Here is a 121,728-nt window from a genome sequence, read left to right on the forward strand (position 1 = left end):
TTAAGCAGAGGCTGGATGGCCATTTGTCAGGGGTGATTTGAATGCAATATTCCTGCTTCTTGGCAGAATGGGGTTGGACTGGATGGCCCATGAGGTCTCTTCCAACTCTATGATTCTATGATTCTATGATTCTATGATTCTTCTTCCTCCTCCTCATGATGACTAGTCTCCAAAGATGGAAAGAGCTCCTTGCGTCCCAAAGCAGGCCAGAGTCCAGGCACAAAGTGGTCTCTCTTTCCCTCTGGGCAACCCTTCTTCCTCTTGGGGTGATCTCTCCCTTCTTGAACCACGAGGGGATCCCCACAGACCCTGTCCTCAGAGCAGGATGCACCTGCGAGGGTGGAACCATTGGGGAGGGGGTCCCCCAACTTGCACATGCTCTCTCTCTCTCTCCCTAGAGACCTTGAGTGGGGCCTCTCAGCACTGGATGTGGAAGAGGCTCGGGAGCTGCCTTCGAGGCCTTGGTCCAGTGCAAGGCTGTTTGCCAGATCCAGGGCCAAGTCTGGGAGAGCCCTGACCCCTCTGCCCTCCTCCCTCATAAGCCTCTGCAGCCCGGGCTCACTGGCGCATGTCCAAGGCTGCAGCCCTCAGGGTCCCGTTTGGCCCCTGCAGGCAGTATGGGCATTGCCGTGGTGGTGGGGAGAGTCTTAGGGAGAAGGACGGCTTGACCCTCCCCCCCCCCACCACCACCACCCATTTTGTCTAGAGCGGCTTTGCAGCTAGCTTTGACCCTTCTGAGTCAAAGCTATCTGCAAAGCAAATGGCTGCCCTTCGCAAGGCTTCCCTGGAAGACAGTGATGAGGATGAGGATGATGCTCCAAAGTGCCAGCTCCACTTTAGAAAAGCATAAAGGAAAAGGCACATCTGCGGCACAGCGGGGGGGGGGGGGGGATTCCCTTCACGGCCCAGGAGGAGGAGGGGGAGATGGAAGGGAAACGCAAGGAGGCCACAGGGAGAGGAGGGGGCAGGAAGGGACGAGGGAGCCCAGAAGAGGGGCAGGGAAAGAGGTACCCCCTCCCCTGCAAAGGCCCAGTGCACAAGTCTTATGTGGGGGAGCTATCATCCTATGATCCCCCCCCCCCAGTGGGGGAGAAGAGCCACCATACAATTGTAGAACCCTAGATTAGGGATGGACCTCTAAGAGCCATCTAGTTCCACCCCCTTCTGCCTGGGGAGGGGGCTGTTGTGCCCCTTTGCTCCTCAAGAACATAGAGCTCAAGGAGACTGATCTGCCTGTCCAATGACGAGTTAAAACTTGTGCGCCAACTGCGACCGTACCTTGGGAAGTCTGACTTGGCCACGGTAGTCCACGCTCTGGTTACATCCCGTATAGACTACTGCAACGCTCTCTACGTGGGGTTGCCTTTGAAGACGGCTCGGAAGCTCCAATTAGTCCAACGCCCGGCAGCAGCCATGATACTAACAGGAGCGGGGCGCAGGGAGCATACAACTCCTCTGCTGTACCAGCTCCACTGGCTGCCGATCTGCTACCAAGCTCAATTCAAAGTGCTGGCGTTGGCCTTTAAAGCCCTAAACGGTTCTGGCCCAACATATCTATCCGAACGTATCTCGGCCTATCAGCCCACCAGGACCCTAAGATCTTCGGGAGAGGCCCTGCTCTCCATCCCACCTGCTTCACAGGTGCGGCTGGCGGGAACGAGAGACAGGGCCTTTTCTGTGGTGGCCCCTCGGCTTTGGAATGCCCTCCCCATAGAGATAAGATCAGCCTCCTCGCTGATGGTATTTCAAAAAAGACTGAAGACATGGATGTTTGAACAAGCATTCGGCTAATCCGGTGCGATGAAGTTGATGATCAAGGACTGGTAATCACAGACGATGAAATTGGATTATGATTTTAGTTAAGAGATGCATTGGTTTGTATTGGTGGCCCAATACTGTGTATTGTGTATGTATTTTATGTTTTTAATTTGAATATTGTTGTTTTTTAAGTGTTGTAAACCGCAATGAGTCGCCGATTTAGGCTGAGATATTAGCGGTATACAAGTGCATAAATAAATAAATAAATAAATAAATGACCAGTGCAGGCAGGAAGATCTTGTTTTCCATACCAGAGGAAACATTTTCAATGCAGAGTGCTGCCATTTGGTTTGGCTTCAGCACCAAAGGTATTAATGACAGGGATAAATACCTTTGGTGCTGAAGCCAGACCAAATGGCAGCACTCTGCATTGAAAATGTTTCCTCTGGTATGGAAAACAAGATCTTCCTGCCTGCACTGGTCATTGGACAGGTAGATCGGTCTCCTTGAGCTCTATGGGGCATCTCCTTGGCTGGAGGCCCACCTCGAAGGGATGGCTTCGCAGTGGCCTCCCTTCCCTGGCTCCAGAGGGTTTGAGTGGATGACCTTTGGGTGCCCCTTGCTTGTCCCTTCAAGCCCCACCCAGCCCCCTGAGACTCCATGGGTCAAGAGGCACACAGTTCCAGAGGTCATCCCAGTCCAAAGGCAGGGGGGCACTATTGAAATCCAGGGCACTTCAGGGCCTGGTCAGAAACTTCGGACTGCAGTCCAGAACAGACAGCTCCAAGCTGCTGCCGCCAGCTTCCTGGCAAGGGCTGCAAAGGGCATTTGGGGCTGAGACAATATTCCCTCCCCTGCAAAAAAGGGTGAAACTTGGCCCATTTGGGGTGTGCGTGGAATGGGCTGGCACCCCTCTCCTGCCAGGGAGAACAAGAGAAGAAAAGGAGATAAAAATGGGAGCCTGGAACAAAATCCTGCCAAAGCAAAGCACTAAAACCCAGGCTAGAGCCCAATTAAAAGCTCATCAGAGAAAAATAAATGGGAACCCAACTGGTTAAGCGGCAACGATCCAGCTGGGATCCAAACCGCCTGCCGCACCTCCCTCTGGTTTCACTGGGAGCACTGAGCACATCCGAGGAGCCGAGAAGGACAGAAGGAGACGGGGAGCCCTCTGCGCCCAGGGAAGAGAGGGCCGGGCACACTGTGGTGCCAAGCGGAGAGACGCCATGTGGCACAGCGCCAAGGAGCCTCAAGCACTGGCCATGGCCATTGGGAACATGAAAGACCAACCCTCCAGGACGTACCAGACCTGCGTCTTGCAAGGGGTCAGCTTTGGAGACTTCCCACTCAACCAAGGAAACCCACTGCTTGATGGTAGGCAGACTCTCTCAGCCTCAGAGGAAACCAGTCTGGAGTTCTGTTTTGAGTGTTGGACGAGAACTCAGGGAGACATCTCCGTCTGCGGGAACGGCTCTGAGCAAATCCTGCCAGGAAATCCCTGGGAAAGGCAGCATGGCAGAGTGGCGCTGGTGCTGGACCAGGACCCTGGGAGATCCCTGCCCAAACATGCCAACCCACAGGATGATTTTGGGAAAGTCGTGCTCTCTCAATCTTGGAAAGGGACAATGGCAAACCTCCTCTGAATATAAGCCCACTGTTCATTAAAGGCATATCAAATCACAGAATCATAGGATCACAAAGTGGGAAGTGTTCCCTGGAGGTCAACCATGCAAACCCAATTCCGCCAGGTGGAAACACCCAATCCAAGCTCTCTCAACAGATGGCCATCCAGTCTGTGCTTAAAAAACCAAGGAAGAAGACTCCACCAGAGTCCCAGGTGGAAGCAGACTCAGCTCTTACGGCCAAGGAAGTCTTTCCAAATGCTTATACGAAATCTGTTTTCTTGCCATGTGAATCCATGACTTCATGACTCCATTCTGTCCCAGTCTCAGCAGAATCCAACCTCGTCTGCTCCTGAAAGGGATCCCCATTCCAAGATGTAAGCACGGCTCTTGTGTCATCATTGCCTTCTCTCCTCTAGCAATAGAGGACTGGGACCACTTCTACTAGTAATCACAAAGATGATTTCCAAAAGAAGTTCTTGAAAAGCATGCATTTCCTTGGTAGGAAAACCCAGAGTAAAATGTTCTGCAAGGGAGGAGAGACAGGAAAACACTGGCCTTGGTCCTGCATTGCGGCCTCATAGGCTAGAACCAGTTGTCCAATTTGCATGGAGGCACGTTTCTGCTAGATCATGCTTACCACTTTGCAGCATTTGCGTTCTGCAAAGGCATTTTTACACAAGTGTAAAGGAACTGTATTCACAACTTTTTCCTGGTGGATCTTGGCCCTGGGCCTTTGGAGAACCGGGACTCCTTTAGGAGATTGTAGAACGGAATCATAGAACCCTTGAGTTGGAGGAAACCTGGTGGGCCATCATCCAGTCCAACCCCATTCTGCTAAGAAGCAGGAACATCGCATTCAAAGCACCCTCAACAGATGGCCACCCAGCCTCTGTTTCAAAGCCTCCAAAGAAGGAGCTCAATGCTCTGGAGCAGAGAGAGAGTTCCTCTGCTGATCAGCTCTCTCTCCCAGTCAGGAAGTTCTTCCTCATGTTCAGGTGGAATCTCCTTCCTTTCCTGTAGTTTGAAGCCATGGCTCCATTGCATTCTGGTCTCCAGGGCAGCAGAAAGGAAGCCTGTTCCCTCCAATCTAGGACTCCCCCTCATATCTTTATCCATGGCTCTCACCCTGTCTCCTCTCCGCCTTCTCTTCTGCAGGCTAAACATGCCCAGCAGCTCTTTCATCTGTTCTGTGCTCACAGGACTTGTTCTCCAGACCCTTGATCCTTTGATTCTCCTTCATTCTCTGGACTCCTTCCAACTTAGGGCCAACATCTCCCTTCAACTGTGGTGCCCAAAATTGGACTGATTCCAGGTAACATGGTCTGACCAAGGCAGAAGAGGAGAGAGCATGGGGAGCAGGACTTCCCTGGATCGAGGCACCAGGCTCCTCTTGATGCAGGCCAACATCTCAATGGAATAAGGATATACATAAATGTCATCATCATCATCATCATCTATACAAACAAAAATGTAATGCTCGTTTTCACAGAACTCAAAAACCGCTGGACGAATTGATACCAAATTTGGACACAAGACACCTAACAACCCAATGTATGTCCTTCACTCAAAAAATTGATTTTGTCATTTGGGAGTTGTAGTTTTATACGATTTATAGTTCACCTACAATCAAAGGGCATTCTGAACCCCACCAAAGATGGAATTGAACCAAACTTGGCACACAGAACTCCCATTGTTGGTCATGGAAGGGTTTGGTGGGCAGTGTCCTTTGGTTTGGGAGTTGTAGTTCACCTACATCCAGAGATCACTGTGGACTCAAACAATGATGGATCCAGACCAAACTTGGCACGAATACTCCATATGTTCAAATACGAACACTGGTGGAGTTTGGGGAAAATAGAATCTTGACATTTGGGAGTTGTCGTTGCTGGGATTTGTAGTTCACCTACAATCAAAGAGCATTCTGAACCCACCAATGATGGAATTGAACCAAACTTGGCAGACATGACTCCCGTGACCAACAGAAAATACTGAAAGGGTTTCATAGAATCATAGAATCAAAGGGTTGGAAGAGACCTCCTGGGCCATCCAGTCCAACCCCATTCTGCCAAGAAGCAGGAATATTGCATTCAAATCACCCCTGACAGATGGCCATCCAGGCTCTGTTTAAAAGCTTCCAAAGAAGGAGCCTCCACCACACTCCGGGGCAGAGAGTTCCACTGCTGAATGGCTCTCACAGTCAGGAAGTTCTTCCTCGTGTTCAGATGGAATCTTTGGTGGGCAGTGTCCTTTGGTTTGGGAGTTGTAGTTCACCTATATCCAGGGAGCACTGTGGACTCAAACAATGATGGATTCGGACCAAACTTGGCACGAATACTCCATATGTTCAAATACGAACACTGGTGGAGTTTGGGGAAAATAGAATCTTGACATTTGGGAGTTGTAGTTGCTGGGATTTATAATTCACCTACAATCCATTCTGAACCTCACCAACTATAGAATTGGGCCAAACCTCCCACACAGAACCCCCATGTGGGCCACAGCAAAGCGTGGCAGGGGATGGCTAGTAATAATAATAATAAATAAATAAATAAATAATAATAATAATAATAATAATAATAATAATAATAATGGTCATGGGCACACTGGGTGCCATGCCAAAAGATCTCAGCCGGCATTTGGAAACAATAAACATTGAAAATATCACAACCTGTCACCTGCAAAAGGCCACCTGACTTGCATCTGCACACATCATTCAAAAATACATCACACACTCCTAGACGCTGGGGAAGTGTTCAACTTCTGATTTTGTGATACGAAATCCAGCATATAGATCTTGTTTGCTTTGAACATGCTGTGTTTTTGTGTCTGTAAAGTAATAATAATAATAATAATAATAATAATAATAATAGGCGGTCATGGAGGGGGGCCATTCCCAAGAGATAGCCCCCCCCTTCCTCATAGGAGCCGAGTTTGCCCCTCGCCTTCGCCCCCGCGTTTACCTCTTTGCCGCCATATGTTTGTGCCTCTGCTCCTTCCCACTATTGTTTTGTTTCCAAATTGCTTGTCAATTGCTCTTAATTTCCTAATTTGCCCCTGGAAACCTTAGGAGAGGATGGAATAATAAATTTGCTCATGCATAAAATAATGGAGGGAAGCGTCCCGTGGAGACGCAAACCAGATGTCAGGATTCCTCCGGGAAGAGTTTCTTCTTCTGCGGTAGAAGCACCAGCTGGGAGCGCATGCATGGGAAAGCGGGGCGGTTGCGCACACTCACACTGGGCAGGCCCTGTCAATGGAGGCAGGTGGGCAAGTGTGAGCGCATAAGTGTGCAAGTGTGCACCTGGCCCCCTTTCTGGATGGCTGCAAAACATGGGGGGGCACCCCAATCCCCTTCCTTTGCACTCAGTGTCTTGCCTTCCATGGTGGGACATTAAGGAAGGCTCCTAATGGGGGCCACTCACAACAAGCCCCTTACCCTCCATCACTATTTCTGGGCCAGACCCATGGTATTCGGTACCTGAGTGCCTCCTTCTGCCAAACAGACACAGACAGGCACACACAGTGGGTGCTTTTCCTTCAGCTGGAGCAAACTGCAGAAGAATGTGCCGGAAGGGATTTCCCGGCTCCAGACACCGTCTGGCTTTAAATCAGCGGAAAAGAACAGTCTCTTCCGACAGGTCCACACAGATTATTTGGTAATTATTATGCTTTTAAAGTATTGCTTTCATGCGCTCTTTAAGCTGACGTTATGTATTGTATTCTTTGTTGTTGACCCCACACTTGATTCATTGGGGGGGGGGGGAGGAATAAGGTGATGAGGATGAAAAAACAAAATGCAAAAAGACAGAATGGGGGACAATGAGACCTGGCTTGAGAGCAGGACATGTGAAAAAGATCTTAGAGTCCTTGTGGACAACAAGTTAAACATGAGCCAGGAATGTGATGTGGCGGCAAAAAAGCCAATGGGATTTTGGCCTCAGGCATCAAGAGGAGCCTAGTGTCTAGATCTAAGGAAGTAATGCTACCCCTCTATTCTGCTTTGGTTAGACCACATCTGGAATACTGTGTCCAATTCTGGGCACCACAATTCAAGAGAGATATTGACTCTAAGCTGGAATGTGTCCAGAGGAGAGCGACTAAAATGATCAAGGGTCTGGAGAACAAGCCCTATGAGGAGCGGCTTAAGGAGCTGGGCATTTTTAGCCTGAAGAAGAGAAGGCTGAGAGGAGATATGATAGCCATGTATAAATATTCAAGGGGAAGTGCTAGGGAGGAGAGAGCAAGCTTGTTTTCTGCTTCCCTGGAGAGAGACTAGGACGCAATGGAACAATGGCTTCAAACTACAAGAGAGGAGATTCCATCTGAACATGAGGAAGAACTTCCTGACTGTGAGAGCCGTTCAGCAGTGGAACTCTCTGCCCCGGAGTGTGGTGGAGGCTCCTTCTTTGGAAGCTTTTACCAGAGGCTGGATGGCTATCTGTCAGGGGTGCTTTGAATGCAATATTCCTGCTTCTTGGCAGAATGGGGTTGGACTGGATGATGGCCCAGGAGGTCTCTTCATAGAATCATAGAATCAAAGAGTTGGAAGAGACCTCATGGGCCATCCAGTCCAACCCCATTCTGCCAAGAAGCAGGAACCCCCTTTCAACTCTTGGATTCTATGATTATGGGGAATATTTCAGTCCATCTGCTGCCCCTCCATGCCTGCCAAGCATTGGAAGTGAAGACCCATCAACACTTGTTTATGGAGCGTTTGGGGACCGAGAGATCCCCGTGTGGCATTCCCTCCTGCCTCGTTTTCACCTCCGTTTCCCAGACTTATGTAACTCAAGGTGCTTTGCTTCCTGCCTGCATGGAGAGGTCACTTCCCCCCTTGTTGTCTTCTTCTTCGTCTCCTTCCCAGAATTCTGTAGAGAGTGCTTTTGCCTTTGTGTGGAAAGGGAGCATGCAGAGGCTTCGCTGTCTCAAGATGCCTCGCAACACAGGCGTGAGTCAGCACCAGGGACTCTTCAGCCACAGAGTTAGGTCATCTTCTTTGATCTGCTCTTTTATCTGAGATAGATTACCTGGCACAATAATCGTATGTTTCTACCTTTGGAACCACTCCAGCGCATCATCCTGCGCACTTTCCCTCCACTTTCCTCCCATTGTATAGCGCTGGCTATGCTCCGCTCTCTTCTGCTGGAGCTGCCCAGTCTCCTTCCCACTGGTTATGGGCTCCGCACTCAACTTTCCTGCTCCAGCCTCATTGCCACGGCCCGATTTCTCTCCTGCCTAAAGGTTTGGTGGTTGTTCCGTCTCCCAGGAGACTGGTTCAATGCTTTTTTGGTTGCTTGAAGTGGCTGCCCCTTGCCTTTCTCTTAGAAGCTGCTGCAGCCTTGCAGGGACTGGAGTTTGCAGCCAAAGGCGGGGAAAAGGCCAGCCTGCAAACTCTTTGCAGTGATTGGTCCAGGGAGCAGCTCTTTGGGCCCGCCCCTGCTCCCAGGGAAGGACTTCCATTTTGGAGTCCTCCCTGTCTGTTAGTTCTGAAGAAGAAATCTGATGTGCTGGAGGCCAAGAAAAGGTAGCTCCCACAAATCACCGCAAAAACAATTGAGATAGTATAGTTAGACAAGCTTAATTGAGATAAGTTTAATTAAGAATAGAATTAAGAATTGAGTTAGAGAATTGAGATAAGCTTAATTGAGTTATAGTTAGGTAAGCTTAATTGAGAATTAAGGTATTGTAGTTAGAGTAGCTAAATTGAGTCATAGATAGAATAGAATTGAGTTTTATAGAGTTTATAGGGAGATAGGGAGCCGGTGGCGCAGTGGGTTAAAGCACTGAGCTGCTGAGCTTGTTGATCGAAAGGTCGCAGGTTCGATTCCGGGGAGCGGCGTGAGCTTCCGCTGTCAGCCCTAGCTTCTGCCAACCTAGCAGTTCGAAAACATGCAAATGTGAGTAGATCAATGGGTACCACTCCGGCGGGAAGGTAACGGCACTCCATGCAGTCATGCCAGCCACATGACCTTGGAGGTGTCTATGGACAACGCCGGCTCTTCGGCTTAGAAATGGAGATGAGCACCACACCCCAGAGTCAGACATGACTGGACTTAATGTCAGGGGACTACCTTTACCTTATAGGGAGATAGACTGCATTGCTTTTTTCCAAGTCTAGTCTTAAGCCTAGATAGATAGGGAAAGATTGATTCTTTCTGAAGATAGAGGCTCTGGATTGGGGTGAGGGATTCCTGGACCCTTTGCCACTTGGAGAAGACCGACGCAGTGGCTGGTGGAGAAGAGAGAGAGGGAATATCTGTTTGATTTTATCTATTGACTGTTTGATTGCAACCTTGAAAGAACTGTAGCAAGTCTGCAAGACTTTGAAATAAATATCCTTTTTGGCGTTCAGAACTTGCAATAGACTCAGTTGCTGATTATCTCAATTTTCTCAAGAAAGCCCCAGCAGTTCGCCCAGACATAGGGACAGCACATCATAGTTTTGTTTTTTATAAAGCGTCTGGGTGTAACGACACAGTGGTAGCGTGACTATTCCTGACCTAACTAAGGCTTCCAACTAGGTTAATAATGCATACTTAACATAAGTTTGTACATATAGGTAACACTTATTCTAGCAGTACAATAGTAGTAGTACAATAGTAGGTTCTGTAATACAACCAAAGTTCAAAAACAGTCTTATTGCCGTCTTGAATCTGTTCTTAAGTCTTCATGTAATATACTAGCTAGTTCTTTCTGTATTTTTTATTTTGAATTTTACTAGAAAAAGATAAGAAGGCAGAGCCAATTACCTGAGGAAGTATCGAAACTGGCCTGTAACCGGGAAACCAGTCATACTCACCCGGCACTACAGATTACTTGACCGTCTTGACATCTAGGAACAACAACTATTATAAAGGACTGAAACTATAATTTTGTGGCAAAGGACTTACCCAAGAGTAAATCCACGTCAACTTCACTTGCATGAAGAATTTGAACATTTATATGTGCATTTATTTGTTTGTTGACTCCATGAAGACTTAAGAACAGATTCAAGACGGCAATAAGACTGTTTTTGAACTTTGGTTGTATTACAGAACCTATACTACTACTATTGTACTGCTAGAATAAGTGTTACCTATATGTACAACCTTATGTTAAGTATGCATTATTAACCTAGTTGGAAGCCTTAGTTATACTTGAGAATCTTAGCAAGTTTGGAGTAAAATTATGTGAGTTATACTACTTAATATGTTATGAGTATACTTTGTGAAAAGTGGATAAATAGAATACCCAAATGAGAAGTATTACACTACTCTATACCATACACCCTCTTTCCTGTCTACTGCATATTATAGACATCTGTGTGTTTAGTTATTCCTGACCTAAGCCTGGATGACAACTAACATTGCAAGAGGGCATCTTTGGGATTCCATTTTTGGCCCCACAAACAGGCTGGAGAGCAGCTGGCCTTGACCAACCCAGGTCCACCTTTCAAGCAGTGCCTTGCCCCCCGGCCCTTTCTGGACCTCCAAAGCACCCTCTTCCTGCCCTCAATACTAGAAGGGGCTCTTGCTGGGCATTCCCTCCGCCACAGTTATTCCCAATGAGAGCAGAGTCACTGCTTCCATTGCATTTACCTCTGTGTCAATCCCAAAGGATTCGCCAAGAGCGCTGCAGGTGCTGGTTCCTGCACCAGGTGTGCCACCAGGACCCAGTCAATCAAGAGGGCAGCCAACTCTGACATTAAAACACTTATTTCTGCAGAATGGTGGGATGCAATGGCGCATTGGGTGCTTGGCGATATTCCCCACCATTGCCACTGGGAAGTCATGGCTGGAGGCACTGATCCTTCCAGTGTCCTCTCTGGCCTTGATGGGCCCGTGGTGCAGTCTGGAGGCACGAGGTGCAAAGTCCCTGCTGGCAAAGCTGCATCTGGCCCTACTGCTCTTCAGAGAGTTGGAATTGGATGGACATTTTTGGTGTACAAACGGGAGCTGCCCCAGTTTTGTGGGGCAGAGGCGGAGGGCAAGCGCTCTTCAGGCTAGGGCTGCTTTCTGTGTGGTGGAAACAGAAACAGAAAGAACTATAAGGAGGCCCAGAAGGGCCCCTGCCTACCTGCCCACCCATCCGCCTGCCCTCCCTCCCCGCCAGGCAGCCCCAGACCCGGCCTTGGGGCAAAGAAGAAGCCCCCCACCAGGTATCCCTCAGATCCCCCTGGACATGGGGAAAATCTGCCCAAGGAGCAGGTTGAAAGGACAACAGAAGTCAGGTAGGGAGTCACTTTCGGCCTCCCCACTGCCACACATTTGCGCGTGAACACGGACAATAGAGATTCATTAGATTCAGGGGCGGCTCAAGCCATTACACAAAGTAAGCCTTTGCAGTAGAGTTGATGTTGCCCAGGGATGCTCTTGAGGTGCTCTTGGGGAAAAATAGACCTTGACATATGCAAGTTGTAGTTACTGGGATGTATAGTTCACCTACAATCAAAGAGCATTCTGAACTCCACCAATGATGGAATTGAACCAAATGTGGCACACAGAACTCCCACGATGAACAGAAAATATATATCAGTGATTGGTTGGTGGGGGGGGGGGGCGCCAAAATACTGTTTGCTTACCTTTGAAAATTACCTAGGGCCACCTCTGATTAGAAATACATCCGAATAGACCTCTGTGCCCAACAAGCTTCCTTGCCACAAGGCACCAGCAAAGATATCTGACTAGTCCATAGAAATATAGACTCCTTCACTTGGAAGAGAACCCAACCCCTTCTACCAGACAGAAAGGACAGTTGGCCACCCAACCTCTTTTTAAAGAGCTCAAAGTGCCCCCAGACTCCCAGGCAGCAGTGGATTCAAATGGATCTTACCATCAGGAAGTTCTTCCTGATGTTTAGATGGAATCACCATTCTTGGAATTTGACTCCATTGCCCTGTGTCCTAGCCAGCCTCTCTGTGCCAAGAAAATGTCAAGGAAGGCCATTTGCAACCAGGCCTGTAGCCGGGGGGGGGGGGGGGGGAGGGGGGGAGGGGTTCAACATCCCCCCCCCCCGAAATTTTTCAGGTTAAAAAAAAACCTGGTTTACTCATGAATTTTTACTGGTTAACCAAATCCCCCTGCTAAGTCTATGAGACGCAAAAAATTAAGAGTCCCTCCAGGACTGCAAGCACTATCTCAAGCACATATTGACAATTTATTCACACTGTCATTACTTGCAGCCATAGCCGATGTAGTGAAGCAACCAAGTTGGGGGGGCGGGGCAGGGTTGAATGCTCTCATTAAGGAGGCCAGACTTGGTGGAGGTGGTTCACAGGGGCAGAGCTGCAGGCTATTGAAGGCTGCTCTGCCCCCTGATGTGCTCTTTGCTTCAGCGTGACCCTAACCCCCCCCCCCAAATGTTCAACCCCCCCCCCAAATTTTTCAATCCTCCCTGAAATTTTCAACCCTCCCCGAATTTTTTTTCTGGCTACGGCCCTGCTTGCAACAGAAGGGCAGTTGCCTGCAATCTCCCCAGCCTTCCCCAAAGGCCCTTCCCTGTGCTCCTGAGCACGTGTTGAGTCCATGGGTGGGTGGAGGGCAGACACCAGGAGGGAGAGAGGGAAAGGGGGGCATCCTTTTCATATGGACAACACCAAGAACAGCATTGCAGGCCAGCACCACGGCCTCCCTGAGCAAAGGAAAGGAAATCTAGGCACCAACGGATACGATAAGAACCTATCTGGACTGAGGCGCAAAGAGAGAAACTGAGAGAATTGGTTAAGAAGATCAAAACAGGAGAAACACCAGGACTAGATGGCCCAACTGCCACGTATTACAAAACTCTAGAAGACAAATTGCTTGTGCCATTCCCACAGAAAACAAAATCAGTTTTGAGTTCTGGAAGGTCACCGGTCACCTGGAGTCATGCCTCATATAACTGAATACCTAAAGAAGACTGAGATTTGTTGGACCCCAAGGACAGGCCGGCCTCTGTGTTGAGCAACCATCATAAAAGGTCTACATCATTTTTAAGGGACAAAACCAAGCAACAACTCCCGTGATCCCATAACATGGAGCCACGGCCATTAAAGTGAGGTCAAATTGCATTCATTCTGCAGTGTAGATGCACCAAAGGACAATGGGAGGGAAAGCAAGGGGGGGGGAGTTGAGGGTGGGGAAGAGAAGGAGGGAGGGTCTCTTCAGCCCTGGGTTCCCTCCCCGAAGAATCCTAGAATCATAGAGTTGGAAGAGACCACGTGGGCCATCTAGTAAAAGCCTTTCTTCCATGCAGGAAAAGCACCATCAAAGCAGTCTTGCCTGGTGATGAAATTGTGCTTCTTTCGGTCCTGGGAACTGGGTTGGAGGCAATTATTTTGCAGCTCGATACCCTGTTCACCGCACCCAAGCCTCCACCCTAAGGAATCCTGGGATCTGTAGAATCCTCCAGTGAGACAGTCCCAGAGAAAGTCCTTGCCTTGGAAGCCCCCTCCCCAGCTGCCCTTGCAGTGAAAGTGGCCTCGCAGTGTTGTCATCTCACACCATGAACACACTCCAAGCAGAGAGACCCCTTTGCACTCCTGGGGGGCTTTGCTATTGGGTTTCCAAGCTCTCTCTCCACTTGTGTGTGTGTGTGTGTGTGCGTGTGTGTGTGTGTGTGTGTGTGCAGGAGTGTGGTGTGTGCTTAGATCAATTCCCCGCTGCTGCTGCTGCTGCTGCCTCCTGCTCCTGGCTTGGCTTGGCTTTCCTTCTGTGGCTGTTTCAGATTTTATGCTCTTTTACAGCATCATATGCAAGTTTTATGACTTAATCTTTATCTCGGCAGCCAGCCGCTTGCTCGCAGAGCTCCGGCTCCTGGGCATTGCGGAAACCCGGGCCAGGCAGGCAGCAAGCGGGTGCGTGGAGGTAGGCGCCCCTGACCTGCAAAAATGGGGGCAGAAAAATGCATCCCGGGGGGGGGAGGGGGGCCCACCGGCTGGAAGAGCACTGAAACTCAACGTTATTAAACACAGCCCCCCCCCCCTCAAGTCTACAAGTGCAGCTCTGAGTCTCCCACTCAGGAAGCCAAAGGTGTTGCTCCTCACGGCATTCAGTGCACCTGAATCACCAGTGCATGAAACCCGAGAATCCCAGAGCGGGAGGAGACCACCAAGGCCATCCAATCCAACTCCTTCCAATCAGGCAGGAAGGAACAACAGCAGCTCATGACTCGCAAACTACGACATAAATGTGCCAAATACACAGGTTATAGGTATCATGGGAAACCATCAAAATAGAGTGTCATTGAACTTTCATTGAAAGGTGTATCCAGATGTAGGTGTATCCAGATGTAGATATCAACATCGATATGTATGTACGTACATATCATAGAATCCTAGAATCCTAGAGTTGGGAGAGACCCCCTCCTGGGCCACCATCCAGTCCAACCCCATTCTGCCAAGAAGCAGGAATGTTGCATTCAAATCACCCCTGACAGATGGCCATCCAGCCTCTGTTTCAAAGCTTCCAAAGAAGGAGCCTCCACCACACTCCCTCCGGGGCAGAGAGTTCCACTGCTGAACGGCTCTCACAGTCAGGAAGTTCTTCCTCATGTTCAGATGGAATCTCCTCTCTTGTAGTTCGAAGCCATTCCTCCATTGCGTCCTAGTCTCCAAGGAAGCAGAAAACAAGCTTGCTCCCTCCTCCTCCCTGTGGCTTCCTCTCACATATTGATACATGGCTATCATCATATCCCCTCTCAGCCTTCTCTTCTTCAGGCTAAACATGCCCAGCTCCTTAAGCCACTCCTCATAGGGCTTGTTCTCATTGACGGAGTCAAGCACTGGACAGCAACACTGCACAACAGAACAGAAAGCCAAAGAAGAATCGAGTACAGGTACCACTCTGGTGCCCCTCTTGTGCACCTCATGGGCCTGCGCACTGCCTGCATGCACATCAACACCAACCTTCAGTTGAATGCAGGCCTTCCTGCCACACAAAACATCTCCAGCTGCTTCTGCAGGAAGACCTCTGTGGTGCCAGGCACCCACAGGATCCTACTCAAGTGAACACATTTGGTAATTGATGGGTTGAAAGATTGTGGTTCCTTTCACTCTGGTGTGACTCCAGTGAAGGGCAGCTGGGGGAAAGAGAGCCCAATGAAGGGGGTCCCTGGATGAGGAGAGCCAAGGCTGGTCTGGACTGACAGGTCTTGGACTCTCTGGTGACTGAAGGGTGTGGTGGGCACACCTCCTCATCTGACCACACGGCCCACACTTCAGTGGCGCCACCAGGCAGAAGGAAGAAGCCCAGATCACTGCGAGAGCCCAAGGGCACAAGACGCAAGGAGGAAAGGTGAAACTCGGTGCCTCTCCAGCCACACTGCCAAGCAACCTTTGGCTGCGATCTGTAACCGGACGCCTCCACTGCAGGACTGAGAGACGGGCAAGGCTTGCAAGCACAACGAGCAGCCTCCAAAGGGAGCTGTAGCTGCTTAAGTGCCTCCTCTGCTGGCACCAGGTGTAAAGCATCAGGAAGGAGAAGGCCTTTGCAAGCCTGGCCCAGCCCCCCACCCCCCACCCCCCACCCCCTCTGGAGCCCTCTCTGTGATGTCGAGACCGCTTTTGGAAGGATCTCCCCTGTAGAAGAGATCCCGAGGACCGCACCAAAGAAGGTCCTTGGACCTTGGTGAGGGCAGAGAAGCCAATTCCAAGAGCGCAAAAAATATTAAAAATAATAAATCCTCACCAAAGCGGAAGAAGATGGCGACCAAGGTTCTTTATTAGCGATTCAGCTGAGATCGGATGCATCTGCACCTGGAAGGGACCCACAAAAGCACTATCACCCCACCTCACTGGGGACACCAACCCATCCACATGGCTGGGCAAGGGGTCGGGAACCCTTCCATGGAAGTATACCTCAGTTTGGCCTTTTGTCTGAGTTTCACGGCAACATAATCCAAAAGGACAGGAAGACACCTCCCAGAAGAAGATTGGGGAGGGGGCTGCATAAAGGCAACAGAAAAAAGAGGAAGCAGCCCCTCCATAGAAGCCACCTGAGTCGAGGCTCAGCTTGAACCTGCAGAGCCAAGCAAGTGAGGAGGGAAATGCCCCATCTATCACAGAATCATAGTCAGAAGAGACCTCATGGGTCATCCAGTCCAACCCCGTTCTGTCAAAAAGCAGGACAATTGTGTTCAGAGCATCCCTGAAAGATGGCCATCTGGCCTCTGTTTGAAAGTGTCCATAAAAGGAGCCTCCACCACCAAGGACTGGGCTCCCTTCCACAGATCCTTTTGCCAGAAGGAGTCAAGAGACAAGCAGATCGTCCACATTACTGGATTTCCCAATTCCTTAGGATCTGAAATGGATTTTGCAAAGGGGGGCTGGTTACAGGGAGTACACGGCTCCCTTCTGGCAAGAGCTGCAATGGCTAAAGGTCCACCATTCATGGTGCTGGTTTAAACTGCAAAAACTTGGGACCAGGCCAATGGAAGTAGCGTATCTCGCTTCACGAGACGCTGAGTCCTCTGAGATCTTTGGGGGCAACCTTTCTCCGCACCCACCACCTTCCAAGGCTCATTGGATGGCAGCAAGGGGGGCAGTGGGGCCTTGATGACCCTGAGGATCCCTCCCCAGAGAGGCCCGCTTGGCCCCATCTCCGCTCTCCCCCAACACCACCTTCACACATCTTGGTGTTACCTGGCTTTGGGCTGGGTTTTAATCCAGTGCAGAGATATTTTTAAGGTCTGCACACGGCCTTTTAATGATTGTTAACCTTTTACATATGTCATGTTTTTACTTTATACATTCTTCAATAGTTTTTAAACCATTTTATATGTATTCATAACTTTGTTAATGATTTTATATTTTCCGGACCCAATTCAAGGTGCAGGTGCTTACCTACAAAGCCCTGAACGGTTTGGGACCCGCCTACCTGCGTGACCGCATTTCTGTGTACGAACCCACACGTCTTGTTCACGCTCCCGCCTCCTTTGCAGGCGCAATTGGCGGGGATGAGGGAGAGGGCCTTCTCGGTGGTGGCCCCTCGACTCTGGAACTCACTTCCCAAGGACATTGGGCATGCCCCATCTCTGGCAGCTAACAAATTGAAATTGAATCCAGACAAGACAGAGGTCCTACTGGTCAGTCGTAAGGCCGAACAGGGTATAGGGTTATAGCCTGTGCTAGACGGGGTCCCACTCCCCCTGAAGGCGCAGGTTCGCAGCTTGGGAGTCATCCTGGACTCACCGCTGAGCCTGGAACCCCAGGTCTCAGCGGTGGCCGGGAGAGCTTTCGCACAATTAAAACTTGTGTGCCAGCTGCGCCCGTACCTTGGGAAGTCGGATCTGGCCACGGTGGTCCACGCTCTTGTCACATCCCGGTTGGATTACTGCAACGCACTCTACGTGGGGTTGCCTTTGAAGACTGCTCGGAAACTTCAACTAGTCCAGCGAGAAGCAGCCAGATTGCTCACCAGAGCGGCGTACAGGGAGCATACCACTCCCCTGTTGTGTCAGCTCCACTGGCTGCCGATCCAGTTCCGAGCACAATTCAAAGTGCTGGTTTTGACCTACAAAACCCTATACGGTTCCGGCCCAGTGTATTTGTCCGAACGGATCTCCCTCTACGTCCCACCTCGAAGTTTAAGATCTTCTGGGGAGGCCCTGCTCTCGACCCCGCCAGTGGCACAAGTGAGGCTGGCGGGGACGAGGAGCAGGGCCTTCTCAGTGGTGGCCCCCCACCTGTGGAACTCACTCCCCGGGGAGATCAGATCGGCGACTTCCCTTCTAGCGTTTAGGAAAAAACTAAAGACCTGGATGTGGGACCAAGCTTTTGGCCATGCTGACAACTAACTAAAGGACCTGTCGATAGACAAGGACAATAGAATGGAATGGATATATGGACTCTGACATGAGATTGTTTTTATGATTTTATTAGGTATTGATGTTTTATTTTAATTGTTGAATTGTTATATTTTGTATTGTTTGTTGTGTGTTTTGGGCATCTAATTGTGCCTTTCCTGTAAGCCGCCCTGAGTCCCCCCCGGGGTGAGAAGAGCGGGGTATAAGTAGATGAAATAAATAAATAAATAGGAGGAGCTTGAAACATGGTTATTCCAGTGTGCCTTCCCAGAATAATGAGCCCTTAGCACTATGTCCTCTAAAGCACCTTAACCTGATTTAGGATTGTTTGTATGTTCCCACCAACGCCCCACCTCCCTGTCTTGTTCAGGCCCAGCATTGTTTTAAATTTTAATTACATTTGGCCCAGCCATGGACTTTGAATGTGTGTTGTGCCATTGTCAATGTCTATGCTATTTGTGTTTGAGATTTATTTTAATTGCTTTCTATTGTTGTTGTTATTGTTTTTACTGATGTATTGTGCGCTCAGCCTTATGTAAGCGGTAGGGCTGTCCAAACATGGAAAAATTTGTTTCTAAACTCGATTCGTTTTTAGGGGTTTTTTGCGTTTCGTTATTTAAAAGAATTCCAAAATTTTCTTTGAAAAAAGTTCGATATTTACGAAATTTCGGAAATCAAAAAAACAATTACGAAACAATTACGAATCGATTACGAATCGATTCGTTAATGGCGGCCGCGATCGCGCAATACGCTAAAAAAACTTCTGAAGCTTCCCTCTCCCTCGGTTGTTGACTGTTGGTGTGATAATTATTTTTTTTTCACTGAGAAAACCCTAAAACTTGCACCAGACATGCCGAAATAATAACGAAACATTTACGAATCAATAACGAATCAATAACGAATCAATTCCAAAACGAATTGGAAAAATTCGTTTCGTTTTTTAGTTGCTCCTGAATGGTTCAATATCGCTTCGTTATCAAAAAAAATAACGAATTTTTAACGAATTACGAAATTACGAAACGAAACCGCCCAGCCCTAGTAAGCGGCACTGAGTCCCTTGGGGAGCTGGTAGCGGAGTACATATAAAGTATTATTATTATTATTATTATTATTATTATTATTATTATTTATAGGTTTGTCACCTGTACTGTTTTTGCCAATGTGTTGCTTTCCGCTTTGGGGGAAAACTGGGGCAGAAGTGAATCAGATCCGGGCACCTCCTTGCGCCGAGGATTAGCCGTGGGTCGTCTCCTCCTCCGCCCACAGTGGATGCGCATCAGCCTCCTCTTGACAGAAGAAGCCCCAACGTGAACGAAACAACTGTGCACTTGGAGAAGCACAAGAAGCCCCTCAAACTCACCCAGAACAACGGCCAGTGAAAAGGAATGGCCTTGAGTCCACTCCAGAAAAGGAGAAGAGCAACCTGGACAGAGAACGGCACAAGGCGCCAAGGGGAAACCTGAAGGACCTTCCAGGATGGTTCCACTTCTGTGGCCGTTTGTTGCTCTAGCTGCATGCACCCAGACACAACTGGGGGTGGAGTGGGGTGGGGGTCTTCACCTGTAAAAGGTCTACAAATCCCATAAAACAGCCAAATCCCCTCTGGGTTTGTCCCCCTGCCCAGCACACACAGCGGTCTCCTTCATAGAATCCTAGAATCAAAGAGTTGGAAGAGACCTCCTAGGCCATCATCCAGTCCAACCCCATTCTGCCAAGAAGCAGGAATATTGCATTCAAATCACCCCTGACAGATGGCCATCCAGCCTCTGTTTCAAAGCCTCTAAAGAAGGAGCCTCCACCACACTCCCTCTGGGGCAGAGAGTTCCACTGCTGAACGGCTCTCACAGTCAGGAAGTTCTTCCTCACGTTCAGGTGGAATCTCCTCTCTTGTAGTTTGAAGCCATTGTTCCATTGTGCCCTAGTCTCCAGGGAAGCAGAAAGGAAGCTTGGGAGAGACCTCATGGAAGTTGGAAGAGGCCTCATGGGCCATCCAGTCCAACCCCATTCTGCCAAGAAGCAGGAATATTGCATTCAAATCACCCCTGACAGATGGCCATCCAGCCCCTTCCCAGCAACTGAAGGCACAATGAAGCCTCCTTTGCCAAATAGGTCAACACAATGTATTGTCGAACGCTTCCATGGTCGGAATCACTGGGTTGTTGTAGGTTTTTTCGGGCTATATGGCCATGTTCTAGAGGCATTTTCTCCTGACGTTTCGCCTGCATCTATGGCAAGCATCCTCAGAGGTAGTGAGGTCTGTTGGAAGTAGGAAAAGGGGTTTATATATTTGTGGAATGATTTCTTTGTCCCACCCTGGTCTTTCCACAGATATATAAACCCATTTTCCTTGTTCCAACAGACCTCACTACCTCTGAGGATGCTTGCCATAGATGCAGGCAAAACGTCAGGACAGAATGCCTCTAGAACATGGACATATAGCCCGAAAAAACCTACAACAACCTAGGTCAACACAATCCAAGCACTCTTGACAGATGGTCATCCAGGATCTGCTTAAAAGAGTCTTGAACTTGGAAACAGGCTTGCCCACTTCTCCTCAATGCGGCCTCCCTTCGGCTCTCTCTCTCGTGTCCTTCAGCCCCTCAGCCTTCTCTTCTCCAAACTAAACATCCCTAGCTCCCAATTCCTTTCTTCGATGGATTCATGGCTTCCAAACCTTTGATGATTTTGGTGGCCTTCCCATGGGCCCTTCCATGGACAACACGGCACTAAAGGGGGGGGGGTCCCAGATCCAGCGGTGCCGCCAGCCACCCCAGAAGCTCCTGCCCCCCCCCCCATGGCCCCCAATGCAGGTGGAGCAAAGGAGCCACAGAGGGGGCCCCACCAAGGCTGATTCTCGTGTCCTTCAGCCCCTCAGCCTTCTCTTCTCCAAGCTAAACCTCCCTAGCTCCCAATTCCATTCCTCAGGGGGATTCATGGCTTCCAGATCTTTGATGACTTTGGTGGCCTTCGCATGGGCCCTTCCATGGACAACACGGCACCAAGGGGGGGTCCCAGATCCAGGGGTGCCGCCAGCCACACCAGCACCTCCACACCAGCACCTCCTGCCCCCCCCCACCCCATGGCCCCCAATGCAGGTGGGGCAAAGGAGCCACAGAGGGGCCCCCGCCAAGGCCAATTCTCGTGTCCTTCAGCCCCTCAGCCTTCTCCAAGATACACATCCCTAGCTCCCTATTGCATTCCTCGGGGGGGATTCATGGCTTCCAGATCTTTGATTATTTTGGTGGCCTTCCCATGGGCCCTTCCATGGACAACACAGCACCAAGGGGGGTCCCAGATCCAGTGGTGCCACCAGCCCCCCCCCCCCCCGCCCCATGGCCCCCAATGCAGGTGGGGCAAAGGAGCCAAGGCCGATTGCAAGGGGCCCCTTCCCCCGTCACACCAACCGCGTGTATGGATGGAATAATTTTATTTTACACAACATAACAACACAGAGTTGTTGGTTTTGTACAGCATCTGCCTGGAAAACGAAGGCAACACCATTGTCACTGGGAAAGGGAAAGAAAAAGACACTCAACCGCTTCTGAAAAATACTCTTCTCTTCTTCCCCCTTTTTGCGCAGCACGGATGCATCCGCTGTTGCCGCTTGCTGCGAGCGGGGTGGGGGGGGGGGGCGGGGGGGCAATCCCTTTGGGCCAATGCGGCCCCCGCGTGTGTGTGTTCCCAACAACCTGCCAGCCAGGGACCAGAATGCCCATCCGAGGGGAGGGGAAGGCACTGGTGCTGTTTTCATGCTTTTTCCTTCTTTGAGGAAGGACTGCCTTTGTCGGAGGATCAAACCAAACGAAAACCGAAACGAGGAGGATGTGGGGGTGCTCAGTGGCGTGTGCACAACCTTGCACGGACACGGGGGGGGGGAGGGCGGTTGGCCCCCGGCAATCGGGGGGGAGTCCTCAGGCAATGTTTGGAAAGGGAAGGTGGCGGAGCTGGGGCGGCCTCCGCACTCCCCCCCCCTGCCCCCTCCCTCCGCTTGACTCAATTAGAAAAACCCATCATCATCATCATCACCATCATCACCACACACGGCAGCAGACCGGTCACACAGTGCTTTCCAATATCCACTCAGAACTGGAGAAAGTGGCTTTGCCGCTGTCCGCCTCGGAGCCGCCGGCCGCGGGCAGGAGCAGCATCCCGTTCATGGAGAGACTCCGCTTGGACCAGAATCCGCCCGGCTGCGCGGAGGGCGAGGCGCTCACGCGGCAGCAGTACTCCACCGCCTCCCCTCCGTTCAGGGAGTACCGGCGCTTGGCCCGGGAGGGGTCTGCCGGCAAGGTGAGGAACTTACTTGGCTTGGCTTGTGCTCTTCTGTACAGGGAGGGGCCCGCCCGGGCGCAGTCCGGACCCCGGGCCCCGGCCAGCTGCAGCGCCGTGGAGTTGTTCCGGTTGGTGTTCTGGGACTCCAGCCCGGCGGAGGAGGAGGCAGTGGCGGCAACGGCGGAGCTGGCACCCTCGCACGACGCCACCAGCAGCTCGCCGCCGGGCTTTGGCATGGACTTGCGCTTCAGCTTCTGGGAGCCGGAGGGGCCCGCAGTCCACGTGTGAGGCAACGTCGCAGAGGTAGCGGCGGCGGAGGCGGCACCGGCTCCCGAGGAGTCCTGGCCGGAAGAGTCCGAGGACGAGGGCGGCACCGCCGCCGCGCTGTCGCCGACAACTTTGCAGCACTGGAGCCCCTCCTCGTGGGCCATGGCGGCCTGCTTGGACCCGGAGGGCCCCTGGCCCTGGGCCCCGTTGGTCTGCGAGTACACGTTGCTGACCTTGGCGGCCTTGTGGTGCCCGCCTCCGCCGCCCCCGCCGGGGCCCCCGCCGTTGTTGTTGTTGCAGACCTTGTACCGGATCATGAGGATGATGATGAAGACCAGGACGGAGGCCACGATGATGCCCCCGATGATGATGATCATGGTGCCCCCCAGGAACTGCGACTGCATGAAGTGGCAGCGGACGTAGTCCTGCTCCGTGGAGAACTGGATGCAGCCCACCACCCGCGTGGCCGTCAGGGAGGTGATGCCGTCGTCGTAGATGGCCAGCACGCACAGGTCGTAGGTGGTCCCCGCAGCCAGGTTGTTCACCAGGAAGGTCTTGCTGGTGGGGGGGATCATCCTGCAAGGAAGGGAGAGAGGGGGGTCAGCACTGGACCTTGCGCTCTGGGGACAACGGGAGTCCCTCTGGGGCCACAACAAAGCACACCATCTGCACACACACATATACACACACACCCTTTCCCTTACAAATGAATCGCCCCACATGTGCACAAAAGAGGACTTTGACACCACCCAAAAATGTGTGTGGACCTACGGCAAGTCTGTGGGGTTGCTTTGCCCTTCAGTGTTATTGGCAGTGCATGCAACCCACACTTAATTCAGGCGAAGAAAGGAGGACCTAGAGCTGCAGACACTTTCTCAGAGATGCCTCCCAGCCAAACAGGAGGGCCCAATTGGCAGGCACAGAGTCATGGTTTTTTGGGGGGACATCCTGGTTTGAAGGAGCTGGGGGTGGTGACGGCCGACAGGGAGCTCTGGCATGGGCTGGCCCATGAGGTCACGAAGAGTCAGAAAGGACTGGACGAATGAACAACAACAACCCTGGCTGTGCCAGCCGCGTCACTCTTGGGCTGGACCTTCTCCACAGGCACACAACATGAGGAGGGCCTTTGTGTTGGAAGGGAAGAAGCATCAACTACTCTCAAAGTATCTCGCACCATTGGGGAGAGAGGGACCCCTGGGGTGGGGGCTGCTTCCTTCTTATTCTCTTCTACTCCTGAGGCCTAGACCACTCCAGGTCTTTGGCTTCCTTCCTGCATGCAGAGCACTCTCCTACACAAAATGTGAAGGAGACACACTATTTCCAATGAGGCTCCACTGCGGAGATCTTTCAAGGCTGAAGGATGCTGCTTGATCCCTTTCTAGGCAACACTCTTTGTGTCAATGGTGCTATAAACTGTGGGCCAACACAACCCAAGACCGTTTTCCTGGTCATAGAATCAAAGAGTTGGAAGAGACCTTGTAGGCCATCACCCAGTCCCACCCCATTCTGCCAAGAAGCAGGAATATTGCATTCAAATCACCCCTGACAGATGGCCATCCAGCCTCTGCTTAAAAGCTTCCAAAGAAGGAGCCTCCACCACGCTCCCTCCAGGGCAGAGAGTTCCACTGCTGAACGGCTCTCACAGTCAGGAAGTTCTTCCTAATGTTCAGATGGAATCTCTTCTGAACATTAGGTCCGATGCTCCCAACACACACACTGGCCACCTTGCCTTTGAATCCCTGGGCATTCCTCTGCAAATGGGGCCCTGCCATGCCCATGGATGGGGAAGCAGTCCTGGCTCCAAATAGCCAGAGGGGCCAGTCAAGGGCAGGCCCTGCAAGGCAGCAGCCGTGAATGTAGGCAGAGAAGGGAGCGTCATGAGGCCTCTCTCTGCATCGACCGAGGTGCCTTACCCACACTCGGTGAGAGTCTGCATTAGGCGCTCTTCAACCAAAGTCAGGTCCCTTTCTTTTCTCTCTCTCACCTTTGATTACCTGCAGCAATTGCAGTGAGGCTTCACCTCTCCTCAAGCCATCGCCTCCTGTGTTCCTTCCTCTCCGGTGTCCCACCCTCAGCTCATGCTTAAGAGCCGTAGCAAACTAGGATTTTGCGAGAGCAAACTAAGCCAGCACGAGCGATGCTCCGCCTCTCTCTCCGCCTATTTCCCTTTGCTAGGGCAGCGTTGCGAGCATAGGCTCATGACGCAGCAAACTACAGGACGCTTGCGCTCGGGCTTGCTCCGAAGCCCCGCCTTTTTCCCCCCCGAGGCTGCTCTCTCTCTCTCTCTCTCTCTTGCTAGCGTGCCTGTTTTCCATTGCAGAGGGCAGGGATGCGAGCGTACGCTCACAGTTGAATTCTGCCAACTGCGAGAGTACACTCGCATCGCTTCCCTAGCAAGGGAAAACAGGCACGCTAGCAAGAGAGAGAGCAGCCTCGGGGGGGGGGGGGGGGAGGCGGGGCTTCGGAGCAAGCTCAAGCACAAGCTTGCTCTCGCTTCCAGTAGTTTGCTACGGCTCTAACACAGGGCACATGTGCTCAGCCCTGCCCTAGGTGCCCAAGAGTCTGACCCCTTTTTCATCACAAACACACAAGCCATGCTCCTTCTCGATCCCACTTGCTCCCACACATCCTCTTCTTCTTCCAAATCGGGCGCAAACACATACACACCCAAGGGAAGTCCGTCTCCCCTTTGAGAAGGCAGGTTACGTGTTAATTAGTTTTGAGCCATTTGAGGGAGGGAGGAGCTGAAGCGTTTGGCTAATCTGTTTGTGAAGTTCTGCCTGCTCCTCTCCTCCCTCTGCACATACATTACATTCTGAGGACAAACATATGATAAATCACATCAAGTGTGACTCTTCATTAGCAGCTTCAAAGCAAATCCACTTAGCAAATCCAACACTTTGTCCACACAACGCTGCCCCCGCCGTTCCCTTGGTTGACGTTGGCTGGGATTTGTGATGGGGAGGGCGGGGCGGGAGGGGGGGGCGACGGACGTGACCTCTGGGCCCGCGGCCCCACCCATGCCGCCCCCGCCGACACACGCGCACACATGCACATATGCGCACACATCGTCCGACACATGGAGGGTGTTAATGTCTTCTTAGCTGGGTTGACTCTGCTAAACAGATTACCTTGGCGGATTAAAGGTCAGCGCGGATTATCCCAAAATAAGCACAAATCAAAATTCAGGAACGGCAGCGGCTCCAACGGAAACTGACCCTCGCTTCCAGGCGCCCTCGCCAACTCGCCCCGAACGGGCAGCTTCCTGGCATTGCATTTTGTCCCAACACACACACACACACCCCACCGCCCCCAACACATCCTGCAACGCATGGATTTCCCAGACCTGTTTCTGTGTTGACACCTTTACACCTGAAAGCGTTCACATTTCACAGAGCGAAACTGAGAACAAATGTGACAGCACGAAGCAGCAGTAAAAAAACCAAAATCAAACCCACCTCCCAAAACCTTGGAGGGATATGTCGAGAAAACAAATGATGGGGCCAGGAGAACATTTCTGAGGAAGGGGCTCCACAGTCACAGGGTTGTGCCATCCCCCAGGCACACACACACACACATGTTCCAGCTCCAAAATACAAAACTGGCTCATTGCCAGCCAGCCATCCCCTTTGCTTCAGCCTTTGGAGGCACCTCAAGAGCCCACCTCAAGGAACCAGCCATGGGGGTCAAGAACACCTTTGGGAATCTGGGCTCAAGTCATCAAGGGTGGGCCCAACACTGCCACAATGTGGGCCCCACCAAGGAACCCAAGATCCGGACCATGTGCTGCCATCGCTGCCTGGTCTCTATGGCACTTTCAGCCACCAATGGCCAGCAACTGCCACTGTCTCCTCCGCTTCTTCCCAGGATGTCTCTGGTTGGACTCTGCTCTGCAGCCGAAGCATTTCCCGTGGCTTCCTGCCAAGGATATTCTTACGCACTGCATCTTCCTCACCACTTCGACAGCCAAATCCACACCATTCCCTCCCCAAAATGAGGACTGGACATGTCACACTGCGTGGTGTCCTCTGTTCGTCACACCCTCCACGCCCTTCGCCCAAGCGCATCTTCTAGCCAGAGCTTCTCAGCCAGGACAACATCCCACAGCCCCAAACTCCTCCTTCAGAGGGACGACCAAACCCCATGGAGAGAATGGGGTCTCCCTTAAACGCACCTACTCACCCCGGGCACTCTACCAATCTGGCACTAAGAGGGCTCCCACTGGGATCTTGCTCACTGTCCTCCTTGCCCTGCCAATCAGAGTCAGCCCTGGGCCACCACCTGCTCCAAAGCCCAGAGATGGTGGCCAGCATCACTGAAGAGAGGTCCCATGCATGCCCTGGCCCACCCCAACAGCCTCTCCACCAACACGCTCCTCACTACCATTGTACACAGAGATATCCATGAAGATCTAAGCCTTGTTTGATGCCACTTCTTCCACCCAACTGCCCCCGCTCCCACCTCGGTGTACCAAACCCAAGAGACCTCCACTCTTCATACCTGAAGACATCCAACATTTGAAGGGAGGCAAAATGGGGGCGGAGTGGGCCATTCCTTGAGAGGACCATTGGAGAGAATGGAGGTCTCCCTTAAATGCACCTACTCACCCCGGGCACTCTGCCAATCTGGCACCAAGAGGGCTCCCACTGGGATCTTGCTCACTGTCCTCCTTGCCCTGCCAATCAGAGTCAGCCCTGGGCCACCACCTGCTCCAAAGCCCAGAGATGGTGGCCAGCATCACTGAAGAGAGGTCCCATGCATGCCCTGGCCCACCCCAACGGCCTCTCCACCGACACGCTCCTCACTACCATTGTACACAGAGATATCCATGAAGATCTAAGCCTTGTTTGATGCCACTTCTTCCACCCAACTGCCCCCGCTCCCACCTTGGGGTCCCAAACCCAAGAGACCTCCACTCTTCATACCTGAAGACATCCAACATTTGAAAGGAGGCAAAATGGGGGTGGAATGGGCCATTCCTTGAGAGGACCATTGGAGAGAATGGAGGTCTCCCTTAAATGCACCTACTCACCCCGGGCACTCTGCCAATCTGGCACTAAGAGGGCTCCCACTGGGCCCCGGAGCAGAAGAGGGCATCTTGCTCACTGTCCTCCTTGCCCTGCCAATCAGTCAGCCCTGGACCAACACCTGCTCATAAGCCCAGAGATGGTGGCCAACATCACAGAAGGGCAGTCCCATGCCTACCCTGGCCCACCCCAACAGCCTCTCCACCGACACGCTCCTCACTACCATTGTACACAGAGATATCCATGAAGATCTAAGCCTTGTTTGATGCCACTTCTTCCACCCAACTGCCCCCGCTCCCACCTTGGGGTCCCAAACCCAAGAGACCTCCACTCTTCATACCTGAAGACATCCAACATTTGAAGGGAGGCAAAATGGGGGCGGAGTGGGCCATTCCTTGAGAGGACCATTGGAGAGAATGGAGGTCTTCCTTAAATGCACCTACTCACCCCGGGCACTCTGCCAATCTGGCACTAAGAGGGCTCCCACTGGGATCTTGCTCACTGTCCTCCTTGCCCTGCCAATCAGAGTCAGCCCTGGGCCACCACCTGCTCCAAAGCCCAGAGATGGTGGCCAGCATCACTGAAGAGAGGTCCCATGCATGCCCTGGCCCACCCCAACGGCCTCTCCACCGACACGCTCCTCACTACCATTGTACACAGAGATATCCATGAAGATCTAAGCCTTGTTTGATGCCACTTCTTCCACCCAACTGCCCCCGCTCCCACCTCGGTGTACCAAACCCAAGAGACCTCCACTCTTCATACCTGAAGACATCCAACATTTGAAGGGAGGCAAAATGGGGGTGGGATGGGCCATTCCTTGAGAGGACCATTGGAGAGAATGGAGGTCTCCCTTAAATGCACCTACTCACCCCGGGCACTCTGCCAATCTGGCACTAAGAGGGCTCCCACTGGGCCCCGGAGCAGAAGAGGGCATCTTGCTCACTGTCCTCCTTGCCCTGCCAATCAGTCAGCCCTGGACCAACACCTGCTCATAAGCCCAGAGATGGTGGCCAACATCACAGAAGGGCAGTCCCATGCCTACCCTGGCCCACCCCAACAGCCTCTCCACCGACACGCTCCTCACTACCATTGTACACAGAGATATCCATGAAGATCTAAGCCTTGTTTGATGCCACTTCTTCCACCCAACTGCCCCCGCTCCCACCTTGGGGTCCCAAACCCAAGAGACCTCCACTCTTCATACCTGAAGACATCCAACATTTGAAGGGAGGCAAAATGGGGGCGGAGTGGGCCATTCCTTGAGAGGACCATTGGAGAGAATGGAGGTCTTCCTTAAATGCACCTACTCACCCCGGGCACTCTGCCAATCTGGCACTAAGAGGGCTCCCACTGGGATCTTGCTCACTGTCCTCCTTGCCCTGCCAATCAGAGTCAGCCCTGGGCCACCACCTGCTCCAAAGCCCAGAGATGGTGGCCAGCATCACTGAAGAGAGGTCCCATGCATGCCCTGGCCCACCCCAACGGCCTCTCCACCGACACGCTCCTCACTACCATTGTACACAGAGATATCCATGAAGATCTAAGCCTTGTTTGATGCCACTTCTTCCACCCAACTGCCCCCGCTCCCACCTCGGTGTACCAAACCCAAGAGACCTCCACTCTTCATACCTGAAGACATCCAACATTTGAAGGGAGGCAAAATGGGGGTGGGATGGGCCATTCCTTGAGAGGACCATTGGAGAGAATGGAGGTCTCCCTTAAATGCACCTACTCACCCCGGGCACTCTGCCAATCTGGCACTAAGAGGGCTCCCACTGGGCCCCGGAGCAGAAGAGGGCATCTTGCTCACTGTCCTCCTTGCCCTGCCAATCAGTCAGCCCTGGACCAACACCTGCTCATAAGCCCAGAGATGGTGGCCAACATCACAGAAGGGCAGTCCCATGCCTACCCTGGCCCACCCCAACAGCCTCTCCACCGACACGCTCCTCACTACCATTGTACACAGAGATATCCATGAAGATCTAAGCCTTGTTTGATGCCACTTCTTCCACCCAACTGCCCCCGCTCCCACCTCGGTGTACCAAACCCAAGAGACCTCCACTCTTCATACCTGAAGACATCCAACATTTGAAGGGAGGCAAAATGGGGGTGGGATGGGCCATTCCTTGAGAGGACCATTGGAGAGAATGGAGGTCTCCCTTAAATGCACCTACTCACCCCGGGCACTCTGCCAATCTGGCACTAAGAGGGCTCCCACTGGGCCCCGGAGCAGAAGAGGGCATCTTGCTCACTGTCCTCCTTGCCCTGCCAATCAGTCAGCCCTGGACCAACACCTGCTCATAAGCCCAGAGATGGTGGCCAACATCACAGAAGGGCAGTCCCATGCCTACCCTGGCCCACCCCAACAGCCTCTCCACCGACACGCTCCTCACTACCATTGTACACAGAGATATCCATGAAGATCTAAGCCTTGTTTGATGCCACTTCTTCCACCCAACTGCCCCCGCTCCCACCTTGGGGTCCCAAACCCAAGAGACCTCCACTCTTCATACCTGAAGACATCCAACATTTGAAGGGAGGCAAAATGGGGGCGGAGTGGGCCATTCCTTGAGAGGACCATTGGAGAGAATGGAGGTCTTCCTTAAATGCACCTACTCACCCCGGGCACTCTGCCAATCTGGCACTAAGAGGGCTCCCACTGGGATCTTGCTCACTGTCCTCCTTGCCCTGCCAATCAGAGTCAGCCCTGGGCCACCACCTGCTCCAAAGCCCAGAGATGGTGGCCAGCATCACTGAAGAGAGGTCCCATGCATGCCCTGGCCCACCCCAACGGCCTCTCCACCGACACGCTCCTCACTACCATTGTACACAGAGATATCCATGAAGATCTAAGCCTTGTTTGATGCCACTTCTTCCACCCAACTGCCCCCGCTCCCACCTCGGTGTACCAAACCCAAGAGACCTCCACTCTTCATACCTGAAGACATCCAACATTTGAAGGGAGGCAAAATGGGGGTGGGATGGGCCATTCCTTGAGAGGACCATTGGAGAGAATGGAGGTCTCCCTTAAATGCACCTACTCACCCCGGGCACTCTGCCAATCTGGCACTAAGAGGGCTCCCACTGGGCCCCGGAGCAGAAGAGGGCATCTTGCTCACTGTCCTCCTTGCCCTGCCAATCAGTCAGCCCTGGACCAACACCTGCTCATAAGCCCAGAGATGGTGGCCAACATCACAGAAGGGCAGTCCCATGCCTACCCTGGCCCACCCCAACAGCCTCTCCACCGACACGCTCCTCACTACCATTGTACACAGAGATATCCATGAAGATCTAAGCCTTGTTTGATGCCACTTCTTCCACCCAACTGCCCCCGCTCCCACCTCGGTGTACCAAACCCAAGAGACCTCCACTCTTCATACCTGAAGACATCCAACATTTGAAGGGAGGCAAAATGGGGGTGGGATGGGCCATTCCTTGAGAGGACCATTGGAGAGAATGGAGGTCTCCCTTAAATGCACCTACTCACCCCGGGCACTCTGCCAATCTGGCACTAAGAGGGCTCCCACTGGGCCCCGGAGCAGAAGAGGGCATCTTGCTCACTGTCCTCCTTGCCCTGCCAATCAGTCAGCCCTGGACCAACACCTGCTCATAAGCCCAGAGATGGTGGCCAACATCACAGAAGGGCAGTCCCATGCCTACCCTGGCCCACCCCAACAGCCTCTCCACCGACACGCTCCTCACTACCATTGTACACAGAGATATCCATGAAGATCTAAGCCTTGTTTGATGCCACTTCTTCCACCCAACTGCCCCCGCTCCCACCTTGGGGTCCCAAACCCAAGAGACCTCCACTCTTCATACCTGAAGACATCCAACATTTGAAGGGAGGCAAAATGGGGGCGGAGTGGGCCATTCCTTGAGAGGACCATTGGAGAGAATGGAGGTCTTCCTTAAATGCACCTACTCACCCCGGGCACTCTGCCAATCTGGCACTAAGAGGGCTCCCACTGGGATCTTGCTCACTGTCCTCCTTGCCCTGCCAATCAGAGTCAGCCCTGGGCCACCACCTGCTCCAAAGCCCAGAGATGGTGGCCAGCATCACTGAAGAGAGGTCCCATGCATGCCCTGGCCCACCCCAACGGCCTCTCCACCGACACGCTCCTCACTACCATTGTACACAGAGATATCCATGAAGATCTAAGCCTTGTTTGATGCCACTTCTTCCACCCAACTGCCCCCGCTCCCACCTCGGTGTACCAAACCCAAGAGACCTCCACTCTTCATACCTGAAGACATCCAACATTTGAAGGGAGGCAAAATGGGGGTGGGATGGGCCATTCCTTGAGAGGACCATTGGAGAGAATGGAGGTCTCCCTTAAATGCACCTACTCACCCCGGGCACTCTGCCAATCTGGCACTAAGAGGGCTCCCACTGGGCCCCGGAGCAGAAGAGGGCATCTTGCTCACTGTCCTCCTTGCCCTGCCAATCAGTCAGCCCTGGACCAACACCTGCTCATAAGCCCAGAGATGGTGGCCAACATCACAGAAGGGCAGTCCCATGCCTACCCTGGCCCACCCCAACAGCCTCTCCACCGACACGCTCCTCACTACCATTGTACACAGAGATATCCATGAAGATCTAAGCCTTGTTTGATGCCACTTCTTCCACCCAACTGCCCCCGCTCCCACCTTGGGGTCCCAAACCCAAGAGACCTCCACTCTTCATACCTGAAGACATCCAACATTTGAAGGGAGGCAAAATGGGGGCGGAGTGGGCCATTCCTTGAGAGGACCATTGGAGAGAATGGAGGTCTTCCTTAAATGCACCTACTCACCCCGGGCACTCTGCCAATCTGGCACTAAGAGGGCTCCCACTGGGATCTTGCTCACTGTCCTCCTTGCCCTGCCAATCAGAGTCAGCCCTGGGCCACCACCTGCTCCAAAGCCCAGAGATGGTGGCCAGCATCACTGAAGAGAGGTCCCATGCATGCCCTGGCCCACCCCAACGGCCTCTCCACCGACACGCTCCTCACTACCATTGTACACAGAGATATCCATGAAGATCTAAGCCTTGTTTGATGCCACTTCTTCCACCCAACTGCCCCCGCTCCCACCTTGGGGTCCCAAACCCAAGAGACCTCCACTCTTCATACCTGAAGACATCCAACATTTGAAAGGAGGCAAAATGGGGGTGGAATGGGCCATTCCTTGAGAGGACCATTGGAGAGAATGGAGGTCTTCCTTAAATGCACCTACTCACCCCGGGCACTCTGCCAATCTGGCACTAAGAGGGCTCCCACTGGGCCCCGGAGCAGAAGAGGGCATCTTGCTCACTGTCCTCCTTGCCCTGCCAATCAGTCAGCCCTGGACCAACACCTGCTCATAAGCCCAGAGATGGTGGCCAACATCACAGAAGGGCAGTCCCATGCCTACCCTGGCCCACCCCAACAGCCTCTCCACCGACACGCTCCTCACTACCATTGTACACAGAGATATCCATGAAGATCTAAGCCTTGTTTGATGCCACTTCTTCCACCCAACTGCCCCCGCTCCCACCTTGGGGTCCCAAACCCAAGAGACCTCCACTCTTCATACCTGAAGACATCCAACATTTGAAGGGAGGCAAAATGGGGGCGGAGTGGGCCATTCCTTGAGAGGACCATTGGAGAGAATGGAGGTCTTCCTTAAATGCACCTACTCACCCCGGGCACTCTGCCAATCTGGCACTAAGAGGGCTCCCACTGGGATCTTGCTCACTGTCCTCCTTGCCCTGCCAATCAGAGTCAGCCCTGGGCCACCACCTGCTCCAAAGCCCAGAGATGGTGGCCAGCATCACTGAAGAGAGGTCCCATGCATGCCCTGGCCCACCCCAACGGCCTCTCCACCGACACGCTCCTCACTACCATTGTACACAGAGATATCCATGAAGATCTAAGCCTTGTTTGATGCCACTTCTTCCACCCAACTGCCCCCGCTCCCACCTTGGGGCCCAAACCCAAGAGACCTCCACTCTTCATACCTGAAGACATCCAACATTTGAAGGGAGGCAAAATGGGGGTGGGATGGGCCATTCCTTGAGAGGACCATTGGAGAGAATGGAGGTGTCCCTTAAATGCACCTACTCACCCCGGGCACTCTGCCAATCTGGCACTAAGAGGGCTCCCACTGGGATCTTGCTCACTGTCCTCCTTGCCCTGCCAATCAGAGTCGGCCCTGGGCCACCACCTGCTCCGAAGCCCAAAGATGGTGGCCAACATCACATAAGGGCAGTCCTGGCCCAACCCACCACTGACACACTTCTCACTACCGTTGTACACAGAGATATCCATGAAGATCTAAGCCTTGTTTGATGCCACTTCTTCCACCCAACTGCCCCCGCTCCCACCTTGGGGTCCCAAACCCAAGAGACCTCCACTCTTCATACCTGAAGACATCCAACATTTGAAGGGAGGCAAAATGGGGGTGGGATGGGCCATTCCTTGAGAGGACCATTGGAGAGAATGGAGGTCTCCCTTAAATGCACCTACTCACCCCGGGCACTCTGCCAATCTGGCACTAAGAGGGCTCCCACTGGGCCCCGGAGCAGAAGAGGGCATCTTGCTCACTGTCCTCCTTGCCCTGCCAATCAGTCAGCCCTGGACCAACACCTGCTCATAAGCCCAGAGATGGTGGCCAACATCACAGAAGGGCAGTCCCATGCCTACCCTGGCCCACCCCAACAGCCTCTCCACCGACACGCTCCTCACTACCATTGTACACAGAGATATCCATGAAGATCTAAGCCTTGTTTGATGCCACTTCTTCCACCCAACTGCCCCCGCTCCCACCTTGGGGTCCCAAACCCAAGAGACCTCCACTCTTCATACCTGAAGACATCCAACATTTGAAGGGAGGCAAAATGGGGGCGGAGTGGGCCATTCCTTGAGAGGACCATTGGAGAGAATGGAGGTCTTCCTTAAATGCACCTACTCACCCCGGGCACTCTGCCAATCTGGCACTAAGAGGGCTCCCACTGGGATCTTGCTCACTGTCCTCCTTGCCCTGCCAATCAGAGTCAGCCCTGGGCCACCACCTGCTCCAAAGCCCAGAGATGGTGGCCAGCATCACTGAAGAGAGGTCCCATGCATGCCCTGGCCCACCCCAACGGCCTCTCCACCGACACGCTCCTCACTACCATTGTACACAGAGATATCCATGAAGATCTAAGCCTTGTTTGATGCCACTTCTTCCACCCAACTGCCCCCGCTCCCACCTTGGGGTCCCAAACCCAAGAGACCTCCACTCTTCATACCTGAAGACATCCAACATTTGAAAGGAGGCAAAATGGGGGTGGAATGGGCCATTCCTTGAGAGGACCATTGGAGAGAATGGAGGTCTTCCTTAAATGCACCTACTCACCCCGGGCACTCTGCCAATCTGGCACTAAGAGGGCTCCCACTGGGCCCCGGAGCAGAAGAGGGCATCTTGCTCACTGTCCTCCTTGCCCTGCCAATCAGTCAGCCCTGGACCAACACCTGCTCATAAGCCCAGAGATGGTGGCCAACATCACAGAAGGGCAGTCCCATGCCTACCCTGGCCCACCCCAACAGCCTCTCCACCGACACGCTCCTCACTACCATTGTACACAGAGATATCCATGAAGATCTAAGCCTTGTTTGATGCCACTTCTTCCACCCAACTGCCCCCGCTCCCACCTTGGGGTCCCAAACCCAAGAGACCTCCACTCTTCATACCTGAAGACATCCAACATTTGAAGGGAGGCAAAATGGGGGCGGAGTGGGCCATTCCTTGAGAGGACCATTGGAGAGAATGGAGGTCTTCCTTAAATGCACCTACTCACCCCGGGCACTCTGCCAATCTGGCACTAAGAGGGCTCCCACTGGGATCTTGCTCACTGTCCTCCTTGCCCTGCCAATCAGAGTCAGCCCTGGGCCACCACCTGCTCCAAAGCCCAGAGATGGTGGCCAGCATCACTGAAGAGAGGTCCCATGCATGCCCTGGCCCACCCCAACGGCCTCTCCACCGACACGCTCCTCACTACCATTGTACACAGAGATATCCATGAAGATCTAAGCCTTGTTTGATGCCACTTCTTCCACCCAACTGCCCCCGCTCCCACCTTGGGGTCCCAAACCCAAGAGACCTCCACTCTTCATACCTGAAGACATCCAACATTTGAAAGGAGGCAAAATGGGGGTGGAATGGGCCATTCCTTGAGAGGACCATTGGAGAGAATGGAGGTCTTCCTTAAATGCACCTACTCACCCCGGGCACTCTGCCAATCTGGCACTAAGAGGGCTCCCACTGGGCCCCGGAGCAGAAGAGGGCATCTTGCTCACTGTCCTCCTTGCCCTGCCAATCAGTCAGCCCTGGACCAACACCTGCTCATAAGCCCAGAGATGGTGGCCAACATCACAGAAGGGCAGTCCCATGCCTACCCTGGCCCACCCCAACAGCCTCTCCACCGACACGCTCCTCACTACCATTGTACACAGAGATATCCATGAAGATCTAAGCCTTGTTTGATGCCACTTCTTCCACCCAACTGCCCCCGCTCCCACCTTGGGGTCCCAAACCCAAGAGACCTCCACTCTTCATACCTGAAGACATCCAACATTTGAAGGGAGGCAAAATGGGGGCGGAGTGGGCCATTCCTTGAGAGGACCATTGGAGAGAATGGAGGTCTTCCTTAAATGCACCTACTCACCCCGGGCACTCTGCCAATCTGGCACTAAGAGGGCTCCCACTGGGATCTTGCTCACTGTCCTCCTTGCCCTGCCAATCAGAGTCAGCCCTGGGCCACCACCTGCTCCAAAGCCCAGAGATGGTGGCCAGCATCACTGAAGAGAGGTCCCATGCATGCCCTGGCCCACCCCAACGGCCTCTCCACCGACACGCTCCTCACTACCATTGTACACAGAGATATCCATGAAGATCTAAGCCTTGTTTGATGCCACTTCTTCCACCCAACTGCCCCCGCTCCCACCTTGGGGCCCAAACCCAAGAGACCTCCACTCTTCATACCTGAAGACATCCAACATTTGAAGGGAGGCAAAATGGGGGTGGGATGGGCCATTCCTTGAGAGGACCATTGGAGAGAATGGAGGTGTCCCTTAAATGCACCTACTCACCCCGGGCACTCTGCCAATCTGGCACTAAGAGGGCTCCCACTGGGATCTTGCTCACTGTCCTCCTTGCCCTGCCAATCAGAGTCGGCCCTGGGCCACCACCTGCTCCGAAGCCCAAAGATGGTGGCCAACATCACATAAGGGCAGTCCTGGCCCAACCCACCACTGACACACTTCTCACTACCGTTGTACACAGAGATATCCATGAAGATCTAAGCCTTGTTTGATGCCACTTCTTCCACCCAACTGCCCCCGCTCCCACCTTGGGGTCCCAAACCCAAGAGACCTCCACTCTTCATACCTGAAGACATCCAACATTTGAAGGGAGGCAAAATGGGGGTGGAGTGGGCCATTCCTTGAGAGGACCATTGCCCCCACATGGGTCAAAGGGAGCAACGGGCCCAAGGATAAGCCTTGGCAGGTTCCACTGCTTATGAGTGGACATGTTTTGGGATCCCCACCTGTAAACAAGCGAGTCATCATAGGTCCCGTTGTACTGAATCTGGAACATACGTATCCCTGGGATATTCCTCTGGAAGTTGAACCTCAGCAAGACCGTGGAGGCCGTGGCCTCAGCCACCACCACCTTCTTGTCCTGGCTCACTTTGGCCTCCCCATTGCTGCCACCGCTGCCGCCGCTGCTGCTGGCGTTGGAGCCGGACTTGGTGGAGGTGGAGATGTCCGAGGAGCCCGGGTCCGGCTCGTGGATGTGGCTGGTGCTGTTCACGATGTGGGGCAGCTTGATGATGTGGAGGTCCACCGACTGGGTGGCCTCCCCGGCCGGGTTGGAGGCAATGCAGGTGAAGTTGCCCGTGTCCTTCACGGTGGTGATGTGGATGTCCAGCGTCCCGTTGTCGTAGACCAGCGAGCGGGTGGCGTTGGAGATGAGCTTGTTCTCGGGGGAGATCCAGTGGATGGTGGGCTCAGGGTCCCCGCGGGCCTTGCACCGCAGTGTCGCCCGCTGGCCCTCCAGCACCCGCAACTCGTGAGTGTGCCGCGTGATGAGTGGCGGCTCACACAGGAACTCCTCCTCGGGCACCGACCAGAAGTAGCGGCCGGAGAGCAGGGCCGGCGAGGCGCACGTCTCCAGGTCATCCTCGCGAGAGAGACGCCGCAGCCAGAGCAACTCACAGTTGCAGTGCAGCGGGTTGCCCCCAAAGCTGAGGGCAAAGGTAGAGGGGCTGATGACCCCCGAGGTGGCCAGGACCTGGGCCCGCTGGAAGAGCGGGTCCGGCGGCAGCTTCTGCAGCTTGTTGGAGGTGACGTCCAGGCGGGTCATCTTGTGCAGGTGGGAGAAGGTGCCCTTGGGGATGCTGTCGATCATGTTGTGGTCCAGGCTGAGGGTGTGGAGGCTGACCATCTTCTCCACAGCGTCCCAAGGGATGGTCTCCAGGTTGTTGTAGGAGAGGTCCAGCTCCTCCAGGGCCAGGACGTCGTCGAAGGCAGTGGAGGAGATCAGGGTCAGCTGGTTGTTGTTCAGGATCAGGTGGTGCAGGTTGGTGAGCCCGCTCAGCATGTCGTGGGTGATCCTGCTCAGCCGGTTGCTGTTCAGGTGCAGCGCCCGCAGGTTGCGCAGGTCGGCGAAGGCATGAGGCGTGACGAAGCTGATGGTGTTCCGGGACAGGGTCAGGTCCACCAGGCTGGTCATGTTGGCAAAGTCCTTCCGCTTGATGCTGGTGACAAAGTTGTCCGCCAGGCGCAGCTCCACCGTCCGCCGGTCAATGTTGGGCGGGACAAAGAGCAGGCCTTTCTTGGCACAGAGCGTGGCCAGGTTCGGGGACAGGATCTGGCAGACGCACCGCTTCGGACAGATCTGCGCCTTGACCACTACGCCGATGAGCAGCAGGCACAGGAGCAGTTTTTCCATTGTAGAGCAGGGTCCAGGTCCTGCAAAGGAAGGAAGCAGAGGGAAGCACGTGGGTTATGCGGGACGTTGCAAGCGCGGGAAAGGCAAAGTTCATGGGTTGTGCAGAGCCCAGGCTCCCCACTGCTCCCCTCCAACTCAAGCGTGCTTTCCTCTAGGGCTGATTCACTCCCCCCCCCCACCCAACCCCACCCCATTATATATATATACACACACACACCCCAGTACACCAGCCCCAAGGCCCCATCCCTGCCTCGTATAAATAGGCCCCTCTGTGGGCACCAGGCTCCGAATCAGCGGCCTCCTTCTTCGCTCCCAGTGAGTCACGCCGTACAAACTCCCCTTATCTTGGGTTATTTTTGAAGAGCAAAACTGTGCTCAGAATGCGCACCTCAACAAGAAAATGCCAGAACTGCACATCATGGCCTCAATTTGCTTTGATATAAAAAGCTCAGGCTGCTGTGGCTGCGAATGCCACCCCTGAGTGGGGGGAGGAAAAGCCTCTTCTTGCCCCTCAGGAACACAGTCCCCACCGTCTCACGGGTGGGGGCCAGGCCTGGCATCAAGAGGAAGGGCCCCAGCCCCACACATCGCACCCCCGGATCACCCCACAACCCTCCTCGCCAGGGGACACTTCCGACACTCCACCTCCAGCTCACCCTTCCCATCTTTCCACCAGGAAATGCTTCAGTCCTTGGCTCCTCTTGGTTGGCCTTCGCTGCCCTTCCTTTTAAGCTCTATTGATTAGTGATATGGATTGATTGGCTTGGCTGATTGATAAGTGCAGACTAAAATGATCAAGGGTCTGGAGAACAAGCCCTACGAGGAGCGGCTTAGGGAACTGGGCATGTTTAGCCTGAAGAAGAGAAGGCTGAGAGGAGATATGATGATAGCCATGGATAAATATGTGAGAGGAAGCCACAGGGAGGAGGAGGAGGGAGCAAGCTTCGTTTCTGCTTCCCTGGAGACTAGGACGCAATGGAGCAATGGCTTCAAACTACAAGAGAGGAGATTCCACTTGAACATCAGGAAGAACTTCCTGACTGTGAGAGCCGTTCAGCAGTGGAACTCTCTGCCCCGGAGGGAGTGTGGTGGAGGCTCCTTCTTTGGAAGCTTTTAAGCAGAGGCTGGCTGGCCATCTGTCAGGGGTGATTTGAATGCAATATTCCTGCTTCTTGGCAGAATGGGGTTGGACTGGATGATGGCCCAGGAGGTCTCTCCCAACTCTTTGATTCTAGGATTCTATGATTCTATGATCCAGCTCACCCTTCCCATCTTTCCACCTGGAAACGCTTCAGTCCTTGGCTCCTCTTGGTTGGCCTTTGCTGCCCTTCCTTTTAAGCTCGATTGATGTGATATGGATTGATCAGCTTGGCTGATTGATAAGTGCAGATCAGAAGCAGACACACGATTTCCAATGAGGCTCTGCTGCAAAGATCTTTCAAGGCTGATCCCTTTCTTTATTCAATGGTGCTGTAAACTGTGGCCCAACACAGCCCAACACACACTGGCCACCTTGCCTTTGAATCCCTGGGCATTCCTCTGCAAATGGGGCCCTGTCACGCCCATGGATGGGGAAGCAGTCCTGGCTCCAAATAGCCAGAGGGGCCAGTTAAGAGAAGGCCCTGCAAGGCAGCAGCCGTGAATGTAAGATACAGAATGGGGGACAATGCCTGGCTCGAGAGCAGTACGTGTGAAAAAGATCTTGGAGTCCTCGTGGAGAGGAAGTTAAACATGATCCAGGAATGTGATGTGGCGGCAAAAAAAGCCAATGGGATTTTGGCCTGCATCAAGAGGAGCCTAGTGTCTAGATCTAGGGAAGTCATGCTCCCCATGCTCTATTCTGCTTTGGTTAGACCACACCTGGAATATTGTGTCCAATTCTGGGCACCACAATTCAAGAGAGATATTGACAAGCTGGAATGTGTCCAGAGGAGGGCGACTCAAATGATCAAGGGTCTGGAGAACAATCCCTATGAGGAGCGGCTTAAGGAGCTGGGCATGTTTAGCCTGAAGAAGAGAAGGCTGAGAGGAGATATGATAGCCATGTATAAATATGTGAGAGGAAGCCACAGGGAGGAGGAGGAGGGAGCAAGCTTCCTTTCTGCTTCCCTGGAGACTAGGGCGCAAGGGAACAATGGCTTCAAACTACAAGAGAGAGGAGATTCCATCTGAACACGAGGAAGAACTTCCTGACTGTGAGAGCCGTTCAGCAGTGGAACTCTCTGCCCCGGAGGGAGTGTGGTGGAGGCTCCTTCTTTGGAAGCTTTTAAGCAGAGGCTGGATGGCCATCTGTCAGGGGTGATTTGAATGCAATATTCCTGCTTCTTGGCAGAATGGGGTTGGACTGGATGGCCCAGGAGGTCTCTTCCAACTCTTTGATTCTAGGATTCTATGATTCTATGATTCTAGGCAGAGCCCTGGTGCAAAGTCTAGGGCAGTGTTTCTCAACCTGGGGGTCGGGACCCCTGGGGGGTTGTGAAGGGGGTTTCAAAGGGGTCGCCAAAACCATTGGAAAATACAGTATTTAGTGTTGGTCATGGGGACTCTGTGTGGGAAGTTTGGCCCAATTCTATCATTGGTGGGGTTCAGAATGCTCTTTGATTGTAGGTGAACTATAACTTCCAGAAACTACAACTCACAAATGTCAAGGTCTATTTTCCCCAAACTCCACTAGTGCTCACATTTGGGCATATAGAGTATTTGTGCCAAGTTTGGTCATAGAATCATAGAATCAAAGAGTTGGAAGAGACCTCATGGGCCATCCAGTCCAACCCCATTCTGCCAAGAAGCAGGAATATTGCATTCAAATCACCCCTGACAGATGGCCATCCAGCCTCTGTTTCAAAGCTTCCAAAGAAGGAGCCTCCACCACACTCCGGGGCAGAGAGTTCCACTGCTGAACGGCTCTCACAGTCAGGAAGTTCTTCCTCGTGTTCAGGTGGAATCTCCTCTCTTGTAGTTTGAAGCCATTGCTCCATTGTGTCCTAGTCTCCAGGGAAGCAGAAAGGAAGCTTGCTCCCTCCTCCCCCTCCCTGTGGCTTCCTCTCACATATTTATACATGGCCCTCATCATATCTCCTCTCAGCCATCTCTTCTTCAGGCTAAACATGCCCAGCTCCTTAAGCCGCTCCTCATAGGGCTTGTTCTCCAGACCTTTTATCATTTTAGTCACCCTCCTCTGGACACATTCCAGCTTGTCAATATCTCTCTTGAATTGTGGTGCCCAGAACTGGACACAATATTCCAGATGTGGTCTAACCAAAGCGGAATAGAGCATGGGGAGCATGACTTCCCTAGATCTAGACACTAGGCTCCTATTGATGCAGGCCAAGTTTCATTATTGTTTGAGTCCACAGTGCTCTCTGGATGAAGGTGAACTACAACTTCTAAATTCAACATCAATGCCCACCAAACATTTCCAGTATTTTCTGTTCGTCATGGGAGTTCGATCTGCCTAGTTTGGTTCAATTCCATCGTTGGTGGAGTTCAGAATGTTCTTTGATTGGAGGTGAACTATAAATCCCATCAACTACAACTCCCAAATGACAAAATCAATCCCCCCTACCCAAACCCCACTGATATTCAAATGTGTGCATATCAGGTATTGATGCCAAATTTTGTCCAGTGAATGAAAATACATCCTGCATATCAGATTTTTGCATTACAGTTTATAAGCGTAGAAAAATGACAGTTGTGAAGTAGCAACAAAAATAATGTGATGGTTGGGGGTCACCACCACATGAGGAACTGTATTAAGGGATCACGGCATAAGGAAGGTGGAGAACCTCTGGTCTAGAGGTAGCTGGACAGGCAGGCCGGCCGGTGGGCGCACGCAGGCACAGAGCCACTCACTCCAGAGATGCCGGTGGACAAGGCCAGGGCCGGAGCCCCATTCTAACCTTACACCACGGAAACAACTGGACACGTTTATGCTCACAGTTAGTGGAGATTTGCGGAAGCAGAGTGGCACAAGGTTGTTGCACCCTGATGTGCACTGCACATCTCCCTACACTGCATCTGGGCACCACAATTCAAGAGAGATATTGACAAGCTGGAATGTGTCCAGAGGAGGGCGACTCAAATGATAAAGGGTCTGGAGAACAAGCCCTATGAGGAGCGGCTTAGGGAACTGGGCATGTTTAGCCTGAAGAAGAGAAGGCTGAGAGGAGATATGATGAGAGCCATGTATAAATATGTGAGAGGAAGCCACAGGGAGGAGGAGGGAGCAAGCTTGTTTTCTGCTTCCTTGGAGACTAGGACGCAAGGGAACAATGGCTTCAAACTACAAGAGAGGAGATTCCATCTGAACATGAGGAAGAACTTCCTGACTGTGAGAGCCGTTCAGCAGTGGAACTCTCTGCCCCGGAGTGTGGTGGAGGCTCCTTCTTTGGAGGCTTTTAAGCAAAGGCTGGATGGCCATCTGTCGGGAGTGCTTCGAAACTACAAGAGAGGAGATTCCATCTGGACATGAGGAAGAACTTCCTGACTGTGAGAGCCGTTCAGCAGTGGAACTCTCTGCCCCGGAGGGAGTGTGGTGGAGGCTCCTTCTTTGGAAGCTTTTAAACAGAGGCTGGATGGCCATCTGTCGGGAGTGCTTCGAAACTACAAGAGAGGAGATTCCATCTGAACATGAGGAAGAACTTCCTGACTGTGAGAGCTGTTCAGCAGTGGAACTCTCTGCCCCGGAGGGAGTGTGGTGGAGGCTCCATCTTTGGAAGCTTTTAAACAGAGGCTGGATGGCCATCTGTCAGGGGTGATTTGAATGCAATATTCCTGCTTCTTGGCAGAATGGGGTTGGACTGGATGATGGCCCAGGAGGTCTCTTCCAACTCTAGGATTCTATGACTGTGAGAGATGTTCAGCAGTGGAACTCTCTGCCCCGGAGGGAGTGTGGTGGAGGCTCCTTCTTTGCAGGCTTTTAAGCAGAGGCTGGATGGCCATTTGTCAGGGGTGCTTTGAATGCAATATTCCTTGCTCTTGGCAGAATGGGGTTGGACTGGATGATGGCCCATGAGGTCTCTTCCAACTCTAGGATTCTAGGATTCTATGTGGCAGAAGATGTGCACAGAGACACACAAGACACTTAGGTGTAGCCATGACTGCACACTGTCTGCCTTCACTCACAAGTCATTGCACAACATCGCCATTGCAGTGCTTAATCAATGTGTAATTCCACTAGGAGATTTCTGCCAGTGTATGAAGACCCTGCTCCATCCCTCCCTCCCTCCCGCAGCTGGCCTTCCCCATTTCCCAAAGATTTGGGCAATGGGGTGCTCACTTGAATGCAACCCATGGGGCACACACAGACCCACAGCCAGGCATTGCTCTCCCCCCACGGCAGGCGCCCCAGAGGACCATTGCTCATCAGAGAGAAGACCAGAACATGCTCTGAAAAGCACATCCATTTTCCACAGCCAGGCCCTCCCCGTACCACTGTAAAGAATGAATGTCTGTCTGCATGGAGAAGGGCAGAAGAAACAGGCCTGGAGAAAACAACATGGAGTTCCCGCAAAGCATTCTGTGGGACGGCCTTGGCAGCTGAAGCGAGGACGCAAAATGAAATGCAGAGATACAGAATGGGGGACAATGAGGCCTGGCTCGAGAGCAGTACGTGTGACAAAGATCTTGGAGTCCTCGTGGGGAGGAAGTTAAACATGAGCCAGAAATGTGATGTGGCGGCAAAAAAGGCCAATGGGATTTTGGCCTGCATCAAGAGGAGCATAGTGTCTAGATCTAAGGAAGTAATGCTACCCCTCTATTCTGTTTTGGTTAGACCACATCTGGAATATTGTGTCCAATTCTGGGCACCACAATTCAAGAGAGATATTGACTCTAAGCTGGAATGTGTCCAGAGGAGGGCGACTAAAATGATCAAGGGTCTGGAGAACAAGCCCTATGAGGAGCGGCTTGGGGAGCTGGGCATGTTTAGCCTGAAGAAGAGAAGGCTGAGAGGAGATATGATAGCCATGTATAATAAATATGTGAGAGGAAGCCACAGGGAGGAGGAGGGAGCAAGCTTGTTTTCTGCTTCCTTGGAGACTAGGACACAAGGGAAGAATGGCTTCAAACTACAAGAGAGGAGATTCCACCTGAACATGAGGAAGAATTTCCTGACTGTGAGAGCCGTTCAGCAGTGGAACTCTCTACCCCGGAGTGTGGTGGAGGCTCTTTCTTTGGAAGCTTTTAAACAGAGGCCGGATGGCCATCTGTAGGGAGTGATTTGAATGCAATATTCCTGCTTCTTGGCAGAATGGGGTTGGACTGGATGATGGCCCAGGAGGTCTCTTCCAACTCTTTGATTCTATGATTCTATGATTCTAAGGCATAACTGGATGACAATGGACAATAAGATGTGCGGCCGAGCATGTAAGGAGTGCACGATGCTTACAGGAGGTACCCCATAAATCATGAGGCCTGGAGTCCGAATGTCCCAAACTTTGGAGAGAACAAAGATTGGGGAGGACTTGAAAGAGAACGGGACAACTTGACTGTTGAGATGAAGAAAAATGGATTTTGGCCTATAAATGTAGGGGACCCATGACAATCTGCGCGCCTCCTGATCCGCGGCAACGGGAGCATCCACACCTCTTCGGAAAGACTGATCACCTTCGCCGGAAGAGGCCTGTGTGTGAGAGTATGAAGGAGTGTGTGTGTGCAAGAGAGCTCTCCTTGATGTGATTCTGATATGATTCTGTGATGATGGTATTTCAATAAATGTTACATGAATAGTGGCAAAACCAAATTTGGTCTCTAAAGTTGATCTAAGCTACCTTACTATTCCTTATACACTCTGCACAAAAGAACAGGAACCCTCTTGGGGTTCATAACACCGCCGTCCAGCCTTGCTGGGGTTGGGGTCTCTGTGAAAAGGAGGAGGGGGGGAGAGAGATCTTCTTTGTGGGTCAGCCAGTCAGTCCGGGCTCTGCAAAGGCCTCCCATCAAACGCGCTCCCTTTGGCCACGAGCTCAAAGCAGGAGGGGCCCGGGAAGACGAGAGCCCCTCCCCAGAACATCCTCCGCCAGGACAAACTCCTCTCAGGGGGTTGCATTAATTCTGGCCGTAAGCAAACATGCCCAGGGTGACGCTTAAGCACATTTCTGGGGATTAGGCCTCATGCTTCTTGTGTCAGCCGAGTGCGTCAGCTGGAAAAGGAACATCGAGACCTCTAATCCTCGGCTCCAGCGCGACTCAAAGAGGGGCCCCGAGAGGCACAGGGCCGGGCCCCAAGGAGACGGAGGGAGATCCCGGGGCAGAGACAGGCCTTTGGCGTCCAGGGCACACGCACATTCGGGGAAAGGCCAGATTTGGGGGGGGGGGGCTTTGGGGAAGGGGCCTCCTCCCCACTCTAACTGCACAGATATCTATAAATACACTGTTAATACACAAATGTCCTATTGCGATAAACTTCAGGTTTCTTTCAAGGTTCCTTCATTCATTCCTTTGCAATAATATCTTCTGAGGCTTTATAAACTAAACTTAGAATCATTGAATCCTAGAATCCTAGAATTGGAAGAGACCTCCTGGGCCATCATCCAGTCCAACCCCATTCTGCCAAGAAGCAGGAATATTGCATTCAAAGCACCCCTGACAGATGGCCATCCAGCCCCTGTTTAAAAGCTTCCAAAGAAGGAGCCTCCACCACACTCCCTCCGGGACAGAGAGTTCCACTGCTGAACATAGAATCCTGGAGTTGGAAGAGACCTCGTGGGCCATCATCCAGTCCAACCCCATTCTGCCAAGAAGCAGGAATATTGAATTCAAATCACCCCTGACAGATGGCCATCCAGCCTCTGCTTAAAAGCTTCCAAAGAAGGAGCCTCCACCACACTCCCTCCGGGACAGAGAGTTCCACTGCTGAACATAGAATCCTGGAGTTGGAAGAGACCTCGTGGGCCATCATCCAGTCCAACCCCATTCTGCCAAGAAGCAGGAATATTGAATTCAAATCACCCCTGACAGATGGCCATCCAGCCTCTGCTTAAAAGCTTCCAAAGAAGGAGCCTCCACCACACTCCCTCCGGGACAGAGAGTTCCACTGCTGAACATAGAATCCTGGAGTTGGAAGAGACCTCGTGGGCCATCATCCAGTCCAACCCCATTCTGCCAAGAAGCAGGAATATTGAATTCAAATCACCCCTGACAGATGGCCATCCAGCCCCTGTTTAAAAGCTTCCAAAGAAGGAGCCTCCACCACACTCCCTCCGGGGCAGAGAGTTCCACTGCTGAACGGCTCTCTCAGTCAGGAAGTTCTTCCTCATGTTCAGGTGGAATCTCCTCTCTTGTAGTTGGAAGCCATTCTTCCATTGCGTCCTCGTCTCCAGGGAAGCAGAAAACAAGCTTGCTCCCTCCTCCCTAAAGAGGACAAACTAATAGATATGCTAACCAGCCCCCAGTTGCAATGTGATAATCCTTATATAAACAATTTCAGACAATAACATACTTTTTTCCACTTCCTCCTTCCCACCACACCTGAACATTGTCAAGGGAAGGCTAAGGGTGTGTCTCCATGGCAGAATGAAGGCATCTTGACCCTCCGGCCCTGTTTACCTCTCTGAACGGATTCTCCCCTATGAACCATCAAGATTATTAAGATTATTAAGATTGTCTGGAGAGGCCCTGCTCTCGGTCCCAACGGCCTCGCAAGTGCGTCTGGTGGGGACGAGGGACAGGGCCTTCTCGGTGGTGGCCCCTTGACTCTGGGACTCTCTCCCACTGAAGATCAGAACCGCCCCTTCTATCCTGACATTCAGGAAGCAGGTGAAGACTTGGTTATGGAGACAGGCATTCGACGAGTGAGCCAACACCCTGAGATATGGATGGAGGATGAGGAGCAACAATTTTAGTGTGACAACTGACCATTATAGTTATTGATTGTAATGGCTGTTTTAATGTTTTACTGTAATATGTATTATGATGTTTTATTGATTGTCTGTGATATTATGGTTGGAAACCGGTCTGAGTCCCTCAAGAGAGGTGAGGTGGTCGGTATACAAAACTTTCAAATAAATAAATAAATACTTTAACTGCCATGGTTCTATGCTATAGAATCAGGGGAGTTGCAGTTTCCAAAGGTCTTTAGCCTTGTCAAAGGCTTTCATGGCCAGAATCACTGGGTTACTGTGTTTCAGGCGGTCTGGCCATGTTCCAGTAGCATTAACGTTAGGAGAGAATGCTACAGGACAGGCCCATAGCCAGGATTTTGATTCGGGGGGGGGGGCTGAGTCTGAGTGAAAGAGGGTCTAGCCTAGCAAACCTTTTGTATCATTACCCCAATAATACCTCCATCATGCATATGGGATATATTGAGCATGGTGATCAGATCATGATATGAATAAACAGAACAGTTTAAATAATGCACCAGTAAGGCCTTTTCGCAAACCAACATGAGAATTTCAGGGGGACCGAATCCCCAAAGCTCCCCCCCCCCCCCCCGGCTACATGCCTGCTACAGGAGCATGGCCATACCACCCGAAAAACTCACAGTAACCCAGTCTTTATCCTTCTCTGCCAAACTGCATTAATTCTAGAGTGTAGATGCACTTGCTGTAATAGCAGCCCCCCTCCCCAATCCGGCAGTGACCCCACAAAGAACAACCATGGTAAGACTGTTGAGGCTTCCTTCCAAAATTGTAAGAAGGGTCAGACTTGGGGGGGGGGGGGGGGTAGCCTTCCTACAAGGCGACCTGGCCCAGGAAGAGTGGCCCAACCTGGGCAAGTGGCTGCCATCCTCTCTGCACCTCCCATTTGGCCCCAAGGCCTGTTCTGTTTCCGGTGCAGAAGGCAACCCCTTTTTAGTGAGCGACACTCTCACATCAGTCACTAGAGAGAGATGTCTGCTAGAAAGTTCTCCTTTCTCCCGTGGGAGGCTTCTCAGAGCTTCTCCTTGAGGTCTCCCTCCACTGCACCCACTGACCACCCTGGGACCCTCCTCAAGCCCCAAAGTCCTGGTGGCACTCCCTGTCAGGCCCCTTGAAGTCATGCTGAGAGGTTCCTTTCCTGGAATCTTGGGATCATAAAGTTCGAAGGGATCCCTAAAGGCCATCCAGTCCAACCCCTTCTTCCAGCAGGTAAGTAGACGCAATCTAAGCCCTCCCAACAAATGGCCATCTATCCTGTCTAAAAACTGCCTGGTGATTCTTCTGATGACTTACAAAGTGGGTAATTACACACATCATCCATGTCAATGGGGGACATCCATGTCAATGTCCTGGGGGAGGGAGGCATACCCCAGCCCCGGTCTTTGCCAAAACCTCATTCAAGCAGAGGTTGCTCAAGGGCTGTTTGCAAGCGACTACACCGGAGGCACCAACTCCTTGTCCCCTCCCTCGCTAGAACAGGGAAGCTCCACCTAAACATTAGGAAGAACTTCCTCAAGTCAGAGTTACTCAAATGTAGAATCCACAGCTCCCTCAGAGTCCAATAGTCTCCTTCTCTGGAGGTGGGATGGCCACCTGTTGGGAGGCTTAGATGGTGTCTTCCTGTCTGGCCGAATGGGGCTGGACGGGATTTATTTATTTCGATTACTTCTACCCCGCCCTTCTCACCCCCGAGGGGGGACTCAGGGCGGCTTACAAACGAAGGCACAATTCGATGCCTATATCAAATATACATACATACAAAACAGCAATTAAACAATTAACAGGTTAAAATCATCAGTACATAACACAATCAATAAACTAATCATAGAATCATAGAATCCTAGAATCAAAGAGTTGGAAGAGACCTCCTGGGCCATCCAGTCCAACCCATTCTGCCAAGAAGCAGGAATATTGCATTCAAATCACTCCTGACAGATGGCCACCCAGCCTCTGTTTAAAAGCTTCCAAAGAAGGAGCCTCCACCACACTCCCTCCGGGGCAGAGAGTTCCACTGCTGAACGGCTCTCACAGTCAGGAAGTTCTTCCTCATGTTCAGATGGAATCTCCTCTTTTGTAGTTTGAAGCCAATCTCATGCTCAGTGTTCAGAGTTCCATAAATCCATTCCATTCAGTCAATTCTTGTACATCATCAAGGTCCTTCCTCTAGCTGCCAGAACGTCCAAATGCCTGGTCCCACATCCAAGTCTTCAAATTTTTTTCTAAATGACAAGAGAGAAATCGCTGATCTAATCTCCTTGGGGAGTGAATTCCACAGGTGAGGGGCCACCACCGAGAAGGCCCTGCTCCTCGTCCCCGCCAGCCTCACTTGTGATAGAGGTGGGGTCGAGAGGGTTGTCCCATGGGGCTCCCTAAACTGCCCAGGAACCCAGTGTCTGCCAGGAGGCTTGCACTGCGTGTTCCTGCATGAGGGGAGTGGGCTTGGATTGGGTGTCCCTTGGGTCTCTTCCCAATCTAGGATTGTCTCAGGGTCTTCAAAGGGGATGCTGGGCTTACCTGCGGCGCATTCATTGCCTGGCATCCCAGAGGGCCATCCTCCTCCCCACAGAGGCCCCATGAGGTCTGTGGCTCATGGCCCTGCGGTTCCTCGGCACAGGGAAGCCCTCCCGCCTCTCCTCCCTGGACTGCCCTTCTCGGCGCTGCTGTTGCCCCTTCGCCACTGCCCCTTCTGCTGCTGTTTCTGCTGCTCTTGGTCCGCCTGCCGCCTTCGCGTTGCTGCCTTCCTTCCTTCCCTTTGCCACCTTCTGCAGTTCTAAGTCTTTGGGAGGCTGAGCTGATCCTAATCTGCCTGGCCTGAGCAGGGGTTGCTCCGCAAAGAGGGCCGGCCCTCCTCCAAGGCTTTCCCCAGATTCCTGCTTTCGAGGGGTGAGAGGGTGGGGAGCGGGGGTCTCCCTGAGGGACTACACCTCCCTTCATTCCTCAGCAAACATAGAATCCTAGAATCCAAGAGTTGGAAGAGACCTCCTGGGCCATCATCCAGTCCAACCCCATTCTGCCAAGAAGCAGGAATATTGCATTCAAACCACCCCTGACAGATGGCCATCCAGCCTCTGCTTCAAAGGCTCCAAAGAAGGAGCCTCCACCACACTCCCTCTGGGGCAGAGAGTTCCACTGTTGAACATCTCTGTGTTTTCTGGGAACCAGAGTGTGGTAGTAACCTATATAACCAAGGATGTGAGAGCTGGACCAGAAGGAAGGCTGAGCAAAGGAAGAGAGGCGCTTCTGAACTGTGGTGCTGGAGGAAAGCTCTGAGAATGCCTTGGACCATGAGAAGATCCAACCAGTCCATCCACCAGGAAAGAAAGCCCAACTGCTCACTGGAGGGAAGGATAGTAGAGGGAAAGATGAAGTCCTTTGGCCACATCATGAGAAGAAAGGAAAGCTTGGAGAAGACGATGATGCTGGGGGAAATTGAAGGAAAAAATGAAGAGCAGCCGACCAAGGATACAGGGTGGGTGGGTGGTATCCTTGATGGGACTGGTTTGACTCTGAAGGAGCCCCTGGGGGTGGAGACTGCTGACAGGGAGCTCTGGCCTGGGAGGTCACCAAGAGTCGGAAGCAATCACCGTCTCCCAAAGCAGTTGCTCTACTCTGAACTCAAGAAGGGAAAACGGGATGTTGGAGGACAGGAAAAGAGATTGAAAGACGGGCTCAAAGCCAACCTTAAAAACTCTGACATAGACACGGAGAACTGGGAAGCCCTGGCTGGAGGTCAGCTGTGGCCAGCAGTGCTGTAGGATTCAAAGAGGCACAAATGGAGGGCGAAAGAGAGAAACGTGACAAGAGGAAGGTGCATCAAGCCAACCCTGACCGAGACCGCCTTCCACCTGGAAACCAATGCCCTCACTGCGGGAGAAGATGCAGATCTGGAATAGGGCTTCACAATCACCTATGGACCTAATGGGGGGTGCACCGCCAGAACACCGACCTTAGGGGACAATCTTACTCAAACTATGAGGGATCGCCTCAGTAAAAGTAAGTACGTAGCTGTAAGGGAGAAGCCAAGCTGGTGTTCTTTCACGTTGCCCTGCCCCCATCCCCAGTGAGACCCCCCCCCCCCCTGCAGTAATTAGAAACCGAGGGAGAAGGCCTTTCCACATGGGGCCTGGGAGGGGCAAAACGGTGGGTGGGGACGAGGCTGGAATGAGTTGCCAAGCTGACCCACAAAGCGAGACTCCATGCGAACCCCTTTATTTATTCCCAGGGGCTTTGGATGTCTTTGCCACTCAACTCAGAGCATCACGGAGCCAAAGAGGCACCCCAAGGGCCATCTAGACCGTCCTCTGAGTCTGGCACAGCAGAGCCCAGCTCCAGCAGCCCTGAGAGGCGGGCACCCAATCCCCCTTTGAAGGCCACCAAAGACGGGGAGAGCAAACCACGTTCTCAGGGAGGGAGTGGCGTGGCCCAGGCTTGCAGTGTGTTATTGCTAAGATTTTGGCTGGAATCTCTTGGTCTTGGATGCCTTGGGATTCAAGCAGCCCCTCAGAGAGGGAGAGGACACCTTTCAGAGCAGCCTTCTGGGGCAGGAGAAGAAGGAGAGCCAACTCAAGCAAGGAACCCACGCCATGCTGCACAACCGAGCACACAACCGCATGCACACTAACATCTATGATACATGTTCACACGTGCAAATGTTCACAACAATGTGCAATGGCATCACGTGCAAAACTCAAAGTGGGTTCAATCTCACCCGTAAAGCCTGCAGGGAGGACACTGGCTGGACTAGATGGCCCTTGGGTGCCCCTTCCCACCCTAAGACCCCCTCAACCTCTTGACAGAAAAGTTGAGGCGAAGAGGTGCCACTTCCACACTCTTTGTTGGGGGGGGGGGGCAGCCTTCACCCAGAGCAGCTCACTCTGATCTTTCAGCTTGAAGAGATTATAAGCTTTGCTTTAATACATTGGCTCAAAATTCAGATTTCATCGTCAAGCCAGGAAAGGTAAAGAGGGGCTTCCTTTGCTCTCGCTGCTGTTGTTGTGGTGCACCTGGGAATCCTGTCCACTGATGGTGGGGCTTCCTTGGCCAGATCTGCCCACCAAGACCTTCCTCCAAAGAGGCCGAGAGAGTGTGACTCCCTTGTGGCCACCATGAACCTGGTCTCTTAAGGGAACCTCAAATGGGGAGCGGAGCTGAAAGGAGGGGGGCCAAGAGGCAGCAGCACTCTCGCCTCCCACACAGGAAGTCCCTCTCCTAGCATTGCTGCGAGCATTAGACTCCTGTGCACCCCAAAGGGCTCCCTGCGCCACGTGTGCACCCACATAACTCCTTCCTTGACCCTTTTCTTCTCTGGGGGCCTCAATGCTCTTCCAAGTGGCTCAGATCCAAGTTTTGTTTTCTTCCCTACTCCAATTTCAGGAGTGAGAGGAAAATACTGTTGGGGGGGTGCATTCAGATTTGGGAGGAGGCGCCACTTGCACCACTCCTTCTCTTTGGAGACATGAAGGCTGAGGAGGGAGAGAAGAGGAATGGGGAACATCAGCATCTTCCCCAAATAAAAGCCACTCCATCTTCTCTCTCTCCCCCTCCCCCCCCCCCCCCCCCATGCTTCAAGAACAACCCTTTTGGTTTTGCCCTGGGGAAAAGTGGAGACTTAGGACGCATCTCCACTGCAGAACTAAGGCAGTTGGACCCCACTTGCACTGCCATGGCTCCATACTATGGAATCCTGGGCATTATAGTTTGGTGAGGGTCCAGAACTGCTTTGGCAGAGAAGGCTACAACTCCCAGGATGCCCAATAGCATTGAGCCTCAACCACTGAAGTGGGTTCAGGTTGGATTCTTTCTCCAATGGAGCTATCTTTTTAGGTGAGAAGGAACTCCATAGAAAGAACTGGAAACAGGAAGAAGAGTGAGCCTGGAATGCAAGGAAGGGAAACCCAAGGAACTGAGGAGAGAGGCTGGATGGCAGATGCTGGATGGCCATCTGTCAGGGGTGATTTGAATGCAATATTCCTGCTTCTTGGCAGAATGGGATTGGACTGGATGATGGCCCAGGAGGTCTCTTCCCACTCTAGGATTCTAGGATTCTATGAAAGCTGCATTGAAAGTCGGCTGGGGAGTCCGAGGAACGTAAGCTTTGCACAGGTTTTCATGTTCCACACCATGTCGGGGGATTTTTGTTGACACCCCCTCCCTGCTCACCCCCCCCCCCTTTTTGTGGCTTCACAGGCAGGAGAACCCAAGGAGAGGCAGGCAGGTAAGAGGTCCCTGGGCAGCCCACCTTCAAGGGAGGAGCCCAGCATTCACCCCCCCCCCCCCCGCCCAATGCATACCTGCAGAAGGAAGCTCCCCTCTGCCCCCCCCCCGACCCCAGATAAAGAAGCCCCTCTGATTGAACACGCAATTAACGCCTCTGCGCTTTCAAGTTGCCCAATTTGAATTCAGATTAGTGATTAGCATAATAGTATTAATTCCAGATACCAGCACACTCCACTGACTTGATATTAATTTGCGGCGCCCTATGCATTTTTAATACATTCTCAGAGGTTTCCTTTTTTCACCCACTTTCCTTCCAGTTTTTAATTGCGATGACACACAGCAGCGTTCGTGTGTGTGTGTGTGTGTGTGTGTGTTGGGGGGGGGGAGTTAATGCAGCTTTGGAAGGCAAGGGGGGCTCCTCTCACTCTCTCGAGATGCCTCAGTTCCCCCCCCCCCCCTCTTCTCCTCAAAAGGTAACCGGGGCACCCCAGGCATTGGGGGGGGGGGGTCATGCAGGAGAGGAGGGGGGTTCCCAATGGCAGGAGATGGGACATCTCCCAAATTGATCCCATTCATAGCCATGGGGAGGGGAGCAGGAGACTTGGGGGGTGACCTTTGGGCCCTTTCCTGCCCCTCACCCACAGGAAGCCCCCCCCCCCAAATCAGCTTAGATGGACATCTATCAGAAGGGCTCTGGTGGCATTCTCCTGCTTGGAAGAAGTAGGCTGGACTGGATGGCCTCTGGGGTCCCTCCCAACTCTGAGATTCTAGAATGGTCCCCTCCAGCCTCTGCTTCAAAACCTCCAGAGAAGGATGGAGATTTTGCTGGAAGCCCAGGCTGGAGCAGACTCCACGGCCAAAGCACTTCTTCTCAGCCTGAGGGTCCCCATGGGGTTTGGCCTACAACTCCCAGAAATCCCAGCCAGCTTACCAGCTGTTAGGATTCCTGGGGGTTGAAGGCCAAAAGCATCTGGGGAGGGACCCACAGGTTGAGAACCACTGTCTTACGGTAAGGAAATTCTTCCTAATTTTGAGGTGGAAACTCTTTTTTTTTTCCCTTGAGCTTGAGTCCATGGGTCTCTGTGTCCCAGTCTTGGGAGCAGAAGACAACCAGCCTGGCCTCCTTCTCCTCAATGGGACGTTCTTCCAACATGGCTCCCACGCCCCTTCTCTCAGCCCCCTCTTCCACTCAAAAGGATTCATATTTACCAACCCTTTGGCCCTTTGGACACCCTCCATCTTGTCTATATCCATATCTTGCATTGCTTTGCCTAGAATTTTGGCCAAAGCAGAAGAGCGAGGAACCAAGACTTCCCTCAATCTGAAGGGTGTCCTATTGATGCAACCTGGACACATCCAAGCGGCTGTCCTCTGGTACAACCCGCAAAGAATCCTAGAGTTGGAAGAGACCTCATGGGACAGCATCCAGTCCAACCCCCTGCCAAGAAGCAGGAAATTTGCATTCAAAGCACCCTCAACAGATGGGCTTCCAGCCTCATAGAATCCTAGAGTCAAAGAGTTGGAAGATACCTCCTGGGTCATCATCCAGTCCAACCCCATTCTGCCAAGAAGTAGGAATATTGCATTCAAAGCACCCCTGACAGATGGCCATCCAGCCTCTGCTTAAAAGCTTCCAAAGAAGGAGCCTCCACCACACTCCCTCCGGGGCAGAGAGTTCCACTGCTGAATGGCTCTCACAGTCAGGAAGTTCTTCCTCATGTTCAGATGGAATCTCCTCTCTTGAAGTTTGAAGCCATTGCTCCATTGCATCCTATTCTCCAGGGCAGCACAAAGGAAGCTTGTTCCCTTCTCCTCCCAATGACTTCCTCTCACATATTTATCCATGGCTATCATCATGTCTCCTCTCAGTCTTCTCTTCTTCAGGCTAAACATGCCCAGCTCTTTAAGCCGCTCCTCATAGGACCTGTTCCCCAGACCCTTGATCCTTTGATTAGCCCTCCTCTGGACACATTCCAGCTTAGAGTCAACATCTCCCTTCAGTTGTGGTGCCCAGAATTGGACATAGTTCCAATTTGACTACACCTGATTCCAGGTATAGTCAAACCAAGGCAGAAGAGAGCATGGGGAGCATGACTTCCCTAGACCTAGACACTAGGCTCCTATTGATGCAGGCCAACATCCCATTGGCAATCCCATTGATTGCCACCGCATCACATTGTTGGCTCATTCTATGTATCCATGTGTGTGTGTCCATCCAGACACAGGCCCCAAAAGAGAATGTGGCACCAGGGAGGGAGGGAGGGAGGGGCACTCGGAAATGCCGGCAGAGCGCGGCAAAGCAACACAAGGGAGAACAACCGGTCTTGCCGCCATGGCAACGCCACCCGCCTCCTGTCTCTCTCTCTCTCTGGCAATTTGGGCAAAAATGGAGGCAGTGGGGATCGTTCAGGCATCCCTTTGGCCCAAAAGGAACAGAATATATATATATACACAGAGAGAGAGAGAGACAGACAGATACATACATTGCTTATTAAGAGCTTTGATAGGACTATAGATTGTTAAGACTGTCCCAGTATCCAACAGGATGCACATGTTTACTATTATCCGAAGGTGTAAAATACTATGGTTAATTGGTAGCTTTATATACCTATATTTATGTTCTAGAGCAGTGGTTCTCAACCTCCCTAATGCCGCGACCCCTTAATACAGTTCTCTCATGTTGTGGTGACCCCCAACCATAACATTATTTTTGTTGTACTTCACAACTGTCATTTTGCTGCTGTATGAATTGTCATGTAAACATCTGATAGGCAGGATGTATTTTCATTCACAAATTCGGCACAAATGCCCGTTATGCCCAAATTTGAATTCTAGTGGGGTTGAAGGGGAGATTGATGATTGATGCTGTCATTTGGGAGTTGTAGTTGCTGAGGTTTATAGTTCACATACAATCAAAGAGCATTCTGAACTCCACCAATGACTGAATTGAACCAGTCTTGGCACACAGAACTCATATGACCAACAGTAAATACTGGAAGGGTTTGATAGGCATTGACCTTGAGTTTTGGAGTTGTAGTTCACCTACATCCAGAGAGCACTGTGGACTTAAACAATGATGGATCTGGACCAAACTTGGCACGAATACTCAACATGCCCAAATGTGAATACTGGAGGAGGTTAGAGATAATAGACCTTGACATTTGGAAGTTGTAGTTGCTGGGATTTATAGTTCAGCTACAATCAAAGAGCTTTCTGAACTTCAACAATGAGAGAATTGGGCTGAACTTCATACACAGAACCTCCATGACCAATAGAAAATACTGTGTCTTCTGATGGTCTTTGGCGACCCCTCTGATACCCCCTTGCAACCCCCCCCCCCCCCCGGGGTCCCAACCCCCAGGTTGAGAAACACTGTTATAGAGTATACACTTTGGAAATAATAAGATATTGCTATAAAAACAAAACAAAAATCTCAAAGGGTGCAGGACCCCCTGCCCCCCCCCCCCCACTGGAACCCTGTTTTCTCCATCAGTTGCACTAAAGGCTGTGCCAAAGGGAAGAGCTGTTCCTCTGGGTGTGTCCCAAAGCAGAGCTTCCCAGGTGCCTCCCCCCACCAGGTGAGTGTGTCTGAAGGAAGGAGGGGTCTCCAAGGGGGGGGGGTCCCAGAAGAGGGTGCAAGCCCTGCACAGGAAGGAGAAGGGGAGCCAGGCCGGACCCTCCACCTCCAGGCTATCGATGGCGGGCTGGAAGCCAAGGCTCTCAGGGCTCATTGGGGGCGGAGAAGGAGGAGGCATTACTGGCATAAGACTGTGTCACTGTTACACAACTGACCGACACAAATACCCTCCCAGGCACTGCAAAAGGGATTCTGAAGGAGTGTCTGAAGACACTGAGGATTGCCCGGGCAGAGAGAGAGAGAGAGAGAGAAAGATGCAAGACCCCACACGTGTCCCAAGGCTGGTGGGAAGCCATTGTGCAAATGTGACACACAAGTCCATGCAAACCAGGATGTGAACATCTGCACCAGTGCAATTGGCCTCTTGAGAGAATGCTGCTCCTACCATTCAGGTGGGTCAGGAATGGGGTCCCTCCCATAGTTACGTCAAGGGTTACAACCCTGATTCCTGCTGATGATGACTGTGTGGGGTAAAGCCCATCTTCCTGAGTGCCAGCCACGTCCCTCAGCCCTGCCTCGTGCCTTGTGGGCTCCATTCTCCCCTTAAAGCCCCCAGTCTAATCCCTCCAGACCCGGAGAGAGCTGAGGGTGACCCGAATTGTAGCCGGTGCCAGAACACCTCACACTGGGGGCGTGTCCCTGGCGCAAGGCGATTTCCATGTCCCGATGTCAAGGCTTAGCCCTCTGCACAAACGCTGACACCCAGGAAACCCATAATCCTCAAAGATCCGATGAGCCAGAAGAAGCCCTTGATGACCAACGCTGCCGGCGGACTTCTCATCGCAAAGGGCCAGGGAGGCCACACACTGCCCTCCATGCTGGGCAGGTGGGAGACATGCGCTGGACCCCTGGGAGCCCGGCTTCCTGTGTTTCCAATGCTTCCAAAGGCTCTCCTTTGGAGAGAAAGACAGGATCCAATGCATCTCTTTGGTGGGAAAGGGGGCAACCACAGCCAGGACCCGACTCCATCCGCACAACAGAACACAGCACTTGGGGACACCACTTTCCGCGTGTGGCTTCCTCGGCCAACAAGGAATAGCAGGAGTCTACCGTGTACCATGCAGCTGTGGACAAGAGGTCTCCATAGGGACCACCCAACGCAGCATTGCCCAGATACGAATCAAGGAACATGAAAGGCACTGCAGACTACTTCAGCCAGAGAAGTCAGCCAGAGCAGAGCACCTGAGGAACCAACCTGGACACAGAGTATTATTATTTGAGAACACAGAGATGCTGGACCACTCTCACAACCACCATGTCCGACTACACAGAGAAGCCACAGAAATCCACAAGAAGCATGTGGACAATTACAACAGAAAGGAGGAAACCATGAAAATGAATCCTTAAAAAACTCTAAAATTACAACGGCACAACAACAGAGAGGAAACAAACAAGGACATCTAATCACCTCTCAACAAAAGATTCCCCCAGGCACTGTCAGGCCATTATATGCTAATCAAGGTGGTCAGTTGAAACATTCACACCTAGCTCCAGCAGACAAGAGTCCTTTGTCCCACCCTGGTCATTCCACAGATATATAAACCCTTTTTCCTACTTCCAACAGACCTCACTACCTCTGAGGATGCTTGCCATAGATGCAAGCGAAACATCAGGAGAGAATGCCTCTAGAACATGGCCATATAGTCCGGAAAAACCTACAACAACCCAAGGAATAGCTTATTTATTCCTAAATGTCACCTTTCTCTCAGTACAGCATTCAAGACACTACATAATAAGGCGTGAGGGTCTTCTGTCATCCCGGGAAACAAGACCCTATAATTGGCTATTTACCAGCCCAAATCCTGTGGGTTTGATCCAACTTATTTATTTATTTATTTATTTATTTACTGTCCTTGTATACCGCCGTTTCTCAGCCTAATTGGCGACTCAACGCGGTTTACAACAAAATATACAGTGCACAGTATACAATTAAAACCATAAAAACATAATACACAATATTACACGAAATCACAATCCAATACATCTAACTAAAATCCTGGTCCAATTGCATCATCCATATTACCAATCCGTAATCAACACATTCATTGCACCGAATTAGCCAAATGCCTGCTTGAACATCCAAGTTTTTAGTCTTCTTCGGAAGACCATCAGTGAGGAGGCTGATCTTACCTCCCTGGGGAGGGCGTTCCAGAGCCGAGGGGCCACCACAGAAAAGGCCCTGTCTCTCGTCCCCGCCAGCCGCACCTGTGAAGCAGGCGGGATAGAGAGCAAGGCCTCCCCAGAAGATCTAAGGGTCCTGGCGGGCTGATAGGCCGAGATACGTTCGGATAGGTAAGTTGGGCCAGAACCGTTTAGGGCTTTAAAGGCCAACGCCAGCACTTTGAATTGAGCCCGGTAGCAAATCGGCAGCCAGTGGAGCTGGTGCAGCAGAGGAGTTGTGTGCTCCCTGCGCTCCGCTCCAGTTAGTATCATGGCTGCCGCCCGTTGGACTAATTGGAGCTTCCGGGCTGTCTTCAAAGGCAACCCCACGTAGAGAGCGTTGCAGTAGTCTAGGCGGGATGTAACCAGAGCGTGGACTACCGTGGCCAAGTCAGACTTCCCAAGGTACGGTCGCAGTTGGCGCACGAGTTTTAACTGTGCGAATGCTCCCCTGGTCACCGCCGAAACCTGGGGTTCCAGGCTCAGCGATGAGTCCAGGATCACACCCAAACTGCGAACCTGCGTCTTCAGGGGGAGTGCGACCCCATCCAACACAGGCTGTAACCCTATACCCTTTCGGCCTTACGACTGACCAGGAGTACCTCTGTCTTGTCTGGATTCAGTTTCAATTTGTTCTCCCCCATCCAGACCGTCACAGCGGCCAAGCAGCGGTTCAGGACTTGAACAGCCTCCTTAGTAGCAGGTGGGAAGGAGTGACAGAGTTGAACATCATCTGCGTACAGGTGACATCGCACTCCGAAACTCCAGATGATCTCCCCCAGCGGCTTCATGTAGATGTTGAACAACATGGGAGACAGTATTGAACCCTGAGGAACCCCACAAGACAATGGTTGTGGGGTTGAACAGGAGTCCCCCAGTAACACCTTCTGAGACTGACCCTCGAGGAATGAGCGGAGCCACTGCAAAACAGTACCTCCAAGACCCATCCCTGCGAGGCGTCCCAGAAGGATACCGTGGTCGACGGTATCGAAGGCCGCTGAGAGGTCCAGCAGCACCAACAGGGACACACTCAAGCAAACCCATTGAAACAACTCCTGGCAGGTAAATCGGATGGGCTCAGTGGCTCTACTGTAGGTCACTTCTGGTGCAAATGGCACCAAGCGGATTCTCCTTCTGGAGAGAAAATGTGGGGTATAAATAGTCTGGCCAGGAAATGAGGAGGCAAGTGAGACAAACAGTAGAAGAAGAGAAACATGGACTGGCAGATAATGTGAAAGGCAGTCAAGAACCAACATTGAAGGAAGTCAAGAGTAGTAAACTGCTTCAAGTGCAAAAGACAATCCAGAGCAGAAGAGAAAACTGGCCAAAGAAGGCTCTCTCTCCATGGACAGCTACTGGGAAACATTGGGGGCCAAATTGACAAAGAAAAAGCATGGCTGTGGCTTACAAATGGAACTCTGAAAAAGGAGACAAAGGAGGGCCTGATTCTGGCAGCCCAAGAACAAGCCATTCGAACCAAGGCCATCCAAGCCAGAATTGAAAAGTCGAGGACAGATCCCAAGTGTAGACTCTGCAAGGAAGCAGACGGAAGAGATCCCATCCTCAGCTGCTGCAAGAAGATCACACAGACAGACTACAAGCAGAGGCACAACACCCTTGCTCAGATGGTTCATTGGAACTTGTGCCACAAAGACCATCTGCCTGTGTCAAAGAACTGGTGGTGGGATCACAAGCCGGCAAAGGTTACAGAAAATGAACACATCAAGCTACTCTGGGACTTCCGGATTCAGACAGACAGAGTTTTGGAGCACAAGACTCCTGACCTCACGACCATGGGGGGAAAAACAAAGTATGGATTGTGGATGTTGCAATCCCAGGTGAGAGCAGGACTGAAGAGAAACAACTGGAAAAGGACACTCAGGAAGGCCCCCCTACTTTCCTCCCCAGAGGCATGCCAGGGATCCTGCTCCTCTGGCAGGTGGCAGTTCGCAAGCCCAGAAAAGGGCCAAGTGCTCTTCTGAAACAGACACAATCCAGGTGTTCCAACACACAAACCCCTGCACTGTGCTGGCTCTCATGGCACCAGGTCCCCCACATCATGGAGGGGTGTGGACAGCATGACACACACAGCCGCGACACACACACACACACACACACACACACACACACAAAATCATAGACACCAGTCCATCCCCCTGCCACACACATGAACACAGACAAAAGTCAGTTCTTGTGGGTTTTTTCAGGCTATATGGCCATGTTCTAGAGGCATTTCTCCTGACGTTTCGCCTGCATCTATGGCAAGCATCCTCAGAGGTGAGGAAGACAAAAGTCTTCCAAGGGATAGCAGACCTCTAAAAATGTTAATTAAGGTAAAGGTAAAGGTAGTCCCCTGACATTAAGTCCAGTCATGTCTGACTCTGGGGTGTGGTGCTCATCTCCATTTCTAAGCCGAAGAGCCAGCGTTGTCTGTAGACACCTCCAAGGTCATGTGGCCGGCATGACTGCATGGAGCGCCATTACCTTCCCGCCGGAGTGGTACCTATTGATCTTCTCACATTTGCATGTTTTCGAACTGCTAGGTTGGCAGAAGCTAGGCTTCCCTGAAAAAAAAGGAATCCTTCAAGACAGGTCCTGAGTGGGGAGGCCCAGACCAACGAATGGCCTTTTAACACAGAGAAGAGGAGATTTGTTTTGAGGGGGAGGGAGAATATGAGGAAGCAGTCCTTCAATAGAAGGGAGACTTTTTAAAATCCTATTGCTTTTAAGGTGTGGGCGACAGATGGGTTTCAATTCTGAGAACAGTGCAGGGTGACAACGATGATGGTGATGGTGATGATGATGGTGGTGGTGGTGGTGGTGGTGGTAGTGGTGGTGATGGTGATGATCATGATCATGATGATGTAACCATTGCTGGAGTTCTGCCAGTCACCAAGCACTCCTCTATCAGCAGCCCTACCTGGTCCGCCCTTCCTTCCTTCCTTCCTTCCTTCCTTCCTTCCTTCCTTCCTTCCTTCCTTCCCCAGTTGGGAAGCAGTCCTTGCAGAAGCCAAGACCCCGTCTCCATCTGCAACATCTGCCCCTTTCTTCTGCCTACTGGGACCTCTCTTGCTCCCAGAAACCCTCAAAGGTCCTTGCCTCTGGCTCCGAGACCTACAAGTCCCTTCACCTGCAAGTCCCTGCAATGCGCTCAGATGCCGCTCATCTGGTCCCAGAGTTTGAATTCACCTGGAGTCTCTGGGAGATTTCTTCTCCTTTCCCCGCTTAGAGCCCTGTTTTCCTTTTGGGAGGAGGCCCAGGAGGAAACGGAGGCAAGACACGCTTGGCCTCTTTCCCTCTTTCACCATCTTTCTTGCACAACAGCAGCCTCACCACTGGCTTGTTCTTCCCTTTGCTCTAGACATACAGAAAGCCCTTTTTATTATTTTTAGCCTTTCCACTGAGCTGAGTGCATTCTGAGTTCCAGATTTGGGGTCTTTCTCCGAGTGGGGCCCACCGAGGCCCCTGTTTCCTTGGCTTTGATGGGCTGGGAGCACAAAGGAGAGAGGGCAAGGCCTCTCTTTAGCCGCTCAGAGCCTGGCTTTTGTCAGGGTCGCAGGTCCAGCCATGTTTTTCAAACAGGATTCTGGGTGAGACCAGAATTGCTTATTGAATGCAGCTAGATTTATGGCTGGATGTGGAGAGAGAAAGGAAAAATAGTGGCTGGAAGCTGCCAGGACCGGCCATTTTGGTGGGAGAAAGAGCGCAAACGGGGAGAAAGAACAAGAGAAAAGCCCCTGCCAAAGGATGAATTCCCTGCCCCAAAATACAATGGGATATGCTGTCTCAGAGTGTGGTAGAGTCTTCTTCTCTAGAGGTTTTCAAACAGAGGCTGGGTGGCCATCTGACGGGGGTGCTTTGATAGTGCTTTCTCTGCAGGGCAAAAATGGGTTGGCCTGGATGGCCCTCAAGGTCTCTTCCAACTCTAGGATTCTAGGATTCTGCACTGCATCACTGCACAAGCCTTCAGTTCGAACAACAACATCATTCCATGATAAACTCTATTTTCTGAATGACGCTTCTCTATTTCTGAGAGTTTTGTGTTCTGAACTGGAAGAACTTCCTGACGGTGAGAGCCGTTCAGCAGTGGAACTCTCTGCCCCGGAGGGAGTGTGGTGGAGGCTCCTTCTTTGGAAGCTTGTAAACAGAGGCTGGATGTCCATCTGTCAGGGGTGATTTGAAAGCAATATTCCTGCTTCTTGGCACAATGGGGTTGGACTGGATGAAGGCCCAGGAGGTCTCTTCCCACTCTAGGATTCTAGGATTCTAAGTATCCTTTATGCGGCAGCCTTTGGGGTCTCTGAGCTGGAGAGGCCCCTTCCAAGAGAGCAGAGGGTGTTTCTGGCCATTCCAGCTCCATGGTTCCAGGTGTCTATGGGTTGGGGGACCAACGGGGCCGTCCTCATGCTCTGCTTTGCATCAGAGGAGCTGAAGGGACCGTCCAGGTCTTCTGGGGACATTCCTGACATCCAGACCCACTTCCCTCTGTGGCGTCTTCTCTCTTTTTACCCTTCTAATGCTTAGGAAGAAGAAGACCCAACACAAAAGGAAGGCCAAGGGATACATGGGGGAGAAGCTCCACAGACTTCGGCACATTTGTCTCGCCAGAGGAGACCCACATTGGAAAGCACTGTTGACGTGATGAAGCTCTGATCCAATGGTTCTTCTCTTCAAATAGGGAAAGGATTTCAGTTGCAGTCTTCTAGAAGTTTGGCCCGATGTCCAAGCAGAGTGCAACCTGAAACCTGGCAAGGCTGGCAGACCCTCATCTGTAATAACAACTCTGTGTCCAGATCTGGGCAAAGCAATTCAAGAAGGATATTGACAAGGTGGAGTGCCACCAAAATGGTCCAAGGGCTGGAAACCATGAATCCCTTTGAGGAGCAACTTAAGGATCTGGGTAGGTTTCCTGTGGAGAGGAGAAGGTCAAGAAAAGGGGGCACGAGGGGCATGCTTAAATACTGGGAAGGAGCTCCCATTGAGAAGAGGGAAAGCTTGTTTTCTGCCACTCCAGAGACTTGGGCACAATGGAGCCACAGATTCAAACTGCAGCAAAAGATATTCCGCCTCAACATTAGGAAGACCTTCCTGAAGTTCAGAGCTGTTTGGCAGTGGAATATTTTCTTCCTTGGATCCCAGTGGAGTCTTCTTCTCTGGAGGTTCTTAAGCAGGGTCTGGGTGGACATCTGTCGGGTAGGCTTGGCTGGTGTCCCCATCTGGCAGAATTGGTTGGACTGGATGACCCTTGGATCCCCTTGGATCTAACTCTAGGCTCCGCTCCTGCATTACCTGGATTCCCAAGAGGCAAAGAATGGCTTCGGAACTGTGAGATACCAAGGCCACCTCTATGCAGAGCTGGCTTGCAGCAGTCCTATTCATGGGAAGAAAGAACCACAAATAGACTAGGAAAACCAGATTAAGGCATCAAAAGTGGTGTGAAGACAGGACAAGGCCACCAACTGGCCTCATGACCTTGACCTACTCTTGGTGTGAGGGAGATAGACCCCTGCCACCCCTTCCTCTGCTTAAGGAGACGGTTCTTCCTGGGACATGCAAGGCTCTGCTCCAAGCCTTGAGAGCAGTACGTGTGAAAAAGGTCTTGGAGTCCTCGTGGACAACAAGTTAAACATGAGCCAACAATGTGATGTGGCGGCAAAAAAAGCCAATGGGATTTTGGCCTGCATCAATAGGAGCATAGTGTCTAGATCTAAGGAAGTGATGCTCCCCATGCTCTATTCTGCTTTGGTTAGACCACATCTGGAATATTGTGTCCAATTCTGGGCACCACAATTCAAGAGAGATGTTGACTCTAAGCTGGAATGTGTCCAGAGGAGGGCGACTCAAATGATCAAGGGTCTGGAGAACAAGCCCTATGAGGAGCGGCTTAGGGAACTGGGCATGTTTAGCCTGAAGAAGAGAAGGCTGAGAGGAGATATGATAGCCATGTATAAATATGTGAGAGGAAGCCACAGGGAGAAGGAGGAGGGAGCAAGCTTGTTTTCTGCTTCCCTGGAGACGAGGACGCAAGGGAACAATGGCTTCAAACTACAAGAGAGGAGATTCCATCTGAACATGAGGAAGAACTTCCTGACTGTGAGAGCCGTTCAGCGGTGGAACTCTCTGCCTCGGAGTGTGGTGGAGGCTCCTTCTTTGGAAGCTTTTAAGCAGAGGCTGGATGACCATCTGTCGGGGGTGATTTGAATGCAATATTCCTGCTTCTTGGCAGAATGGGGTTGGACTGGATGGCCCAGGAGGTCTCTTCCAACTCTTGGATTCTATGATTCTATGATTCTATGATTCTATGATTCTAAGCCAAGCTAAGGCACAGACAGGCCAGTTCTCCTTGTGGTTCAGAACACATTAGATCTGGTTGGCGCTCTGCACTGGTCTCACTGTCACGTTCATGCTTGAATCCAGAACACCCTTTTGCTTCTTTTGCAGAAGCGCCACGTTTCCCACAAGCGGCCTCTCCATCGGTAATCCAGGCCGAGAGATAAGGCTAATCCAAGCTCCTCCGGGATGCGGACGAAACACCTTTGCGCTCCTGAAGAGGATCATGCGCCAGGAGCACTGATGATGGCGCCTCTGGGCAGCAGGGCTCCAGGCCTCCCTGGGAACGCTCCCTCCCTCCTTCCCTCCCTCGTTCAGAGAAAGAGAGAGAGAGAGAGAAAGAGAGAGAGAGGAAGGGAGGGAGGGAGCATCAGCAGGCAGGGCTCCTCGTAGTAGGGCAGGCGCTGCGGAGAAGAAGAAGGAGCCAAGCAGGCAGAGATTTATGGGCACTTATTTTAATTTACTTTTTGGGCCGGGTTCAATTCATCCCGAGACATGAAAAATTAATCAAGCAAACAGAGGAGTTTTAATAAACCCATTGGAGCCCCCCCCCCCCCCCCAGGCCTGCTGTCAAAGGATGGCGGTCAGTCCACCTCCAGCACCAATTAGTGGCAATTAACAGGTGAGGTTCCACAGCAACCACCCAGCAACCATTGCACGGGCATTGTGGGACCTGGACCTGAATTGGGGTTCCCACAGGACACATCACAGGTCACATCTGGGGGGGGGGGGGGGGGCATTCACTGTGCATTTTAAAATATTATAAAGGAGCGCGGTTTCGTAATAGAATCATAGAATCATAGAATCAAAGAGTGGGAAGAGACCTCGTGGGCCATCGTCCAGTCCAACCCCATTCTGCCAAGAAGCAGGAATATTGCATTCAAATCACCCCTGACAGATGGCCACCCAGCCTCTGCTTAAAAGCTTCCAAAGAAGGAGCCTCCACCACACTCCCTCTGGGGCAGAGAGTTCCACTGCTGAACGGCTCTCACAGTCAGGAAGTTGTTCCTGATGTTCAGATGGAATCTCCTCTCTTGTAGTTTGAAGCCATGGCTCTGCGTAGGAAGCCTTCTTTAATTATTTTTAACTTTTACATTATAAATTATTGTTTCAGCTGCATAGAACCACCATAAGGTGAGAAGAGGCCACAAGGGCCATCCAGTCCAGCCCCCCTCAAAGCCCTCCCGGCAAATGACCGTCCAGTCTCTCTATAAAAACCTCCAGAGAAAGAGACTCAATTGTTCAACATCTTTATTAATGACTGAGATGAAGGGCTAGAAGGCAGGATCATCAAGTTTGCAGACAACACCAAATGGGGAGGGATAGCCAATACTCCAGAGGACAGGAGCAGAATTCAAAATGATCTTCACAGATTAGAGAGATGATGGGCCAAAACTAACAAAATGAAGTTCAAGAGGGACAAATGCAAGAGACTCCACTTAGGCAGAAAAAACGAAATACAAAGAGACAGAATGGGGGACAATGAGGTCTGGCTCGAGAGCAGGATGTGTGAAAAAGATATTGGGATCCTCGTGGACAACAAGCTAAACATGAGGCAACAATGTGATGTGGTGGCAAAAAGAGCCAATGGGATGTTGGCCTGCATCAAGAGGAGCATAGTGTCTAGATCTAGGGAAGTCCTGCTCCCCATGCTCTATTCTGCTTTGGTTAGACCACACCTGGAATGTTGTGTCCAATTCTGGGCACCACAATTCAAGAGAGAGATTGACTCTAAGCTGGAATGTGTCCAGAGCAAGAGGGCAACTAAAATGATAAAGGGTCTGGAGAACAAGCCCTATGAGGAACGGCTTAAGGAGCTGGGCATTCTGCTTCCTTGGAGACTAGGACGCAGAACAATGGCTTCAAACTACAAGAGAGGAGATTCCATCTGAACATGAGGAAGAACTTTCTGACTGTGAGAGCCGTTCAGCAGTGGAACTCTCTGCCCCGGAGGGAGTGTGGTGGAGGCTCCTTCTTTGGAAGCTTTTAAACAAAGGCTGGATGGCCATCTGTCAGGGGTGCTTTGAATGCAATATTCCTGCTTCTTGGCAGAATGGGGTTGGACTGGATGATGGCCCAGGAGGTCTCTTCCAACTCTTTGATTCTAGGATTCTATGACTCCCTGGAGGAAGTGGATTCCTCTGTTCAACCACTCTGGCCATTGGGAAGTTCTTACTAGCGCACCACCAAACACAGCAGCAGCGTTGCCCAAACACGAACACAAGAGGCTAATCTGGCCAGAGCAGAGCACCTGAAGAACCCACCTGGGCAGAGAATATTATTGTTGGAGAAGACAGAAACTCTCACAACCACCATGTCAGGCTACACAGAGAAGCCACTGATATCCACATGAAGCAGGTGGACAATTTCAACAAAAAGGAGGAAACCATGAAAACAAACACAATCTGGTTACTATTTATTATTATTTGCCTATTTACCTTATTTATATCCCACCTTTCTCTACCCCGAGGTGTATCAGAGCAGCTTACAAATAGTGGCTTTTAAAGGGTATATTTTAATATTGAGATAAATGTTTTTAATGTTTATGTATGCGTATATGAATTCTTGTCTCAGGATTGAATGTTTGCCATATATATGGCAAGGGGTTGGACTGGATGGCCCATGAGGTCTCTTCCAACTCTTTGATTCTATGATTCTATATGCTGTGCTCCGCCCTGTGTCACCTTCGGGGTGAGAAGGGCGAAATGTCAATGTTTTAAATAAATAAATTAAATATACAATCACACCTCCATGTTGCCTGAAAACACGGCACATCAGTTAAACATACGTTAAAGATTAAAACATAATAAGCATAATTTAAAAAATACATTTCACCAGAATCAAGACAGTAACTAAAGAACACCACTCAAAAACAAGAGAACTCCAGACCGCAAACAACCCAGTGCCAATCAAGTGCCCAAACAAAGGATGCTCCCGGGCAAAAACAGCCAGGCTTTGCAGCTGCAAGGCTACTCAGTGCTAATCAAGCTGGCTAATTGCCACATTCACACTTGCTTCAAAACAGATCAAGGTTCTTTCTCTCACCCAAGGACATTCCATAGATATCTACACTCCACTTGCCTCATTTCCAACAGACTTCTGAGGAGGCTTGCCACAGATGCAGGCGAAACGCCAGGAGGGAATACTACTGGAACATGGCCAGACAGCCTGAAAAACTCACAGCAACCCAGTTCTTCCAAATCCTTGTTCCTGAAGCCTGAATCCATGGCTCCCTTGTGTCCCTGGAGCAGAAAGGGACAAGCCTCCCCTCTTCACACGGCATCCTTCCAAACATTTCGGCATGGCTGCCATGGCCCTCTCAGCCTCCCTTTTCTAAGGTCTCCCCTCGCCTTCCACCCTCTTCCCAAGATGAAGAGAGACCCAGTTGGCCCTTCCCCAGCAATAAGGGAAGCACTGTGGGGGGGGGGGGGAGGATCCTAGAGTTTCAAGGGCTCCCAAAGGCCATCCAATCCAATCCCCGTATGCCGTGCAGGAACACACTATCCAAGCCCTCCCAACAGATGGCCATCCAGCCTCTCCTTAAAAGCTTCCAGAGAAGGGGATTCCACTAGACTTCCCAGGAAGCAGCAGATTCGGCTCTAGCACCGTTCTTACCGTCTGGAAGTTCTGTCTAATGTTTAAGAGGAATCGTTTTTCCTTCCATCTGAATCCATTACTCTAGTGCTGCCTCCTCCTCCTCCTCCTCCTCCTCCCCATAATCTGCTGCCTGAGCAAGGGCATCTCTCTCAGGAGAGCAAAGGAATGGCACCTGGAGGGGCCTTGGCCCTGGGTCCCCCAGCCTGCTTGGCTCAGAGCTCACCTGGAGGAACCCCATGTCCAGTTTGGGGATGTTGGCAAAGTGGAGGGTGTCCAGAGGAGGGTGGACAGAGTGGTCCAAAGGCCTGGGAAGCAAGCCATAGGGAGTCTGGGGGTACTTGGGCTGCAGAAGGGCAGGTGAAGCAGTGCTGGCACAAGGATGGAGGCATCTCTGAGTGCCTGGAGGATTGCCATGGGGAAGGCTGGGGGAGCTGGGTTTCGGATGGATTCAAAGGGCCGGAGGTTTCGCACAGCTGGTAAATCACCAGCAATGATGCTGCAAGTCACTTCTGGTTGCTTCTGGAGACACAGTGAAGGCATCTGCCCTTGCGCTATGCTCCTCTGCTGCTGAGTACGCATGCCCAGTGTGGAACACATCTCACCACACTAAAACAGAGGATGTGGCTCTGAATGAGACATGCTGCATTATCACGGGGTGTCTGCACCCCACACCACTGGAGAAATTACACTGCTTAGCCGGTATTGCACCACCTGACATTCGCCAGGAAGTAGCAGCCAATAGTGAAAGGACCAAGGCAGAGACATCTCCAGCTCATCCCCTGTTTGGGTATCAGCCAGCACATCAATGACTCAAATCAAGAAAAAGTTTTCTAAGATTTACAGAGACACTCACTGGAACATCCCAGCAAGCAAGAGTCCAAAAGTGGCAGGCTCAAACCCAGAACCTCAACCAATGGCTGAAACCAAATGAGAGACTCCCCCCTGGGCACACAGAAGACTGGGCGACTTGGAAGGCGCTGAACAGACTGCGCTCTGGCACCACGAGATGCAGAGCACATGCGAATCCACAACATGTGAATGTGGAGAAAAGCAAACCACTGACCACCTGCTGCAATGCACCCTGAGCCCTGCCACATGAGGCACAAGGGAGGACCTCCTTGCGGCAACACCAGAGGCACTCCAAGGGACCAGATACTGGTCAAAGGACATTTAATCAACTACCAAGCTTGCAAACGTTGTTTTGTCTGTTTGTTAAAAATTTGTTTAAAATGTAATACAATTGTCTGGTTGATAATGACACAATAAATAAAATAAATACCAGCAATAATAAGACCTATCAACTGAAAGGTTGCAAATTCAAAGCCCTGGGTTGGCATGAACTGCCAACTGTCAGCCTAGCTCATTGTTTACCTAAGCAATTTGAAAACAGCTTTAGCTGTAATTAGAGAAATTAGGTACCACTAAAAGCAGGGGAGGTGTTTTTCAACGCCATAAAGAAAGAAGATCAGAAAAGGCTGGGTGACCAAAAGGAAGGAGAAAGTCCTGGCGGCTCTTCATCATACGAGGATACAGCAACAGCACCCCCTGGACTCCAGCCCAACCTTCCATGGTACCAAAAACAGCTGGACACTGAGTCGAAACAACCCCCCTCCTTCTGTTGTGTCCGTCTGTGTATTGTCTACACAAAGCGGCCTTGAATGTTTGCCCCGTATATGTACCTTGACCCGCCCTGAGTCCCCTTCGGGGTGAGAAGGGCGGAATACAAATGTGCTAATTAATGTATTGTCGAAGGCTTTCATGGCCGGAATCACTCAGTTCTTGTGGGTTTTTTCGGGCTATATGGCCATGTTCTAGAGGCATTTCTCCTGACATTTCGCCTGCATCTATGGCAAGCATCCTCAGAGGTAGTGAGGTCCTCACCTCTGAAGATGCTTGCCATAGATGCAGGCGAAATGTCAGGAGAAATGCCTCTAGAACATGGCCATACAGTCCGAAAAAACCCACAAGAACGAAAGTGCTAATTATGTTATTTATTAAACGGCAGGAAAGGGGACACTCCAAGAAAGGAAGGGGCTGCCCCAAAGAGGGCTGGACCCTCCCTCTTGGAGGGCTGCAGAAGCCCTTTTGGGAATGCTCAGCTGGAGGAAGAGGAGGATGGACGGGAGCGCGGCCGAGCCACCTTGAAAGGGCTGGAGAGACTGGTCTTCTGCTGCTCTGGAGGAGAGGTGGCCCAGGAACCCATGGACTCGAAACTGCAGGACCTTCAAATGGGGTGTGGGGGGGTGTGGGCGGGGGGTGAGCCTTGCTCAGGAGCTGGGATGCAGGCACCCGGGCTCCCTGCACATGCAAGCGCAACACACATGCCTGCCTGCACGCACCCCGCTCCATGCTCACTTCCCTCCCAGGATGCATCACTCCAAGCCTCCCTTCTGAGTCAGCAGCTGAGCTCTGGGTCCAAGAGGAGCCCTCCCCTCCCCCCCTCCCCTCCCTCCCCTCCCCTCCCCTCCCCTCCCTCCCTTCGCCCAACCTGGCCATGAGGCAGCAGGCAGATGGTCCTGCTCACGAGGAGGAAGCGCTGGCAGAAGTAGAACAGGGCGGGGAGACAACATGCGTGTGCGTGGGCATGCCACACACACCCCCAGCCGCACGCCTTCCTCTCCCAGCCCTGGCTCCCAGTGATGGGAATCTGGCCTTTCTCCCAAGAGGCATCAGTGCGTACAGGATCCGGCCAAGTCGGGGCAGGGATGCTTCAACGGGGAATTTGGCACCCGAGGAGGAGGCAATCTCTGAGCCACAAAAATAGAACAGCGGCTCTGACTCGTTTCAGGGAATTGGTGGCTCCACACTCGCAACAGGCAGGAGAGGGTGCAAGGGCCAGGACCATGTCCTACAAAACCCTATACGGTTCTGGCCCAGCGTACCTGTCCGAACGCATCTCCTTCTACATCCCGCCTCGGAGTTTAAGATCTTCTGGGGGGGGGGGCTCTCAGTCCCACCTCTATCACAAGTGTGATTGGTGGGGACAAGGAGCAGGGCCTTCTCGGTGGTGGCCCCTCACCTATGGAACATCAACATCCCTCCTCTCTTTCAGAAGAAAACTAAAAACATGGATATGGGACCAGGCCTTTGGGTAATCTGGCAGATAGACAAAGGACGACGACCAGTATTGACAATGTGGAATGAATTTATGGATTCTGAGTTGGTGAACACTGAACATGAGATTGGTTTTTAGTGATTGTACTATATAATTTGGTTGTTTTAACTGTTTTATAACTGCTTTTGATACATTTTTATTGCATTGTATTGTATTGTATTGTTTGTTGTCGGCATCGAATTGTGCCTTTTGTAAGCCGCCCTGAGTCCCCCCTAGCTAGGGGTTGAGAAGGGCGGGGTAGAAGTACACAAAATAAATAATGTCAGGAAAGGGCTTCTTCCAAAGGCAGCCAGGGACGCTTTGGGGTCTGGCCAGTCTCCACTTTCCCCATGGCTTCCGTTTTGGTGGCCAGCCTGAGAAGACCCTGCTCTTTCCCCAGGCTGGGCATGGCGTGCCTTCCCTCTCCTTTCTTCCCCTTTTGCTCTTTCCAAAGGCCCAGAAAGGACTCTGGCAGCAGCTTCACCTTATTTATTTATTTATTTATTTATTATTCGAACTTCTATGCGGCCACTCCCCTGGGGCTCGAAGCAGCTTACAAGAACAGGCTAAAATCAAACACAATTTAAAAACAGCAATATCAAAGATCAAAGGCCTGTCGAAACAGGTATGTCTTCCATGCCCTGCAGAAAGCTGATAAGTCCCGCAAGGCACGAGCTTCAGGTGGCAGAGTGTTCCAGAGTGATGGTGCCACTGCTGTGAAGGCTCTGCGCCTGGTTGCTGTTAGGCGCAAGGTCTTGACACAGGGGACTTCCAATAGATCTTGGTCCTCAGAATGGAGGGACCTCTGGGGTTGGGAGGGGGTGAGGAGGCGGTCTCTCAGATACATCGGCCCCAGACCATGCAAGGCCTTCAAGGTGAGTACCATCCCTTTGAAAGTGTTCCGGTGCTCAATGGGTAACCAATGCAGCTGCAGGAAGATTGGGGTCATGTGGCATCTCATCGGAATTCCCGCAAGAAGCCGAGCAGCTGCGTTTTGTACCAACTTGAGCTTCCGGATCACTGACAGAGGAAGGCCAGTGTAGAGGGCGTTACAGTAGTCCAGTCTTGAGATGACCGTGGTCTGGATCACCGTAGCCAGGTCATCCCTGGACAGGGAGGGGGCCAGCCATCTAGACTGCCGCAGGTGAAAGAAAGAAGGCGGTTCTGCTCACGGCAGAGAGAGACCTGGGCCTCCCTCCTCAGCAGAGGGTCCAAAAGGACTCCCAGGCTCTTGACCAACGAGGACGGGCGTAGTGCCTCGCCATCCAGGGTGGGCAGATGGATGTCCCCACTGCCCGGTTGACCTAGTCATAGGATCTCCGTCTTTGCTGGATTCACCCTCAACCTGCTGGCACGCAGCCATCCAGTCACGGCCTCGAAGCACGGATGGAAACAATCAGGTACAGAGTCGGGTCGACCTTCCCTCTTCAGCACCAGCTGAGTGTCATCGGCGTACTGGTCACACTCCAGCCCACTGTCTTAGAGGGAGAGGCACACCATGAATGTGGACCTGGGGGAGGAGACTATGGCTCTTTCTCACCTCGAACCTCACAGCAGTGTCTACTAGACAAACCAAGTAGCAACTCAACAGTGAAAGTGGGCCTTTCTCCAGCCCTTCTCGGTCGTCATCCCAATGCCGGTGCTGCTGCTAAAAAGGTTTCCAAAGAGGCAGAGGGTGAGGGAGGGGGCTTTCAGAGATTTGGCGAAAGGGAGATTCTTCAGCAGAATTTTTTTGAACTGTACAATTGACAACCTCTCCAAATAGAAGGAACATTATGGAGTTTAGGAAAACTCATTATCGAAAGCATCTCGTTCAACGCAGGACGAGTACAAAAAGCATTGGGAAACATTGCATTGAGGATCAAAAGCAGCATCATAGATTTGGAGGGGACTTGCTTCAAAGGCTATCAAGTCCAACCCCCTTTGGTCAGGCAGGAAGACACAGTCCAAGCACTCCCAACAGATGCTTAAAAACCTCCAGAGGAGGAAGGACACTCCACCCTCCTTGGAGCCTGTCCACATCACAAATTGAACAGCTTTTGCAGACAGGAAGTTCTCCCTATGCCAAACCCTGCCACGAATACCAGGTCCAACACATTTCTCTTTGACTTTGCAGACAATTCCATGGTCCAGAAGGTCAGAGAGGAACCAGGGGATCAGCTATGCTAGACCTGATCCTAACTAACAGGGACGGACTGGTAAACGGGGTGGATGTAGTGGGTTCCTAATGTGAGTCTGACCATGTTCTACTAGAGCAGTGGCTCTCAACCTGTGGGTCCTCAGGTGTTTTGGCCTACAACTCCCAGCAATCCCAGCCAGTTTACCAGCTGTTACAATTTCTGGGATTTCTTGAAGGCCAAAACACCTGGGGACCCCCAGGTCAAGAATCACTGAGCAGAAAGGGGAAGTCAAGCAGGGTCAGAAACCCATTCTAGGCTTTAGAAGATCTGAGTGCAGAAAACTCAGAGAAACACTGAAACATGATCCCACGGTGAGGAATATTAAGAGAGAAAAGAGTTTGGGGCAGATGGGAGTTTCTGAAAAGTGAAATATCAGAGTCACAGTTTCAAACAGTTCCAATGAGGAGGAATAACAGGAGGTGCCCAAAGAAACCAGATTTGAGGTCTATGGAACTGTCAATTGGGCTAAGATTTAAAAGACAGGCATTCAAGAAATGGCAAAAGGGAGAAGTCACCAAAGAGGAATTCCACCGAATAACAAGCATGCGTAAGGGAAAGGCTTAAAAGGTGAAAGTACAGAACGAGCTCAGGCTTGTTAAAGAGATCAAAGGCAATAAAAGGGGGCTTTTTGGGTTTTGTCAGCTTGTGGAAGAATGTAGCAAGGGACGCAGAAGGGGAAATGCAACACAAAACTGGTAAAGAGGCAGCACAGGAACATCTGGCTAATCTAAATGAATTTAAGTGTTGAGAGACAGATGGACTCCCTTCAAAAGTATTGAAAGAACTGGCAGAAGTTATTCAAAACTACTAGCAATCCTCTTTGATGGTGTCTTCCTGAATGAGGTTGGACTGGATGGCCCTTGGGGTCTCTTCCAAACCTAAGATTCTATGAATGGGGGGGGGGGGGGCGGACATGGCCCAACAGCATGCACAGCATATTTGCATGCTCAAATGCCTAGCTAGGGATTGATTGCTTTATGAAAGATACCTTTGGAAGCTTTTAAATAGAGGCTGGGTGGCCATCTGTCAGGGGTGATTTGAATGCAATGTTCCTGCTTCTTGGCAGAATGGGGTTGGACTGAATGATGGCCCATGAGGTCTCCTCCAACTCTAGGATTCTATGAGAGTCCAAGCCTAGGGAAAAGGCGCAAGGAGAAGACCACTGCTGAGACCACACTGAGAAGAGAGATGCCAGCAGGGAATAGATGTCGAATTCAGAGAAAAAAGCTTGTGTGCACATGCTCAAAATATGCTCAAAGTTTGGCCTTACTACCCTCAGCTCTGTGTGTTGCCTTTTTCCCTGCGGCCTACCCAGCAGAAAGATCTGGCCACGTCCATCTGTTGAATGATCTCCTTGGCGTCCAGAGTTTGGCTGCAGAAAAGACCCAGGGGAGGGGGTTTGGGGCTCCTTGGAAAAGGGGGTCCCAGCACAACAACCGGGAGGGAGGGATGAACGATTGTGGGGGGGGGGGGCTCAACTGGGAGCTGGTGGTGGGCCAGGCAGGCTACGAAGCGCTGGGGTGGGAGTGACTCAGACGGCTGCTTCATAAGAACATGGGGCGGGAGGGAGAGTGGGGGCCGGATGAATCAAGGCTTGGCCGGCCCTCTCGGGCAAAAATAGCAGTGCCGCTCCCCACCCCCTCCCCTCCCCCTCCCCCCATCAGATGCTTTCTCAGAAAAGGCCTGGAGGCGGAAGACGGGATCCTCCCTTTCTCCTGCCCACGTCAAGAGTGCAAAGCCTTCTCCACAGATGTGTGTTTGTGTGCAGAGGGAGCCCAAAGTCACCAGGAAGAGGCCACAGACCAAAAGAGTCCCCCCTTCAAACTCCGGGAGCAAAATCCACTCTCCTTCTAACTAACATCTGTCAATACAAATGAAAAACAAATCAATGGCTGATGGATCAGAACGGCTCAGCGTACACTCCCGTCCCCAAGAAAGATCACTTTGCAAATAGACACAACGGCATAATGGAGCTCACCCAGGAATTTCAGGAGAGAATCAGCCTGCAAGTTATCATTCTAGCAAAGCCTTTGAATGTGTAGATCAGGCAGGGCAGACTTAGGCCTTCCCTCCAAGTGTTTTGGACTCCAACTCCCACAATTCCTAACAGCCTCAAGCCCCTTCCTTTTCCACTTAAGTGGCTGAGGGCGAAAAGGAAAGGGCCTGAGGCTGTGAGGAATGCTGGGAGTTGGAGTCCAAAACACCTGGAGGGAGGGAGGGAGGGCCCAAGTTTGCCCAGGCTTGGTAGAGATCATGAAACCCCATGGATGGCTCTTACAGGAATTGCAATGCCACACGTCACTGCCCTGACGCATAGCCTGAACGCAGGACAGAACAAGAAGACAAAGATGGGGTTTCCAACCAGCAAAGAGGGCCCCATGTGTGTCCAACTTGTACACTGAACATGTCCTACGTCCAGCAGTAGGAGTCACAGACGAATGAGGCCTGAGAACGGGAGGGAGGGCCATCAATAATTCAAAATAGGCCAAACACACCCTCCTGCCAGCAGAAAACAGCCAACACTTGGAATGTTTGCTGAAAGAATTGAAGGGAGAAAGAGCAAAAGTAGGTTTACAGCTGAGCAATGTGATTGTGTGCCTTCAAGGCATTTCTGACTTGTGCCACCCCTGAGCTTCCTCAGAAAGGTGTGCTGCCTTTACCTCCTCCTGAGGTCGAGAGAGTGTGCTCTGCCTGAGGCCACCCAGGGGTTTCCATGGCTGATCCAAGGGGGTGAGGGCCCAGCAGGCCTCCTGGCCCCGACCCCTGAAACACTGCATCGAACCCAACATGAAGGAAACACACTTTGCAGAGCTTTGCATTCCTTCCCTACCATCTGAGAGGAGATATGATAGCCATGTATAAATATGTGAGGGGAAGTCACATGGAGGGGGGAGCAAGCTTGTTTTCTGCTTCCCTGGAGACTAGGACACAATGGAGAAATGGCTTCAAACTACAAGAAAGGAGATTCCATCTGAACATGAGGAAGAACTTCCTGACTGTGAGAAAGAGCTGTTCAGCAGTGGAACTCTCTGCCTTGGAGTGTGGTGGAGGCTCCTTCTTTGGAAGCTTTTAAACAGAGGCTGGATGGCCATCTGTCAGGGGTGATTTGAATGCAATATTCCTGCTTCTTGGCAGAATGGGGTTGGACTGGATGATGGTCCACCAGGTCTCTTCCAACTCTAGGATTCTCCAGCTCCTTCAGGCTTTTGGAGCAACTGGGTTTTGGAGAGGACAGAGCTCCCTTCCTTTCAAGTCATCTGCTCTTCAGCTACTGAGGACATAGGCATACTCCATGAATATGTAAATGTGAAAGCCATTAGTAGCTTCTCCTAGGTTTGCAACCTGAAACGGCTGGCCTCGTCTGTTCTAAGTCCCTTCAGTTCAGGGAAGCAACGTGAGGGGGAGGCCGGCTCCTCCCTGTGACTCTGCCCACAGAAGGCCGGTCCCTAACCATTGTAGTATTCCTGTTTTCTCTGGGAAATTCTCACTCCCAGGAGTATATACTCAAATACTCCAAAGTTTCCCTGCCCTCAGTCTAGTATTATCAGAATGAGTCAAGGAATCAGAGGAAGAAGAGGAATTGGAAGAGCCGCCAGGGAAGAACTGGCCATGGTCCTGAAGTATAAAGCTGTATCAGTGAATGCTAAAGCCAGAGTGGTCCAACCTGGAGGGTGAGAAAAGTGGATAGGAAGAAATGAGGGGCGGGAGGGGAGGTCTATGCATGCCACGGATGATCAGAAAAACCACTCCCAGACTTTCCTGGGAAGGCCAGATGGCCAACCTGAGGCTGTTGCATGACTCATTCCAATGAGCAATGATGCTTGGTAAGACACAAGGCAGTAGGAAGACCCCATTCCAGATGTGTGGACTCAACCAGGGAAGCCATGGCTGCCTTAAGTGTGCAAGTGTCCAGGATGGCAGTTGAGGAACAATAAACCAAAATATAAAACTTCATGTTTACCCTGCCACCATCTCCCTGAAGGGCCTCATAGGAAATGTTCAGGCCGTCCTTCCTGAGATCTGAGGGCCTCCCCCACAGAATCCCAATGCGATGGCAAAGGCAAGGCACCTCCCACCCACACACACAGAGCACCTCACAAATGAAGGAAATGGGGATTCCAGCCAAGGCTTAGGAAGAACATCAGAGAAGCCTCCTCCTCTTGGCTTCCTCCTCAGGCCACCCATCTCAGGGCTTCAGAGGCAGGTTTCCTGGCACCGGACTAGATGGCCTTGGCAGGTCCCTTTCAGCCCTACAAGTCCATGCTCCCTTTTCTCCTCCTGATTGGTCAGCCTCTTTCTGGACAGAGAACCCCTCCCCCTCCCTGCCCCAGGCTCCAGGGAAGGAGAGGTGAGGATCAAGGGGCAGAAAGGCCAAGAGGAGATGCTGCTGGAAGTGCCCTGGGCCCAATCAGTGAGAAAAGCAAGGTGTTCACTAATTGTTCCATTAGCATACCAATTAGCCATCTAATGGGGAGAGGAGGGTGGGGGAGCTTTAATGGTTGCAGAAGGCTCCAGTGAGGAACTTCAGGGAGTGACCCGAGTTGGAGGACAGGGCAGAGGCCCACCATGGACCCAGGGCAGGCAGGGGGGCTCTTGAACCCGGAGCAGCTGCAGAGAGGCCCAGGGGAGCTGAGGTATGGCAGTGACCCGGCACTGGGAAGGCTCTTAGACTGGGCAGTTCAGCACAAAATGCACAGTTGGAAAACATGCAGAATTATGGCAGGAAGGGCTTGGGTTGGATGGCCATTGTGGTCTCTTCCTAATCTACGATTCTGGGAATTTGTCTGCGTGCAGTGCCATTGTATGCAGATGTGAACTGCAGACCAATGGGAGCTTGAGCCAAGGGGAGCACTGCACACAGGTGTGCACACACGATGGGGTGTGTACACGGCAACCGCCTCCCTCGGCCACCTCTCCTGGCTCCCTGCTCCATCCACATCAGGCCCTCCCCACCCCTCCCCGCCCACTCCCTAAAGCAGGGGTCCTCAAACTTTCTAAACAGAGGGCCAGGTCGCAGTCCCTCAAACTGTTGGAGGGCCAGATTATAATTTGAAAAAAACGTGAATGAATTCCTATTTACACTGCACATATCTTATTTGTAGTGCAAAAAACACTTAAAAACAATGCAATAATTAAAATGAAGAACAATTTTGACAAATATAAACTTATTAGTATTTCAATGGGAAGTGTGGGCCTGCTTTTGGCTGATGAGATAGGATGGTTGTTGTTGTTGTTGTTGTTGTTGTTGTTCAGACTTAGGTTGACCCTGAGCAAGGTCCGGATAAATGACCTTGGAGGGCCGTATCCGGCCCCGGCCTTAGTTTGAGGATCCCTGCCCTGAAGTCTTAAATCCTATCTCCCCATATTCTGGGGGTGGGGGTTGGGGGGTCCTCACCTCTTCTTTGGCTGACCCCTCCTCCAGTCCCCTGTGCTTCGAGCACATATGCAAATACACACTCAGACACAAACACATTTGGTGTCAGGTTGCCACATTCGCAATCGCAGTCCAACAGATCAGAGCCAAAGCAGCAAAATCCATACTGGGGGTCAGAAATGGAAACGGTTTGGATTGACACAAAGCAGACACTGTCATTGTCATGTCTCTGCTTTCACAATTTTAATGAACTTGTTTCAGTTTTAACTCTTGTTACGTTTAAGGTTTATATTGGAAAGTGTTTATAAAGTTAGTATATTATGGATGCCATGGCCTGTGGCTAGTACAATAAACAATTCATTCATTCAGACATTTGGTGTCAAACTACATACTAAAAACCCAATCCAAACACATAGGTGTTTCTTCCCTGACTTCCCTGACTTCCACCAGACTGCTCATCCTTAGCGGTTCTCTGCTAAAGTACTGCTCTCGAGCCAGGCATTGTCCCCCATTCTGTATCTTTGCATTTCATTTTTTTGGCAGAAATGCAAAGATACAGAATGGGTGACGATGCCTGGCTCGAGAGCAGTACGTGTGAAAAAGATCTTGGAGTCCTCGTGGGGAGGAAGGGGAACATGAGCCAGGAATGTGATGTGGTGGCAAAAAAAGCCAATGGGATTTTGGCCTGCATCAAGAGGAGCCTAGTGTCTAGATCTAAGGAAGTAATGCTACCCCTCTATTCTGCTTTGGTTAGACCACATCTGGAATATTGTGTCCAATTCTGGGCACCACAATTCAAGAGAGATATTGACTCTAAGCTGGAATGTGTCCAGAGGAGGGCGACTAAAATGATCAAGGGTCTGGAGAACAAGCCCTATGAGGAGCGGCTTAAGGAGCTGGGCATGTTTAGCCTGAAGAAGAGAAGGCTGAGAGGAGACATGATGAGGGCCATGTATAAATATGTGAGAGGAAGCCACAGGGAGGAGGAGGGAGCAAGCTTCCTTTCTGCTTCCCTGGAGACTAGGACGCAAGGGAACAATGGCTTCAAACTACAAGAGAGGAGATTCCATATGAACATTAGGAAGAACTTCCTGACTGTGAGAGCCGTTCAGCAGTGGAACTCTCTGCCCCAGAGTGTGGTGGAGGCTCCTTCTTTGGAAGCTTTGAAGCAGAGGCTGGATGGCCATCTGTCAGGGGTGATTTGAATGCCATATTCCTGCTTCTTGGCAGAATGGGGTTGGACTGGATGGCCCAGGAGGTCTCTTCCAACTCTAAGATTCTATGATTCTATGATTCTATGACCCCCTCCTCCAGTCCCCTGTGCTTCGAGCACATATGCAAATGCACACTCACGCACAAACACATTTGGTGTCAAACTGCATACTAAAAACCCAATCCAAACACATCGGTTTTTCATCCTTGACTTCCCTGACTTCCACCAGACTGCTCGTCCTTAACGCTTCTCTGCTTGCCTTTGCCTTTGCTTGCCGCATTCTCTTTCCACACTTGACTCAATCCTTCCAGGTGTTGAGGATCAGCTCACAATCATCTAGTGTGAGTCCGTTACTTTTTATTGCTGCTCGGATGTTCATTCATTGACTCTCAGTTGTGAAAACAGCCAGGCTCCCCAAGCCTTTGTGAAACAGCTAATGGGCCCCCTTCTGAGGCCCCCTTTCAACAAAGACCAGATCTCCAGACCAGATCTGCACCATCCACTCCCCACACGGCCACCGCTGCCCCCTGAGCATGGGCAGAGTGCCGCTTGCTCCGGCTCCGGCCGCGTTGGCTCCCCTGCCGCTGATCCTGCCGCTTGGCCCCCTCCCGCCAGCCAGGTCTCCGTAAGAAGGAGAGAGGCAGAGATTGCGCAGGAAGATTGCTTCGGGGATGAAGAATGGATTGCAAGGAGCCTATCGCCAAAAACATTAAGACCATCAATAAAACATGCTTTAAACACACCAGAAAACAGAAAGGGGAAGGCGTGTGCGGACGTGATGCCGCTCCTCCCTCTCTGAGGCTGCAGGGCCAGGAAGGACATGCCACGGGCACGCGCACGGCCTGGACGCATTTGGGGGGGCGCAAGGGGGCCGGGCCAAAAGGGGTCTCTGAGGCCAGGGGGGGCACCGAGGGAGGGAACTGCCCGAGGAACCCCATCCGCCTCTTCATCCCCAGAACAGCTCCCCCCACCACCACCCTCTGATTCAGCCTCTCTAGGAAGGGGCCAGCCAGCCTCACCATCACTTTGCTAAAAAAAGGGGGTCCCAAAGGGGGTCCAAGGCCAGATGGCAGGACCCCTGAGAGATCAGAGCCACAGCCGGCAGGGAAGGAAGAGTGTGTGTGATCAGAATCAGAGAATCCCAGAGTTGGAAGCGGACCCCAAAGGCCATCTAGAAGGGTGCTCCTTTCTCCATCGTCTCAGCCCTCATGAGAGAATCATACCACCTCATACCTGGCAGAGACTCCAGGGCCATTACTTTGGGGCACTGAATGTTTGCCGCCTGTGTTATTTTTTTGGAAACTGCCCTGAGTCCCTTCTGGGAGAGAGGGCAGGTCCTAAACACATTTTTATTATTATGATTATGATTATTGTTGTTGTTGTTCATTCGTTCAGTCATTTCCGACTCTTTGTGACCTCATAGACCAGCCCACGCCAGAGCTCCCTGTCAGCCGTCACCACCCCCAGCTCCTTCAAGGTCATTCCAGTCCCTTCAAGGATGCCATGCATCCACCTTGCCCTTAGTCGGCCCCTCTTCCTTTTGCCTTCCACTTTCCCCAGCATCATTGTCTTCTCTAATCTTTCCTTTCCTCTCATGATGTGGCCTAAATGATTATGATTATCCAACCCAATTCCATTTCTGCCAGGTAGGGATGCACAGTCAAAGCTCTCCTGGCAAAGGCCCATCTAGCCTCTGCTTCAAATCCTCCAGAGGAATCATAGAATCATGGAATCCTAGAGTTGGAAGAGACCTCCTGGGCCATCATCCAGTCCAACCCCATTTATTTATTTATTTACTTTGCTTGTATACCACAGTTTCTCAGCCCGTAGGTGACTCAACGTGGTTCACAACAAGAGCAAAAAGTCAGTCCAACAGGCATACAAAATTTAAGACCATTAAACAACATAATATACAGGGTAATAACACATCAATACCAACACAGTAGCGTCTCATAACTAGAATCATGATCCAATTCGTCATCCATAATTCCGTATCCTATATTCATCGTGTACAATTGCACTGTTTATCCGAATGCCTGTTCAAACAGCCAGGTTTTTAGTTTTCTTCGAAACACCATTAACGAAGGGGCTGATCTAATGTCCAAGGGAAGGGCGTTCCACAGCCATTCTGCCAAGAAGCAGGAATATTGCATTCAAAGCACCCCTGACAGATGGCCATCCAGCCTCTGTTTTAAAGCTTCCAAAGAAGGAGCCTCCTCCACACTCCAGGGCAGAGAGTTCCACTGCTGAACAACTCCCACAGTCCTCATGTTCAGATGGAAACTCCACCAGACTATAGAGCAACATATTCCCCTATCTCTCACAAAGTTCTTCCAAACATGTAAATGGCATCTCTTTCCCTGCAGCTTGAACCCACTGCTGCATTGTGTCCTAGGTTCTGCAGCACGCGCACACACACACCCCTTTTAATGTGGCATCTTTTCAGATCTTGACACAAGGCCCCTCCTCCTCCCAGCCTTCTCTTCTCCGAGCTAAACATCCTCTCTTCTCTCAGCCTCACCTCAGAGGATTCTTGGCTTCCAGACCTTTGACCCTTTTGGTGGCCCTTCTCTGGACACCTTCCCTCTCGTCCATCTCCTTCTTGAGCTGCTTTTGCCCAGAACTGGGCACAACACTATTATTCCAGGTAAGGAGGTCTGAGCAAAGCAGAAGAGAGCGGGACTACCGACTTTCCTCAATCTGGAAGCTAGACTCCTACTGATGCAGCCTAGAAACATGGAAACATGCATGTGTGCACATGTGCAGGAGATCACCCAGATTCTCCATAACTGTGTGCATGAAGCTTCTGGAAAGTACACCTCACCCAAATACCTGCTGGGATTGGAGGGGAGTTGTCTCATTAGACAGAGATGTCATTTTTGACCCAGAGGAGGCCTTTTTGGCAACAGAAAGAGGCCAGGTCTGTGACCCAGAATCTGACCCAGAACAACCCAAAGGATTGGCAGCAATACAGCTGCTGCCAATCCTTGATGGGCCCAAAATATGCAAAGGAGGCCAATGCGGGCCCAAAGCCCAACTGTTGCCCACTTCTGGTGAAAAGGTGAAAAGGCAGCCAGGGAAGAAGAAGAGAGCTCTGAGGTGTAGCATAAGATGGAGGCTGAGGAACACACCAACACACAGGCAGGCACACATGGGGACACGAGAGCCAGGGCTCAATGTCTGAAAGGAAGGCCCATTGAGAGTGGGGCAGGTTTGGCTTCTGCTGGCTTGGAGACAGTGGCGCCTATCCACAAATTGCAGGAAAGAAGGTTTCACCTGAACATGAGGAAGTCCTTCCTGATGACAAGAGCTATTTGACAGAGGAATGTGCTTCACCTTCTCTGGAGAGTATTAAACAGAGGCTGGATGTCTATTAGGGGGAGTTGGATTGTGTGTTCCTTCCTGGCAGAAGGGGGTGGGACTGGGTGATCTCTGGGGTTCCCTTCCAACTCTTGGATTCTATGAAATTTTCAAAAAAAATGAGAAGATCTCCTGGAAAAGTGAATGGGACTCATAGAATCCTAGAATCAAAGAGTTGGAAGAGACCTCCTGGGACATCACCCAGTCCAACCCCATTCTGCCAAGAAGCAGGAATATTGCATTCAAATCACCCCTGACAGATGGCCATCCAGCCTCTGTTTAAAAGATTCCAAAGAAGGAGCCTCCACCACACTCCCTCCGGGGCAGAGAGTTCAACTGCTGAACGGCTCTCACAGTCAGGAAGCTCTTCCTCATGTTCAGATGGAATCTCCTCTCTTGACTCATAGAATCCTAGAGTTGGAAGAGACCTCATGGGCCATCCAGTCCAACCCCATTCTGCCAAGAAGCAGGAAAATTGCATCCATCCTCTGTTTAAAAGCCTCCAAAGAAGGAGCCTCCACCACACTCCGGGGAAGGCAGAGAGTTCCACTGCTGAACAGCTCTCACAGTCAGGAAGTTCTTCTTCATGTTCAGATGGAATCTCCTCTCTTGTAGTTTGAAGCCATTGTTCCGCGTCCTAGTCTTCAGGGAGGCAGAAAGGAAGCTCCCTCCCTCCTCCCTATTGAAGACGTGACCCAAGCCAAGGAGCAGAATTGTTGAGAGTAGACAATCCAGGAGAGAAAAGGGAAGAGCCTTCCTTACACAGCAACAGGGCAGACTCAACCCACTAACAACTGGCCACAAGGAAAAGGCAGATGGGATCAATACCTATTTCGCTCCAGTTTTTTCCACAAACCAAGGATTGTGTGCTTCCCTTTGGTGGGAGAGGCCTTGGAAGGGATCCATCCAGATGGCAGATGAAGATTGACAGGAAGGAGGCTGTCAGCCTGGACTCAAGGAGGCCAGAGGACGTGCACCCAAAGGGCTTGATGCCGTACTCTCTGAGCCACTCGCCATCCGCGGAGCAGAGAAAGGCGAACGCTGCCCTGCTCTTCCAAAAGTGCAAGAGTGAGCATCCTGGAAACCAAGGCTCAAGGCCAGGAAAAATATGAGAAGGGATTACACCGGAATCTGCCTGCAAACATCTCTAAGACAATGCGGGATTGATCAGGAGGAGCCACCCCGGGCCAGTCGTGAGCAAATCCTGCCAGATTAATCTCCTCGCTCTCTTTCCTTAATCAGGCCGCAATCTCAGAAGATGGTGGAAGGGCCGCCGGTGGAATTTATCTGGATTTCAGCAAAGCGTTTGATAAAGCCCCCGTGACATTTTGATTAGCAAAGTGATTGAATGTGGAGTGGAAGGAGAGACCATCACATGGACCCGTAATTGATTGGGGAAAGCGTGCTGGAAGGACCATCCTCAAAGGCTGGAAGGGAGGAGCCCCCCAGGAGGGGAGATCTAGCCCAGCTCAAGGTTTCAACCAAAGTTTGCAGATGACACCAAACTGGGAGGAGGAGAGAACACACTGGAGAACGTCGATGAAGCTAGAGGATGGGTCAAATTCAGTAGAGACACACATAGCAGAGGGCTGGACATGATCCCTTCCCATTGAGATGCTATGAAATGCAAAATCCTCCCTTTAAGCCACACAAAAATGAATCCACATATCCGGGGTGGGGGTGCCTATCTCAGCAGGAGGACCTTGGGATGATTCTTGATCCCAAACTGAACTTCAGCCAATAGGGTGATGCTGTAGCAAAGGAAGTGGATGCAACTCTAGTTTGCACGAGTAGAACCACGGTGTCCAAGAAGCCCTTTGTATTCTGTGCTGGTGAGCCTTCATTTGGAGTCTTGTGTTCAGTACTTGTCATTAGCATTCCTAATGACAAGAAGGACAGAGACAGGTTGGAGCAGATTCAGAGGAGGGCAAGAAGGACAAGACGAGGGATGGAGGACAAGGCTTGTGAGGAAAAGCTGGCCGAGCTGAGCTTGTGCCGTTCAGGGAAGAAAAGGCTCTGGGGGGACATCCCTCGAGTTACAGAAGTGTGGCTTTTGACTGAATTTTAGAAGGAACTTCTTGGACAACGAGATTTTCTGTATTAACTTGAGGGTTGGACTAGATGGCCCCTGGGAGACCCCTTCTCCATGGGGTTCTTTGAAAGGCAAATTAGAAGAGCCCATGGGGAAAGGCAGGCCTATGAACGGACCTCAGGCTTCTGGCTTGCCCTCTTCCTGCAAACCTGAGTTATATCCAACCATAAGGTGGAAGTGAAAAAATGAAATGTGTTGCAAGATATTAAGATGGATGTAAAACGGGAATGTCATTTCTGTGCTGGACTCTGGAGATCAATGCTGGTGTCTCCACAGAGGCAGGACACTCTAGCCTTCTCTACCAAAGAGTGCTGGTGCCTCATCAAACTACAGCTCCTAGAATTCCAAAACATTGAGCCATGGCAGTTCAAGTGGTGTCAAATCACATTAATTCTACAATGTAGATCAATGTTTCTTGACCTTCCTAATCCTGTGACCTCTTAATCCAGTTCCTCATATTGTAGTGACTTCCAACCAGAACATTATTTTCGCTGCTACTTCATAACTGTAATTCTGCTCCTGTTATGAATCGTAATGTAAATATCTGATATGCAGGAGGTATTTTAATTCTTCTACATCCAGGGAAGTCATGCTCCCCATGCTCTATTCTGCTTTGGTTAGACTACATCTGGAATACTGTGTCCAATTCTGGGCACCACAATTCAAGAGAGAGATTGACAAGCTGGAATGTGTCCAGAGGAGGGCGACTAAAATGATAAAGGGTCTGGAGAACAAGCCCTATGAGGAGCGGCTTAAGGAGCTGGGCATGTTTAGCCTGAAGAAGAGAAGGCTGAGAGGAGACATGATAACCATGTATAAATATGTGAGAGGAAGCCACAGGGAGAGGAGGGAGCAAGCTTCCTTTCTGCTTCCCTGGAGACTAGGACGCAATGGAGCCATGGCTTCAAACTACAAGAGAGGAGATTCCATCTGAACATGAGGAAGAACTTCCTGACTGTGAGAGCCGTTCAGCAGTGGAACTCTCTGCCCCGGAGGGAGTGTGGTGGAGGCTCCTTCTTTGGAAACTCTTAAGCAGAGGCTGGATGGCCATTTGTCAGGGGTGATTTGAATGCAATATTCCTGCTTCTTGGCAGAATGGGGTTGGACTGGATGGCCCAGGAAGTCTCTTCCAACTCTTTGATTCTATGATTCTATGATTCTAATTCACCGGACCAAATTGGGCACAAATACCCAATACGCCCAAATTTGAACACTGATCTGGTTGGGGATGGGGGTTGATTATGTCATTTGGGAGTTGTAGTTACTGGGGTTTATAGTTCACCTACAATCAAAGAGCATCCTGAACTCCATCAACAATGAAATTGAACCAATCTTGGCACACAGAACTCCCATGAACAACAGAAAATACCTTGTCTGGTGGGCACTGAATTTGAGTTTTGGAGTTGTAGTTCACCTACATCCAGAGAGCACTGTGGACACAAACAATGATGGATCTGGACCAAACTTGGCACGAATACTCAACATGCTCAAGTGTGATCACTGGTGGAGTTTGAAATAGACTTTGACATTTGGAAGTTGTAGTTGCTGGGATTTATAGTTCACCAACAATCAAAGAGCATTCTGAACTCCACCAATGATGGAATTGAACCAAACTTCCCACACAGAACCCCCACGACCAACAGAAAATATTGTGTTTTCTGATGGCCTTTGGAGACCCCTGTGACACCCCCTTGTGACCCCCACAGGGGTCCCAACCCCCAGGTTGAGAAACACTGGTGTAGATGCACCCTAAATAAGACTATTTATAGCAGGGTTGACCACCCGCTGCTTCTCAAACATACCTCCCTCGCAGGGGTGTTTCTAATACCGTCCACATTTGGGGGGTTCAAGTTCTGCAGATTTAATTACTCATGGGTCTGATTATTAATATGATATCTCTTGGAAGGTCTAGAGCCCCCAGTGCTACTCTATGGTCAACCTCCCTCCCCAGACCAAGCTGTTAGGTCAGCTCCAGTTCCGAGCACAATTCAAAGTGCTGGTTTTGACCTACAAAACCCTATACGGTTCCGGCCCAGCGTATCTGTCTGAACGCATCTCCCTCTACGTCCCACCTCGAGTTTAAGATCTTCTGGGGAGGCCCTGCTCTCTATCACAAGTGAGGCTGGTGGGGACGAGGAGCAGGGCCTTCTCGGTGGTGGCCCCTCACCTGTGGAATTCTCTCCCCGGGGAAATTAGATCATCGACATCCCTCCTTTCCTTTAGAAGGAAACTAAAAATGTGGATTTGGGACCAGGCGTTTGGGTAATCTGGCAGATAAATAAAGGACAACGACGACAGACAGGAATGGACAAGGTGGAACGAATTCATGGACTCTGAGTTGGCGAACGTTGAGCATGAGATTGATTTTTTATTGATTGTGAGTATAATTGATTGTTTTTAACTGTTATGATTGTTTTAATTGCTGTTATATATGTTTATCTGTATCGAATTGTGCCTTTTGTAAGCCGCCCTGAGTCCCCCCTCGGGGGTTGAGAAGGGCGGGGTAGAAATATGTGAAATAAATAAATAATAAAAAAAGGAAGCTGGATGGCCATCTGTCAGGGGTGATTTGAATGCAATATTCCTTCTTCCTGGCAGGGGGTTGGACTAGATGGCCCAGGAGGTCTCTTCCAACTCTTTGATTCTAGGATTCTATGAAGTTCCCTCACAGTGAAGTGGGGAAAGGAATCCCTCAACTTGATCCTATCTCTACTCTGTTTACTCATTGAGGTCTGGAAACTTGATGACACAAGAGACTTGTGCAGTCCAGGGATGAAACCCAGCAAGGCCAGCTCCAGGGCTTTCTTCCTGTGTCTCCAAATGGGTGTGGACTACATTGATTGCACTTTGAGGGTGCTTTTCCTGCGTGGCAGGGGGTCAGACTAGGTGGCCCTCTTCCAACTCTATGATTCTATCATTCTATAATTCTGCATATAATAATAATAATAATAATAATAATAATAATAATACTTTATTTATACCCCACTACAGGCCCGTAGCCAGGATTTCATTTCGGGGGGGGGGGGGGCTGAATTTTTTTTCAGGGGGGGGTTTCAGGGGGGGCTGAGTTTCGGGGGGGGGGGGGCTGAGTTTGAGTGAATGAGGGTCTAGCCTAGCAAACCTTTTGTATCCTTACCCCAATACCCTCCCCTCCATGCATATGGGATATATTGAGTATGGTGATCAGATCATGTTATTAATAAACATAACAGTTTAAATAATGCACCAATAAGGCCTTTTCGCGAACCACCATGAAAATTTCGTGGGGGGGCTGAAGCCCCCCGAGCCCCCCCCCCCCCCCCCCCGGCTACATGCCTGCCCCACTACCATCTCCGCGGAACCCCCAGTGGCGCAGTGGGTTAAAGCGCTGAACTGCTGAGCTTGTTGACCAAAAGGTCGCAGGTACGATTCTGGGGAGCGGCGTGAGCTTCCGCTGTCAGCCCTAGCTTCTGCCAACCTAGCAGTTCGAAAACATGCAAATGTGAGTAGATCAATAGGTACTGCTCCGGTGGGAAGGTAACGGCGCTCCATGCAGTCATGCCAGCCACATGACCTTGGAGGTGTCTATGGACGACGCCGGCTCTTCGGCTTAGAAATGGAGATGAGCACCACACCCCAGAGTCAGACATGACTGGACTTCATGTCAGGGGACAAACTTTAAACTTTATTACCATCGTCGAAGGCTTTCATGGCTGGAATCACTAGGTTCTTGTGGGTTTTTTCGGGCTATAAGGCCATGTTCTAGAGGCATTTCTCCTGACGTTTCGCCTGCATCTATGGCAAGCATCCTCACCTCACTACCTCTGAGGATGCTTGCCATAGATGCAGGCGAAACGTCAGGAGAAATGCCTCTAGAACATGGCCCTATGGCCCGAAAAAACCCACAAGAACCTTTACTACCATCTCTGCAGGGGACTCGGTGCGGCTTACATGAGGCCGAGCCCAAAATACGACAATACGAGCAATAACAATAACAATGCAAGCAATTTAAAAAACAACAAAACAGTAAAACAATGCATAAGCATTATCAATAGAATCATAGAATCATAGAATCAAAGAGTGGGAAGAGACCTCCTGGGCCACCATCCAGTCCAACCCCATTCTGCTAAGAAGCAGGAATATTGCATTCAAATCACCCCTGACAGATGGCCATCCAGCCCCTGTTTAAAAGCCTCCAAAGAAGGAGCCTCCACCACACTCCCTCCGGGGCAGAGAGTTCCACTGCTGAACGGCTCTCACAGTCAGGAGGTTCTTCCTCACGTTCAGGACAACACACTTTAAAATCTACGGTAGGCCAAATGTAATTAAAATTTAAAAGATTAAAAAATAATGCTGGACATGGGCGAAAATGATGTGGCGGTTTGTGGGAACATACGAGCAGACCTAAAGGAATATAAAGTGCTTTGGAGGACGAAGTGCTTTGGGATCCTTATTCCGGGAAGGCACACTGGAACAACCACGTCTTCAAGCTCCTCCTAAAGACTGCCAAGGTTGGGGCATGCCTGATGTCCTTAGGGAGTGAGTTCCAGAGTCGAGGGGCCACCACCGAGAAGGCCCTCTCCCTCGTCCCCACCAATCATGCTTGTGATGCAGGTGGGAGCATGAGCAGGGCCCCTCCAGATGATCAAAGAGATCGCGTGGGTTCATATACAGAGATGCGGTCACGAATGTAGGCGGGTCCCAAACCTGGCCAACCTGAACCTCCATCTTGAATAGTCTATGACTCCAAGACAACCTCTTTCACCCCAAAGCAACCTGAGGATTTCCATGCAATGCCACTTGCAAATGCAGGCCGGTGCTCTCCAGACGAGGCTGTGAAACACGGCATCTCCAACACAGAACGGACACACATGTCAGTCCTCTGAATACCACGTCTGTAATATAACGCAAGCAGGTACAACAGACTTTGACTATTTTACTGCATCTTTTAGGCATGACCGTTCAGTCACGAGGGAGGTTTGAGCAACACCGTTACACAACAGTAACTCGGGCAGTGGCTTCCGTCTTCTCTTTTGGGGAGGAAGGGGCCCGGTCCCAGTTCCCGTCCAGTGGGGGGGCCACACTCCAAATGCCAATCTGAGATCAAGTGAATGGTGTAAAGAGAGGACCCCTCCCCACCTTCAGAGCAACTGCACGGGGATTGTCAGCGGAGTCATGAGCGCATCAGTCTGTTTACTCTTCCGTGCCCTTTTAACCTTCTCATCCCTCCAGAAGCCCCCAGCCCTGGGTCAAGAGGCACCCCTGCAGATCTCCAAAATGCCTGTTCCTCACCATTCATGATGGAAAGAGATCGATGGGTCAAGATCTCCAAAATGTCTCTTCCTCGCCATTCACGATGGAAAGAGACCGAGGGGGGGGGGGGGGGGATGCCAGGCAACCCACCCACAGCCCCTGGACCACCACTGCAAGGCCGTCCTGCCCAACCCACTTTGGCCCAGCAGGAAGACCAACACAAGCCCTCCCGACAGATAGCCATTAGGAACCTCCAGAGAAGATGACTCCAAGGCTGCAACGCCGTCCATTGCCAAACAGAAGCCCAAGTAGCACAAAATGCAGCCCTTGAGTGACTAGCATGAGATTGAGAATCCACACAAGGCCCCCACCTTAAAGGCATTGCAGTGTCGGCCAATAGGTGCTGGTGTGGCCCCCAAGGGCCCCTGCCTCCCCCTTTCCCCTCTCAAAGCCCAGACACCCTGAAAACAAACCCCTTGAAGAAGCTCCTCAAGCGATCCACCAGCGATGGGCCTGAGTGCAGGGCCTCCTCTGCGGCAGCAACTACAAAGCTCTACAAGCGTTGATCTTGCTTCCCAGGCGGGGGGGGGGGGGTCTTCCTGCCCCCAGCCTCCACTCGGTTCCTCGCCTGAGAGGTCGCCCTGAGACCCCCATTTGACACAAAAGCCCCATGAACAACAGCAACAATGTTGGCCAGCCCAGGTCTTGTCGAGGGGGAGGGGCAGCTCCTTGGAAGACCCCAGGGCCACTTCTTTTGGGGGGGGGGGCTTTCCTCTCCCCTTCCTACACCTCCAGTGCCCCAGGAGTGGGGGGCTATCTCCAGTGACCCACTGCAAAGCACATCCAAAGCAGCCCCAACAGATGGCCATCCAAACTTCTCAAGCAGGAGGCTTCGTTCTTTGGATCTGTTATTCACCTCCCAAGTGGGCATCCCAGAAGGGGCCACAGGGGAGAAGGCCCCGCAGAATCCATAATGAGAGAGGAAGGGGGCCCAAAGGCCAACCCAGGAGCCGGGCCCCAATCCGGTCCTTGGCTCTGCTCCTCCCTCCAGGGCCTCCCTGCTCAAGGGGGGGGTCTGCTTCCCCTGAGGTGGAGGGCAGCAGAGCAGGGGCACAAGTCCCTCTGCCCACCCCCACAGCCACTACAAGGGCGTTCAGGGGTGAGGGATCCCGTGTTGTATGTGTCAATCGCTTGGGAAGCCATCTACCAAACATTAAGGCACAACTGCTTCCTTGAAAGCTTTCAAACAGAGGCTGGCTGGCCATCTGTCAGGGGCACTTTGATGGTGCTTTTCCTGCACAGTAGAATGGGGTCAGACTAGATGGCCCGAGGGGTCCCCCCCAACTCTCTTATTCCATGACTCTGTGCCAGGTGAGGGTCCCCCAAGAGGACTGCTTTCCAGGGATGGTCCCAAAAGGAGGCCCAACTGGCAATGTATTCACTGGCGTGCCCCCCCCCCCACTGCCCCTCTGAGCTGGGGCCAAAGGGCAGGCGCTCTCTGACCCCCTCCAATCAGGTCCTGGGCCACTTCCTCCTCCCACCTCCCTCTCCCTCTCTCTCTCTGAGGGTGCAGCCCCCAACCCTGCACTGGGCTTTGCAAAGGGGGCCCGGCTCCTCTTTGGCTGTCCTTTGACCCCCCCCCCCCTCTCTCTCTCCCTTGGCAACCTTTCTTCCTCTCCATGCAAAGCCCACTCCCCCAGCAACAAATGCACAGGTTTAGCAGGGAGGGGGCTGCAAAGGGGGAAGGAAGGGGGTCTCCTGCCATCACCTCTTTCCTCCCCCCCCCCCCCCCCACTGGAAATGTTTGGACCAGGCACGGGGACAACTTGGGCCCTCCCTCCCACCTCCCTCTTTTTCTCTCTCTCTCTGAGGGTGAAGCCCCCAACCCTACACTGGGCCTTGCAAAGGGGGCCCGGCTGCCTCTTTGGCTGTCCTTTGCCCCCCCCCCTCTCTCTCCCTTGGCAGTCTTTCTTACTCTCCATCCAAAGCCCACTTCCCCCAGTGGGGAGGGGGGCTGCAAAGGGGGGAAGGAAGGGGGTCTCCTGCCATCACCTCTTTCCTCTCTTCCCCCCCCCCCCAGCATGGGGTCAACTTGGGCCCTGCCTCCCTCCCTTCGGGTGTTCTGGACTCCCACTCCCACAATTGCTAATGCCCTCGGGAAGGGGCACCTCGGCTGTGCGGAATGGTGGGAGTTGAAGTCCAAAACACCCGGAGGGAGGGGGGAAAGGAGGGGGGAAGGGGGGGCGAGTTGTCCGTTTCCAGTTTGGGAGGGGGGCGCCTGTTCTGCTCCAGAGAGAGAAGCGTCTATTTCAGGCTCAAGGGCACCAAAGGGAAGGAAGAGGAGGGAGAAGGGGGGAGGGGGGAGGGAAAGGGGGGAGAGCACCACAGACCCCTCCTCACGCCCAGCACTCTCTCCCTTAGACATCAGGGACGCCCCCCCCCCAAAGTCAGGCCGAGTGGAGGAGCCCCTCCCCTTCAGAGGGGGGGGAGGGGGCGCCCGGAGAGGCCTGTCTTCCAGGAAGGCCATGGGGAAAGGGAGGGAGGGAGGGCGGGGCGAGGCAGCCCCTCCCCACCCTGTGGGCCCACCCCCTCCCCAACCTTCCCCACAGCCCTGCAAGGCAGGCAGGCAGGCAGGAAGAAGAGGGGCCCATAACATGAAGGGGGGAGGGGGAGAAGGCGGTGCTCAGAGGTGAAGCGAGTGGGGTGCCTGCCCCCCCTCCCCCCCCCCCCCCGCCAAAGGAGGAGAGGCCTGCCCCTCCCCAGGAGACCCCTCCCCTCCCCGACACCTTCTCTTCGAGGGGTGAGAGGCGAGCAGTTGGAGGGGAGGGGGCAATCCTCCCACTTGACAACCCCCCCCCCCGCAGGAACCCAGGCACGCGTCGCCGCCCTCCCCCCCCCCTCATCCCGGTGCTGCGGGCGGGGCCTGCCTTCCGTCCAGTTTAAGGAGGGGAGGGGAGGGAGGGGGGAGGTCTCCCGGCCCAGCCCAACCCTCCGCGGGGTCGCCCCTCAAGGCGGCCTTGGAGCCCCCCCCCCCCGTCCTCCGGCGGGAAGAGGGAGTGAGAGAGGGAGCCCCCTCCCCAGAAGAAAGGCGGGGGCGAAGGCCTCTCCCTCCCTCCCTCCCTCCCTCCCTCCTTGAAGCAGGCCTCGCCTCCCCTTCCCCCCCCCCCCCGCGGGATGGGTCTGCAATGCAGGAGGGAGGGGTCTCTCTCTTACCTGCCTCCTCCGGGGAAGCCTTCCTCCTCCTCCTCCTCCTCCTCGGCCTCCTCTTCTTCCTGGGGCGTTGCTCGGGGGGGCTCCCTTCTCCTCCTCCTCCTCCTCGTCCTCTCCGGGCGGCTCTCCCGGCGGCGCGCGACCCCTCCTCACAGCGGCCCGTGAGCGCGGGGGCCCCAGCCGCATCCTAGGGGCGCCGGGCGGCGAAGGCGGCGGGGGGCGAGAAGGCGCCGGGGGGCGCGGAGGAAGAGGAGGGGGGGCGGCCCGGCGGCTCCGGCTCCGCTCCCCAAGCGATGGAGGGGGTGGGAGTTGGGGGGATGCCTTCTCCGCCGCCTCCGCGCCGCCGCCCCGCCGCCGCCCCCCATCCAGAAGCAGCAGCAGCAGAAGGCGGGGGGGGCGGGGGGGGAAGGGGAGGGAGGGAGGAGGAGGAGGCGCCGCCGCCGCCGCCGAGGGTGACCTTGCCGCCGCTTCTTCTTCTTCCCCGGAAAGGAAGGCAGGAAGGAAGGAAGCAGGGAAGGGAAGGGAAGGGAAGGGAAGGAGGGCGGCTGGGATTCTCTCTCCCCTTCCTCCTCCTCTTCTTCCTCCTCTTCCTCCTCCTCCTCCGCCTTTCGGGTCCGGAGCGGCGCTGCTCCTCGGCGGATGGATCTCGAGCGCCTCCCGCCGCCGCCGCCGCTCCTCACAGCCGCGCCACCCCCTCCTCCTCCTCCTCCTCCTTTTCCTCTTCTTCTTCCTGCGGCGGAGGGCTCCTTCAACAGGGAGGCGGCCTCCTCCCTCGCCTTCCTCCTCTTCCTCTTCCTCCTCTTCCTCTTCTCCGGGAGACCCCCGCTCCGCTCCCGCCGCAGAAGAAGGAGGGAAGAAGACCCCCGGCGCCCATCCCGGGAGACCCGCGAGGAGAGAAACGGGGGGCGCCCGAGGAGGCCCCCTCTTCCCTTCCGCAGTCCGTCCGAAGGCGCCCAGGAACGGGAAAAGGAAGGAAGGAGGGAGGAACGAGACGCGGGGGGGGGGCGCCGGGAAGCGCCGAGGCAGCCGGTGCCGACGCCGCCCGCGAAAGGAGGAGGGAGGGAGAGAGGAGGGGAGAGGACGGGGCGGGGCCTGCAGAGGGGGGGGGGAGGCGATAAGGCAGGCCCCTCCCCCCGCGCGCGCGCCTCCCTGGCCCCTCCCTCCCTCCCTCCCGCGTGCGCGCCCCCGCTCCCTTCATCCCCGCGCCATAAAGGCGCCTCCGCCGCCCCCCGCGCCACCACTCCGCTCCTCCGCTTCGCCAGGAAAGAAAGGAAAGAAGGAAGGAAGAGAAGACAAGAGGAAGGGAAGGGAAGGGAAGTGGGGGGGGGGGGGCACAGTGCGTTCCTCTCAGCTCTGTGTCGGGGGGTCGGGGAGGAAGGGCCTCCTCGGGCGGGGCCGCGTCGCGTTTTGGGGGGGAGCTTGGAAACTGGCCCCGGAGGGATGGGGGGCGCGGGGGCGAGCTGGCGGAGCCCCCAAGGGGGAGGGCGGGGGGAGCGAGGGAGGGAGGGAGGGGCCTGGACCCGCGCGGGACTCCCTCCGCTCCCCTCGCCGCCCGGCCTTGGCCTCCCTCCCTTCTTTCCTTCCTTTCAGGACCCTGGACAGCGAACGCTCTCCAGGGTCCTGAAGGGAAGGAAGGAAGGAAGGGAGGGAGGGAGGGAGAAGGCTGCTCCTAGCTGGGGCCCTTCCTCTTCCTCCTCCTCCTTCTCCTCCTCCTCCTCTTGCTCCTGCTCCGCCGGGCGACTCTACCCTCCACCCCACCCCACCCCCACCCCCGCGAGGCTCCGGCGTCAGGGGAGGGGGCATGGATGGGGGAGGGGCTGGCTTCCGGAGATTCCCCGCCGCCCGCTGCTGCACCCCCCCCCCTCCTTTATGCCCAGCGGAGGCCTCTCCTCCTCCCCCCTCTCTCCATCCCCACGGAACAGGGCCTCGGGGGGGGGGGGGGCTTCGGCCCAGCCCAGACACAGCAGGAGTGGGGGGGGGGAGAGAGAGAGGGGGGAAGAGCGGGAGCTGGGGCTTCCCCCAACCACCCACCCGTGGCGGTACTCCCGTCTTCTGACGTATGGGGGAGGGGGGAGGGCGCCCCTGCTCTTGCCCCCCTCCCTCCCACCCCCCTCCCTGCCGCTGTTCCACCTCCTCTCCCCCACTCGGGGTCTTGCGGTCTTGGCCGGGATGGGGAGGGGGGCCTCTGTTTCCGGGGAGAGAGGGAGGGGAGGGAGTACTTTGGTGAGCCTCCCCGAGTCCCTTTGGGGAGATGGTGGAAGGAGGAAGGGGGAAGGGGCGCCCCGCTCTTGCCCCCTCCCTTCTTACCGCTGCTCCTACCCCCCCCCCCCCTTGTGTGGCGGGCTAGGTCTTTTAGTCTTGGCCGGCAGGGGGAGGTGGGCCTCTGCTTCCGGGGAGGGGCGAGGCGGGGCTGTGACCCATAGGCCCCTGGGAGGGAGCCCCTCCTTTCTCGAGTCCTAGGACGAAGGGGTCTCCCCCCCCCCCCACACACACACACACACACACACAGGCATCGAGCAGGTTCCCTTAGGGTGTGGCCAGGCGAAGAGGGCGGAGATTCAGCCGAGTCCCGCGCCTTCCAGCCCCACCCCTGCCTCCTGGCCCCCGCCCCCCCCCTGCCCACGACCCCCTCCGTCCCCCTCCCACCAGAGTGGGCTTCCCTGCCCATGGCCGACTTATTATTATTACTTCCACTGCTTTGCCCAGAACGGGACGGGGGGGGGGGCTATTCCCGGCAAGAAGTTCTGGCCAAAGCGGGGAAGAGAGAGTATGGGGGGGGGGGGGACACGAGGGACCCGCTCCACCTGGGCGGTGGGCTCCTCCAGGTGCGGCCTAGGCTGGCATTGGCTTTTGTGGGTGGTGCCCCCTCCCACCCTTGACTCGGGCTCAGTTCAGTCAGCGGAGATGCCTTTCTCGTGGGTGGTGTCCAAGTGGGCCTCACCTGTCCTGCACCTCCGCCATTCATTTCCATGGCCAAGTGACCTGTCTTCTGTTTCTGCCTCTTGGCTTCTGCTTCGTTGGCCAGTGGGCTCTCTCACCTGCGAAGGACCTTTGGCCTCCAGACCCCGCCCTCTGGGATACTGAGCTCTCCCTCCCTCCCACCTGGGCCCCACCTGCACATGCTGGCCATCGTCCAGGTCACTGAAGAAGCCCTGAAAGGCCCAGGACAGGACCCTCTTTGGGGAGGAGGGGGGCCTGGGACTGAGGCCTGTGTGGGTGGGGCCCCTCAGCCCACCCCCGCCCACCCCAGAGGAGCACGAGAGGCTGGCCCACCTGTGACTGTTTTCTTAGTGAGAAGATCAAGGGGGAACTCACTGCAGTTGCGCCATAATTGCTGAGCAGGAGCTCTGTCTGAAGAAGGGCCGGCGTGCTGGGCCTCTGCACAGGGAGGGCGAACTGGGTGACGGTCATCCCTGTGCAAACTGCGTCCGAAAGGGGTCGTATGGGAATACCACATTGTGTGGGAAGGGGCCCTCAGGGCCGTCCCGCCCCCTTTTGCTAGACCAGAAGACACAACCCAAGCCCTCCTGACAGATGGCCACCCAGATTCTGTTCAGAAACCTCCAGAGAAGGGGGCCACAGATTATCCCGTGGTCATTCTAAACCTGGCAGAAGTGCCAAAGGATGTCTGCAGGGAAAGCGAGGCTCCCATTAAACACCCGTCTCCAGCCTTCAAGCCTTCTTCTGAGAACCTGCATTTTGACCCGCGTTGTATGTTTCATGTGCAAGGGGTGGTTTGTAGAGTTCAGAGGAGAGTGCGGATCCATTGCCCAGACGGAGATGCGCCAGGTGCACCTTGGCCTGGGGACCAAAAGGCACTGCGTCCATAGGAACCCGGAGTGGACGTTGGAGCCTTTCGCCTCCAGGACCGGGCTTGAGGCCCAACATGTTTGGCCCCAAGGAAGCGGAGCAGGAAGACACCTTTGTGTGTGCACCACAATTGAAGGGAGATGTTGACTCTAAGCTGGAATGTGTCCAGAGGAGGGTGACTAAAATGATCAAGGGTCTGGAGAACAAGCCCTATGAGGAGCGGCTTAAGGAGCTGGGCATGTTTAGCCTGAAGAAGAGAAGGCTGAGAGGAGACATGATGAGGGCCATGTATAAATATGTGAGAGGAAGCCACAGGGAGGAGGAGGGAGCGAGCTTGTTTTCTGCTTCCTTGGAGACTAGGACGCAATTGAGCCATGGCTTCAAACTACAAGAGAGGAGATTCCATCTGAACACAAGGAAGAACTTCCTGACTGTGAGAGTCGTTCAGCAGTGGAACTCTCTGCCCCGGAGTGTGGTGGAGGCTCCTTCTTTGGAATCTTTGAAACAGAGGCTGGATGGCCATCTGTGGGGGGTGATTTGAATGCAATATTCCTGCTTCTTGGCAGAATGAGGTTGGACTGGATGATGGCCCAGAAGGTCTCTTCCAACTCTAGGATTCCTGACTGTGAGAGCTGTTCAGCAGTGGAACTCTCTGCCCCGGAGTGTGTTGGAGGCTCCTTCTTTGGAAGCTTTGAAACAGAGGCTGGATGGCCATCTGTCAGGGGTGATTTGAATGCAATATTCCTGCTTCTTGGCAGAATGGGGTTGGTCTGGATGATGGCCCAGGAGGTCTCTTCCAACTCTTTGATTCTAGGATTCTTTGTTGTGGGCTTCTGAGGCTGGAGCCCAGGTTCTTGCTCAGGGAAGACCCTCTTGGGCTCAAGAGCCGTGTTTACATGCACACGTGTGTGCATCAGCTGTGGAAAGGTACACACACGGCCTCCTTCCCTCCCTCCCTCCTCCAGACACAGGCTCCATTCTGGCGCTGTTTGTGAGAACGAGGATCTCTCTCTCTCTCTCTCTCTCTCTCTCTCTCTCTCTCTGCCTTGTGAGATGGAGCTACGATATCCTAGGAGTAGGAGTCATTAATTAGGGGAAACGGAGATATTGGGCAATTAATGGGAGCAGTGGCACATCTTTTCAGTTAATTTCATGTAAATGACTCTCATAATTATCTACATTTTGAATAATTGAGGAGGAGTTGGTGTAACTGTTTAACCTTTTGCCATCTGACGCAGGAAGGAGAGAAGGAAGAGTCAGAGTGGCTGCTGCATTGGCTATGCAAGGCTGAGGAGGAGGGCAGGCAGGGGTCAAGACCTCTGACCCAAAAGGGGGGGGGTCTAGGGAGACCCGTTGCTCCTGCCCCCCCCCCCCCAAAGGCCTGAGGAGATGATCTCTGTGGGAAGGAAGCCAAGCAAAGAGGGCAGCATGGGTTCAGGTCTGGGAGGGACACCTCAAGCCATGCACGAGCGCACAAAGAGGCCCATGCCTCCCCCCCTACTCCTCCCCCATTTAGGTCCTTCTCCCCTTGGCCTTCTGGGCAATGGAGTTCAAGAAGGACACTGCCCCGCTAGAACAGCAAACCAAAGGTCAGATGTCTGGAAACTATGAATCCCTCTGAGGAACAGCTGAGGGTCTGGAGAAGAGAAGGCTGAGCGGAGGACCGTGGGAGCCATCTTCAAGTCCTTGAACAGAAGTCCCTTTGAGGAGAAGGAGCCAAGGCTTGGTTTCTGCTTCTCCAAGGAAGAACATGGGCACAACGGAGACATGGATTCAAACTCCAGGAGAAGAGGTTCCACTGAAACTGATGGTCAGAACTGTTTGACCGTGGAATCTGTTGCTGCCTTGGAGTCTCTTTCTGTGGAGGTGTTCCAACAGAGGGTGGGTGGCCATCTGTCAAGAGGGCTTGGATGGTGTCTTTCTGCCTGGCAGAAGAGAAGTGAACTGGATGGCACATGGGGTCTCTTCCAACTCTGTGCTTCTGTGATTCTCTCCCTCTTCTCTACAAAAATATATCCTAGCCCCACTGGATGGGAGGGGGAGTGTGCTGTCGCACGCTGGGCCTGCGCATCAGACTGTAGACAGCACATAAATACCGTGTGCCCAACGGGACGCCGGGGCTGCCTCAGATTAAAGGCCCTTGGATTTCCTTAAAACAGAGTCTTTAGATTGCTTAAAGGTTCAACAAAGTTCTTTATTAATGAAAACAAACAGGTACTTTAAAGCTTTCTTAACAGTCTATTGGCTCTCTCTCAATCTTGTCCACAGGGAACAGGCACTATCTTCATAACTGTAACTAATGGGGAAATCCTTAACTTCTAATCTGGGCAGTCTGTACTTGCCTCTGTTGGCGTGGAGCCCCTGCACCCGGTACCAACTGCGTCTGGCTTCCGTGAGCAACCCTTACCAAGCAGAGCTTTGTAGACTTCCAGGGGAAAAGAAGGAGTTCAGGTTTCAGTGATGGCTGGCTGAAGTCCCTCAGCGAAGGAGCTGTAAGGCTGTATATCTCCCCGGCCAAGCTATGGGACCTTTCTCCCCAGCCAAGCTGTAGAAGACGAAGCTTTCTACAGGAGCTCTTGGTATTATGTCCTGCATGAAAGGCTTATCTGTGTGGACTGAACCCAAAAAGGCTCCTATTCCCTCCAAAAACCCAAAAGGGGGCGGGACCAGGGAACCTAACTATAATTGACAGGTGGCTTGCCCTATGATTGCAGCCAAAAGAAGCCACCTATCTGCAGAGTCCCTGAAACTTAGGACTATAACAAACATTCAATGCAAAGCAAACAAAATTGGAGCTCCTAGAATCATAGAATCATAGAATCAAAGAGTTGGAAGAGACCTCATGGGCAATCCCCTCCAACCCCATTCTGCCAAGAAGCAGGAATATTGCATTCAGAGCACCCCCAACAGATGGCCATCCAGCCTCTGTTGAAAAGATTCCAAAGAAGGAGCCTCCACCACACTCCGGGGCAGAGAGTTCCACTGCTGAACGGCTCTCACAGTCAGGAAGTTCTTCCTCATGTTCAGATGGAATCTCCTCTCTTGTAGTTTGAAGCCATTGTTCCATTGAGTCCTAGTCTCCAGGGAAGCAGAAAGGAAGCTTGCTCCCTCCTCCTCCCTGTGGCTTCCTCTCACGTATTTATACATGGCTATCATATCTCCTCTCAGCCTTCTCTTCTTCAGGCTAAACATGCCCAGTTCCTTAAGCCGCTCCTCATAGGGCTTGTTCTCCAGACCCTTGATCATTTGAGTCGCCCTCCTCTGGACACATTCCAGCTTAGTCAATATCTCTCTTGAATTGTGGTGCCCAGAATTGGACACAATATTCCAGGTGTGGTCTAACCAGAGCATGGGGAGCATGACTTCCCTAGACACTATGCTCCTCTTGATGCAGGCCAAAATCCCATTGGCTTTTTTTGCTGCCACATCACATTGTTGGCTCCAGGTACAGCTGTACCTGCACAGGTAGGCTTTGGATGTGTGGTTGTTGCCTGGGGGCTTCCCAGAGTGGTGGCCCCCTTGCTTGTTCCTCCAGCTCTATCCAGAGGTCGGTCAAGGGTCCAAGGGCTTCCTCACTCCATCCCGCCCCCCCCCAACACACACACACCTCCCTTTCTCTGCCCTTCCAAGAAGGGAGGGGGCACTTCACATGGGGGGAGGAGAGAGGAGGGGAGCTGGACTGGTGACCCCACCCTGTTCTTCCTGGCAGAGCCCAGCCAGCCATGAAGGGTGCCCCACTCTCCCACTGTGCCACTTGTACAGCTGATAGTGGGGAGAAGAGGGGACGCAGGCAGGAGTTGTGTTGTCAGAACTGGTGTAGCGTGGCATAAGGTTTGGGTGCCGGACTGTGGCCCCGGATGCCCCCCCCCCCCACACTCTCTCGTCCCCAGAAGGAGGCAATGGCAAGTCTCTTCAGTGCCTTCGTGGCCTGGGATGAATGACACCTCTGGAGACCAGGGTTGAGTCTCCTTGGGGAGAGAAAAAGAAGGGTATAAATAAACACAACAACAACAACAATAATAATAATAATAATAATAATAATACTTGCACAGGCCTGGAAATCCAGTGAGGGGCCTTGGGGTGGTCATACTCTCAGCCTCTAAGGCCAAGGCAGCTCCTCCCCCAGAAGTCTTACCACAATTGAGTTCCCTTAGGGCTAAACATTTTGCAACATGGGAAGTATTGATGTCTCTGTATTGTCGAAGGCTTTCATGGCCAGAATCACTGGGTTGTTGTAGGTTTTTTCAGGCTATATGGCCATGGTCTAGAGCAGTGTTTCTCAACCTGGGGGTCGGGACGCCTGAGGGGGTCGTGAGGGGGTGTCAGAGGGGTCGCCAAAGACCATCAGAAGACACAGTATTTTCTGTTGGTCATGGGGATTCCATATGGGAAGTTTGAGACAATTCTATCATTGGTGGAGTTCAGAATGTTCTTTGATTGTAGGTGAACTATAAATCCCAGCAACTACAACTCCAAAATGTCAAGGTCTATTTTCCCCAGATTACACCAGTGTTCACATTTGGGCATATTGAGTATTTGTGCCAAGTATTTGATCCACCACTGTGTAAGTCCACAGTGCTCTCTGGGTGTAGGTGAACTACAACTCCCAAACTCAAGGTCAATGCCCACCAAACCCTTCCAGTGTTTTCCACTGGTCATGGGAGTTCTGTGGGCCATGTTTGGTTCAATTCTATTGTTGGTGGGGTTCAGAATGCTCTTTGATTCTAGGTGAACTATAAATCCCAGCAACTATAACTCCCAAATTACAAAATCTGTCCTCCCTCAACCCCACTAGCATTCACATTTCAGTGTATTGGGTATTTGTACCGTTTGGTCCAGTGAATGAAAATACATGCTGCATATCAGATATTTACATTATGATTTATAGCAGTAGTAAAATGACTGTTATGAAGTATCAACAAAAACAATGTTATGGTTGAGGGTCACCACAACATGGGGGACTGGATTATGGGGTCACGGGATTAGGAAGGTTGAGAACCACTGGTCTAGAGGCATTCCCTCCTGATGTTTCGCCTGCATCTATGGCAAGCATCCTCAGAGGTAGTCCTAGATATCTAATCACCTCTCAACAAAAGTTTGCTCCAGGCACTGTCAGGCCATTATATGCTAATCAAGGTGGTCAATTGAGACATTCCCACCTAGCTCCAGCAGACAAGAGTCCTTTGTCCCACCCCGGTCATTCCACAGATATATAAACCCTTTTCCCTAGTTCCAACAGACCTCACTACCTCTGAGGATGCTTGGCAGAGATGCAGGCGAAACGTCAGGAGAGAATGCCTCTAGAACATGGCCATATAGCCTGAAAAAACCTGCATCAACCCATTAATGTCTCTGCTTGTTTGGAGTCTCTTGCAGTTTGCTGGGAAGGGGACACCTCTTTAGCCCTCCCCCCTCCCCAAACACAGTCCTCTCTGATCCTGAAGAGGGGCCAGAGTGGCTCCAGAAGGAGGAGACTAGGTTCCCTCTCAGCCCTGCCCTTGAGCCCAACTGCCCTGCAAAGTGGTCTTGCTTGAGAGTCACGGCAGCCTCCTTGGCCTTCATGGTGAAGAATGCTACAAGATGAGAGCGCAGAACACATGCCAGGCCGAGAGGCGATGTGTGGCCGGAGGAGTCAGACTCGCTTTCTGTGTCTTTCTCATTTGGGAGGAGGAAAGGATGTCATAAGGAGCAGGCTTCCTTTCTTCTGCTCTGGAGACTCAATGTTGCCATGGGTTCAAATGACAGGAAAGGAGATCCCATCCGAACATTAGGCTGTACTCCCTGACTATAAGGAGTTAAACAGAGCAACTCTCTGCCTTGAAGCTCCTTCCTTGGAAGCCTTCAATGGGAGACTGGATGGCCATCTGTCAGGGATGCTTTGATGGTGCTTTTCCCGCATGGCAGAAAGGGGCTGGACTGGGTGGTCCACGTGGTCCCCTCCCACTCTAGGGTTCTATGAAAGCCTTCCCAGTTAATGCCAGCACAGACTTTTAATTATTCCGCATCTATTGTGAGTGTTGACACTCTTATTTTGATTAGCGTGACACAGGATTTGATTTCCAGAAACGATGCTGCTGCTGCCGACTCATTCCTTGATCCTCCTGATTATTATAATTTCGAGGGTTGCAATTATTTCAGGTTATTGCTTTGACATGAATTCTGATCATACAGAAAGGCCCTGCCTGTGTGTGTGTGTGTGTGAGAGAGAGAGAGAGAGAGAGAGAGAGAGCCTACGTGGATATGTTTTGCAGTCATTTATTTATGTATTTATTTATTATTATTTATTTATTGACAGCTTTCCTATTCCGCCCTCCTCCTCACCCGGCAGGGGACTCAGGGCGGATTCCAGTGTACACATATATGGCAAACATTCAATGCCAATTTTGACATACAAACATATACAGACATACACAGAGGCTATTTAACTTTTTCTGGCCACCAGGGGAGCTGTCGCTTTCATCACTGATGAAGCACTTCCGCATTCCCCGCATGCTTCCCCACTGGAATGCTTTGCTGGAGTCTTCTTTATGGCCTCATAAATCAGTTAATTTAGCCTCCTCACACTTTAAGGTGGTACCTAATTTTCCTACTTGACAGATGCAACTGTCTTTTGGGTTGCAAAGGTCGACAACAGGCTACACACAATTGGTTGGAAACCCACTCCAACCCGGGATGGCTTTGAACTCATGACTTTTTTGGTCAGAGTGATCTTAATGCAGCTGACACTCAGCCAGACACTGCGCCACAATCCTGGTGTATGTATTTTTTTTTATTTGTATCGTTCTCCCTGCATGGGATTCACAAGGATTTTAATGCACAATACAGCTGGAAAAAAAACACTCTTTTAAAAAATTAATTTTTATTGCATTTGAAAAATAAACAGAGGAAGCAAACAGAGACACAAAAATAAGAAAGCAAGCAAAAGAACCCAATACAAAATAAACAAAAGCCCCATAAACGTCCCACCCTGTTCCTGCCAACAACTAACAACTAAACTTTCTCCACACTTTTTCTATCACATCTTTTGAAAAAAAAAAAGACTCTCAATAATGCAAAAGTTAAAAAACATCATACTTTAAAAGTTATTTTAAAATAGCTAAAAACAAGCTTAATATGCCATTAAAACAGAATAAAATGAAACACTCCCTACACATTGACATATCAATCTTTCCTCGGTTGGGTAAGAAGAGCCCCGAAAAGGGTCCATGTGCCAAGGTTTGATGAACTTTGGAAATCATCGAGTTAGATTTAAAAACCAGGATGTGATCAGAAGGGAAGGTTATGACTTCCATTGGAATCAGTGTAAACAGTGACATGAAAGGTTCAAAGTAGATAAAAAGCTCTTAGATACTCCACTTAGGCAGAAAAAGGAAATGCAAAGAGACAGAATGGAGGACAATGCCTGGCTCGAGAGCAGGACGGGTGAAAAAGAACTTGGAGTCCTCGTGGGGAGGAAGTTAAACATGAGCCAGGAATGTGATGCTCCAGCTAAAAAAGCCAATGGGATTTTGGCCTGCATCAAGAGGAGCCTAGTGTCTAGATTGAGGGAAGTCCTGCTCCCCATGCCTTATCCTGCCTTGGTTAGACCACTTTACCTGGCATACTGTGTCCAGTTCTGAGCACAGCAATTGAAGGGAGATGTTGACAAGCTGGAATGGATCCAGAGGAGGGTGACTAAAACAACCAAGGGTCTGGAGAACAAGCCTATGAGGAGTGGTTTAAAGAGCTGTACATGTTTAGCCTGAAGAAGAGAAGGCTGAAAGGAGACATGATGAGGGCCATAGATCAAGATGGAAGGGAAAGCCATGGGGAGGAGTGAGGGGGCTTCCTCTCTGCTTCCCTGGAGAGAGACTAGGACACAATGGAACAATGGCTTCACACTACAAGAGAGGAGATTCCACTTGAACATGAGGAAGAACTTCTAACGGTGAGAGCTGTCCAGCCAGGGGCAGCTGAAGTAATAGGCAAGGTACGCATTTGCATATAGCAGAAATCCCTGAGGGGCGCTCTTGAGAACGTGGAGTGCTGAGGTGGCTGCCAGCTCCCAGACATCCCGGCTCCGGCTCAGTGCATGTCTCCCTATGCTCCGAGTGGGGAGTGGGCCGCACAAAAGCTTCCTCTCAGAGGAGGAAGAAGGATGGACACCTACCTGGGAACACATGCCAGCAGCAGGCCCGTAGCCAGGATTTTGTTTCGGGGGGGGGGGGGCTGAATTTTTTTTCAGGGGGGGTTTCGGGGGGGCTGAGTTTCGGGGGGGGGCTGAGTCTGAGTGAAAGAGGGTCTAGCCTAGCAAACCTTTTGTATCATTGCCCCAATACCCCCATGCATATGGGATATATTGAGTATGGTGATCAGATCATGATATGAATTAACATAACAGTTTAAATAATGCACCAATAAGGCCTTTTCGCGAACCACCATGAAGATTTCGGGGGGGGGGGGGGCTGAAGCCCCCCGAGCCCCCCTCCCCCCTGGCTACATGCCTGGCCAGCAGGTTGAGGGTGAATCCAGCAAAGACGGAGATCCTATGGCTGGGTCAACTGGGCAGTGGGGACATCCAGCTGCCCACCCTGGATGGCGAGGCCTTACGCCCGTCATCGCTGGTCAAGAGTCTGGGAGTCCTTTTGGACCCTCTGCTGAGGATGGAGGCCCAGGTCTCTCTCCGCCGTGAGCAGAACCGCCTTCTTTCTTTCCCCTGCGGCAGGCTAGACGGCTGACCCCTCCCTGTCCAGGGACGACCTCGCTAAGGTGATCCAGGCCACGGTCATCTCAAGGCTGGACTACTGTAACGCCCTCTACATTGGCCTCCCTCTGTCGGTGATTCGGAAGCTCAAGTTGGTACAAAACGCAGCTGCTCGGCTTCTTGCGGGAATTCCGATGAGATGCCACATCACCCCAATCATCCTGCAGCTGCATTGGTTACCCATTGAGCACCGGATCACTTTCAAAGGGATGGGACTCACCTTGAAGGCCTTGCATGGTCTGGGGCCGATGTACCTGAGGGACCGCCTCACCCCTACCAACCCCAGAGATCCCTCCATCCCGAGGACCAAGATCTATTGGAATTTCCCAGTGTCAAGACCTTGCGTCTAACAGCAACCAGGCGCAGAGCCTTCACAGCAGTGGCACCATCGCTCTGGAACACTCTGCCACCTGAAGTCCGTGCCTTGCGGGACTTACCCGCTTTCCGCAGGGCATGGAAGACATACCTGTTCCGACAGGATTTTAATGTTTGATACTGTTGTTTTTAAATTGTTTTAAATTGCTCTTAAACTTTGTTAGATTTTAGCTATTCTTGTAAGCCGCTCCGAGCCCCAGGGAAGGGAGTGGCCGCATAGAAGTTTAAATAATAAATAAATAAATAAATAAATAAAACACATGCGTGGCACCTGAGTGGCCCCTGCGCCCACCCTCAAACCGAAGGGGCAGGGCTGGGCGGAGACTCCAAACCCCCTCCCCTCTCGTCGGAACTTGATCCAGGGGCCGTCTCTGCATGTGGATACGGATTTGTAAATCAGGCAGTGGAAGTGCGGGGAAGAGGCGCCTCTTCCTTTAGGGGAAGTGGGGAGGCCTCCAAATTGGGGGGGGGGGAGAGAACAGGCAAGCAGGATACCTCTGAGGATGCTTGCCATAGATGCAGGCGAAACGTCAGGAGAAATGCCTCTAGAACATGGCCCTATAGCCCGGAAAAACCCACAAGAACCTAGGATAAATTTCCTGCAACTTCACTTCAAACTTTTCTTCTGACTGGAAAAGCAGCAATATACATAGCAGACAGGCATAGCACTCTAAGGCAGAGCTTTCCAAACTTTTCCCTAACCAATACTTAGAGGGCCAAATTGGGCCCTCCAAATATTTTGGACTTAACTCCCAACATTCCTAACACCCTCGGGCCCTTTCCTTTCCCCCCTCAGCCTCTTAAGTACCTAAGGCTGTTAGGAATGATGGGAGTTGAAGTCCAAAACAACAGGAGGGCCCAAGTTGGCTGTGTCTACTGTTTGCTTACACTTCAAAATTACCTAGGGCCGGCCCTGTGTCCAGCAGTGGAACTCTCTGCCCTGGAGGGAGTGTGGTGGAGGCTTTGAAACAGAGGCTGGATGGCCATCTGTTGGGGGTGCTTTGAATGTGATTTTCCTGCTTCTTGGCAGAATGGGGTTGGACTGGATGGCCCAGGAGGTCTCTTCAACTCTAGGATGATTCTAGGCGTCTCGCTGCCCATTTCCTGGCAGGCCCCTCCAACACACACATGCACACGTGCTGCTGCGACACCACCACCAGCATCCCCATCCTGGTTTCCATGGCAACGTCTCCCCTAGACACCAGCTCCAGCCAGCCACCTCCCTCCTTCCTCCTCCAGCATCTCTAAGTGGCGTTTCCCTCCTCCGCCATGTTGTGTCCATTCAGAATGAGACACCCCCCCCCCCCCCCACAGACACACACACACACAGACACACCAGTTCTGAGGGCAAAAGAGCCAAGGGAGGGGGCTGGGAGGGAAGGATTCCTTTGCTCCCTTTTAGCTATTTCTTCCCAGGCAATAGCTGCGAGCGGAAAAGGAGAAGAAAAGGAAGGGGCCTGAGACCGAGGAATGGTGGGAGTTGGAGTCCAAAACACCTGGAGGGAGGGGGTCCAAGAAGGGCACCCAGAGCGGCTTACCACGGATGATGGCAAAATGCAATGCCGCATTATGCATGCAAATAATCAATCATAGAATCATAGAATCAAAGAGTTGGAAGAGACCTCCTGGGCCATCCTCCAGTCCAACCCCATTCTGCCAAGAAGCAGGAATATTGCATTCAAAGCACCCCTGACAGATGGCCATCCAGCCTCTGCTTAAAAGCTTCCAAAGAAGGAGCCTCCACCACACTCCCTCTGGGGCAGAGAGTTCCACTGCTGAACGGCTCCCACAGTCAGGAAGTTCTTCCTCATGTTCAGGTGGAATCTCCTCTCTTGTAGTTTGAAGCCATTGTTCCATTGCGTCCTAGTCTCCAAGGAAGCAGAAAACAAGCTTGCTCCCTACTCCTCCCTGTGACTTCCTCTCACATATTTATACATGGCTATCATATCTCCTCTCAGCCTTCTCTTCTTCAGGCTAAACATGCCCAGTTCCCTAAGCCGCTCCTCATAGGGTTTGTTCTCCAGACCCTTGATCATTTTAGTCGCCCTCCTCTGGACACATTTCAGCTTGTCAATATCTCTCTTGAATTGTGGTGCCCAGAATTGGACACAATATTCCAGATGTGGTCTAACCAGAGCAGAATAGAGCATGGGGAGCATGACTTCCCTAGATCTAGACACTCTGCTCTTCTTGATGCAGGCCAAAATCCCATTGGCTTTTTTTGCCGCCACATCACATTGTTGGTTCATGTTTAACTTGTTGTCCACGAGGACTCCAAGATCTTTTTCACACGTACTGCTCTCGAGCCAGGCCTCATTGTCCCCCATTCTGTATCTTTGCATTTCATTTTTTCTGCCAAAGTGGAGTATCTTGCATTTGTCACTGTTGAACTTCATTTTGTTAGTTTTGGCCCATCATCTCTCTAATCTGTCAAGATCGTTTTGAGTCCTGCTCCTGTCCTCTGGACTATTGGCTCTCCCTCCCAATTTGGTCCTGTCTGCAAACTTGATGATCCTGCCTTCTAGCCCTTCATCTAAGTCATTAATAAAGATGTTGAACAGGACACTTCAAATTGTAAAACAGTTAAAACGTACAAATACAATAAAAGAGACTCAAATCAGAGTCTCTCAATCACCTCCCCCCCCCCCTGCCACACACACACACACAGCCAAGCACAAGCCTGCTACTAAAAGTGGTCTTATGCATTATTATGAACACATCTAGGATGTTAATTTATTTATTTGGTAGTTTTGTATCCCGGTCTTCTCACCTCCATTCGAGGGACTCGGGCCGGTTTCCAACATCAATATTACAGATTGTCATTAAAACATCATATTCTAAATTGTCATGAATGACTTTTCAATAACTTTGAAGCATAGGTTCTTTTTATTGCAATTTCCAGCGTGAGAAGGCAGATCAGATTACAGAAAAACATTTAGACAAAGAATGACATTGGACAGACAGACATACAGATTCTATGCAACTACATTGGATTCACAATTACATTGGTTAACAAACAAACAAAGGGGGTTGCACTTTCACTCAGCATTCACACACATGTACACACATGCATCCACATGCATCCAAATATTACCATCTCCTCTTCTCCCTCCTTGGAGAAGCACCTCTTAGGCCAGACCCTGCTTTCCTGCAGCCTGCCAACGCATAGTCCCAAAACTTCCATAACGCCATAACTTCAAAACACTGAGATACCAAAACTTCTTTCCCTAAGAATAATGCCAAGGACCAAATCTCAGTTTTCCAAACAGCAGAACCTGACTCCTGCACAAAATCCAAGACTCCAAAAGCACCCTCCTTCTTCCTCTTCCCTTGAGAAAGAAGCCCCAAAGTGTCCAGAATCATGCTTTCCCAGAGCATGTCTGCCACTCTCCGAATACACCCCCTCTCTCCTTCCCATGGAGCAGAGCATGGCGGGTGGAACAGACTCCTCAGGTCTGCCACAATTTGAGCATTATTAGCCTGAGTCTTTTATAGGAAAATTCTGTTGATGTCGTCCCAAAGTTATAAATTAATGATAGACGTCTTCCATCCTGGATCCATCCCAGTTTCCTGGCCAGATGTTGATCTTCTTGATTGGTGTTGACTTCCTTATGTTGACTTCCTTCTTAACATAAGGAAGGTTGCAAACATTTCCTTTATGACTGTCCCAGTTCTTATCAGGGTTTCTCATTAGCAAGTCCAGCAAGCAGGTAGTTAGTCATGGCAGGCCTTCATATTATACTGGTGTTCCCAAAATTATTAGCTCCATCCATACAACTTCCATTCTTCCATTCATTCCCACACATCATATTAAATTCACATTTATCAAATTTGCACATTGAATTTCTTGTGACAAAATCACACTAAAACATTAAAACATTGAAACAATTAAAATGGCAAAAATACAATCATATGATGTTAGGATTGCCTGGGGAGGTTAGCTCATGTTGGCTCATGTTCCCCTTCCTCCCCACGAGGACTCCAAGATCTTTTCCACACGTCCTGCTCTCGAGCCAGGCCTCCTCGTCCCACATTCTGTCTCTTTGCATTTCGTTTTTCCTGCCTAAGTGGAGTCTCTTGCATTTGTCACTGTTGAACTTGGAGTCCTCGTGGACAACAAGTTAAACATGAGCCAACAATGTGATGTGGCGGCAAAAAAAAGCCAATGGGATGTTGGCCTGCATCAAGAGGAGCATAGTGTCTAGATCCAGGGAAGTCATGCTCCCCATGCTCTATTCCGCTTTGCTTAGACCACTTTACCTGGAATATTGTCTCCAATTCTGGGCACCTCAATTCAAGAGAGAGATTGACTCTAAGCTGGAATGTGTCCAGAGGAGGGCGACTCAAATGATCAAGGGTCTGGAGAACAAGCCCTATGAGGAGCGGCTTAAGGAGCTGGGCATGTTTAGCCTGAAGAAGAGAAGGCTGAGAGGAGACATGATGAGGGCCATGTATAAAGATGTGAGAGGAAGCCACAGGGAGGAGGAGGGAGCAAGCTTCCTTTCTGCTTCCCTGGAGACTAGGACACAATGGAACAAGGGCTTCAAACTACAAGAGAGGAGATTCCACCTGAACATGAGGAAGAACTTCCTGACTGTGAGAGCCGTTCAGCAGTGGAACTCTCTGCCCCGGAGGGAGTGTGGTGGAGGTTCCTTCTTTGGAAGCTTTGAAACAGGGGCTGGATGGCCATCTGTCAGGGGTGATTTGAATGTAATGTTCCTGTTCCTTGGCAGAATGGGCTTGGACTGGATGATGGCCCAGGAGGTCTCTTCCCACTCTAGGATTCTAGGATTCTATGATTCAATGCCCTCACTGTGGAAGGGAGAAGATGCAGGTCAAGAAGAGGGCTCCACAGCCACCTACGGACCCACCACCAGGACACTACACTTGGAGAACCATCATCCTCGGACTACGAGGGATCGCCTAAGTAATTAAGTAAGTAAGAAGTGAGTGGGGGAAGGATGGGAAGGAAATGCTCCGGCCATGGATTCTCTCCTCGCTCAGGGGCTGAGAAGAAGGCAAACCTCACAGGCTGGTTTATTTCTGAATAGAAATTAGTTAAAAGAGAGAGAAAGAGAGAGAATGAGAGGGGGGGGGGGGTTCTGCTTTGGGGGGCGGGTCTGTTCCTCCTTCGGCCACAAGGGGGCGCTGCCGCCTCGCCAAGGGAAGCTTCCCAGCCCAGAGCCGCTTCTCTCTTCTCTTCCCAATGAAGGAAAAAAGGCAGCAGAAGGAAGGGAGGGAGGGAGGGAGGGAGGGAGGGAGGAGGGAGGGAGGGAGGGAGGGAGGGAGGGAGGAAGGGAGGAAGGAAGGAAATAAGGAAGGAAGGAAGGAAGGAAATAAGGAAGGGAGGGAGGAAGGAAGGAAGGAAATAAGGGAGGGAGGGAGGAAGGAAGGAAATAAGGAAGGAAGGAAGGAAGGAAGGAAGGAAGGGGCCCAGCTGGGGAAGCTGCCTCCCTCTCTCCAGCAAGGAGGAAGCTTTGACTCACTCCAAGGAAGGCTGGGCCTGGGTTGTTGTAGGTTTTTTCGGGGTATATGGCCATGGTCGAGGCATTCTCTCCTGACGTTTCACCTGCATCTATGGCAAGCATCCTCGAAGGCCGGGCCTGTTCATTCCTTTCATTTCAGCCAAGATGGGAGCAGTCTTATTGCAATATTGTTACTAAAAGGCGAAAGAGGGAAATGAAGTGGTCCTGACTTCAAGGGACCAAAAAAGAAGTTAAAATGGGATTTAGTTTGTATATTGTTGATAAAAGTGTTTGAGTTACTTTGGTATGCAATGAAAAAGTGGTTTTGTCAAATATGGTGGCGGCTCTGGCTTCATTTCTCTTGGACTCTCCATCCCATTTTGCCTTGTTGTAAGCATGTTTCCCCATGGTCCCCAAGCTTGGATGGGCATTTCCCTTGGCTTGGGCCCCGTGAGCAGGTCACCTTGTAAACAGCTATTAAGGAGATACTAATGGATCGTCCAAAATCCTTTTGAAGGAGTGGGAAATTGGGAGTAATGGGGGTTAATATGTGAAATGCAAAATATCAAGCAGTGAGCACAGGCCTGGCCAAACTTGCACCCTCCCTCCCCCTGGGTGTTTTGGACTCCAACTCCCACCATTCATAACAGCCCCAGACCCCTTCCTTTTCCACTTAAGCGGCTGAGGGGGGAAAGGAAGGGGCCTGAGCCTGTGAGGAATGGTGGGAGTTGGAGTCCAAAACACCCAGAGGGAGGGAGGGCCCAAGTTGGCCCAGGCCTGGTATAGACACCCTCTACTAAGAACTCTTCGTATGGATGCTGTCATTGAAAAGCAGGCCTGCCTTGCCAGACGGGGCTGGCCTTTGCCCTCTGCCCAGGCCCCTGACCCCTGACCTTTGCCCTTTGGGGTTTGAGGAAGGTGGGTTGGTCTAATCCACCCTGAGTCCCTTTGGGGAGATAGAATGGAATATAAATAAAGTTGTTGTTGTTGTTGTTGTTGTTGTTGTTATTTTCACTCTCTCCAACTGCAAAACAGGACCACAGCCCTTTGTCCATGGGAGACCCTACCTGCCTGCCTCTCCCCAAAGTCTGCCACTAGTAAAGGTTTACTAGGTACAATTCAGCACATGCTGCATGGCCATCTGTGAGGGGTGCTTTGATTGTGTCTTCCTGCCTGGCCGAAGGGGGTTGTGCTGAAGGGCCCTTGGGGTCTCTTTCCAACTCTATGATTCTGTGAGGTACTCAGGGTCCATGAGGTGCCATTCCAAGCAACTGGGACACAATGGAGGGAAAAGCAACTGGGACACAATGGAGCCCTGGACTCCAGTTGCAGGAATGAGATCCCACCAAAACACCAGGAAGGCCTTCCTGACAGTAAGACCTGTTTGGGAGAGGAATCCAGTGCTGCCCGGGAGTCTGCTGGAGTCTCCTCCCTTCTCTGGAGGTTTTGAAGAGAAGCTGTAAGGGCATCTGTCTAGAAGACCTGGATCGTCTTTTCCTGTCTAGAGGAAGGGGTTGGAATGGATGGCCATTGAGGTCTCTCCCAACACTAGGGTTCCAGATTCTCTCTAGTGGGTTTTGGGGTGGGGTGTCTTCCTGCCCTTGAAGGCGGCCACTGTCTCACAGAATCCTAGAATCAAAGAGTTGGAAGACACCTGGTGGGTCATCATCCAGTCCAACCCCATTCTGCCAAGAAGCAGGAATTTTGCATTCAAAGCACCCTTGACAGATGGCCATCCAGCCTCTGTTTCAAAGCTTCCAAAGAAGGAGCCTCCACCACACTCCCTCCGGGGCAGAGAGTTCCACTGCTGAACAACTCTCACAGTCAGGAAGTTAATCCTAGAGTTGGAAGAGACCTCCTGGACCATGATCCAGTCCAACCCCATTCTGCCAAGAAGCAGGAATATTGCATTCAAAGCACCCCTGACAGATGGCCATCCAGCCTCTGTTTCAAAGCTTCCAAAGAAGGAGCCTCCACCACACTCCAGGGCAGAGAGTTCCACTGCTGAACGGCTCTCACAGTCAGGAAGTTCTTCTTCCCTTGAGTGTCTGTTGACTTTTGGGGCTGGGAAGGACTCAATGGCCCTTGGAAGGCTGCCTGGTGACTCAGAGCCTGGGTCTGTTTGTCAGGGAGCCTTCTGCTAATTGCCACTCGCCGTTTGCTCACCATGGCCACGTGTTGGGACTGATGGGGCGGCAGGCAGCTCTTCAAAGAGCAGGGACATGCTCCCTATTTCTCTATGATGGGAACAATGGCCGACATGGCGAAGGACACTGAGTCACCCTCCTCGGGGAGCAGCTGGCAGGCAAAGGCAGCGATGAATGCCTTGGAGAAAGAAAGGAAAGGGTGGAGGAGGGGGCCAAAGGTGAAGGGAGGGAAAGGGCAGCTCTGGGAAGGTCTGCTCCATTGGGCAGTGAGAGGGATCAGGCCTGTGCACTTTGACCCCCGAAGGCAGCAGGACGTGGCAGCAGCCATGGGTGCAAACACCGGAGCCCAGCATGCTCATTGGGACCAACAGCCGGGGGAGAAAGCAAGGGCAGAAGCAAATCCCTCAGGAAGCCATGGTTGGGAGTGGCTCCGGGTGGTCAGGGCCTAGAACCTGTGCTGTGGCCAGCTGGATATAGGGCAATGGATGAGGGGCCATGGGAGTGTGGGAGGGAGGGGCACCAGGCCAAGCAGTGGGCTGTGCCCCCTTTGAAGAAGTGGGTCCTTGGACTGAGGACCACCTCCCCAGATCTGCTATTGTCCCTGGAGCAGGGTGGCTCTCTTCCATGAGGTCCGGGGGGGGGGGGGGGGGCAGGGCTTCAAGGGTGGGTGGTCTTTGCTGCTGCCCCCTTTCTCTCATATGGTCTGTCCTTTACCAACTCTGGGCAAAGAGGGAATGTGCAAGAAACAGGAGCCGGCCTTCTCTAGGAGGGAGGGAAGGAAGGAAGGAAGGAAGGAAGGAAGGAAGGAAGGAAGGAAGGAAGGAAGGAAGGAGGTGGCTCTCTTCTTTCTCCAAGGCATCCCTAGGTCCTCGGCTCAGGCTCCAAAGGCTCCCTCCACCTCCCCTGTGATCTGGGGACATCTTCTGGAATATTGTGTCCAATTCTGGGCACCACAATTCAAGAGAGATGTTGACAAGCTGGAATGTGTCCAGAGGAGGGCGACTAAAATGATCAAGGGTCTGGAGAACAAGCCCTATGAGGAGCGGCTTAAGGAGCTGGGCATGTTTAGCCTGAAGAAGAGAAGGCCGAGAGGAGACATGATAGCCATGTATAAATATGTGAGAGGAAGCCACAGGGAGGAGGAGGGAGCAAGCTTGTTTTCTGCTTCCCTGGAGACTAGGACGCAATGGAACAATGGCTTCAAACTACAAGAGAGGAGATTCCATCTGAACATGAGGAAGAACTTCCTGACTGTGAGAGCCGTTCAGCAGTGGAACTCTCTGCCCTGGAGTGTGGTGGAGGCTCCCTCTTTGGAAGCTTTTAAGCAGAGGCTGAGTGGCCATCTGTCAGGGGTGATTTGAATGCAATATTCCTGCTTCTTGGCAGGGGGTAGACCCGGATGGCCCAGGAGGTCTCTTCCAACTCTTTGATTCTATGATTCTAGTACACCATAAAAGAGCCCCAGAGCATGTCCACCCTCCCCCCTTTTGTGGGAAGGCCCTCAAAGCAGGTGGTGTTCCTCCAACTCCGCTTGCCTTCCATGTTCTCTGATCCAGCAAAAGGCCCAAGGAAGCAATGGGACCTTGACCAAAGGTCCATCTCTAGCCAAACATTCTCATTTTGCAAGAAGGGGAAGCCTGCATTTTATCTCTACAGATGTCCCTCCCGTCCAGCCATGAATAATGGTTGCAAAATCCTGGAAGCAAGGTCATTTTTCCACAGACAAGCCCTAGTGCTTTCTCTCAGTCTCATAGGACATGAGAAGCAGAACTAGCCAATGGAGTCTCCTTCTCTGGAGGCTTCTGAGTGGAAGATGGATGGCCATCTGTCTTCCTGCCTGGCAGAAGGGGGTTGGGCTGGATGGGGGTCTTGGGGGTCTCTTCCAACTCGAGGATTGTATGCTCTTGCATACAGAATGAGGGAGGTCTATTTGTACCCACCCGCCTATAGGAAATGTCATTATTGTTAGTCGTAGTATTAGTATGCTTATTATGTTTATTTATTACCCTGCTTTTTCTCTCCACAACGGAGACCCAAAGCGGCTGGTTCCTCCGAGCCCCACTTCCCACCCCAAACTATTGGGCTTAGGGACTGTAGGGGGGGGGGGAGTGTCCACTCAAAGCAGTTGAAAAGGCCAATGCCTGGGAATGGGCAGATGTTTGCCTCTTTACTTTAAGTGAGAGCCAAGTGGAAAACATAAGCAGGCCCCAGGGAAGGTCATTCCAAGGAAAGCAGAGTTAATGAATGGTTGGTCAAGGCAGGGAAAATATCGGGAATGTCATATTTTGGGATGCCATGCCCTCCCCATTTAAAAACACACACATACAAATGCCCAAACTGGGGGAGGAGGTGGTGGTGGTGGTGGTAGTACTCCTCTGTTCACAGGACACAAAATATGTCTTCACTGTTCCTCTAGCTATGAGAAATTTGAGGTCCCCAGAAGATTGTTGTTGTTGTTGTTGTTTTTGTTGTGTTTATTCCTACTGTGCTTTTTCTCTCCTCGAAGGAGAGTCAAAGGAAAGTTCTGCGTAAGGGGCCTGAGAAAGGGGGCTGCCTGATGTCCTCGGGCTGCCCCGCTCCTCCTGAGAGGTAGAGGGATGGGGGGTTAAAGAGGCCAGTTCAATGTGGACTTGCAGGTCAAAGGACTCCAGAGGAAGGGCTGTGTGCGCAAAACATGCAACGGGAACCAAGGCCTTGAAAACAGGCCTCTCTCTACAGCTATGGCAAATTAAGCCTGCCAGGGCTACTACCTCCGACCCCTTTGGCAACTAGTGCCAAGGCCAAGGGGTCCACCCCATTAGCCTCACCTCTTTCTGGTGGGCCCCCCTTGGACTGCCCCATTGCAGAGGCCCCTTCCTCAGCCGGGAAAAGGGATCCCGAACCCACCCACCCATCCCTGGCATCTCAATGTCTGGGTGTTTCAATGAAGAGCGCTCTCTCCAGACCTCATGGGCCATCATCCAGTCCAACCCCTTTCTGCCAAGAAGCAGGAATATTGCATTCAAATCACCCCTGACAGATGGCCATCCAGCCCCTGTTTAAAAGCCTCCAAAGAAGGAGCCTCCACCACACTCCCTCCGGGGCAGAGAGTTCCACCAATGAACAGCTCTCACAGTCAGGAAGTTCTTCCTCATGTTCAGATGGAATCTCCTCTCTTGTAGTTTGAAGCCATTGTCCCATTGCGTCCTAGTCTCCAAGGAAGCAGAAAACAAGCTTGCTCCCTCCTCTTCTTTGTGGCTTCCTCTCACATATTTATACATGGCTATCATCATATCTCCTCTCAGCCTTCTCTTCTTCAGGCTAAACATGCCCAGCTCCTTAAGCTGCTCCTCATAGGGTTTGTTCTCCAGACCCTATGAAGGCTGCAGAAACCCCTTCCGTCCCTTCTGCGCGTGTGCTCCACCCTCCACAAGCACCATCACTTCAGGGAAGATTCCTGTTCGGAGCCTTTGTCATAATCTCTTTTTATTAGACATGAATGCCATCGCAAAGGAAATGAACCCAAACATAGGGAGCTTTCTTTAAGGTTCGGAAGATGCATTGCGAGGGGGAGAGGAAGTCGGCAAATGCACCCACTCAGATGCTCCCAACAAGGGAGGGACCGAAGGAGGGGGCTGCAAGTGGGCTTGAGGGGAGTGGGCACTGGGGAGGGGCCACCACAGAGGGGGCCCTTCCCCCACCCCAACAGTCATACTCCGAGTGGGAACTCCAGGAGCTGCTGCACCCCCGGCTTGGCCTGGCCAGATAGGTCCTGCCAAAGGTGCCACCCATATTCTGCCCGGGCCAAAAGGGGTCCAGCTGTGCCTTCAAGCAGCTGGGATACCACATCTCACTGATGGCTGGATGGCCATCTGTCAGGGGTGATTTGAATGCAATATTCCTGCTTCATGACAGAATGGGGTTGGACTGGATGGCCCATGAGGTCTCTTCCAACTCTTTGATTCTAGGATTCTATGATACCACAACAGGCAATATATTACACCCCCCCCCCCACAAACACACACACCCCACCCCCTGAAAGAGACACCCCAGAGATGTTGTCAGTCCCTGCCCCACTTCCCTATTGCTGTCATGGGGAGGCTACACACAAGAGAGTTAATTTCCCAGGGAAGCAGCCTCGAAAGAGAACAGGTGAATCCGTGGCAGGTGAAAGTGGAGGAGGTGATGGATGCGTTGAGGTATGCCAGTCTCGGTGAGCCGTAAATATCCCACCCAAAGGCATTCGAGGCAGCAGTGATTCAAAATGCAATTTGTGTTGGAAATTAATGAAGCGCAATTATTCATTGGAATGAGTAGAAGAAAGCGTGTTTCCACATCCAAGAGCAGCCTCTTAACAAATGGCTCTCTTCTCTTCCTGAATTTAGGATCGCAGAGGAAGACTCCGTTCAGCATCACTCCGGTATCGGGTGTCGTCCCGCTTTCAAAGGCCAGTCAGAGAAATCAGAGCAGGGCTTTCCTGAGTGGGAGTGGGCACACAGGATGCCACTGAATGGCCAGCTCACTTACTTACGTAGGCAATCCCTCATTGTCCGAGTAAGATGGCTCTCCAAGTGGTGGGTCCATAGGTGGCTGTGGATCCCTGTTCTTGACTCGCGTGTTTTTTCACAGGGAGGGCATTGGGTTCCAGGTGGAAGGCAGTCCTGGTCAGGGTTAGCTTGAGGCACCTTCTTCCTCTTGTCACCTTTCTCCCTCCCCCCCCCCCCCACCAAATTGGAGCCTCTTTCAGTTCCACAGCATTGCTGGTCACAGCTGACCTCCAGCAAGAGTGCTCAAGGACCAGGGCCTGCCAGTTCTGAGTCTGGTCAGCAAGGAAACGAGAATGGGACTAGATGTTCTGCTGCTGAGCACAACAGAGATTGGCCCTTTCCCAGCTGCAAGGGCATTCATTTGATTAGTTGGTTGCTCTGGTGTAAGGGACAATTCCTCCCCCTTCGCGGCAGAAAGGAGAACAGCTAGATAATTTGGGAGGGGCCCAAGGGCCTTTTAGGGCTCTTCCACACGGCCATATAACCCAGAATAGCAAGGTAGATAACCCACAATATCTGCTTTGAACTGGAATATCTGAGACCACGCTGCCAGACTATTATTATTATTATTATTATTATTATTATTTATTCAACTTGTATACCGCTACTCCCAATTCGGCTCGGAGTGGTTTACAGAACAGATTAAAACAATACAATTAGCTTCAAAATGGCCATAACAATAGGCAGTGAGAAGAGGCATAGCCCGGATTGTTTTAAATGTGTCATGGTGTTATTGTTTTTAGTGTTTTAGTGTTTTGCTTGATGTTTTATTATTTGCTTTATGAGTTTGACTGTTGTATTCGTATGCTCTTGTTTTGTTGGTGGCCTTGGCCTTTGTAAGCCGCATCGAGTCCTTCGGGAGATTTTGTGGGGTATACATAAAGTTAATAAATAATAATTCATACCCAAGGACATAACCATTTTTCTCCTGGGTGGGAAATGTGCCTACCCGCTTGTGTCCTGCAGGACCCTTGTGGTCCCTTCCAGTCTATGATTCCATCTAGAAGTGGGTACAGTTAATAGCTTGGAAGCTATCAAAGAGCCTGATTACTTACCTTGTAAAAATACTGAGATTCCCACACTTAAGAGTGCTTCAGTGCTGTGCTGGATGTGAATTTGGCCCGTCTGATCCAGACACTCAGATGTCCCTACCATGGATAGCTCACTTGGGTGCAGAGGCGGCCCTAGGTAATTTTCAACGGTAAGCAAACAGTATTTTGGTGCCCCCCCCCCCAACCAATCATTGATATATATTTTCTGTTCGTCGTAGGAGTTCTGTGTCCCATATTTGGTTCAATTCCATCATTGGTGGAGTTCAGAATGCTCTTTGATTGTAGGTGAACTATACATCCCAGTAACTACACTTGCCGCACTTGCTCCCTTGCCTGGCCCACTTTGGGTCCGGAGACGTGCCTGAAGACCCCAGTGTGTGCACCAAAAG

The 121,728-nt window shown here is 52.0% G+C and overlaps 1 protein-coding gene across 2 annotated transcripts; it reads right to left on the reverse strand.

Moving 5' to 3' along the window:
* Positions 1-21,769: 21,769 nt before the first annotated feature.
* Positions 21,770-95,407, reverse strand: LRFN5 (leucine rich repeat and fibronectin type III domain containing 5). 2 transcript variants are annotated; one of them, XM_067463171.1, is made up of 3 exons: positions 95,225-95,407; positions 37,263-38,688; positions 21,770-23,258 (listed from the first exon to the last, which is right to left on the reverse strand). In XM_067463171.1, the coding sequence occupies exons 2-3, from the start codon at positions 38,666-38,668 to the stop codon at positions 22,199-22,201; spliced, it is 2,466 nt and encodes an 821-aa protein (XP_067319272.1). In that variant the 5' UTR covers positions 38,669-38,688; positions 95,225-95,407; the 3' UTR covers positions 21,770-22,198. The 2 variants fall into 2 exon arrangements, with proteins under 2 accessions (XP_067319272.1, XP_067319273.1); XM_067463172.1 differs by having other exon boundaries at positions 95,229-95,359.
* Positions 95,408-121,728: the final 26,321 nt, after the last annotated feature.

This window comes from Anolis sagrei, chromosome 1 (genome assembly GCF_037176765.1).
Source record: "Anolis sagrei isolate rAnoSag1 chromosome 1, rAnoSag1.mat, whole genome shotgun sequence".
Lineage (NCBI taxonomy): Eukaryota > Metazoa > Chordata > Lepidosauria > Squamata > Dactyloidae > Anolis > Anolis sagrei.

Bases quoted from the DNA above. Each gene is read 5' to 3' on its own strand.
- LRFN5 (XM_067463171.1), bottom strand. From the start codon at position 38,668: ATGGAAAAACTGCTCCTGTGCCTGCTGCTCATCGGCGTAGTGGTCAAG. The intron at 23,259-37,262 runs GTGGGGATCCCA...CCTTCCTTGCAG, and splicing joins GATGACTCGCTTGTTTACAG to GATGATCCCCCCCACCAGCA.